General features: G+C 46.7%; 3 protein-coding genes across 3 annotated transcripts; 2 read left to right on the top strand and 1 right to left on the bottom strand.

Moving 5' to 3' along the window:
- The first annotated feature begins 18,758 nt into the window (after positions 1–18,758).
- LOC144134616 (uncharacterized) lies at positions 18,759–19,631 on the top strand. The gene has a single exon (XM_077667494.1). The coding sequence runs from the start codon at positions 18,816–18,818 to the stop codon at positions 19,047–19,049; it is 234 nt and encodes a 77-aa protein (XP_077523620.1). The 5' UTR covers positions 18,759–18,815; the 3' UTR covers positions 19,050–19,631.
- A 20,791-nt stretch (positions 19,632–40,422) lies between these two features.
- Positions 40,423–43,742, bottom strand: LOC144132359 (uncharacterized). Its single transcript, XM_077664700.1, has 9 exons — positions 42,712–43,742; positions 42,457–42,634; positions 41,582–41,614; positions 41,450–41,503; positions 41,320–41,361; positions 41,197–41,238; positions 40,948–40,989; positions 40,798–40,875; positions 40,423–40,716 (listed from the first exon to the last, which is right to left on the bottom strand). The coding sequence occupies exons 1-9, from the start codon at positions 42,836–42,838 to the stop codon at positions 40,464–40,466; spliced, it is 849 nt and encodes a 282-aa protein (XP_077520826.1). The 5' UTR covers positions 42,839–43,742; the 3' UTR covers positions 40,423–40,463.
- Positions 43,743–47,188: 3,446 nt separating this feature from the next.
- On the top strand, positions 47,189–143,827 carry brun (trafficking protein particle complex subunit brun). The gene is made up of 24 exons (XM_077664699.1): positions 47,189–47,655; positions 52,046–52,205; positions 55,547–55,616; positions 56,674–56,858; positions 59,545–59,732; positions 66,283–66,452; positions 71,488–71,559; positions 83,769–83,888; positions 87,075–87,138; positions 89,730–89,826; positions 91,205–91,351; positions 99,134–99,359; positions 104,825–104,951; positions 116,537–116,729; positions 118,662–118,747; positions 123,120–123,242; positions 125,075–125,118; positions 126,403–126,545; positions 128,790–128,939; positions 129,639–129,735; positions 134,946–135,039; positions 136,123–136,221; positions 138,433–138,557; positions 143,538–143,827. Exons 1-24 carry the CDS (start codon positions 47,388–47,390, stop codon positions 143,718–143,720), a joined length of 3,231 nt encoding a protein of 1,076 aa, XP_077520825.1. The 5' UTR covers positions 47,189–47,387; the 3' UTR covers positions 143,721–143,827.
- The last annotated feature ends 352 nt before the right edge of the window (positions 143,828–144,179 follow it).

The following is a 144,179-nucleotide window of genomic DNA, read 5'->3' as shown; positions in this document are numbered from 1 at the left end:
GTCGATACCGCTAAATTATGAGTACAGGCAGCTGCGCAGTTAAACTTCACCGCCAGATCTGAGTTTCCACCTCTCGGTTCGGATTTTACCACGTGGCCTGAAAAATGCATACTGAATCAAGTGTCACAATATTCGTGTACAGATGGAGGCTTACGGATGTGTACAGTTGTACTGTGTCAAGTTTCCGGTTTTTAGAAAGGTCAAACGTGTTAGTTGGGGAACTGCAGAATTAATATGCGTTCATAGCGTCCCTATTTTTTAAAGATTTACATGTACACATGCCAATATGTTTCAGGAGGAAAACTTCCACGATGCACTTTCGGACCAAATAACTGCCATAAAACAGTTTACTGCAGCTGGCAGCACCTGATAGATGTGCGTGATTTGACCGATATACATCAGCGACTTCTTGCACTGCGCTCATGCAAACTCTCTAAGAGGATGCGACAATTTGTGATCACCACAAGACCTTGAACGATACACATCCAAAATTTCTTTGAAATTGTGCTAAGACCCATTTTCCAGACATAACAAATACCACCGTGGGTCGACGGTGATCACAAAGGCCCTTGTTGATGGCCATCCTTTACTTGGATCGAATCTGTGAAGCTTGCAAGCGGGGAATATATAGTATTCGAAACAGAGGATCTTTCGTATCACCGGGAGAAGATCTCAATGTCATGCCCGGACAAAGCGACAGTGAACCTGAAGTTCCGGGTATCGAAACAGAAAATGCCTCAGCACCAACTCCTTTTACTAGTGTGAAAAGGAAACGAGTGCAACGTGGCCAACACTTAAACATGAACGCTGCAGAGGAAATATTCCGAGAAAACGCATGGGATGCAGCGGCCACGTGTCGAGCACTATTGCAACCATTTACTTCTGCAAGACACGAGGATCGTGAATTTCTTTTGAGTGATTACGTCTGCTTAATGTAAGACTTGAAAAGAAGTTTTCTCAAGAAGAAAGCAGAGAAAAAAAGATACAGTACCCTACTTTTGGCCCCCAACTTATGGTCTCGAGAGAAAACGATGCAATTCTTTGGAGCATCGGAACGACAAGTTAGCGAGGCAAACAGAAGGAAGGCGCAAAGCGCAATTCTAAGCACACGGGAAATAAAACGTGGCCGGCCGGTCAGTGAAGAAGTAAAGACCTCAATCAGGGCATTTTATGAAGGTGACTCTGTGTCATACTGCACATTGCAAGGTCAGCAAAAGCGCCTGCTGTTGAATCTCAAAGAGATTCGTGCAGAATGGAAAAAAAAGCATCGACTTTAAAGTGCGAATTCTCCACATTCGCCGCGTTGCGTATTCAACACTGTGTTCTCCCGTACACTGTGTGCGTGTGCATGAGTCACCAAAGCTTTAAGTTAATGCTTCATTCTAGCGGGGTCAAAGAGCCAACCGAGGATCTATTGGCTACAATAGTATGTCAGATTGATAACGAAGACTGCATTTTCGGCAAATGCGCAGCATGCCAAGGCACTGTTTACGCCGAAACCCTGCTGCAACAGTCTTGCTCATGTCATCGAGAGCAGAGACTACATACATGTCCAATAGTGGATAAGTGGATAAGTGGCGCCCGCCGTAGACTCGAAACCCTTGTTGTGACACCTGAAGATTTTTCGGAGAAGTTCACGGATATGTTGAACCAGAATAAAAGCCACAATTTTATCAGCAAGCAGAAAGGTACCTATTATCGAAACCAGAAGGTGAACCCAAATCGACATGAGGCCGTAATAGTGACGATTTCACCGAAAATTACGGTATTAAAATTCAGGACGCACCACAGTCGTACCATTGGGTAAACATGCCACCATGCACCCAATAATTGTCTATTATTCCAAAAAGCAAAGCAACCCTGCGGAAGTTTCTGTACGTTCTTTCGCCGTTATTACTGACTGTTTGGAACATGATGATGTTGCAGTATATGCTTTTCAGAGTGCAATGTTCAAACGGGTGAAACAAGATCTGCCCCAAGTAAAAAAATTCACAATTTTTCTGATGGAGCTGCATCACAGAATAAGAATAAAAAGAACTTTCTGAATCTCTGCTACCACGAACAAGACCACAGTCTTTTGGCAGAATGAAATTTCTTCGCTACCTCTCACGGAAAATTGCAATGGATGGTGTCGGCGGCACACTGAAACGTCTCGCAACAAGAACAAGCTTGCAGAGGCCATATCAGGATCAAACTATATCACCAGAGGTCCTTTTTACCTGGACAAAAAATAATGTGAAAGGAGTTACAGTAATCTGGGTGCCCAACGCAGAAATACAAGAAAAAAGAATATAACTGGCTTCCAGATTCACCATTACAATCACAGTGAAAGGAACGCGACAGTTCCACTACTTCAGGTCAGCGACTTTTTCAACACTTCATGTTGGCATCATATGAATCTCAAACGTCCAAGAAATTCAAGTCAAGAAGGAGGCGTGAACATATAGGTGGCCTTATATTGAAACGAAAAATTCAAATGTGTAACAGATGAGGGGATGAGAAAACAAAAGGCAGAGAATATTAATGTAGAAAAAAAATTCATTTTCAGTGTATAGCCTCCTGCTATAAGTGTCCATGGGCCCGTTCAAGTAATTTTTTCATTCTGTTGTAAAACAGTGGAGAAGAAATGACCATGTGGTTCTTCTGCCTCTGCAAAGTTTACAATTAACTGCCACACAATAGGCGTCACACCGATGTTTTATTCGCTTACCTGGCCACGCGGAGGCCAAAAACGAATGTTAAACTGAGGAAAGTACCTCGTTTAAGATCGATTTTTACTGGAATCAACTGACTGAGAACGTGTTAGCTTTGCAAAGACCTAAAGTAAACATGCGTGACAAAAAAGGGTCGGTGCCGCGCACGTGTGATTCAGTGAAAGCGCATTTCGGTATTGCCGACCACTGACACTGTTTGTGAACTTCAAAAATGTTTTTCCGCCCTCAGACAAAATTTACACTAATAAAACATTGTGGATAGCAAGCTAATAAGGGTATGTGTTTACTGAGTTATCTCACGTATGTTTATCTCGAGGGCCTTTATGCTTAATATAGGCTTCAATCTAAAAAAAACATCACTTTTTGCCAACTTTGGGACTGATTTTATTAAAATATGCTCTGTAAAGAAAGTTCAAAATATTTTTTGCAGCAACTCTACCACCAAATAAACGAGGAAAAAATTTATTGCGACTGAGACATGAACAAAGCTTATAATAAATAATTCTGAAAACGCACAATTTTTGCCTTATTATGGTACTGAGAGAAAAGAGAAAAATTATATATTGGGGCACTAATGACGTTGCATGAAATAAAAATGCATACGCGATAATTTAAAATAGAATTTGTTATTTAATATGCTTTCACACCTGATTTAAAAGCATTTACCTGCAAGCAACGTTCGCATGTTCGCGAAAACTTCGAAAGGTGCTTACGTGAGAAAAAATTTTTTCTGCGAAGATACTTTAGAAAAACGGTATTCACTTAATCTACATTTAACTTAATTGTTTTCAGCAAACTCGGCTATGGTCACTTTTGGGGCCTGGGTTGTTTCTCATGGAATGACCCAGCTGATAATTCATACACAGCAAGGCCAGGACATAAAATGTAAAAACTGAATTTAAGATATATGATAGGAATACTCTGGATGTATTTATTTGTCGAAAAGTGACTGATACCGAGATAAATGATGGTAGAAGTGCCCGCCACACAAGTTTAAAAATAGAGGAAAATGATCATTGTAATCGTAATCACTGTCACTCATCATGTCCCCTGTTCTGGCGTGAACTGCTGTATACGAACTGTGTGTAGAAAATTGTGAGCAGTTCTCATATCTTTCCTTTCGTGCGAGGGAAGTGCACTAATCCTAGGCGCAATAGCTACTTAAAACAAAAACACCATCACTTGCGGCACGGTGGTCTCTTGCTTTAGATGAAGAAAGTTCAAGTAGTTTGAAGCAAACATCGCGTCGCAGTTCATTTATATGGAGACAATAAGCCACGATGTAAAATGCCAATTTTTAGTTATTTCTAGGCTTGCTTCGACAACGCAAAATTAGGGTGTTGGTCGGTTGCCCACACGTGAGAAACAAATCAGGCAGGTCAAGGAACCTCTGCAGCAGCTCCACTTTCAATCCTTTCAATTCTGTAGAGTGCTTTCTTATAAAATGCAGCGGCGAGGGCGCAGACCTTCTGTTTTTTAAAGCCACTGCTGCGACTAGAACACTTCGCTGCAATTTGTTCCCCTTGGTGCTGGTGGTCTAACACGCTGTGTTAACCTCAGTTCGCAGTGGAAGACCTAACACAAAGCAGTCTACCTGCACGGTGACTAGTTACGTTTATTTATCGCACGTCGAGATCTGCGGGATGGTTCCTACTTACCGACGTACGGTTGCGTGCTTGGAGTTCTGTAACTTCGTTCTTAAAAACAAAGTTGTATTTTCTGCCATTTGTTACTATCTTTTCTTTCCGTGCGCTTCTCTATCCACTGCTCACATCGGAGAAAGGAACTTTACCTATAAGCTAAAGTGCATGACTACTTACAACACGTCCAGAGGGGAAAAACGTATATCTACAAGCGTTGCGAGAGTTTTTTTAATGAACTCTTTCATTTCCAAGAACAGGTGACAGAACCTCAGCACAGCACGGGTTCGTCCACGTGCGGTTGCAGCAAGCGTTCAAGGACCACGCCGATATTGATTTGTCCCCTGTGTCTACTGTTCGTTCCTTTGCAATATACTAATGGGGTCAAACTCTGGAGTCAGCATCGATCACCGATATGCGCAGAACGTGTTCAGCACCTATCTGCAAGAGCGCACGCTACATGAGTCATCTTTATTTGAAAGCGTGAAGCTAGCAAGCTGGATGAATATAACGCAGTGTTTAGTTTCTTGTCCGCTCTTGAAATACAGATGTGGGGATATCCACGCTTGATAAAAAAGCAGCGAGTGTGCAGATCTGCGCGGCAGTGCTTTGGTGACGATTGTACGCACATAACAGTTGTTCTTGAACCGCGCACTGCAGCCGCTGTTTCGACGTGTGCACGATGTACTTCTGAACTGACGGACAGGCTTGTGAATAGTGAAGTACGCTACCGGCGAAACATCAACACCCACTTGTTGGGTTTTGGTGTGCACAATTTCTCGAAGGTTTTTCCGCAATCCAGTGAATTCACGCGGCTCCTCTTGAGACCGATGGCGAGTTCAATTCTGCTGTTGCTGGTCGCCACCGTTATCTTTGTAGAGCACTGCAACTGCTGCGCGAAGCCTGAAGAGACAGTGCGCTTTCTAATTCCGAAAAGAGACGTTGTGGTTGCGTCTTTTAAGGACTACTGGGATGAACGAGATTATTTCTGGTCCCGGCAGTTAGGGACGAAAACATCTTGGTTTTTTAAAAACTTCACTAGCAGTCGATACTTGCATGATAGTCTCAAGACCGGAAGACGAATACTCGCTGTCGTCCCGGGCCTTGGAATACCAATGCATACCTTTAATAGCCTCGTAGAACACCACGATTTTGTCCTGAGGGACGTGCACTGGTTGATAATGCAAGAAGATGAAGCTAATTCCCTTGGAAGCAAAGCTTATGATCTCACCACGCCCTCTGCCAAGGTTTCTTTTGTAAAGCTGTGCAAGTCGGACTGGCGAAAAGCTGTCGTTACTCCTGTAAGCTCTCCAAAGAATGCAGCCTCATTGAGGGCCAGGAGTGGGAGGGCTACTATTTCTATGGTGGCAGAAACGAAAACTAGATTGGGAGGAGAGTCCTTGAAGTTAGGCTGTCTGCGCGTCGATGGAAAGGAGAAACTGCCCAATCACTGCGAAAGGCGCCAGTACAAATATCTCATCAGGCTGCTCCAGTGGAAGAATGTTTCCATTACATTTGAAAACACCTCTTCTCTTCATGGTGTGTGCGTAAATTTGATATACGGTAGCGTCGACGTGTTCCTTTTGAATATGGCTTTTACGGGTGAACCTGACTGCTCAGTTCTATTCGCAAACGCTGAAGTTCTGTCGGAAACGTTTTACGCGATGGCCAATGGCACGCGGGTGATCTCGTTTCTCGAGATCTTGTCCTGCTCTTTGCCTGGCGTTGCGCTCACGGTTTCCTCTTTCATCGTATGCGTCGTCCTGCTTGCCTACGCCAACAGCGGGCTCCTCACTCTGCGTATATTCCTTGGGCACGTGGCGGCGGAAGCCACATTCCTCCTGGCCACCCTGTTCGCGCAGTCTTCTCCTCTCCCGCAACATCGCAGGCGGAGAAACACTCGTCGGGTCCTGTATCTCCTGCTGCTTCTTGGCATCTTTCCGCTGTCTGTGTACATTCGCGGCCAGTTGACCTCGTGGATAACGGTGACCCGGCCTGCCGACCACCTGGACACCCTGGACGAGCTGGAACGAGCCCTGGACGCCGGTGCTGTAGCGGCCTGCACGGCTAGGGACACGCCTCAGGCCGCTGCCATGGTCCTGCCAGACGCGGCCTCCAGTTCCATTATGGCCAAACTCCGGGAGGCGTTCAGACGCCACGGTGGTTCGTCGCTGGTGATGCCGACGGCGAGCTCGTGCCTGCGTTGCACACGTCGCAGTGACCGCGTGTGCTTCACGCCGGTGCAGCCGGCGTGCGTCGTCAACGAGGAGAGCCCAGCAGCGCGACCCTTCCGGGAGCACCTGGGCACCGCACTCACTGGCGTGCCTCTGCGCCATGGCCTCCCACTGCAGCCGGCGCTGAGGAACCTCCTGCTGCGCGCCACCGAGGGGGCTCTGCACACGGAGGCGGCACCCGACTGCAAGTACAAGCAACCGCCGGCACCGGCCAAGCAGGAAATTGAGCTCCTCGCTTTTTTCCAGCAGTACTATGCGCTGCTGGCGTTTGCAGTGCTGGTTTTCTTCGCCGAATGCGTGGTTGGCTGGTACTTGAAAGTTCGTTGACGGAGTCACGCAGTGAACGGTGGTCAATTTGGAAAAAAAGGAAAGTCTTTATTGATCACTGGTGACGTTAGTTTGGTAACCTGCACCTTACTCTACTCCAGGCTAGGGTGCGTTCACACACAAAGTGTTCACAGGGCATCACTCAGAAATTTTTGCATAGCCACTTACAGCGCCTTGGCTACGTTACACTAGGTTCCAAGTCCATTCGTCAGGCGTAATATAGAGTCCTGACGCTGTTGTAATTCAATTTGTAATGTCCTGAGTTTTGTAAATGGCATCCGCTGCTAATTAAATATTCATGGCTGCTTCGGACACTACGTGGTGAGCACAGCTGGTTGCTGGAGCGCCCGAGTGTGTGGCAATTCAGCTGGAAAGGTTATACTAGTGCCCGTGCGTAGTCTGGTGGGCCCACTGGTCACGTGACTTGTGAGGACACGCCAGGTTTCTTCGCGGTGAAGCAGCGATATGGCTTTGACGTGGTGCTTCGAAGATCGATTGGACCTCGTTGGGACCGCCTCCCGGCTGAGACTGTCACGATCGTGAGTAACCAGTGTGCACTATTGGACGAGTGAAAATATCAGAGTCGTAGCGGGTATCAGCGCTTATCTATACGCCGCTATTGCTTGCCACTCGTAGTTAGTGTTTCTCATTAATGCGCTGCTGTGTTTGTTGCTCCGGACTACACCTTTTGGTTTGGAATTGATCTGAACACACTGTTTTCTCTACTAATAAAGCTCTACTTGCGTCAGCGATTTTCACCAAAATTTCTGACTTGTCCGTCGTCTGCTGTCAACAGTGTGAAGTACCACATGAGCAAACTTCGCAAAAACGAACGTTTAAGGCTAACAAACTATCGCGATATCTCCGACTAAAACACCATTGTATCCAATACAACTGAGCATCAGCAGCTTTCAGTTTACCGCACATTTTGGAAGAGCATTAAAGCACTCCGACCAGGTTAATGCGCCACTCTGCATGCACGTGGTCATTTCTGCCTGCTGAATTTCGGACAGTGCAATTCCGAAAGTGTGCCTCAGCTTTAATAAGAATTCCTATGGCATATCGGATACTGGGATAGCACTTCGGGTAAGAACATAGGATAGTAGAGTGCCTTTCGAGAAATAAGCAGGGTGTGACTATAACATTCTAACGCGTGAAAAATGTGCTACTCAATAGCTAATGGCAAGGTATGGTATGGTGTGGTATGGTATGGTACGCCGAGTTTTACGCGCCAAAGCTGCGCGTGTGTAAAGAGATGGCGTCGCGAATGGCTACGGTTTAATTTCGGCCACCTCGGCTTCTTTCACGCCCACCGACATCGCTAAGCAAACGAATGTTTTCTGAGTTCGCGTCCATCGAAATGTGGCGGCCGCGGCTAGGATTCGATAGCACACCGTTAGGCTGAGGGCCCGAATGTCATAGCAACGAAGCCGCAGGGGCGAGTACGAGAGCCTGTCTCATGAAGTAGACAAGAGACCCATTGAAAAAAAATTAAAAAATTTCAAACAGGCAGGCAACAATTGGAAACGCTTAAAACCTTCGCTGGGAGGGGGGAAGACAGAGCGGAGTTTTCTGGAATATGCACCATCATATAAGCAGTCCACCAGAATTAAGTCTGTTTCAACACTCGTTAATCTAGGAAATATGAGCAAAGTAGTGATTGTAAAAAATGGCTGCTGCCTCACTTATACACGAATTTTCGCTGCTTTTGCTGGGCACAACTATTACACAAGAGAAAATAATAGATGCTCAAAAAATGTTAAACTAATGGTTCGCGAATGCGATATCAAATGAAGAGTGTTAGCTAAGTTTTTTCATGTATGCTTTCGACAAATTTGGATACCAAAGTGTACATCACCTCTCTCTTCCCTTCTTCCTTCACTACCTCCTTTATCCCTTCTCTTACAGCGCGGTTCAGGTGTACAAAGATATATGAGACAGATACTGCGCCATTTCCTTTTCCCAAAAACCAATTATATACATCACAAAAACGACGATGCGATTCGTATGGTACCACCCGGATCTCTTTGCAACCACTGGTTCGCCCGCGACGGCCCTCTGAAGGTCGCCTCATTACGTTTTTGAGGAACAAAGGTCGTCGGTACGAATCCTTAACACAAAGCAGCCTTCAACCCGACTAACAACTTTGTGTGCCAAACTGCGCCAATTCGTTTTCCGCCAATCCTAACCCTTTGCACCAAGCGGGTGGGCCGCTATTTTGCCTCCAGTGGCCGCCCCAAGTGGCACCAGTCTCGGCACCCCCTCAGACAGTACATGCATAGCGGAACGCCGCCATTATGGGATCTAATCCGGTTGCTGTGCCGGGCCCGATGACTGCGCGCGCGCGGTCACTTCGTGTGTCAAATCTTGTTGACCAGAGGCCGTTTTACGTAATTGTCGCAAATTCTGTCAAAAGTTATTGACAGTAGAAGAACTGAGGATTGGGCGAGTTGACAGTGACGTCAAAATGAAACGAAAAGACGTCACCGCTTGATGCAATGAGGAATAAGCCAATTACAGCAGGGCGTCGCCCCGAGAGCATTTATTTGCACGGCGAGGGGCCATCTGCAAAATTTTTGTAAAAAGAATAAGAAATAAGCAGCGCTCAAAATAACTAATATTTTATTGTGCCAAAAAATTGCGTTTAAAGTTCGACAATATTCAGCAAAACAAAAAGCGTTCGAAGTTGTGCTATTAAATTTGCTGGTGGGTAACTTTTGCTGCCGCGGGGATGCGCTGACAGCGGCAAAACGTCAAGCCACTTTGCACGAAAGCAACCGATTCCACGCCGTGTTATTATGTTTTACGCGCCGTCTGAAGTCAAGCTACATGTGCGGTTGACCTAAGTGCGCCGATATATTTGAGCGTATGAAGTGAGGGCTACGTTCCTGTCGAGCGCACTTGCAAGGAGCGCTTGGTACGAAATCGACGAAGACAACTTTGCCTCGAATTAACTCGTACTTGGCTTAATAGCTATGTTTTACTGGAATCTGCTTGTGCCCACCCGATGTAAAGGTGTTGGTCTCCACTAAATCATCATTAACGTCACTATTAACACTAACTTTGTGAGAAAATAATCGTGCCATTTTGATTCGAGATTTCCGCTAATGTGCACATGTCTTCAGCAGAGATGGGCATCTTCACGAGGGCGAACTCTCATGAAGGCGTCCTCACACCTCATGAAGATTTCACTCGGTGAGGTGAGGGGGGATGGGCGGATGAAAATGCTTGAGGATGAGGATGAGGGAGGAAACACATGGTGAGGTGAGGCTGAGGGAGGGAAAACACGATGAGGTGTGGGTGAGGGAGGGTAGAATTCACTGTTTAATGGCGTTGGTAGTGGCCCGAACAGTACTCCGGGCTAACGCTTTTGTCTGTGCGGCCTGTTATGAATTTTTGTTTTAAAGCGCTACTTCTTAGGGTGAAGATCCCGGGGAAGACGTAGTTTCATCACTCTGGAGGTACACACGGCGAACACGAAACGCGGGTGCAGCACACCTTCTCCGTAGCCGTGACATTCTACACCGCCGAAAAAAGTGTTCTTCAAACTCAAAAACCTTTTTTTAATTCTGTAAAGTATTCGGTGAAACACACTGTATAGCGCGCTAACAAGAGAGCACTGGCCGGGCAGTGCGGGTGGCCGCCAGTTCAACGGGAACTATGGTACCGCAGTCAACATATTCATTATCAGCCCCGAGTCTGTCGGATGATCAGAGTGTAGAGTAAAACACGTAGAAATTATACCTAGTAAGGCTGTTGAATTCCCACGTTCTAAGCCTTCTTTGCGGGAACGAAGTCCGATTTCAGCTCAGTGAGGTTTCACAGAACTGGCTGCAGCGCCGAAAGTGCCTTTGCAAAATTCCACGGTCATATCAAAGCCCGTTGATGGCGTTGGCATGGAATTTTTTTATTCACGCTCAGAATAGTTCAGTACAGTGATATCTTCTTTCTATATTATATTTTCTCTGGAACACCGGTATAGGAAAGCGGTGCCGATATCTGGTGGGCAATGGCGACCACTGTAGCCCTACCATGAAAATAAAGCAGCACCTTAACCACTTTTGTCCGAATCGTCGCTCGCTCCGCCTTGCATTGTACGGTGTGCTAAAAAAGAAAAAGTTGTACTGCTCTCCAAATAACGTCGGCATCTCTTGGTTTATTTCTGTCCCTGGTAAGACCTGTGACCGCGTAATCGCGCGCCTTATTTTATGAACCAAATTTCAGCAGGCATGGTAGGGAATTGACCCTCAGCATTTGAGTAAGGCGTAGGCGCGGAAGCAAAAAAATCACGGGTGGTTTTGCTTGGGGTTAACCATGAATTAACGTGCGCTAGCACAATTAGTCCTATTTGCCATGGTTTATTTGAACTTTCTATGTTGGCCTGAATATGCTTACATTGGTTGATATGTCATGTGACGTAATTTTGCGTGTTATTGCACTATTTTAGATCACCGCAGGGGGGCGTCTGCAGCCTTTCAGGCGTTGGTGAGTGGCGACACCACGGGTTCCCGAGCATCCACAGGGACATCCACGCAGGGGGATAATGGTGAACAGTACATCACCACGGACCCGAGCACCCCCGCTTCGCCGTGCGTCGCATCGCCGTGTCCTGAAAAAATGGGATCCTGGTGGTTGAGCCGATGCCGAGTGTTTGGACCTTTAAGGCCCCTCGGTGGAGGCAACACACCACTTTAGCCCCAGCTTCCTGTAGACAGCACCTCCGGCCTGACCAGACCAGGGGAAATCGGCAGTCGCCTTTTCCTATCCTCCCCTCTATCTTTCACTTTGCTACCCCTTTCTCACAACTAAACTGTCTCTTACTCACTTCTTCGTTTTTACTTTTTTCCTAGCGGCGAGGGTTAACCTTGTGCGGCCAGCCACCCTGAGTTGCATCATATTTGGTTATCGTTAAGGTGTACAGCTGGCGTGGGCAGGCCTTCCTTGCAAGTTCCTCTCCCGTCCCCAAGTTGGGCTCCATGGTGGGTGGCTGGCACCGTAGCAGAAAAACACACTTATTTTATGGCTAACTTTCTCTCAGCTACTGATCGCCCTAACAAAAGAGGGTGGACCGAGGTAACTCAGAATTTCATGAAAAAAAGAAATAAAGTTTCTCTTTGAGGTGATTCATAGTGAGCAAACTGATAAATCTGCTAGAATAATCTCCCCATTCACTGTAGAAAAATGTTTGGTGGGTGCCTTGGGCTTTGGCTACAAGGTTACAAATATTGCCAGTGGAGACCTCTTACTGGAACTCCGAGATAGCGTTCAACACTCAAAACTTTCCAACATTGTGTCTATGGGTGACATCCCTGTGGTTGAGGCATTTTCTATAAGTAAATTGATCGACACTGTGAGCACGGTAGCTTTACTTTTTGAATGCGCATCTAATACGCGTGTGATAAGCTGTTTTCCAAAGCGTCTTCAACATGCCTGGATAAGGTTATGGTTAAAAATGCTACTAAGCCGCCTTGTTTCATTAATAGAAAAGAGATGAAGGAGCAACTTGCGTTTGTATTCATTATAAATACGTTTCTGTACGCACGCGAGTCACCGTCCTGTGATGCTGCTCAAGCTGGAAGTAGCTGACGACGCGCCCATCCCAAAGCGACCGCACCGCATGGGCGGCAACCGTTTTGGGCCGGCTCTGCTCCCTGGCGCGCCGCCACAGTTTTCCAATTGCCCTTATCTAAAAACGTTGGCACCGTCGAAACCGAGTGGGGGGAGGGGGAAGAGGGTGAATCACATCCAGGGACGAAGATGAAGAAGGAACGCCCAGCGAAACGGAGCGGATAAAGACCGAATTTGCAATTCGACTGAGCGAGTTCCACTCGGCAAGCTACAGCTATCGCGTCACACCAGGCTCAACCAGAGCTAAACCACAACCATATTGTTAGTATTATTATTTAAGATTTTTTTTCTAAACCGGGCATTAGCACGCTGTAGTTACTTTTTTACTTCTACCTTCCATCTCATCTAAACTGTCACCGCGCAAATATTAGTGCCGTATCGTCAACGTACATTAAAGCTTCGAAGTATAACAAATGGAGGGAAAATCGTGAAAATAGAGTGAGAAAAGAATCGGTCCGATAACTGAGCCTTATGGTGCCCTAGAGACTAGTGGCTGAGTTCAGGACACTACGCAGTACATCACTATACTCGTTGCTGCCGGTTGGAAAGGTAGCTTTCAAGAAGCTGGTGAATTTTGTCTTTGAAACAATATAGCCCTGAAGCTTAGTTAAGAAAATATTATAATTAATGCAAAGAAAGGTTTTCCTTATGTCTAAGAAAACAACAACAGCAATCCTATTGTCGTGCAGGGCATTGTTAATTTGTTGGGTGAGTACCAGGGATGCAGTAGATGTGGACCTGTGTGATCGGAAACCATGCTAATTAGTACAAGTAATACTATGTTTGTATGCAAATGACGTAATTTCCTCTGAGTGTATTTTTCAAAAAGTGCAACCACACTCAAGACGGATATCGTTCTGTAACTTGAGGCACTTGAACGATCTCCATCTTTCTATACTGGCACGACTTTGGCTAACTTAAGTTCAGTTTGGTACAATCATGAAACATATGCAGCATGTGGACTACTAGAATATCTATATTGTCTTTTATTAACTTGTCTTTAATTGTGTCAAGCCCGGCCGCTTTATTAAACTGTAAATTGATTACTGTGGTATGTGTCATTTCAATTTCAAACATATCAAAGCTTACAGAAACAGGCCTTGAGGGACGCGTAAGATCCGAAATGTCTGGAAATTACGCAGCCAAAACTTTTCCTACGTCTGCAAAATAGGTGTTGAAGCTGTCCACCATGTCCTCAGTTATAACATGAGGCAGTACACGTCTATCAGAGTCAAGGCCAACTGCAGCTTTCACTATCTCCAAAACTCTTTCTTCTTCGATGAGTTGGTGTAGTACTCTTTTTTTCGTTTTCTCATCACGGAAACTGACCTATTTCTATAACATTTGAATTAGTTTCGATAGTACTCGTTATTTCTGTGCTGCTTTCATTTGTGGCACCAGCTGTCTTTTTGTTTCAATGTTTCCAGAATACTTGGTGACATCCAAGGACAAATTGGATTAATATAGTTGTTGTTAGTAGTGGTGGTGAGTTTTACTATTGAACTTTTAAGAGAAGCTATGAAGTTTCTGTTTTCAATATTTATATCCTCATCATACATGGCACGAAAATCGATGCGGCTTATTTTGCCTCGCAACAAGTTGTAGTCAACCTTTGTAATCGCGCTCTCACTGAAAGGTTTAGTGATTAGAGGCTCAATTTGGTGGAAACAAAGATGGGGAAGTAGTTGGCCACCGGAACAGGAAGCACACCAGCGCACACACCATTATCAACATTTCATATGGCATGGTCGATAAGGGTAGTTTACGTGTTAGAGATACGGATAGGCTCTTTTATTAGTCTGCATATTAAAAGAGAAGCTTATATTCATTCAAGGTATCGCAAGACAAGTCAATATTAATCTCCGACAACCACAATAAGATTACAGTGCACGCAGGAAACACTTATAAGCAGAATCAAATTCCTTCATAAACGTTTTGATCGAAGAGCCTGGCGGGCGGTACACAGAACCAACGACTGGTCCTCCTTCAATCTGGGTAAAAAGTGTTTCTAGAGTTTCATTATTTAGAGACGCATCAGCTGTGACATTGCAGACGATATTCTCTCGTACAAACCAGGCAACTCCGCCCCCTCCCGCACGCGAGTCCCGTGGTTGCGATAACAGCTGGAAGTTATGCTTTCTTTTAAAAGGACACCACCCCGACACACCTTCCCTCCATAAGCACCATACACCACCCGGCAACCAAACGCTACCTTTCAGAAGCGTGCCCCACCACCAACACAAACACCTCCAACCTCCACACGGCATCCACCCGCTAGAAGCCCACGCAGAAGAAGAAGGAAAAAGTTACGATCAAATCGAATTCATAGACACCGTGGAAAGCCAGCTTCCCTTTAGAAGCACCACCCTCCAGTACACTCCCCCCCCCCCCCCCCGTTAAAGGGCTGCCCACCCACTTACCGCCGCCTCCACCGTCCAGAAAAATTGTCCTGTGTGTGAAGCCTCGGCTTAGAGTAAAGCATCACAGTAATCATCGTCACCATCAGCCTGACTACGCCCACTGCAGGGCAAATGCCTCTTCCATGTCTCTCCAATTAACCCTTCCCTTTGCCATTTGCGCCATCGTGTCCGCGAAAACTTCTTAACCTCATCTGCCCAACTATCTGTCGCCAGCTGCGACGCTTGACTTCTCTTGGAATCCACTCCGTTACCCTTAAGGAGCAGCAGTTATCTGGCCTTCGCATTACATGCCCTGCCCAAGCCCATTTCTTCCTCTTGATTTCGATGAGAATGTCATTAACCCGCGTTTGTTCTTTCACCCACTCTCCCCGCTTCCAATTCCTTAACGTTACACCTATCATTTTTCTTTTCATAGCCCGATGCGTTGTCCTTAACTTAAGCTTAACCCTTTTCGTTAGCCTTCACGTTTGTGCCGCATACATGTAGGTGAGTGCTGGTAAGATACAGCTACTGTGTACTTCTCTCTTGAGGGATATTGGTAAACTGCCATTCATGATCTGAGGTTGAGGTTGAGGTTTATTTTTCTTCACAAATGAAAGAGGGAACTGCGACAAAAGGCGGTAAAGCCTGACGAGGTCACAGTTCCCCTAAACAGTTTATACAGTTGTGAGAAACACAGAAATAACAAATATTAACATAGTATGATGGTGAACAAAATACATTGCATCAAACGACAATATCATCGTAAAAAAATTGCTTTTGATACGAAGACAGTGCACCATAAATCAAATCAAGGGCAGTGTATAAACATGGCATGATGTCACTAAACAAAACCCACACACAAACAGCATGACCCGAAAATAAGAGATGCTACGCTAACAAAAAACTAAAGTTATATTGAGTCAGTGCTCATTTGTAACTTTTTGATGTCTTTTTTAAATGTGTTCTTAGCGAGATCAGACATGACACTTAAAGATAGGTTATTGCGAACGACTGGAATCTGGTAATCGAGCTTTTATTTGCCGTAATTTGTCCTTGTTTTAGGGACCATGTTTCTGCGTTGCCGAGAACCTGTCGTATGCGCTCCACCCCATTCATATTGTTCTAGTTATTTCCCTCTCTTGGTCCTCACTACTGAACAATAGGAGGAAGTGAAATGGAGCCACGCGCCGCCGTCTCCAGACGGCCGTGCCTCTGCCTCCTTCACCCGAATCCTCTACAAACGTGGCTGCGGATTTTGGCGAGCCAGTGAAAGTCCCTCGTGACTGTCACGCGAGCCTCACGACACCGCAAAAGCAATATTCCGTCAAGAGACTGGCACAGGACTCGCCGTGAAGCCTGAATAGGATTTTTAAAATTTTCTTAATTATCAGCTCGTGTTTGAGGTCTTGTACGCGGCAAAAATGACAAGTGGCTTTTACGCCGCATAACGCGTGCATTTTATAGCCACTTTCAAAATCATATCACGGGCCCTCCAAAGGGCTCATGCATGCTCATCCGACATATTGCAGTTTTGCATTGAAGTATACAGTAGTGGACCTTATTATCTAATTTATGAAGTTTGAGCACCCCGGCATATTAGAAATAAGCGATTCCTCCCACCAACAGTGACCACCAAGTTCAAATGCTTCTTGCGAAATCATGAACCAATTCCGCCTTCTGCGTCGTCTGCAATGCCGGTTCCAATGAGCTGCCGACACAGTGCGTGAACGTCGCTCGCACTTTCCCCAGTAAATGTGGCCTTGCGCACAAGTCATCATGACTTCTAATGACTACTGGGCAGATCCATCAAAATAGCTCACAGACTGCCGTGCATTGGAGGTCTAGTTCTTGCTTCGCGTCTACTTTCGGCCAGACCTACGGAATCTACAACGGCGATGACAGGAGCACAGGCGAAACACAGTGAGCTTCGCAACGATGGTGACACACTGGAAATATTCTGAGGAACGTTCGTGAACCTATAGCGCAGTGCGATCGTGCGGGGACCCAGGCACATTGTCCCAAATCCCATGGTCAATAAAGTTATTTCTCTCTCTCTGCATATGACGGTCTGCTACTCGAGGAACTCGTATACATTTCACGAGGCGCTACCAGTAATGTCAACACGGCTAGCTCTGAATGCAATGCGAAGTTTGCTGCATTGTGCAGATCACTTTGCTGTCGTGTGCAGTGCTGCAGTGCAACTGCAGTAAGGCGCAGTCGGCTCAGAGCATTATTTGAGGTACGACGAACCTTACCATGCTCTTTTTTATCTATGAAGTTTGCGAAGGATTCTGTGCCTAGGCCTTCGCTTAGCGCGTTTCTTTGAGAAGTTACTTGTATTTGAACAGGTTATGTGTGAGCAGAGCTTTGCAAGTTCACCTGCTGATGCTAAACAAGGCTCACGATACCAGGAGCTGCTGGCTTTTTGTGATGGGCTGGCCACAAACATCGCTTCAATCGTAACCCAAAATGTTGTTCCCTGTTCTGACCACGATATTTTTCATGATGACCAATCGCTGCTATCGTGGCGAGTTTTGTGAGTAACCACCGCTTCTGAAGGAAATAAAGAAACGAGTTGTAAATGCCTGCTTGTTTTTCTTTTTCAGACCCGGTGGTAGCGAGTTCGAATCAGTGCTGGGCCAGAATTTATTTTACTGCAGTTCTTTTTCTTGAAAGCACTCCATAGCATCCAAGGCCCAGCAAAAACCAACGAGGGGATACGAGATTAACGTCCTGCGTTCTGCCTGAATTCAGTTCATCATGAGGGGCCGCCGTGGTGGTTGAGTGGTTATGGTGCTCGGCTGCTGGGCCGGAAGACGCGGGTTCGATTCCGGCCGCGGCGGCAGAATTTCGATGGAGGCGAAATTCTAGAGGCCCGTGTGCTGTGCGATATCAGCCTTTCATTACGGCGCTTCTCATAGCCTGAGTCGCATTGGGACGTTACACCCCCATATATGGACCAAACCATAAGCCAATCAGTTCAACAAGGTTGAGGACTGGGCGAGTTGGTAAGTATTCATTTTAAACCAGCCAGAAGACGCGACACAAATGAAGAAGCAAACAAGACGAGGCTGGCTTATGATACGGCTTATGTGCGCGCGCATCTCAGTGCGAGTCTTCGTTGTTTTCTTCCTTTCAATAAAACTTCAGTTGTTAGTCCAGCCTCGTCTTGTTTGCTTCTTCCTTTGTGTCGCGTCTTCTGGCTGGTTTAAAACCAATCAGTTCATCAAAATACGTAACGTAAGCGTAATCGCAAGGCTAAAGCATGCCCTCGAAAACAATCACAATGATTGTATTTGATTTTTGTACTCTTTTTTTCCATCAGAAGCTTTGAAAACCATGCCACGCGTGCAGTCCCTTTTCTCTTCGCAGGGCCACAGTCATAGAATTTGCAAGATAACAAAAACAAGTGCTTTTTCTATTATTGGCTTCTTTCTAATTTCAGTATATTTTTTTCTAGAAGCACCGCTTTTAAGATTTGTGTCTTATGCTTTTTCTTCCACAATCATAGGATTGGCATTATCATGACGTTGTTTTCCGACGAAGATCACTATGCATTTGAGCATTATTTCCGTTTCTGAAAGTCCCGGATTCTTTTTCTTCTCCCCTGCAAGACCCTCGTTTTGAGCACCGAAAATACATATAGGAATACAAGGTGAACTGATGTAATGAATGCTGTTTGACCTTGCTGTGCCTTCCCTTGTGTTTTTACTTTTCGAAATAATCACTAATTGTTTGCTGTTCTCGTTGGGCCTCGAAAATGCGGGTACGCTCGTGAAAGGAACGCGGCCCGTCAGAGGAAGAAGAGGCGCTCGCCCGCGAGCTGCGCGTTCTCCCTGAGCGGCCCGCGAGAGAAGCCCAGCGAGCGCCATGTCGTCGGTGGACCGGGTCCTCACACTGTTCGGCTACAAGCTGGACAGGAAGCTGGGTGACTTCAAGGCACGTCTGCGCGAGGACCGCGGAACGACCAACACGGGCGCCAACCCCTGGAACCCCGCCACCGTGATCCTGGACTCGCTGAGGCGCCGCAAGTGCGGCTTCGGGCGACTCACCGCCAAGACCGGCTCTTCCGGTCTGCGGAGGCAGCGCTCCCGATCCCAGTAGCCAAGGGCACCGACCCCGTCCGCCGCCGCTGCAGCTGCTAGGCCTAACACAAAGTCGTCTCGTCTGCCGGCCATGCTACACCTCGGAAGTTCGATCTCCACCCAAAGCTTGCCCAAACGACCATGCTTCGGTGAGGACTAACTGGCACGTCGCCATTCATGACGGTAACGTGTTTGAGTCCTGTTTTACAGCCGCTACAACAACGTCTGAAAGCCCGCGTCTCGGCAGCGCTCGACCGCCGCCGGCTCCGACGCAATGACAGACGCTGATTTCAGCATCTGCGAAGTTGACAACCGTTGCTGATTTCACTGTGCACGCCAACTCGTCGTTCAGCCATGCCATCCTGCGACGATGCTTTCCTTCGCGGACAAGGCTTCGTTCCTACGCTACGTACCAACGAGTGAACAACACCTGCGGGACCATTTTGAAGACGACTACGACTTGATAACATGGACTTGTTCGAAGCGAAAGGGTGCGGACCGGTCCTGGTCGTCCAAGTGCTTGATCCTTTGTGTTAGACATAGCAGCGGGAGTTCGGGGTGTTTGCTCCTTGTGCAAGAGAACGCAACGCTTCTTCGGTGTCATCGCCTCCTGGTGCCTAATAGGGGTTCTCGCGGCTGTTAGTGCGCATACCGTCAGAAAGCCTCTTAAGAGCAGTGAACTGGACGGCTTGATGTGTGGTTCATGACCTCACTTTAAGAGAACCAGTGTTATCACGCCTATTTCTCTGCGTATTTACCTGTCCGTAAGAACATTATTGACACGTAGTTCGTCGACAGCTTCGCTTTATTTCGTAAGAAGCGAGTCTAGATTTCCCGACTATGTCATTCTACACCGATCAATAATCTCCCTCAACAACTAAGCGAGTTGGCTAAAACGTGGAAGCGGTACCGTCGGTCTCTGACGTCCGAGCTGCATCCGAATTACCCACACATGCGACCACTTCCGCAAATGTGTGTGGAGATTCGATTACCGTCATATCGGCTGAACTTCAGTGGAAGCGAAATGTGAAAACGCTTCAGTACGAAATTTTGAGGGCATTTTTATGAACCCCAGGAAGCCAAAGTTCTCTCGGGGCCCTCTACAGTGAATTTACAGGTGACGAAAACCTCATTTGCAGACCGAGAACAGTGCGCAAATCCCATCGGAGCAGTGTCCCCTAACAGCCAGTCCGGTAGCTTAGACAGATTAGATGGCTGTCTTTTGTACAATCGGTGACAGAGGCCCTTTGTTCGTTCCTCCCTGAGGTTAAAAGCACGCCTCGACTGTATAAGAGGGGATGCTACCACGAAAATGAATATCTATCGTTACTGTATCAAAGCTGTGCAGGAGAAAGCTGACTTCGTTACTGCCGTTGTGCTGTTTTACTCAGTGCTTTCAAATCAGTCCATGATAATACCGCAGCTACTTGGCATGGCCAACCTCTCTGTCGATACAAAATGCGGAAAGCTTTGCAAATCCAAATCCGAGGCTCGTATGTCTCGTCGTTTCTTCCGTTGTGTCCTCGACTACTGAGCGCTGTTCAATCCTGTCCGACGATACTGTTCTTTCAAATGTACAGTTATGACAAATGTACAGAGATGATGATGTAGTGGTGCCTGAACCCTTTACTTTGGGTGGACACAAGCAGATTCCGATTAGGCAGAGTCACCAGGTGCGAAATTGGAGAAGTTTTATATCAATATCCCGGCGCATAATTCCGAACGCTCAATGGTATGGTGAATACTTGAACTTCCGCTTCCATCTGCCAGCTTGACTAATTTTTAAACAGGAAGTTTGCATCGAAAGCATCTGATAATACGACCTAAAATGCAGCACACACACAGGGCAGACGGAAAACGATTTATGTCCTGCTTTTTTTTTTGCGGAATTGTGTTCTCACAATGGTGCGGTACACTCACGAGTAGTATTACCTTCCGGCTCATCTCACTGTTTTCAACCGCGATTTAGACTCCCAAGCGTCAAAGAATGCCACTTCGAAGGTAATAGGCACCCAGAGCAAGGCGGCACGAGATCTTCGTTGTAATCATGTTGCTAAAAAAGAAAAGACAAACAATTCCCGACAAGGGGATTCGAGCTGCTGTTTCTCGCTTTCAAAATCGCAATGTTAACCCGTTCACTTCACTTTATTACTATGAAGGCCTCCAGGATCGGGGGTATTACATAAGGGGTGGGTTACATGTAGTAGAACAAAATACGCCCACAAGTAAATCACGCCCAATACAAATATGTTCGCTGTTAAATGCGGAAGTCCTAGGCTCATCGCCGAAAGAATGATGTTGCAAATGTTGTAGAGTGCGCACATGGCCGAGCTACTTGGAGGGGAAGCTATCGTTATTGCGAGAGCACTTCGAGCCACACTACCCGGGTTTCAGCGGTTCTAAGAAGCCCCCATCGATAGAGCCCAGAGAGCAGCCTACACGCCAATGGAGTTCCGGACTGAGAACTCCAGCCGCCGCTACAACCTCCTAAGCAGTTTCACACACAGTGCTGCTGCTGACAGGAAGAAAGGAAAGTGCATGGGCCTGCCTACTGGCTCTAGCCGAACCACGCTTGCTGCCGCGTGCTGAAAGTAGAAGAGTTAAAGGATAGGAGGCTCAAAGATAGAAAGAAGACGCGCCGATCCCGGGCCGATTCCGGAGGCAGTGCAATGCTGGGCCGGCCCGTGCCAGAGTACTTCAAGCCGAGCACTCCGCCATATTCCAAAAATAAGTTTAATACCTTGGGTCCAAAGACCCGCAGCAGATATTAAATCAGTTATCAGATATCATGGCGGTATCAGACTGCGATCGCCTGATGCCCATGCCCTATGCAGCTTCAATCAAATATTTTCACTACTATCAACTCAAGCCTCTGAGTAGCAACTCGCTCACTGGGTAGGTGGACATCTCAATCGCGCTGTCAGTAGGCGCTGGTGAAAATAAAACTGGTTTTTGAGGAAAGGAAATGGCGCGTATCTGTGTCACATTGTCAGTGCACACCTCAACCGCGCAGTAAGGGAAGGGATAAAGGAAGGAGTGAAAGAAGTAAGGAAGAAAGAGGTGTCGTAGTGAAAGGCTCCGGAATAATTTCGACAACCCAGGGATCTTTAACGTGCAACGACATCGCACAGCACACGGACGCCTTTTGCGTTTCGCCTCCAACGAAACGCGGCTGCCGCAGCCGGGATCAAACTCGGGAACTCCGGCTCAGTATACGAGCGCCCTAGGTGGTGGCGCCCACCTATAATTTGAGACAATTATGCGCCTTTCCTTTTTTCTCACCAAAATTTATTATAAATATATCTAATATTGGTTTTTGGTGAAAGGAAATGGCTCATTATCGGTCTCACATATCTGCGGACACCCGAACCTCGCCGTAAGGGAAGGGATAAAGGAGAGAGTGAAAGAAGAGAGGAAGAAAGAGGTGCCGTAGTGGAGGGCTCCGCAATAATATTGACCACCTGGGGATCTTTAATGCGCACTGACGTCACACAACTCAACACAGCGAGCCATGGAAAGGAAAATTATAGGTGTAAGTTTAAGAGACAGGAAGAGGGCTGAATGGGTGAGGGAACAAACGCGTGTTAATGACATCCTAGTCGAAATCAAGAGGAAGAAATGGGTTTGGGCAGAGCATGTAATCGAAAAGCAAGATATCCGCTGATCATTAAGGAGAACGGACTGGATTTCAAGGGAAGGCAAGCGTAGCAGGGGGGCGGCAGAAGGTTAGGTGGGTGGATGAGATTAGGAAGTTTGCGGGCATAGGGTGGGCGCAGCTGGTGAGGGACAGGGTTGATTGGAGAGACATGGGAGAGGCATTTGCCCTGCAGTCGGTGTGGTCAGGTTGATGCTGATGATGATGATGATGACATCGCATAGCGCACGGGCGCCTTCGCGTTTCCCCTCCATCGAAACGCTAAGGAACCCGTGCGCTGTGCGATGTCAGTGCACGGTAACCCTTTGATGTCCAAAAGTTTAATTTGCAATCCAGGGAGCTAAGACTAATAATGCTTGAGTACATACAATATGACATGAAACAGGTAAAAGCAAAAAATACCTTTATTTATTAATCAGTCAGTAATGAATTGTTGCTCCTGAACAATGCTTGAGGCACTATGAGCGCGGTGTTTGCCCCTTCGCCTCTCTTCTAAAACACTGGTGCGATGGGATCTATTGCAGTCCTCTTAGCGCCTCCTGGCTTCTCAATTTCCATGTTTTGTGTGTCGTTAACCTCTGGTGCACTGGCCACAACTTGTTAAATGCTCTCTGTGTTTTTTTACCTCTGGTGCACAAGCCACGGCAACGGGGATGTCTTTTTGGGGGGTTCATTGTGTCTGTCATTTTTGAGTTGCCGAATTTGTTCTCGCGCGAGTTCTAATTGCTTATGCAGTTGCCTAATCTGTTCCGCCATATCCCTCACCTGTTGGTCCTGGGCGTTCTGTTGCTGTTTGTCTTCCGGCGGTTGGCTGTTCCAGGCTACTTGCTTCTTAGGGCGTTCCGTTCGTCTTGTTTTGAAGTCGCTGTGTCCTCCCCTGGTGGCAAAGTTGGCCCTTCCGTTCCTGCTGGCGCTTCTGCCTCTCAAAGGGGGGAACCTCGCCTCATTGTCCGCACGTCCCCATTGTCCTTTGGAGAGTCGCGATCCCGTGCTGTTGTGATGCTTGGGTTCCGGCAATTGTTGTTGTTGTTGTTGCCTCAAAAACGATGGCACATACCCACGGTGGTGTTCGGCCAGGGTTTGGTGCAGATCCAAACAGGAAAAACTCATCCAGGTTTATCTCAAGCGGCTCATAAATATAGATGAATTAGAGAGAACAAAAATCACGAATTTTAATATATCTTGTGGAAATCGGAAATAAAATTGAGGAAACCAAGCGGTGTGGATTGAATAACTATATTTTAAAGAATTAATCAGAAAGAAAATAATTTTGAGAGAAAAGTAAAGGCATCGACAAGTTAACACAAAAATCTCCCGGTTTCAATAATATACTTGTGAAGAAGCTGACACACCTTGCCTAATGGAATGCCCATTGAACATTGCACCGAAGGAGAGGAGCACGGGAAAAGTAAACGGTAGCCCTAATTGAGCGAGAGGATTTTGCAAAAACTGAATTCTCTGCCATGCAAACCGTCGACAGTGGAGTATGAAATGATCTATCGTTTCAACGTCCCCGCATGACGCACATAGATTCGACGGCGTGAACCCAGAACGGCATAAATATAGCTTAAGGCTAGGAATCCTGCGGCGCAACAGCGTCATAGATATCTCACGTTGTCTTGAGGCACAGGAACGTATGTTCCATGGGAATTTCAAATGTTCGAAATCCGCTGTACCAAGAGTGGGCTCATGGCTCAGGTACTAGTGTATTTAGTAACGTTCATAACGGGACGTGGTCAACAGGGCGAAGTTCGGAACGACATGGGCAACGGCCCATTTATGGCTGATTTCGCTAAGAAATTGGCCATCGATTTTGAAGTAATCCCACAATGCCCTGGGATCCACTGAAAACGCACCTCTTGGGCATGAAGTGGCACAAATTACATTACGGATCGGTTCAAGAAACTAGCTCTCGAACTTTCAACCACTGCCAAGACTGAGGGACAGTCCGAGAGAATGCTAACTTGAGATATACTGCGGGGAACGTTTTGAAGGGCCAAACCAATAGCGAGAAATTCAGCATCAAAAATTCGAGTATAATCAGGAACCCGGATAGAATAACTCCAATTTAGTGTGTGGGAATAAACACCTACTGCTGCCTTTTCGCCTTGTTGAGAGGCATCTGTGAAAATAACAGCATGGCTCGGATACTGGAACAGATATGCCTCCAGGAGATCATTTAGCACATTGGCAGATAAGTGCTTTGCATATAGCGGCAGCGTATGGTCAAAGCAAGCAGCTGGTGCATCCTGCACATTGCTTACGCATTGCACGGACCTAAGCGAGACTGCAATTCTAGACAGCAGGTACTCTGTAAACACAAACATGGGAGAAGCTGGAAGCGAGAGTTCAAGTCCCGTATGCGAGCTTTCAGAAAGGCGACACAATTTGCCACTGATATTGGTAAACTCAGGCAAAGGCGTACAGCGCACCTCTCCAAAAGAACCAGAAGTTGAATTTTGTATCTAGGACAACCGGAGAACAGAACACAACCGAACTCCGAAATTGGCCTTACGTAAGTCTTTTAGAGAAATTAGACTGTCTCTGCGCATACTGAATTTCTTATTGCTGATTCGCGTCAGGCAACCGAGAGCTCGCTCACCTTTCAGGACTATACTTCTGATATTAGGTCGCCAGTCTACAGAAGGGTCGTATATTCCACCTACTTACTTTAAGGACTCAACTTGCGGAATTTGGGCGCCACAATATAGTAGACATATAAAAAGGGGACGCTAGAGGAAAAAACGAGAACGGAAGATTTGTTTACGTTGAGAATGAAATGTAACTTGCCCAGCCATACTTCCAGGGCATTGAGGTAGGCCTGCTGGTAAAGTGAATGAATGTCTCTAGCAGAAGCAAAAAAGGCTATGTCGTCCGCATACACATACACTTTGATGTCACCCTGAATTTGTATTTCCCGCATAAGTATGTTAAAAAGTAAAGGAGACCGAACCGATCTCTAAGTGAAAACGTTTCAGAAGTAAAGGAACCGTCGGAACAGAAGAAACGGCTATTTTTTAGGAATTCCTGCACCCATGCAGAATGTAAAAGGCGGCCGAATTTCATCAAGCTTGTTCAATAGTCCTGTATGCTCTACGCTGTCATATGCTTTAGCGATATCCAAAGTGACTAAAGCGGCGACCTCTTTCTTCTCCATTGCAACCCTAATTGTGCTTTCCAAATCTAAATGAGCAGTCTAGATCGAGCACCCCCTACGAAACCCTATCTGAGAAGCACTGAAGGCTTGTATTTCAATAACGTGACCTGTAATACGGCTGTGAACAATGCGTTCAATAAGTTTTACTAAATTAGACAAGAGGGAAATCGGCCGAACGTTATTCAATTCAATTCAATTCCTTTATTTTACCATATACATCAAAGGAGCTTTTGGGCAAAAAGCTGCTCGAGGCAGCTTGACTGGGCCCAAGAGACCACAACAAGGTAGGGCAGCTTGAAGTTCAGTTAGTGTAAATCGCAGATTCAGTAGAGACACCACTTGAAATTTCAGCATGTGGCACGAAATTTCAATATCAAATTATACATGTCGAAAAGTCAATATGGGAAAACATTGCATTCAAGAAAACGAGAAAAAAGGAAAAATAGCTTATACATGATTAAAAAGTAACAGTAAAATCAGACACAACAAAATCAATATCTTTAAGTAATAACATGCAAGGCAGTGTTTAAGTGTTGATCTCAATATATTAAGGAATTGCTACCTCTACTGGTTCGTTGTAGGCTTAGTATGAAATATGTATGTGTTTAGAACTGAAGGCAGATTATGTTTTAGTGACTGATGTTTATAATTAGTTCAATTACAAAACCACTCTTCGCACCTTTAAGAAGTAAGATTATTTTCGCATTTTCTATTCAGGAGGGAGGGAGCCAAGCTGTCTCAAAGGACACATTAACAATATTCAATACATCAGAGGTAAACTCCTACACAAGGGACTTCAACATACCGATAGAGACGCCATCGCATCCAGGAGCTGCAGGTTTAAGGCCAGCAACTATGGAAAATAATTCAGAGGGTGTAGCCGCAATGAAGTCTGCGCGCGGAGGAGGTAGGAAGAATGGAACCACCAACCTTGCTTGAAAACGTAGAGCAAGGCCTTGTGATATCTGCTCAAGTTGTTTTTTGCACCTGGGCTGGTAACACCACTGACTCTGTAAGATGAGAGGACGGCGAATTATGGCTGCGTTCCATGAATCTATACAAAGCTTCGCGGTTATTTGGGCTTGATAGATAACTGTTGAAATTCGCATTGTACTCCTCCTTCGCCTTAACAATGGTCCTTTTTAATGAAGCCGCGAAAAATTTGTAATTTATTCAATTCCACGGGCAGTGGTTATGATAAAGGCTTTTCCAGGCAGCTTTTCTAAGTCTATATGCTCTCTCACACTCATCATTCCACCACAGGGAGGGCTGTTTGTGTTTGACCGTAGATTGCACCGTGAACAAGGAACGCTCAGAGGCCCCTAACACGGAATAGAGAACTTGGTTAGCGCCATCCAAGTTATCAGATGATGCAATGGAGGAGAAAGAGGATTGCACAAGTTTCTTGAAAACTGTGTGGTTTACGAATTTTTGTGGATAAGCAGTCGCCCTGAGGGGAGATGCTACTATGGTGAAAGTTGTCGGAAAGTGATGACTGGAAGTACCACAATCCACTGTAGACCACGAAGAAACCTGCACCCCGTTCACTGCCAAAGTTAAGTCAATGACTTACCGAGAATCGGAACGCATGGAAGTAACTCCTGGACTGTTACAGAAACGCACGTTCCTTTTCGACATCCATGACCAAAGAAGATGCCCACATGCATCAGTACGAAAACCCCAAATTACGTGATGAGAATTGAAATCACCAGCAGTCACCACTCTATTGTTAGACCGCAAAAGAATATGTAAATGATCTGTACTGTGGACACCTGAAGGAAAGTAGACATTAGCAATGGCAAGGGGAGCACACTGTGGAATTAAGGTATGAACAGCCAACAATTCGCAGTCAGGTCTTTGAATTTGGTGTGGTACATGCGCCCGATGAAAAAAAAAAAGTTAGAAGAAATTATTGTTAAAAAGCCACCACCCCGGCCGCAATTGCGATCGGCCCGGAATACGCGGAAATGTTTTAGAGAGAATGACCTATTAGGAGTAAGCAATGTTTCTTGAAGTAAATTTATGTCTGGGTCGAATTGTGAGACAAGGTTCTGTAAATCGTGAAAAGAAGATGCGACTGAACGGCAATTCCACTGTAGTACTTTTAACCCCGCCATTGTTACTTTAAAAGCAGAGAGGCTGTGACAGCCTCCTCTAACACAACAGTTTTATGTGGATTACTGAGAGAAACTTTCTTGATTTTGTCGGTTTTGAGGGCAGACTTCGACGGAGAGGAAGGAGCTCGACGCTTCTGGGAAGGATTCACCGTCTCGGCGTCCATAGTGCAAACGGTAGAGAGGCTGGTATCCCCGGCACCATGTACAGGCACAGACGAGGGCGCAGCAGGAATAGGAGCCAGGGGAGAGACACCAGAGAGGCTGTGGGATGAACTAGTTGATGGAACGGGAAGACCAGCAGTTGAATGGGCAACCTGACTTGAACTGACCTGGGATAGAGCTTCACTGAAGGTAGCAAACATACGGTCCACAATACCTGCAAGCGCCTCCTCGACAGCTGACACCACAGACTTTGCCAGCAACGCCTCTACCTCAGACCCAGATGACCTAGCAAGAACCGCATAAGAATGCCTCTTTCTGTCTAATTGTGCGTAAGCATCAACTCTAGAGCACCTTCTCTGCTGGGCGATGTCCAGAGCATTCTGCTCATCTGAACGTTTAGGACAGCCAGCATCATCCGTCGGATAAACGCCGCCACAGAGACAGCAAGTGGGCCCCTCCGATATGCAGAGGTCTGCGGAATGGTTCTCCCCGCATAGTCGGCAACGCGTCGCAGATTTGCAAGCTTTGCTACTATGACCAAAGCACCAGCAATTCCTGCATTGCAAAGGACGGGGATGTAGCGAGTCGACTCGGTACACTATGGGCCAAACCTTAAGCTCAGACGGGCAAGAAGATCCTGCAAATGTTGTGGCCACAGACTCTGTCGGCAGACATGAACCATTAGCATCTCTGGTACAGCGGTAGACTGATAACACGCCAACACCGGCGTCCTGAAAGTCGTCAAGTAGTTCCTAAGGAGAGGGCGATTGGTCCACGCCGCGGATGATGCCTTTCGAACATGAGAGTTGCTCTGGAAAGAAGGGATTAACTGGAAATGATACGAAGGATGTGCAGTGCAGGAACTCCGATACGCACTGCAAATCCGAGGATCGGCGCAGAATTCCCGTACGGTCGAAAGGGCGCTTCAGAGATCGCCAGGTGGCGGCTGGTAACAGCCTTCAGCAGCTCCTGGATCATTTTAGAATTTTTAAATTTTAGAGCCCCGTCTCCAATGGGTACAAGCGCCACTGTAATGTCACTGACAACATTCCGTCCGAAAGAATCCAAGGGCAAACTTTGGACCGGCTAGGCTGGCGAACCAGGGAGCCGGACCCTCCCGGGGAAGATAAAGACATTGCTCGAGGCCTAAGGGTACATTAAGGCTAACTATCCGTACAGCAATAAAAAAAAACACCTGGCCAAAACCCCAACACTCGAGAGAGGTGGCTTTGGCAAGAATATGGTGTGTGGCCGGTGTCCCCACGCCATTTAGGTAGTGGTGGTATGCGGCCTGGGAATCTGTACAAATTTGGTTTGGTTTATTATGGTTTATGAGGGTTTAACGTCCCAAAGCGACTCAGGTTATGAGGGAAGCCGTAATGAAGGGCTCCGGAAATTTCGACCACCTGGGGTTCTTTAACGTGCAATGACATCGCAGAGTACACCGGCCTCTAGAATTTCGCCTCCATCGAAACTCGACCGCCGCGGCCGGCATCGAACCCCGTCTTTCGGGCCAGCAGCCGAGCGCCATAACCACTCAGCCACCGAGGCGGCATCGCACAGCACGCGGGCGCCTTGGCGTTTTGCCTCCATAAGAACGCAGCCGCCGCGGTCGGGTTCGAACCCGGGAACTCCGGATCAGTAGCCGAGCGCCCTAACCACTCAGCCACAGCAGCGGGTGAAAATCTGCGAAAGGTTCGTATTCTTAAAATTGCTGACAGAAGTTGGGAGTGAGGCCTCTCTTGCACATAAGGCTGAGAAGTTGGTGAAAACCTACAAAAATGATTTGGAGCCAGCATTTTCCGCTGAAATCGTTCAGTTAGCGAGGTGTCTGCACAACTCTGTGTGCCAGGACACGAGTCCCCTGGGAATGATGAAGTAGCTGCACGAAAGAAAGCTTATTGATGTGTTTCCGAACCTTTCTATTGCTTTGCGAATGTACTTAAGCATACCAGTGGCAAACTGTGAGACCGAACGATCGCTTTCCTAGTTGTCGCTGATAAAAATCGCATTCTTTCGAGCCTCCTTGACGACAAGGTGAACTCGCTTGCTATCATGTCCATTGAAAGTGACCTCCTCCGTGATCTATCTTTCGACCAGACTATATCTGATTTTGCCGCAGCGAAGGCACGAAAGATTCCATTTTAAAAGAGGACTGTTTGCGCTACACATGAATAATTCCAATAAGTACGTTGTGTCACCTCCCATCCTCCGCGTTGCCAATGAAACACTGAGCACTGTAATTCAAGATATGCAAATCTTCGTTTTTCGTCTCTTGTTTGTTGTTCTTGTGATATTTAGCGTGCTTATAAACAACTGTATTTTTGTTGTTTTTGATAGTGCCACGTATATTTGGTGTCGTCCTTGCTTGTCTTATTTTTAACGAAAGTATTTTGTCTTATTTTTAACGAAAGTCTGATGCTTGAATTTTAATAAAGAACATTTTCGATACAACCATGCGTCTCTTCACGGGATTAAACTTAGTGATGCAAACAAAGCCTAGCTTCAGAAGGATCGACATCTGAGCTGTGTTTTCTTTTCTACGTGCTTGTTCGTCTAGAGTGCACTAAACGTTTCCTTAAAGCCTAGCTTTTGCTGAAAACAGAATGCAGATTAATCACAAAGTGAACATATGTGTTGATGTTTACAACAGCACGCGTTTCAGGCAAGTTTTGTTGTTTTCCTTACAATAATAACAATAATAATAATCCCGTTGATCGCACTTCGTTCTTTTTAATTTGGTGGAATTAAAATGAAACATGGCATATTTCCAGTAGCGTAGCAGGTGACAGGGGGGGGGGGGGTCAGTATAGGGAAAGGGGGCCTGCATGCGCATTAGCCCATGGCCCCATTTTTCTTAATCCGGCCCTGGACCTTCGGCGATGACGAAAAACACTCGCTGTAGCTTCGAAGCAGATTGCGGATCTAGTCTTGCCTGTTCCGGGACAGGGCTGGGTTGATGTCGAAACTGGGTGAGTGGTCTTGGTCGGGCGAATCATCTGCGGAGGGGTCGGCGAGGGCGAAGGAGTCTCGTACGTCGGATATTCCGTCGCAGAAAGCAATTTTCGTTCCCCTGTTAATGTGCCGGTATTCTTCGCTGAAGTTAGTCAGCATTTCTCCAGTCTGGCTATTGCGGAAATGTGCGATGCCTCTTGCGATACTGATTCCTCGGTCTGGAAGCAACTGAGCCAGAAAGGAAAACAGTAGCGCCGAAAACCATACAGACACAATAGAATAACGACGTAGGACAAGCGCTAACTTTATCTGACTTTATTCCTTGAAAAGCGAGCAAATATACAGAAAGTCTAGGCATGCGCAGACAGAAATCTCACGTGCGATCAACAAAACCGTTCAAGATATGAAATCTCAGCTTTAACAAGGTTCACAGATGTATCGCTGACACACTCTTTTCCTCTTTTTCTGATGTGGTACGCCTCTAAAACCTCTCGTGCCTTACTATCACCGCTCCTGCCCAGAATCTTTATCTCATCAAGTCGTGGTTCACACTTTTTACATTGTTTGCAATTTTCCCCCGCCGAATGTTCACCCGCTCGGTGACACACCTTGCACTCTGCGCAGTGTTTGGGTAGATGCGCTCCTCCTACTTCCTTGAGCGAGCGCACATGCTCTGCTGCACGGTCCTTGATGCACCTGCCCGTTTGGCCCACATAGGCCTTCCCGCAGGTCAGTGGTATTTCATAGACCACACCGGTGCAGCACTTCACAAAGGGTTTTCTATGTTTTTTGCTGCAACCGTTCCTCTTTCCATCGCTGGCTACACGTGCGCAGAGCTGAGCAAGCTTCCATGGAGCCGAAAAGACGACTGGCACGCCATGCCTATTTGCCACCTTTTTTTACGCTGTGGACGACCCTGTGCACATACGGAACAACTTCAGGTCTCGCAGCTTGCTTCTTTCGCTCCGATGGCGGCTTAAACATGGCGCCCTTGACTTTTTGTAGCGGGCCTTCTTCAACGCCTGTGATTACCGAGCTTGGGAACCCGGCCCCCACCAATCGAGCCACTTGCTTATCAAAGCTCCCTTGCATATTATGCTGACACGACTTCACGAGTGCCGATTCTGGGCAAAGATTAGCAACAGCGGAAGCAACTGCATGTTCCCCTCGATGATGGCTTTAGCGTTAATGGCTTTCATGGCACCTACGGTCACGATGGCGCTCGAACAGGGTGGGACGCTCACTTCTCCCACGGCAATCAGGGCAACGTGATTTTCTAGAGTTCTCACCGAAGGGATGGCCTCGTCCATCGAAAGTGTGAACAGCTTGGATCGTAGGTGGATGACCGCGTGACGTTCATTAAGGAAATCCATGCACAAGATCATTTCGCGGGAACATTGCTGTAGCACAAAAAAGGTCGCAGGATAGGTGTGTCCTCTGACAGTCACTCGCACTGTGCATCGTCCTGATGGCGTAATGAGGTGACCCCTTGCGGAGCGAATTTGTGGGCCATCCCAAGCGGTCGCGACTTTTTTCAGCTGCGCAGCGAATGTTCCATTCATCGCCGAGTAATCGACTCCTGTGTCGACTAGAGCGGTAACTTTCCGGCCATCGATAACTACTTCTAAGTTGGACGTCCTGGCTCTTGCGTTGTACGTCGTCCTGGGCGCCGGGTCACGGCTTCGTCGAGTATGGGAATCGTGAGTAGAACGTGTCGTCGAAGCTCTTCTCGGTAGTGCCGTCGTTTTGAAGGCGGTTCGCGTCGTGGTCGAGGTTGTCATTGTATGCGGCGTCGGCGTGTCGTGGGCGGCGTCTTCGTGCGACAAGGTCGATGCAGGATTTTCGGCGTTTCGCTCGTGAGCAACCTCACCTCCAGAGGTTGCTGTCTTTAGTTTCCCCTACGTGGCCTGGGAAACCTTCCTACTACCGCGGCTGCGTAGCTGCGGCGTGGCGACGCAAAGCGCGAGACTGACACGATGGTGAGCGCGAAAGGCAGTTCGGCGAGTACTCATCTCGACGCAGGTACTCGTCGATTTCTTGTGGACGTAGGCCGAAGCGTGGTCGTGGTGCGTCAACGGCGAATTAACGAAGTCCGATACATCGATATGGGCAGTGACGACGAATATGATCGGCCTCACCGCAATGGAAGGACAACGGTCCGTTGTCGGAAGTCCTCCAGACGTCGCATTTCTTGGCGCTAGAGCGTCGTTCGTAGGCTTAGCGGGCGGGGCAGGGAGGCCGCGTTCTGGAACAAGTGGCTCATCTCGGAGAGGACTTCGGGGGTGTCGTACGGGCTGAGTGCGTGCTGCATCGGCGTAGGTCATGGCCTGGGGCTCTGTGGCCGTCGGGGTGCCAAGTGCCTGCTGCACTTCTACCTGTACCACATCCCTGAGAGTCGCTGCTTGCGGCTGTGGGGAGGATGACATTATTCGGAGTAGCTCCTCGCAGACGATTTCGGGGATAACTTCCCGCAAGTGGTCGCTGGTGGTGGTCGTCGTGTCCGGACAGAGTGCACAGACAGAAGGATGGTTGTACTGCCGGACGTCGAGGGTCTTCTCGATCGTGCAGGCTTCTTGCATGAATTCCTCGACGGTTTTGGTGGCTGGCGGGCGAGGCTGGCAAAGAGTGGTTTTTTGACACCACGTATTAAAACTAAACTTTATTTTCCTCAGTCATATCGGGATCAGCGCGGCGAAAGAGGCGCCTCATTTCTTCCATGTAAACGTGTACGGGCTCGTTCGAAAGCTAGATCCTGGACTCGAGGAGTCGTTCGGCTTTCTTTCCTTACGACACTGGTGAACTTCTTCAAAATTTCTCTCAATAGCCCTTGTGTCGTTAGAGAAGACTCGTGGTTTTCATACTACGTGCGTGCTGAGCCCTCCAGTGCGAAAAAAAGGTGCCCGATTTTCGTCGCATCGCCCCAACTGTTGAATGATGTCATGCGCTCAAGTTGGTTCAACCATTCCTCGATGTCTTCGCATAGGGATCCATTGAAAGTTGGCTGCACCCGCGGCTGTTGCAGTATCATCGGAGTCGACATATTTGGCGAAGTAGTGGTGCTCGTAGCAGCGTCTTTTCGCTGTCTGGTGCGGTCCGGCAGGGTTCCGAACTCAGGCTGCTCACCCTGGAGACGTCGGATTGCTCGCTGAGCTGCTGGCTCGTCCTCCGGTGCTAAACGCAGAGGGCTGGCGTGACGACTTAAAGGGAGCGTCCGGAACATGGAAGGCTACCCAGCACCTCCACCAGATGTCCCATAGTGGTGATGCCGTCCGGAGAGCAGAAAGACTGCGGAAATGGTGTATAAACAAAACTCTTTATCTGGGCTGACTTGCGTCCAAATGGACTGAATCACTGGGCGGCGGCGTAGCGACAAGCGTGCTTGGCAGTCGTCGAACAGAATGCCCGCCGCTGTCGGCCGTGCTCAATTTAAAGCTGGTAGCGAAATTTCTAGGTAAAGTGTGCATAGTTAATAGAACATTCTGGAAAAACGTAGAATCAGCTCCGTCTGGATGCGTTCAATCGAGATAAACCTGGTCGCGTCTTGCATCGCAAACAAAGCGATATAGCGGCATGCCGGCAGCTTTGAAGTATGAACAAACACGGGAAAGATTCGCGGCAATATGCCCTACCACACCCCATTTCGTCGTCTTTATTTCACCTAGGATGTCATTAACCCGCATTTGTTCCCTCACTCACTCGGCCCACTTCATGTTTCTTATCGTTACACCTATCATTTTTCTTTGCTTAGCTCGCTGCGTTGTCCTCAACTTGAACGGAACTCTTTTCGTTAGCCTCCACGTTTCTACCCTGAAATGTGCATGTCACTGAAGTCATGCCATCTGCTAACAGAAGTCTTGGATTCCTCGAACATCTGCGCCACGTGCCACATTACCAAAAATTGCTTGGATATAAATCACCTGTCGGATCTAAGCTAGAAGATGCCTCTGCCATCGATCTGCAGCTCTAACCAAATATATCTAACAAATTCTTTAGAATCTGTTCCGAATCGAGGCACTATGTTCATTCAATCATGCTATTCACAGAACGTCAGGATATCATCATTAAAAGCAGTCTAGCCTCACAAACCTGGTTTGTCGCCGTCAAATCGAACGTATGTGTGTATTTAATAAGTCTTGGTTACACCTCGCTTCATATGGCGCCCCACATTTACCGTCCAGCACGCATTTCGCTCCGCATTGGTCATGCCCTTCAAGTTACCCGGCCACATGCGCGCACTACGACATTAGCCACATCATTCTTTCCCCGATCAGCCTCGCAGTGGAACGGCCTTCCACACGACATCGTCGCAATCACTCGATCATCCACATTCTTGGACCGCATAGCTCCCCAATTTAAATGCGAACATATGTGTGTTTGACAGAGTTTACTTGCTTTTCTCTTATAATTTTTTCCACTATATGCTCATCTTCATCAGCCTCACTGCAGGGCAAAGGCTTCTCCCATGTCTCAACAATTAACCCTGTCCTTTGCCAGCTGCATCCACCCAATGCCTGCAATGTTCTTAATCTCACCTAACCTTCTTCCGCCCCCTACTACGCTTACCTTCTCTTGGAATCCACTCCGTTACCGTGTAAGATTAGCGGTTATCTTGTCTTCGCATTACATGCCCTGTCCAAGCCCATTTCTTCCTCTTGATTTGGACCAGGATGTCATTAACCAGCGTTTGTTCCCTCACCCACTCTGCCCGCTTCCGGTCTCTTAACGTTACACCTATCATTTTTCTTTCCATGGCTCGCTGCACTGTCCTTAAGTAGAACCCTTTTCGTTAGCCTCCATGTTTCTGCCCCATAGGTGAGTACCAGTAAGATGCTGTTATACTTTACTCACGGTTTTCACGTTTTTTATTGAAGAAAGGAGTACAGATTATGAGACGCATAAAATAGCTAATACAGAAGGAGGTCCCAAAGTATAAATGGTCAGGGGGACCTCATATCATGAAATGTATATATGACGCATGATAGAAATATGGCAGAGCCGCCGCGGTGGCTGTGTGATTATGACGCTCGGCTGCTGCCCCGAAAGACACGGGTTCGATCCCGGCCGCGGCGGTCGAATTTCAATGAAGGCGAAATTCTAGAGGCCCGTGTACTGTGCGATGTCAGTGCACGTTAAAGAACCCCAGGTGGTCGAAGTTTCCGGAGCCCTTCACTACGGCGTCTTTCATAGCCTGAGTCGCTTTGGGACGTTAAACCCACATAAACCAAACCAAACCAGAAATATGGCAGATAACAACTACGTAGCGGAAAACAGGTGCAATGGGAATTAAGAATCATATCAAAAGGTTTTATTAACTCTATGTACAAACGCTAGCGCAAAATAAGAGACAATCACAAGAAAGGTGGTCAAGACAACGCGCTACTGACAACCGATTTTTTATTGAAAGAAACGCATATTATATAGGTTCACCGTCACACCACCTATCCGCTGCAGCAAACGTCATAAAGATGAATAGGGTCATAAAAGCGATAAAGGGAAAAAAACACTAAAACATGACTTAGTTAAAGACAATAAGATCGGAGAAAGAACAATAACAGGCATGACAGGAGGTGGCCAAATAAACATCACTGACTGGGATCTGAAAGGATGACGACCAACCAAAAAGCATTAAAACCGTAAAAGAACCAGAATAAAGCACGTGAGACAAGAAAACCATCTAAAAGGCTTTGTGCACTCAACCTTTCAGATTACACTGGGAAAAAACCACAGCACCTGTACACGTGTGCGTATCAGGAAAACTTTCCTAAAAAGACTTCTTCGCTTTTATACAAGAAGATAGTAGCATCACTAACGGCACTAAGGCCCGTTTTCTTAATTAAAAAGGCTTCTTTTAATTCGCGGGACACTCGATCCCGGCCTCTACCTAAAACTACAGTTCTTTCAAGAATGGGCCCGCAGGTGCTTTCTTGACAGTCCTTACAGTGAAGAGGCAGATTAGAACCTGTTCCCGTCCGCATCGAACGCTCATGCTCCCTCAACCTTTCATTCAGGCAACGCCCCGTCTGTCCAATATACTCTTTCCCACATGCGAGTGGGATCTGATAAACAACTCCTTTATTGCATTCTACGTACCCACGGGCATGCCTGGTGCCGGAGGTTTTTTCCTTTCTTTTTTCTGAGTTTACACGAGGACATAGTGAGGTCAGCTTACAGGGAGCAGAGAATACTACTGGAACTTTGAATTTTGATGCAACTTTTTTCAGGTTATGGGCAACGCGGTGTGAATAGGGCACCACTTCTGGCCTAATTCTATCCTCAACAGGCATAGGCTGTTTACGTTCCACGCCTTTTATACTCTGAAGAAGAGACTCACCACACTAGTCAGGACAGTGTGGACGTACCTTAAAGGTACGTCCACACTGGTACGTCCACACTAGCGACAAAAACGCGCGCGACACGCCGCACGCGGCAAGCGCCCGCGCGGCAGACGCGCGCGGGCAAGTCCACAGTCGCGTTTTGCGGCACGCGGCAACGGCGCGTGGAGTCACGCGCTGTCTCGTTCCATTCGATACTTCTCGTGACAACGCGCTCTCCGTTCTCGTTCCATCAGAAGTGTCTGTGTTTTCTTGCGCCACTGCCGACCACGCTCAGGCATGTCGGATACGGACGAGGAGCTACTCGTGACTGTGAACACTATAATACTTATTTGTGGTTTACTTGTGCGACGCCGACGTGCCAGAAAGCGGACGAGAAGGTTTTGGGTGCGCCCTATATGGCGGTACAGGGACACTGAGGGCCAGGCGCATACTCTGCTTCCCCGCCTGCGCGCGAGAGACGAAGGATACTTCAGAGAGTAAGTGGTATCGATAACTACTTCTTCGATTAAGTGCGTGCAACCTGCAGATCGTAGAGTCTCACAAATGATTGTGCCGTTTCTTGTAGCTACCTGCGAATGCCGCCGAGTGTCTTCGACACTTTGCTTGGTCTCGTGAGGCCCCTGATTGAGCGGCAGGTGACACCGTTCCGGGATCCCATTTCTGCTCATGATCGACTAGCGATGACGATTCGGTAAGATTTATTTCAACCCTATTTTCTTTCTGTAATGCAAGAATACCGAATGTCTATGCTACACTTGTACCGACACTTAAATGGAATCCTATTTACGCACGGGAGGCTTAGCGCACAGCCCATGGTTTCAGTGCGAGATCAACGCACCGAAATGCCTCTGTCCCGTGCATTGGTGCACCACGCTCAAGAACCCTAGGCGACCAAAAATCCCCCCCCCCGCCTCTGCACGCACGCACACGCTTACTTATGGCGTGCCACATTATCAGTTCGTTGTTCTCGCACGTCAATCCCGAGTTTATCTTCATTCAGTATTTTCGGTTGTGCAAAAATGAGCAGGCTAGTCAGCAATTATTTGCTTAACTGTTTATGTTATTATTGAAATTATATTTGCATTGTTAGCGTGGAATACCCAGATAATATATTGTAGAGCACAGTGTTGAGTGTTAATTTCAAAATAATGGTTTATATGAATTTTTTACAGGTTCCTTGCGAACGGAGACACCTTCAGGAGCTTATCGTACAATTTTCTAATAGGGAGGTCAACGGCATGTGAAATTGTCAGAGAAACAACTTCCGCGCTTTGGGACGTTCTTCAGCCAACATATTTAAGGTTTCCGGCAACTTCCCAGTAGTGGCTGAAGGTAAGCAGAGAAGCTGTGTAATTCATGTTGTCTGAAATCTGAGTAAACAAGGTATATCAGTGCTTTCCAAGGATACCGTGCAATAGTTCAATATGACATCGTTCTGTATCACGAGTTTGTAATGGTCGAGTACTTAATATAGGTGATAGGTTTGCCTTTTCTATTTTCAGATCGCTGCAGACATGGAAGAATTTTGGCACTTTCCCAATTGCATAGGAAGCATCGACGGTAAACATGTGCACATCCAATGCCCAGACAACTCAGGATCGATGAATTTAAACTATAAGAAAACATTCAGTGTGGTCCTCCTAGCTGTGTGTGATGCACATTACAAGTAAGCCAATTCTTTCAATGCTTGGAACTTTACTATGTTGATTTCCTCAGCTTGCACTCAAGAGGTCTCATGTCACCACAGCAAGCTCAACTGTCAGTGTGCTCTAATTTGCAACAGAAGCCTTTGCAAACTTTGTGATTATTATAAACTTAGAATAACAAATTCAGTACCCAATTCCGTAGACAACTGCAAAATAAATAGAGAATGTACAGGGGTGTGTTCTTTATTGTACTAATGTGTGTCTACTTCTAGGTTCACCTATGCAGACATTGGCCATTACGGCGGTGAAGGTGACAGCGGGATCTTTCAGCGATCACCTCTGTTGGAAGTGCTGGAAAAGGGTTTGCTGGGCATTCCTCAGCCTAGGAGCATTGGCTCAATAGGTCTGATTCCATACCACATGGTTGGCGATGAAGCTTTTCCGCTGAAGCCATTCATGATGAGGCCCTATCCAAGACGAGGTCAGTTCGAAGTTATTTCCATTTGATATATCTGCCTTTAACGCACTCTTTATGCTGCTGTTCAAGTAAAGTATGGTGTTCTGATCCTTTTATAATGTTCACTAAAGCTACATTGAACTCTGCATGTAAATTGCAACCCTTTCAGTTGACATAAATCAGCGAGATATAAGTCTGCACGATAGATAACACTGGTTTAGCCACTTAGCACGTATAGTAAAATGAAGAATTGCTTGAGGTGTACTGTTTTCCTTTTTCTCAGAGCTGCAGAAGTTCAGGAATGACCCAGCTCAGCGGCAAGAGTACCTGAAAAGGGCAACATTCAACTATCGCTTGAGCCGAGCAAGACGGTTGATTGAAAATGCCTTTGGAATCACGTCAAGCAGATGGAGAATTTTGCGGCGACCATTTCGGGCATCGGAGGAAACGACACAAAATATTGTGAAGTCATGTGTTGTACTGCACAACTTCCTGCTGAGTTCGCCGCAATCGCGATCTGCATACAGCCCACCGGGTTTCACTGATCATGAGGACTGGGAAGGCAACATCGTAGAAGGATCCTGGAGAGCTGGCAGTGACAGTCTGCCGGGCATGGGGGACCTCACCACTATGTCTGGATATCATTCAGCAAGGTAAACTATCTCGCAAGTGAAAGCATGCACAATCAGGATTCCCTTGTTTGGCCACTGATGGTGCTGCATTTTGTTGCTTTTGCAGGACAGCTATGGATATGCGCAACCACTTGGCAACCTACTTTATGAATGAAGGACGGGTGCCATGGCAGGAGAGGATAGTGACCCGCGCGGGAATACAGGTAATGATGCAGTTTTCAATCATTTGCTCAAAACATATGTTGCAGGCGCATAAATTCACAATAATGCTGCACAAATTGGACAGCATTCTTTATTGCCGGAATGTAGCACAGTATTCATTCGGGCAGCTCCATTTCGGCCTCAAAAATAAGCGAATGAATCTTAAACAGTATCTCTGAGCGTTTTCTTGCAGGAAGCTTTCGCAGCTTTGTGGCCATCCAGTTGGCCGCCTCCTGGCATTCGTCTGGTGGGCTTTCGGCCCTGGGTACTGCAAGCTTCCTAGCAGTCTCAATTCTGCTTAGTGTGCTGCTGCAGCTACCCAGTGCTTCCTGCACAGCTTCTTCGAATGCGTCATTCTTTTTTCTTTTACTGTAATGACAATGCAGCAGTTTTCATGGGCAGTTACACACACACACAATGTTTTGCAGGACAAATGAACAATGCAGCTACCGAGACTGTGGTGTCGAGGAAAGTCGCACTTGGGAAGGCTGCACTGGCGGCTGGGCTCTGTTTGTGCCACTGTTGGACCTTGGACGCATGAAAAGAAAAATATCATCTGTTAAGAGAGATACAATGTAACATTCCTTGAGGCAAGCTCACCCGGAAGATGCTTCAGTCTCAGTTGGGGTTGGACTGAGCAAGCTGAAATACATAGAGAATGTGTTTCGATGAGACAACAGGATATGAAACGTCCAGTATGTGGTGCACAGCCTTTTACTACCAGGAAGTCAATTTATGCAATGCATTATTATCCGTCTTTGTAAGTAATAAACTATTTCAATTAGCAAGTGTGTTTCATGCATGTCTGTTCTATGATTGATCATTCACAATAAATTCACAAGTACCCACCCACAGCTCTCTTCATCTGAGGCGGTTGTTCTCCCAGAGCATCTGCATTGACATCAACAAATAATAAACAGAAGTAAGTAGACGTGATACATAGTAGTGCTAACAAAATGTGACAAAGCATACATTTCATCCAGCACTTCTTCAGCAGGCGATGGGCTGGGCCAACTGCATATAAGATTTATCTATGTTGAATGAATATTTGTCAGAGTACCACATGCAGGTCCCAGTACGTAAACAGAAAGAAACAAAATACCAATCGCCTGCAGCACTGCTGGTTGACAGTGCCTCTTCGGCCTGCTGCAAGTGTCTGTGAGGGCAGGAATCATTATGTAAACACCTAATCTAAGCATTCAAGAACATAGTTAAATATAGGATTAGCACCTACCTTTCTTGTGGCAGTGGGATATTCGTGGTTAATCTGGAAAGCAACCACACAGCGAGTATTGTAATCCACGATACACGCACATATGTTAACATTTCTCAATTATGCGGCTATATGCAAATAATAAACGCTGTCCTGTATCGTACCGTAAAACCCCCGAGCAACAAAATAATGAAACGAAAAAGTGAGAGTAATTTAATAGTTTTTTAACTGTTTCGATAATGTCGCCTATGCGAGAGCAGTGAAATATGAGTTTGCAAGCACGGGATATCGCAGCAATCAGACGAGGGCAGGAAAATTTTGAAAATTGGAGTGGTATGTGGCAACAAATGCAGTCACTAAATGCTGCAACATGGAGAAAGGGCGAGCGCACGGCCGGCAGAAAACAAAACCGCGAGCAACCGAGTTTATTATTTCTTCGTAAAAATAACATGCATGAATGTGTTCTAGGATGAAAACTCCGTATTTAACGAAGAAATACAGAAATACGTCCGGCTGTGTGCCGCACGAATGCGCCTCGCGCACGGCGCGTAGGCACATGCCTCTTCAATGTATCGAACAATACAGCACCATTCTTGAACATGATAAGAGAGCGGCCGTATCCAGAAATTAATGTTGCGACTGGACTTGATCAACATAAGATTAAGAATCGTCTGTAATGAACATGCCCGAGAGGGTCATTTCGTTTCCTTCGGCGCGTCAGCCGTTCACGTGAGCCACGGCAAAGCTAAGTCGCATTTCTGAATACGGTAGTAAATGCACCCATGCACTAGCGAGCATACATTTACCCAGGGAGCAAATATTCCAATATATGCACCAGATCAGGTCCCTGTGCGAGCGGGAACAGAGGTGAACCACACTTCACAAGTGCATCTTACTTTTCGGCGTAGTACGGTGTCTTCCGCAGGAAACTGTCTAGAATATAATAGTATGTCCATTCACTTTTCGCTTTCCCTTCTTTGCCGGGAGCACCACTCTTGTAGGCCTTCTTCTTCTCCAGCGCTACCTTAAGCCAGCGGTCGCGGAAGTTCTTAAACTTCCCCGCTGCCTGCTCGCCTGCATGGTAGGTACAAACACAATCACATGCTCACACATGTTCCCGAAACATTAAGAAAATTGCACCAATTACTCACCTGTCATTCCAAACTGTTGTCCAATCATGTGCCAGCGGTTGGCACGCAGGTCCTTATCCTTAAAATCGATGTTTGATTTATCATACAGGCACGGATAACCACGCACAGTTTCCAAAAACGCTTCCATTGCGACTTCGACGACGTCTCGGTGGCAGTGTGGGAAGGCTTAACAAAAACAGACCCCTTGACTGGAAATGGCCTCTGAGATTTTACGGCGTGCGTGTCTGAGATTTACGGCGCGCGTGTCACGGAGCCCATAGGTTGATTCTTAGCTTATGCCACAGGTGGCGCCACAACAGCGCGGCTCGCTTCTGATTGGTGGTCGTTTTGCGGCTGCCGCGAAAAATGGGTCTCGCACCCATTCGCGCGTTTGCCGCGCGTTGCTGCCGCTTTTCGTGAATCTTGCCGCGCGCGACAGCACCGCTCGACGCGCGCGGCGTGTCGCGCGCGTTTTTGTCGCTAGTGTGGACGTACCATAATTAGAGTGTGCCGATTCATATGACAAAAAAACCTTCTGGGCACGAGGGTGGTACATCCAGCAAATTTTCTCTTTTGTTATGGAAAGTTCCAGGTCTAAAAATTGCAGTTTATCACTTTCAGGTAGCTCCTGTGTAAATTCTAAGCCTTCTCCGCTTTCACTAAAAATTCCTAGAACCTCGCTAACTGTGCCTAAGTAGGACTGTGTGTCCTGTTTTTTTAGCAGGATTAAAAAATCATCGACGTATCTGAAAACTCTCATTACCCTATTCTTTTTCAACTGCTCTTTTACACTTCGATCAATCATTGAAAGGAAAATATTGCTCAGAACCGGGGCCACACACGAGCCAATACAAATCCCTTTGTTCTGTATAAGCGATCCACTTTCAAATTGTACAATTGTGGCATTAAGATAAAATGCTAACAAAGTCATGTGCCAGTAGGGCTGTTGCCTACTGAGACTGCTGTAGATTACCTTGGCTTTCTGCATCCTAATTTTAGGCCCACAGTACTGCTCCGCCTGCCTAACTCATTGATCGTGCTTTGCAGCTCATCTCCTGTGTGACGTAGCAACGCAATGTCATCAGCGAATCGCAGATTGCTAAGGTACTCTCCATTAACTCTTATCCACAACTATTCCCAATATCCCCAATCACGGGGCCTTTAAGGTAATAAAGAGAAGGGAAGGAGGCTCCACCTTCGATGTTGCCACGTTCTCCTCTGCTCTTCTGTCCCCCTCTGCTACGGCATGACATGCCCTTTTGTGCAGTATAATAATAATAATAATAATAATAATAATAATAATAATAATAATAATAATAATAAGTTACTTCCATCACCATACAGTGTTCGAGGGGATGGGGATAAAAGCGGTTATCGCTTGACAAGGTCCCCCCCCCCTGTACAGCAAGTGGGCAGTGGCATGCGACGGCACTTCTCTGAACAAACAAATACACAATCACCAATGTGTGTAGAAAATCAGGGTTGAAGCAATAACAATAAAAGCAACAAAAAGAAGAAAAAACGTTATAAAGATTACAACAACAAGAGCAACCAATACACGAACAAAGAGCACAGACCTTTGGGTTAGTTGATGCATTGCAATCATGTACAAGCGCAAAACATAGGGACAAAGAAGGACTGGACAACACGAGCGCTTACTTCCAACTAAAGATTTATTGACAAACGAGCACATTAAATCCACCTTGCTGCATGACGTCGAACTGACAGCACTGCCGGCATCAATTGACCGTACACAAAAACATTGTTTCCTTTTAGTCAGTGAGACAGATGCAGCGCTCACGCAGGATGGGCCCGCTTTTCGAATCAAATCTGCCTCTATTATCTAACATCCTGACATCTACGCTTGGTAACTATCTTGCATGCACTGAAGAAAGGTTTACATGGCTTCTTATTATTTTCAGCGCAGTAATGACAATGTTCAGAAAGATTACCATCTCTATAATTGCCTACCTTCCTCCTGTGCTCCAGCAATCTTTCATTCTGACATCGGCCAGTTTGACCGATGTACCTAGAGCCACACGATCAGGAATTTCATATACTACTTCAAATCACATTCTACAAAAGGTTCTCGGTGCTTGATACCGCATGGCTCTTTTGGCTTTTGGTCATTTTTACTACGATTGGTCATTTTTACTAGTTTTTCCAGGTTCTCGGGTGCCGAGAGCACTACTCTGACGTCACTGCGGTTTGCAATCTTCTTTAGGCAATGCAAGGTGTTGTGCTAGTAGGGAATGACTACTATCCTATTTCCATTTGTTTCGCTTCGGTTCTTGTCCTTTTTCTTTGCCGTTTTCAACATACCTTCAGATACAGATGCTGATCAGGTCTCCAGCTGACTGGAGACGCGTCACCTGCTTCTGGAAACTATGGCTCTTTGAATGGCAACGCTACAGTAAGGCTGATCAGGTATCCATCTGACTGGAGACGCGTCACCTGCTTCTGGAAACTATGGCTCATTGAATGGCAACGCCACTTTTTATTGCATTATTTAGACATTGCTTAGCGATTGCACTCTTAACAAGTTTAGAATGAGATGAATGAAACGGGGAGAGAGGTTTGTTAGCGCTTGGATGGGACTCACAACACGTAGGTTTCTCAGTGAAAATTAGCTTCAAGTCTTAAAAACTGTAAAACACCATCTCTTGGAATTTCATACTTCAGTTCTAGAGGATTAAAACACTCTCCAAAAAGGGCTAAAAGCTGGTTGACAGTGGCCGGAAAATCGTTGCACCCTTGTAGTAAAATGAAAAAATCATCATTGTATCTAAAAACAGTCACATTGTTAAAAACCTTCAGGCGGTCAGAATTAAACGACTCTGTCACAATGGGCTAAAACTATGTCTCTAAGAACAGGGGCAATACAAGAGCATATATACAAACCCCTTGCTTTTGAATGAAAACTTGGTCATTCCATTCAATGTGAGTTGACCAGAGAAAAAATGAAATAAGCAATTCCAGAAAACTTTCTACGGACAAACCTGCTGTATTCTGAAAAGCTGTTCACCCCAAAAAAATGAATGCACTCTTCCACACAACTGAGAAGTTTTTCCTGTGGCGAGGAGTAGTATAAGCCCTTTATGTCAAAAGAGCAGGCCAGAAGACTTTTGTCATAATTCTTCTCCAAGAACTCCAATACTTTTTTCTGAACTTCGAATCTGAAAGGGATCGTCAATCACTAAAAGATTTAGTTTCCTTTGCAGGAAGAATGCGACAGATTTTTAGCACGTGCCATTTTCTGATACAATCACCCTTAGGGGACACTCCACTTTGTGGGTTTTAGCAGTGAACAGGACCTGCAAAGATGCAGCGTTACTTTTCTCGATGTTTGTCGCCAATATTTCAAGGTTCAGTTTGTTGCACAGAGGTTTTCCAGCCGACCGTAGTTATTACGCAGATACCGTTTGTGCTTTATGCAGGACTGACAGTACCGCTTGCATGGCCTTCTTTCCAAACTGATCTCTTGTTAGCACAACAAACCCGCCCTCTTTATCTGAATGAAGAACGGACTGATTATCTTTTCTCAAATTTGAAGCTGTAGCACAGTAGTAGGAAAACAGTAGCGCCGAAAAAAACACACAGAACGTGTGTGTGTTTTCGGCGCTACTGTTTTCCTTTCTCGAGTACAATGAACCATCTAGCCCATATAACAGTTCTTCTAAAGCTGAGTTCTGGGCCGTATTTCTGGGGTTTACGGATGACCACGACGCCCGTCTGGGGTTGAAGTGATCGCAGGCTTGCATGCATGCCTAAAGGCAACGCACGTTATGTCTGAGGAAAACAAAAAAAAAAACTGCGATGTAACAGCTCCTTCGTCATAATTCCAACTTCAACCCCAGCCTCTCTCTGGCTCCAGAGTGCTACTACATCGCTGGTGTATATGCCTCACATGGCCTTAAACCTTTAGTGCGTCGTAACTGTTCCTTACATGTGAAAACCAAAACCGAAACCACATTGCGAATTACAGTTTAAGGTTCAGCTGAGTTCCACTCGGTAAGTCATGTTTTTTTAATGTTTTACGCTTCATTGTAGGAAAAAGAGGAACAAAAAATTTCGATACTAGGGCAGGTCTAATGGGTCTGACGTAATGAACGGAAAGAGAGCGAATACGAGACGGACAAAGGCAGCGACAGCATTGGCGATCCTTAATTACTCCTTACTTACTATCAAAATTCTATACCGGTGATTACGACCCGGAATGTACACTATGTGGCGAAATAACCACTTACTATCACATATTGTGGAACTGTAAGGGGGAGCCTCCACCGGAATCTCTAATACAAGTTCTTAGTTTCGAGTTAGTGCCTAGAGTTAGTGCCTAGAGTATATTCTAGACACTGTAGCTGGGCGTTCAAACCCGGGTCCTGTTCTCGCGCGTTTTTGTTTCATTACCATTTAGTGTTCCTACTTCTAGTGCAACCTGCAAGTTTGGCGTGAAATAACACAGAGCCGCATTGTGCTCTGGCAACAATGCAAACCAGCTGAGCAGTTTGTTATTTTGACATCTGTCGGCGTGGTTTGTTACAGCTCTATAAGTCCATGTGCTTTAGTTTCGTGTATCGCAGCGCGACCACTTTCGCGCCTGGCCCGTAGTTGGTAGAAGCTGGTCCCAAGCAGGGTGCGTCGGTACAGCGTATCTGTGCGCAACATGATGACGAGCGCGTGACCCCGGCCCAGTCATGGGCTCTGCTGCTGTGGACTTCGAGGCGCGGCTGGAGGACCACCACTGCCTGTTGGTGCTGGTTCAGCCTCTGGGGCCAGCGGGGCCGCTATGGGATCGCGCCCTGGAGCACATATGCCGGGTCCGCTGCACGCAGCTCAGCGACCAGCAGCAGCCCGACGGGAGCCGGGGCGTGTGGCTTCGCTACGTGACCAGCTACGCGGCCGATGGCAGCCACTGGGGCGACTTCCAGGCGCACCGCCGCGTCCTCGGACTGCTCACCGTCGGTGGGTCGCCTCCGCGCGAAGGAGGCCCAGACCACCTGCGTGGACGACCTGTTCTCGTGATGCGTGCGGTCGCGGGGGGCGGGACTTGCAAAGCATATACTGGGCTCTTTGTTGTGTTTATATGTCTAAATTGTTAAGGAAACTGAAATATTTAACTGGGGATCGTTCTGGCACATTCCATATGATTCTGGCTCTCGATAGACATGTAATTAAAACATCCCCTTTATATCAGTGCGAGCCGCAATGGTTGTCAGCTGGCAGTTATTTTCTAACGTTTCTTGTCTGAAACACTGAGCCGATTTCCTTTGCCGCCTAACTAAATTTCCCTCCCGTCCACCTCCACCCCTTATCTCGGGAAGGAGCAGACATAGTTACTTTTGAAAAGGTGTCCTAACTCTATGCCTTTGCTTTATAATTTTCTCTTGTAATGTAGTACACTGCCTTCTGACAGAATCAGCTATGTTCGTTCAGTGTTGCATTATATTTGTTCTTCTTGATTACTGTGGTTTTGTTATTGAATTTATTATATATCATAATACTAGCAGAATGTATGAAAAGCAATCAAAACAGCAACCCTCACCACTGAACAGCTTCTTTCTGCGGAATGGGTTGTCTCCGATTGTTGGAACATATTTTGTTCAAATGTCAGCAGAACAAAAAGACTAGCTTATTTGAGCTAAACAAAGCGAAACACTGTGCTAGGCCCTGACCATCGCTGTTGGTCTCATCATTTTCTACTGACATTTAGATGAATAAATGCTCCTTTCTGTTGTCAAAAATATAGCCATGAAAAGCGTAGTGAACATAATGCCATGCAACCAAATTGGAGGGACAAGACTACTTGGAAGAAAAAAGCACTTTTTATTATCCTTCCATTTTATTTTGCTTGCTTTTATTGGCGTGGGGCTTTATCAAGTGCATTACTGTTCTGTGGCATCATTATCTCGTAGTGTCACAGCAGTTCATCCAGAGTCACAACCAGTCGCTGTCCTTCATGACTCTGAGCTGGGCAGCTGAATTAGGTCAAAGTAGTGACCTTCGCAGAGGCTTTCAGGCCAATGGGTTTGCTGCAGATCCATATGATGACAGTTTTCTCACTCTTTAAAAGCTCTGTAGGGGCGAGGAGACAATTCCTGTTTCTTCAGAGGCTTGGAGTACTGTGAATGCTATGAACCACTAACGCTAGGACAAATGGAAATCTACTTATTCTCATTACAACACATACAACATACTTAAAGGGCGACCTAACCTTGGCTACCCCTATCGTTTCTTTCTATCGCTCCCCCTTTCTTTCTCTCTCCCTGTCCCTTTTCTCACGATAGCTGCAGCTCAGGTGCTTCAGGTTTCGATGGCTGATGCCACGGCTAGCAATGTCTTTTCCTTCCATTGTTATTTTATTAATAAAGAGCCACTAATAATTAACCTTGGCCACTTCAGTGAAAAAGGCACCCCTGTGGGTTCCGAAACGTCGAATTGTGGCCTAGACATGGTCAGTGACCTTCAATTTGTTCATTGCTGTGAATGTGTTACGAGTGATGCTGCAGGGCCCAAAAGCAAACTCAGTAGACTGTGAACTTTTGGTAAGGACTATCTCAGGAACCTCACAGTTACAGCACGGTAACATATAGCCATTATTGTCGAGTAGGGTTGCTCAGTGCAGCATCTACAGGATGTGTGTCCTCTAAGTGAAGTGCTAATATATCGGATTAGCTTACTGCTAGAACTTTCCCTTGCATTTCGGTGCATCAGACCCAGGCACATTGCCGTGCGGCTACAGGCCGTACTGCATATTTGGAGCTCTTCAAGATTGAAATTTATGTTGGTCATGGTATATGGAGGGGTACGCTGAAGCAACTGGGACTTACAATATTCTTCATCGTCATCATCAGCTTGACTACTCCCACTGCAGGACAAAGGCCGATCTGCTATCTCTCCAATTAACCCTGAACTAGAGCGGCTGTTTGGGATTGTTGGTCAGTGGTCAGCGCCAGTCCTGTGCACTTCTTCGCTTGTCCTTGTGTTTTCGCACTGCATTCTTTAACCATAATTAACCCTGACCTGTGCCATTTGCGGCCACCTTATACCTGCAAACTTATTAATCTCATGTGCCCACCTAGCTATGTGTCGCCCCATGCTACGCTTGCCTTCTCTTAGAATCTGAGAGAACCTGCCTAATGCACTGCACCTCACTTGTTATTCTTCTGGTTATTTCACTCTCATGATTTTGATCTTCAGTCACTATCTGGCCTAAGTAGAATTATTCCCTTACCACTTCCAGCACCTCACTGCCAACTGCAAACTGCTGTTCCCTTTATAGACTGTGGAATATTACTTTAGTTTCCTGCATGTTAATTTTTAGACCCACACTACTGCTCTGCCGGTCTAACTCATTGATCATGCATTGCAGCTCATCTCCCGAGTGACTTAGCAAGGCAATATGAATCGCAGATTACTTAGGTATTCTCCATTTACTCTTATCCCCGGCTGTTCCCAATCCAGGCCCCTGAACACCTCCTGTAAACAGATGGTGAATACCATTGGCGAGATCTTGTCACCATGCCTGACACCCTTCCTCATTGGAATTATACTGCTAACTTGGTGGAGGACTATGGTAGCTGTGCAGTCATTGTAGATATCTTCCAGTATTTTAACATAAGTCTCAGCTACATCTTGATTCCCTAATGCCTGCATGACTGCTGAAGTTTCGACTGAGTTATGAGGTCTTTGTTTACTCACAAAAAAAAAAAGAACCCAACTATTGCATGTTTGTGTCCAAAGTTTAGAGGATTGAAAAGAACAGGCAGTATTAGTGGGACCCAGTTTCTTGCTAGTATTGAGATCTGAACACAGGATGTGGTTTACTAACTCTCTCTTGGTGGGTGCTCAGTTCTGTGTTCTGTGCCAGCACAGAACAGCAACCTGCCTTTCCACTCATGTGGCTACACATCGTGCAACGAAAGCGTCACGCCCGTTCGATGTTCATGCACTGTTGTAAGCATTTTAGGTGGCTCCTTGTTCACCACATTTGTGTTGCGACCTTCTCTTGTCCAGCTGTACAAAGAGCGTGTTACCATTGCTCGGCTGGTTTGCTTAAACCATGTAACTTCCACCACATGTTGATTGTTGAAGAACACGAAAACGAATGAACCTGTGGAACAAGCCATTGTGAGTGCTTGCCATTGTTTTTCCCTATAACGTCCCCCTGTAGAGAGCCTTGGAGTTTCTGTTGCGAGTAATCTGAACAGATAAACTTGAATACATGGCAGCTGCATTATAGCAGGGCTTACAGCTGCACCTTTTGTTTTCATATTGTTATTTATTTATTTAATTGAATCAAGTAATAAATACAGCATGCTGGAGCCCTGTAGCAAAAGCTGTCACGGGGACAGCTTGATGAAGCCACAGGCCCCCAACACCGGTCTTTTCACAGTGTCGCAGAACAAAGGCCACCAGACAACAAATAATAAAAGGACTCTGAGGACATCTCTATACAATTTTTGTTTTATTTCTTAGTGACTGCAGTGGTGTTGTGCAGTGGCAAGCTATGCAGTTATTGCTGGGAAATTTGCATGTTTTTTTGCCCGCCAATAAATTCAAACTTGTGACATCATGACCATAAAGGACTCGGTGATCGCTGTTTCGAAGTGAACGGCAGTGTAGGAGCCTCAGAGGTCCACATCATCATCATCGTCACCAGCCTGACTACGCCCACTGCAGGGCAAAGGCCTCTCCCCTATCTCTCCAATTAACCCTGTCCTTTGCCAGCTGTGCTCACTTTATGCCTGCAAACTCCTTAATCTCATCCGCCCACCTAACCTTCTGCCGCCCCCTGCTACGCTTGCCTTCTCTTGGAATCCACTCCGTTACCCTTAAGGACCAGCGGTTATCTTGCCTTCGTATTACATTCCCTGTCCAAGCCCATTTCTTCCTCTTGATTTCGACTAGGATGTCATTAACACACGTTTATTCTCACCACTCTGCCCGCTTCCGGTCTCTTAACGTTACACATCATTGCAGTTTGCTTGTGAAAATGCCCGGTGGTGGCTGCGCCTGTTTGGTCTTGTCCAGTTTAGGCAGAGTTCATTTTAAGTGAGAGTGGTCTCTTTGTCATCAGAATGCTAATCGATCAATGCACTCCAACTTCAATTAGTCCTCAATGTCCGTCTGAGTAGAATGTCTTCGGTGCATATGGAGGGCTACTACTTCTTTGTGCTGCCTTGTGCATGACATGGTTAACATTTTTGACATCACCTACATTGGCACAAAAATGTGTGGTGATGTTCTGTACAAAGTTTTGCTTGCTGTCACTGTACTTTTACCAAAATGTGGAAAATCTGCCCAGCTGCCCCCTTTGTTGTTGACTGGGGTGTGACAATTCTCACTGGCACAGGGGAGTGTGGGAGCAAAGATGAGAATGGCGGTGGTGTGGAGGCGCTGTGCCACCAGCACGAGCAACTGCTGCAGCAGCACCCAACAGCCATCGACTCGCGCTGCCTCCTTTTTGGGGGCACTGCTTCGCAACCTCTTCCTCCGCTGGTCTCCGCATCAGGGTGAGCTTGCCTGGGATTTAAATGTTACGACAAGAGAGACAGGGCGCACGAATTTTGTGTTGTCCAGTTAGAACTAGTTAGGTGAAAATTCCTAACTGGTTTTAACTGGTCAATCTGAAACCAGTTGATAGCAACTGGAATCGACTGGGAATTGTTCCATAAACCAGTTTGACCAGTTAGTACTTTTTCACATGATTTGAGTTTGACCTAAGCAGCTGAAATCGTTATGATGCCGCCATGTTGTGGGGAAGAAGCAATAAATTTCCATCAGTTGCTAGCAAAACTTTCTTCAACTACTCTGTTGTTGCCAGGTCTTTAAAAATCACTCAGAATGATATGAAGGTTTGGAGGATATGAACTTGCAGTCATCTGCGGACATTGGAAACACTACAGAGGCTATACAAAAAAACGCGCACATGCGACATGAACAAAAAATTGGCTGTGGTTTAGCTCTGGCTAACCCTAGTTGAATTGCGAAAGCTTTGCGTCCTCGGCATGTTGTTTATGCAGCGTCTCATTCAGATGCTCTCGACAATTCAAAGTGGTCTCTTCTGCACTTGAAGAGTCACTCCGGGACGTGGCACGACTTCTTCTAGCCGCATCTTCGTTACATTGCTTCTTGAGTTGTGCGATGCGTTTTTCTGGCGTATCTTGAGTGCATTGTCTCTTCCTCGCTTCGTTCTGTCGTTGTGTCTGTTTCGCGCTCTCCAAAAGGACTACAATGCACTGAGGCGAAACGCATATATATATCACTTAGGAGAGCAGAAAGTTGGGCTAGTTGGGCTTTAGGCGCTCGTCTTTGTTTGTCTCGCTTGTCCTCGTTTTTCCGCGCCAACTTCTTCAGTATGCATATATATATACCCCCTGCGAGGAGACACCTCCTCTCTCTCTGCTCCAGCAGAGCACATCTGGTGGAGCGAGCGGAGATGGCAGCGGCGTCGATAGCGGCGCCATCTGTCGGAGTGCGGCTGCGGCGTTGCTAGGCTACGGCGGCTCAAGGTCGTTTGTTGGCCACGACATACAGCATACGGCTGAAGTGCTCGATAAGCCGAAATGGCTTGCTGGCTGGCATAGTGTTGCTTTCGCAACAAAAAAAAACCCTGTACATGGCAGCCAACATGAGGAAATTCACAGACATTCCATATCTTTCTCATGTGGAAATATAATGTTTTTTTTTTTTTGAGGTCTTCACACCTGTTCTGTCAGTTCAGAATTGCTTCCCATATCTTATGTTTTGTTTATTCTTTGTATTTCTGGAAGGTGAGGCACTGTTTAAGTATGGCACTGTCTGGTCTTCTCTGTATCGCCTTCAGCGACTGTACTTGTTCATGCCAGCTGCTGTCTGGTGCACATTCCCGAGCTGGTATGAAGGTCAGACAATAGCATTAGTGTAAGCTGAGGCGATTTCGTGTGGGCATGAGTAGAGTATGGCTGTCGATTTGTCAGCGAGGACAAATGTCTGCATTGGGAAACGACAGGCTGTTGCTGCTGTCTGTGGTCACTGTATAGGGAAGTGAAGAAAGGCAACTGAATTCAAGGGCAGCTTCGCATCCTTGAGGGCCCTGCACTATCTATTGGACGCCAGGATCTTGCCGTGTATCGCTTTTAATGTACCAAATCTATCGCTGACTTTCTGTGGCAAAGTATTTAACTCCCTGCTCAGAAAGAATGTGCCTGCTGTATATGGTGTACATAGTTCGAATGCTGACTAGATGCAGTTATTTTCTTTAGGCATCGCGTGCCATGCTCAGTCTCGGAACATTAAGAACTGAACTCTGACTCGGTTTTTGACATCTCTTTTGCCAATGCATCAGTGAAGTGAAATGTGGTAAGGGCTGGGGACATTAATACTTTCTCTGAATCAGAACACTGAGTGTACCGCTTATGTAATTTTTTTTATTGATACCCTCAAGGCCAGGGGTGTTTCAGAGGGGAGCAGTTACAAACAAAAAATATGAATGTGAGCAAAAACAAAAATGCAAGCACCAGGTTTGGCTAGAAAATTCAGTCTGAAGTAAGTGCAGAATTTTAAGTGCTATTGAGAAGAACAAATGAAGGCAGTATAGAAAAGGTCAATGAACTTGCCAGTTTTGTGAGCATAATCGAGGTGGGGTGAGGTAATAGACGAAAGAGGTATGATTTTATCACATATATTGGAACAGTTGTAGGGTATTTTATGGAATAAATGTAACCATAAAAAGTTTTGATGACGAGCTAAATATGGTAGATAATGAGTTTTTTTTTTCCTATAGAGGTGACACTTGCAGTACAATTATACTTGAGAAGGATCAAATGGACTGAGTTGTTTTGTACAAGCACAAGCACTGTAATTAAATTAGCAGAGCGGTGTCCCTGGTTACTTATGTGTATTATAGTTTACCGCAGGTAAGTGTTTTGTAGAACGTGTTTTAGAGTGGTAGGGGCTTTGGAAAAATTGCAGCATAAGGAGCCTTATTATCCATAATTTATGCACTGAGGCTGTTGTTATTAACTTACCCAGATTTTCTAGCTTTCTTTTGGAGGATGTGCAATTGTCGTAGATTTAGGACAGCAGTCAGGCTGTTGTGTTGTGAGTGCTTTTGTTAGCACCATTGTATGAGCCACTTGTCCAGTCGTGTGTTGCTTTAATCGACTGCCCTCCTGAGGGGTGGTGTTGCAAGGAAACTGCAGCAGGTGAATTGCATTTGGTACCTATGTGCATTGTGTGACCTTCCTCACATTACACATTGGGAAGGCTGATCCATATGTGACTGACTGGAATGCTGCAATTCTTTTTGTTTTGTGCCTGTGTATAAAGTGCCGTGGCAGTCGGCAGCACCAAATTGTATGCAGGGAAGCTGTTTTTTGGATGATTTTGCTGGCACTTTGGCTTCCAGGGAATCGACCGTTGAGCGTAAACAGCAGTAGAGTTCTTTCTAAGAATGTACTTTAGAGCATGCATTTTTTAGGCTAACTACAAAAAAAAAACTGACCTACTGTTAGACAGTAATTTGCTTTTAATTTGCACTGTAAATGTATTTTGTGCAGTTGATTAGCAATAAGGTCTAAATGTCCCCCTTCAAAAGTATACAGCCCAAGGGGTTTGCTTGCGAGGCCTTCAGCGTGCCTGCCTGTTTATGCATACTCAGCGACCGTAATTTCTCAAACGATGAATGGCATCGAGGCCTCAATCCTCCCAAGCGTTGGATTGCTAGATGGTCTAGGGAGCCTTGTTATAAACAGCTTAGAACTGGACCCCTCGGGCTGTATACTTTTGACGAGGGGCATTCAGCTCTTATTGCTTATCGACTTCCTGCTGGAGCATTGAGCATTGACATCATGTCACGTGGCACTCTGTGCAGGGAGGAAGAAGCTGACCGGGGCGAAGAAGCAGTACCTCCAGTCAGCAAGCTTCGCAGCACCCAGTGCCTGGTGAGCCCCATTCAGTGTTTGATCTCACTGCTGGCAAATGAAGAGGTGGCTCTGTTTCCCTAAAATGCTGGAAATATGCAGCCTGTTCCAGCTGGGCATTGGTGTGGGTTTAATGGTGCTTTGTTGGCACTGCAACGAGAGGGTGGAACAGGATCTCTGATGATGGGAAAACTTGTTTGTATGGCTGGGATCGAGTACAGAAGCTTTGGAGTGTTGGTGGGTTTTAACCACTGCTGTGTGGGCATTTTCCTGGCCCATTCTAACATGTGTCCTGTGCATGTGCTCATTATGCTCCATGCAGTGCTGGCTGGGCAATTTTATTTTTATTTATTTATTCTGCCCACACTAATATATGCCCTGTGCATGTGCAGTCTAGTATGACATTTCCGAATAAAGGGTACTTGCGCAGCTTTGTTAAATATTTGCTTCTCAGTTTCTTCTCATTTGAGTTCATTGTGCTCCTGGTTTGCTAAAGGAGCCCATAACCATATACACTTGTATGTTTTGTTATGCACTTCCATCAAACTTAACATCTAGTAATTTACCAAGTCCTGTTATTCGTTGTTTTAAAGATAGTCTGCTTTAGAAGCCAGTTGTGACATGGCACATTAGTAATTGTCTATTGCTGTGTTGGGCAAGCAGCAACAACTGGACTGTAGGGCCTCTGTGTGCACTTTGTGTTTAGTATGCAACTGTGAAAGCATTATTCTTTTTTGTGATCATTGCCTGCTCCTCTCTCAGGCACAGCTGTAAGTATTGTAACTGGTAGCCTAAGCCACTGTACTGCATTACGTCTACAGCCAGCCAGTCTTGTGACAGTATCATGGAAGTATATCAAACAGTCGGTGGTTCCGTACCAAATGGCGAAGTGGACTGGCAAACCAGGTTATGAATGGCATGCATTTTGTGCACAGGCAGATACTTTCGACTATTTGGCTGCTTCGCTTCATCATGGGGCTCTGTAAAGCAGTTTGTCTGATGCTGACATGATACTTTTTAAAATATTGGCTGGCCGGTGGGGGTAGAATCACAGATCTACAATTTGCCGTCATTGCAGCTGTACCCAGAGCTGGACGGGGAGAAGCTGGAGCGGGACGTTGCTGACTTTGCAGCTTCCCTGGCCTGGGTGCTGGAGTCACGCCGGCTGGAGCGCTGTTTTGACAGGCACGGTCCATCGGCCTCTGCGCTACCCCTGCTCAAGGCGCCCTTCGAGGACTTTGTCGGCCTCGACACCGAATCCAGGTTGGGGCGCTGTCTGCAAATAGGCCTTGAAACAGTAGTGGGGCACTTTCTCATTTCTCATTAGTTATGGCGCTCGGCTGCTGACCCGAAAGACGCGGGTTCGATCCCGGCCGTGGCGGTCGAATTTCGATGGTGTCTAAATTCTTGAGGCCCGTGTACTGTGCGATGTCAGTGTGCGTTAAAGAACCCCAGGTGGTCGAAATTCACTACGGCGTCCCTCAAAGCCTGAGTCACTTTGGGATGTTAAACTCCCCTAAACCAAACCATAAATCTAAACATTTAGTGCAGTAGCGCTACTAGGCAGTAGTGCTACTGCACTAAACGTTTGTTTACGGTTTGGTTTGCACTAAAAGTTAGGTTTACGGTTTGGTTTAGGGGGGTTTAACATCCCAAAGCGACTCAGGCTATGAGGGACGCCATAGTCAGTTTCGACCACCTGGGGTTCTTTAATGCGTACTGACATCGCACAGTACACGGTCCTCTTTACGTGCATGCATATGTACGGGCATATGTACGTACATTAGTAAATTCACCCACATTGTGGCAGGCGGCTCACCTGCAGCCCACCGAGTTGTGGGCAACTTGCCAGGTGGCAGGCCTTTACCCTGGGTGAAAGCCTCATGCTAGAGGCCTTTAGGGTGCAGAAGGCATTCATGGTAAATGCCTTGAGGTCATGGGCCTTTATGGTAAAGACCTTTATGTCAAATGCCTTTAGCAAATAAGGACTTTAAATACACACCATAACTAGTGCTACTGCATGATATTCTGCTCTTAGCCATGCTAAACCGTATGCTATGTATCCTTGTTGCATTTTGCTTTTCCTGTCGGCCCATGGGCCTGCTTGTTTTGGCTGCCCAGAATGTGGCCGCTCTGCAAGGGCTCCAGAACTTTTTTTTTAAAGGCTGGAGGGGGGGTGGGGCCAAGACTTCAGGTTTGTTTGGAAAAAATTTTGGGGGGAAAGGAAATGTCGCAGTATCTTTCTTACTTATGGATGGACACCTGAACCAAGGGAAGGGGTAAAGGAGGGAGTGCAAGAAGAAAGGAAGAAAGAAGTGCAGTAGGGGAGTTTTGTTTTTCTTTTTTTTCTATTATTGTTTTAATGTTAAAATTAATATTTTTTTTGGTTGATGTTTGTTCTTATTTTGGAATGTTTAAAGGTGTGTTTGAATGCATATAAAACCTGAATTGAAGTTGGCAACTCTATAAAGATGCACACACAAGGAGTGACAGGCTGCATGCAGACTGTTTCAGTTTTGGTAATGTGCTAGTCAAAGATTTCTGTTGGCACATTACTGGTGTAGGTTACCGAAATGAAATGCTTCATGACTGGCTATGAAGCCAACTAGTGCAGCCCCACTTTTCCTTACATTAATTAAGTCCTGGAATTGTGCACTTGTGCAAAATATGATCTGCATGCAAGCATGTGGAGAATGGGGATGAGGGGGTCTTTCCCTCTTAGAAGAAATGTTGGGGTAGTGACCGCCCCCATTGCCCCCCCCCCCCCCCCCCCCTTTTTCCAAAAACCCTGTTGCTCTGGAAGCATTTTTGTACAGCCATAATGTGCCTTCTGTTTTCCTTCTGAGAAGTGTGTCCACTGAGGATCATTGTGAAAGAGAGGATTAGTGTTGCCTGCCTCCCAACAAATGCAAGCAAATGACATTCGCTAGAATGCTGTGCGTTCCCAAGGAGAGCAAACACAATGATCAGTCTCTCAACTTTTCATCTGTTATTGCTTCTGACACAAGAAAATGTCAACTGATACTGCTTAGAACATGGTCTTCACACTCATGTGTCACCTTCTGCAACAGAGCCATTTACATAGCAACACTTGAATCATGTCTTCACCTTGGACCTCCTTAATTTCTGATAGATGTGGATGCTTCATACTATGTGTCTCAACTGATGCATGTGTTGTTTTCCTCTGATCTTTGCGGGTATTTTGTATTGTAAAATTTTCTTTCAGTGCAGTGTTCAGCGTTCTTGTCTGCTTTCTGCTGGAGGAAACCAAGAAAGGGCACAACAAGGACACTGCAGACAGTGCGCTCCTTCGAGTCAAGTTTTGTTGCATCCAATGCAGGGCGTAAAAATAGATAACATAATGCAGCCTTGAAAGGCACGGTGGTCTTGTGACGCATGAGAAACTAGAATGCATGAGCTTGTGAGCATGAGCTTGTGACGCATGAGAAACTAGAATTGAGGTGTTGCGATTTTGAAGGCTGGCAGTTGTTGCTACTCTCGTTGGTATGCAGGACTGCTACTCCCAGGTGCGTTTCAGTGTCTGTATTCTATGGAGATGGTATATTTTTTTTAACCATAGCTATGGTCGGATTCCATGCAGTGAGTAGCCAGATGACCACTGCTGCGTTGTGTCATTAATTTGGCATCTTTTTCATGGTGGTAATCAATAAGTTGATTACCACTGCAGGACGGGGTTGATTGGAGAGATGTGGGACAGGCCTTTGCTGTGCAGTGGGCGTAGTCAGGCTGATGGTGATGTTGATGACCTTTGTAACACTTTCTGCACTGGAGAAGGGTGTTGTAAGCAACGCCAGGTGGAAACTTGACAAATGAAAATGCGCAGTTCCCTTTTGCATTCGTGATGAGAGGATTATTCTGGGTAACTTTGTTTTTGCATAGAATTGTGGCACACAAATGCCTGCTTCTTCTTCTGCAAATGTTTGTGCAGGCAGTTCCGCCGCCGGTGCCAGGGCCGCCAGCGCAAACAGCTGGGCGACCTGAGCCTGCAGCTGGGCCTGGGCCGTGAAGCACACGCCCTGTACACAGAGGCCCAGGAACTGCTGCGGAGCGTGCCTGACTGGCTGTGGCTGGCCGCCACCCTCGAGGGGGCTGTGGCCACCACCTGCACCCTAACGGGTGAGCTCCCACCCATCAGACCCGCACGCCAGATGTGGACCACAAGTCCAAGTGCAGAGGTGGTTAGGAGTAGTGGCCCTGCTGTCTGCAGGAAGTGCCAGTGAAGCTGTTTAATCAGAAGAAAACAGCTTTGAATTGTGGTGTATTCATTTACGTACATAGCCGCCGCGGTGGCTGAGTGGTTATGGCGCTCGGCTGCCGGCCCGAAAGACGCGGGTTCGATCTCGGCCATGGCGGACGAATTTCGATGGAGGCGAAATTCTAGAGGCCCATGTACTGTGCGATGTCAGTGCACGTTAAAGAACCCCAGGTGGTCGAAATTTCCGGAGCCCTTCACTACGGCGCCTCTCATAGCCTGAGTTGCTTTGGGACGTTAAACCCCTATAAACCAAACCTAAGCCATCATTTACGTACATAGTTGAATCTCGATAAAGCGGACTTGGAGGGGACCGAAGATGTCTTAAAATCACATGAAATAGGAGTCGAGGTGTGCCTAATCGTGCTGACCAGGTACCAGTTTGAAGAAATTGGTAGTTGAAAATTAAATGAGTTTAAATTAACTACTATATACCAGTGTAATTCGTTTAGGTCACCTCATGGCACACTGTTATTTCTTTTTAAACAGAACAGCACGCAGTTTGACAGGGACAACGAGGGAGACACGACTCAGACAGCGCTCGTCTGTGTCGCGTCTCCCTCGTTGTCCCTGTCAAACTGCGCGCTGTTCTGTTTAAAATGACTTAACAACTCGCCCAAGCATCTGTTTTAATGCTATTTTCTGTCTTGGAAAGGGAAAAGAGGCCTTCTTGTTTCAAAACATAAATAGCCCGATTTCACCAGCAGTTGCTCTATGTCACTGCCACCGCGATGCACTCTGGGAGTTGTGGTACTCCGGCCGGAGGCGTGATGTATGGCATATGCGCAAGAAGTCCTGTTTGCGTTGCCACACAATGTTTGTCTGCATGAGTGCTGGATTTGTGAGAGAAGTGGGTTCCCCTGAGACGTGTCATGTGCTTCGACAATTGAGCCAAACAGAGGGCGCCGGAATTTTCGTTTCCTCGAGAAGAAAATGTCCCCAATATATAGCATAGAAGCTGGTCATGAGAGGCACCTGAAGAAGTCCTGTTCAGCACATTTAGCCGTCTTGTCCCCGTTGACCAGTGCACATTGGCAGATGGTAAATTTTTAAGATCTGAAGCTCACAAATACCTTTTACACGCTGTTCAGCTTTGAGGCAGTATTGAAATGCCAATGAAGAGGCGTTTAGATTCACCTTCCTGCTGCTTTGTCAAGCCTTCTTTGCTGTGATTTCTGCCCGATGTAAGGTTGTGGGCGAACGAGTGCGCAATGTTTTATTGTCGTATTCAGGTATCCTCAATGTGTATGCTTGATATGCATATTCATTCCTGATATTTCAAGGTGTCATAGTAGTGATAATGCTTTCTCTATTTCATGGAATGAGAATGTGTGGCTATAAAACCGTAGAAATGTGGAATAATTTCTGACGTTTTGTTGCACATCGTTCTTTGAGCATACATGATATTGCCATTAATAAAATTAATTAATAACCATCCAACCTTAATTTGGCACACTCAGAACCTCCCCCATTGGCTTCTCCTTTTCTCATTTTACACTGAACCCAAGCATTTGTTAAACTCTGTTCAGAAAAATGGCATAGCTCGCTCGTATTGCTCAGCTTTCCGGCTGGTAACCCGCCGAGCACATTGTGAATATGTTTGTTTGTTTAAATGAATAAAAAACTACCACGTGGTCTGTTTTAAACAAGGACCATATTGAAAAAATAAAGATAACAAACTAGTGAATGCCTAAATGGGTGCAACGACTAATAACTGGGAAAAATGAGGGCGAAAGGTGTTAACACTGGCTGAAGACGTAAAAACACGTGCATCATTATGCACAGACATGTTCTGCTGGCAAAATGAGCAAAAGTGAACGTCAAGCGCGTTTTCATCGTCACGTCCAACATTTTTAACAATGAGGTTTGAGTAACAAGCGCAGCGTCGCCGTCACGGTTACTCCTCTCTCTGCAGGAACTGAACACTCTATCAGCAGCACTGTGCCTGCTGCAATTAGCACTGCCCTCCTCGAAACTCTGTAGTGGTGTGTCTTTTTCGTTTAGCTGAACTCAGTGAACACGGAAAACTACTGCGACAGTATAATGCCAATCAAGGTGTGTTGTAAAGTGGGCTGTCATGCAGACGACGCCACGAAAGACAACAACCAAGATGATGCTTGAGTACTTCCAGTGAATGCGTGCATGCGCAGTGGGTTTCGTGAAATCGGTCTATTAGCAGCACCTGCCGTTGCCTGCACTAAAGAACTACTGTCAGAGCAAAGCCGCATGTATAAAGCGACAACCCACTGCCATTTTGTCGAGTGGTAAAGCTGTGTGATAAGCTGAGCTCCTTGCAAAGGAAAGGTGTGGTGTTGGGGTTCACTACAGTTTGGGCTGTTGTGAACCTACACTGGAGGTTTTTGTGCCAGTTGCAGGGCCATAGCACACATCCTTTAAACAGAGGAAGGAGCATTGATGAGGACATGCGGTGCTTTCACTATGCCATGCGCCCATGGATACTTATGGGCACGAACCTTTGCGCTCTGCTGAAGCAACAAATGCCGTACTTACACGATTGTAAGTCGATCCCCCCAAATCACATTTCCAAAAAATAAAAAAAACTTCCGAGATTGTTTAAGCTCGGCCTTGAATAGTTGAACGCAATAGCGTTATCCAGCGGCCACCGTTTATTGCCAGCCGCCATCGGCTGCAGTGCGCGGGCGTGCCCGTGGGCACATTCCAAAACGAAAATGTATTAGTCACTGGACTACTCGTCCACACTTGCGCCATCCTCCTCACTAGCGCTGCCGTCGTGATCGCTGCTGCGGTCCCACAGCTCGTCGTTCTAACGTCGTTGTCCAGCGAAATCCCGCACTTCGCAAGCAGCCACATCTCGACATCACGTGGAACAGCTGAAAATGTTGCTTTGCAGCAGCTGCCACACCTGTGTCACCTTTTCTTCTGCGTAAAGAATGGCAGCCATCTTGAATGCAGCCGTGAACGAGCGCCGGTCGCTTGCCGGACCTGGAGCTCAAAGGATGACCGATGAAGCACTGCATTAAACACTTGTGGAACGCGGCCGGCAGTAGTCAAATGTGTCATAGCCAAAGAGAAACTACGCATGAATGCCGTCGGCTCTTCTGTTGGCTACCGACACTCCCCGGCACCGCGGCCGTTCCGAGTGGGGGTGCCACCTCGATTGGAACAGTGGCCCTTCCATCAACTATCAGCGCTCCCTTGAGCGGCGAGCGCGCATTTGAAAGTAAAAAGAAAACTTGTTGGACTCCTGAGCTTCCCGTAGAACGCGATTGCGTAACTGGGCCGGCGCCGCTTATCAGCAACCTCAGTCAGCAGCCACATGTGGGGTGCCAGTTTTCTGCTTATCGATAGCCGCCATCAGCCGCCGCCCGCGTGCGTGGGGAGGGGATGCCAGTTTTGCGCGTTGACATAGCAGCTGCTCAAGGCCAGCACCAAGAGCGATGTGACTGGATTCACGGAGCTAAAATGCAAGCACACTGTAGCATGCCTGATATTTCGTTTTTCTCGCCTTTACTTATAGTGGGATGTTTTCGTTTTGAATGTAAGTCGACCCCCCCACTTCGGATTTTCAAATTGAAAAAAATAGTTCGACTTACAATCATGTAAATACGGTAGCATGCCTGTGCAGTTAGGCCGTGTTGGTCACACCAAAACAAAGGATGGTATAAAGTAGGCGACAGTGTATAATGTGGTTACACTAGTTTCACAATCCATGTGACAGTTTATGGCTGTTCTTGGTTCTGCTACGGTGCAGTCAGTTTGCCACATGCACTGTGCAGGTTTTGTGTTGGGAGTTAATGATAAGATTTTGTTAGTGCTATACTATTCAGATCCAGCTCGGCTGATGTCTCTGTGCAGTGCTCTCTCATATTAAAACTCGACCGTGGCCGCACATTTCTTTGTTTTATGTGGTATTCAAATGAAAGGAAGTTTTTAATACACATGATGTTCATGGGACCAAAGGTTAGTTCAAATGAACCGGACGCTCAATTTAAGAGAGCTCTATTGAAAGAAATTCTACCTTAGACAAAAGAGGTCGACTGCACTTGCTTACTAATGTTCAGTTTTATGGCTGAAGATTTGCTGTGCTCATGTATTTATTGCCTCGTGTATTATATATATATTTTTTTTTCTTTGATCATACCTTGAAATTCAGTTTGAGCACCATGCTTTTCACTATTCTTGACATGAAGCTTCTTACCACAAAGCCCTTAGGGACACCACAGGGTGTCCACGAGGCCATATGTTGTCCACGAGGGCATATGGTGTCGCCAAGATCGCTGGCTTGAATCTGTTCTTTTTTTTTTTTTTTGCAAACCGTGTCACAGGGTTTAAAACAGAGATGGGAAAAGGGAGCTAGGAAGAGAGGGATGGTTTGGGGAAAAGGGAGGGAACTGAAAGAAAATGCCGAAGTCAGGCATGTAAGCCAGTTTCATGCACATAAGCACAAAGTTTGTGACAGCAGGTGTTGTCCATCATTCACTAGGGGAAGTGATAATTGTTTTTCCTTTGCAATGCTCACTGTAGCTATAAACAGCGTGGCCACACAGGGCACATCACGTGACGCATGCTGATTGGCCTGCTGACTATCCTCAAGGATGTGGTAATCATCGTCATCATCATCATTTGCTAACCCATAAGGGTCCTGGAGAGACATTACATAGGGGGGAGGGGAAGCAAGAGCGTCCAGCGTTCATACATATACATATGAAAGGGCGTAACAAAACTAAGCCAAGTAAGGACAAAATTTGACGGAAAAAAAAAAAAGCACTTTGAAACTTGCCGTATAGTTGTGATATCCCATCGCAAGACACGACCGAACAACTGAACACAAGCCGCCAGAGCCACCAAGAAAAGCGTAGCCGGCAGCTGAGTCACATGCATCAGCCAAACAAACAGCGGTGTTAGCTTTTCTATCAGCTGCCGATCCTCCCTGGAAGCACTGCTGGGTGTTCTGAGTGGCGATGCCGCTGGTGCCGCCGCGATTGTAACAGCGGCCCCTGACACCACCATGAACGCCCAGTGCACAAAAGATTCAAAAAGCCTTCCGAACAAACACGCGGAATAGTAAATGCTACTGGGTAGAGCCATAGGGTAGAGCCCGCGTGCATAATGGGGGTCTAGCACAGCGCGGTGCGTAAAATATGCGAGTAAAAATTTTTTTTAAACCCGGGTGATGAGTTAAGAGTGCGCAAATTATGCGAGGGCGCTAATTATGCACGTAAATACGGTATATGTTTCATATGCTAGTTGCTGATGACTGGGGGAACCTGGAAAGTGATCTGATAAATCCAAGCGACCTGGAAGCACTAGCACATATGTAGTTTTGTTATGTGATCTGCCCAAGTTAGATTGGTCATTATCTCGATGCCGAGGTACCTCTATGAATTAGTTTGAGACAACGTTATGGAGTTCAGGGAGTATGGAAAATGAAGATTGGAGTGTTTGCGTGAAATGTGCATGAATTTACATTTTTAAACATTGTGCTGCATTAGCTAGTTGGAACACTATTTGTGGATTTGGTTAAGATTGTCCTGTAATATTGCCTTATATCTGCTTTTGCTGATGTGCCAATAAATGATGCAATCATGCACAAAAAGATGGACTCTTGATGAGATTCCAGATGGAAAATTGTTGATGAAGATTAAAAAATGTAATGGAGCATGAGCCACTCCCTGGAGGACTGCAGAGATTACTTCGGTAGTTTTGGATGCATGACTGGCAGTGACAGTTAACTTTAGGTGGTTAGTTAGGAAGGAGTGGATCCAGGATAAAGTAAGAGGTTCAAGTGACAGACCTGAAAATTTAGACATCAGACATTGCTTGGGGACACGATCAAATGGCTTGGCGAAATTTAAATGAATAATATGGGTTTGAAATGGAGAGGCTAAATTTAAATGAAGATCAGCAGTAAGTTTGAAGAGTTGTGTTTTGAATGAGAAACCTGCCCTGAAGCTATGTTTGTTTGGGAAAGAAGAAGGAGTTGTAATCGTGGTGAGATGCAATATGCGAGTATATTATATGCTCGAAAAGTTTACATGAGACACATGTCAGTGAAATGGGGCAATATTAGCGGGGTCAGTGCGATCTCCAGCTTTGAAAATGGGCACCAGTCTGCTTAATTTCCAGTTGCCCAGAAATCGGCTGGTTTCAAGAGATTGGGCAAAGGTCAGTTGTAGGATTTGGCATGTAGAATATTTTGTTCCTGCAGGGATGTTGTCTGATCCAGGGGAAGTGGATGACTGGAGGTTATCAGTGAGATTTAAAATTCCCTCAGATGTGATGGTGATAGGTGGCATAGGTGCATAATTGGAAAAGCTGCTTTCTATTGGCTTGTTCGTGAAAACGGAGGTGAAATACGAGTCCATTACTTCAGAGCGCTCAAAAATTGGAGGCATTCGGGGCCTCGACCCACATGGAGGTGTTTCCTTGCAGCGGGAGGCAGTGAAGCCATCCAGCAGCAACGCCGCCTGAGTGGACCGGCCGTGGACGAGGGCTGGGAGCAGTTGCGCGAGAGCTGTATCCACTATGCCAAGTACTCGCCCGTGGCCCCCATCCAGGCAGAGTGCGGCATCAAGGCGGCCCGGTGGCTTGCCGCCCAGGGGGTTAGTTCAGGTCCCATTTTACCTACCTGCATGCAGAGGCCTTTGTAAATGTGCGCAGCGGTGGTCTAGCCGGTGCCTCAGACCACGGAACAAGTTGGCGCCATTCGGAAGATGGGCCTTCTAGAAACTAATTCTGTTTTCGCGAGTAGTGAGCTGTGGCTGTGCGGCTGCAAATAAATTCCGTCAACCATAAATAGATCTTTTAACATGTTGCAGGGCTAGTTGGTGATGCAGAAGTAAGGGCAGTTTGGCTTGTGAATTGTCAGAAGCTCTTTTTTTTTTATCTACGAAAGAGGCGACATGTGCATCAGCACCGCGTCCATCTTCCTGCAAGCCAGTGAAGAGACCTCTCCCTGGTGTAAACAGTGTGGCATCAAAGAGATATGGCCTGATGGGCAGAATCACCCACTTTCGGTTCTGAACCGGTTTTTCTGGTTTCGAGCGCCCCCCATTGTCTTTGCTGCCTGATTCGAGACGCCTCACAGTGTTTTTTCCAGTGAGAGCGTTCGTGGTACAGTGCATGTTTTGCCGATCGGACCACAAACATGCACACTGATGAGCCGGGAGAGGTATATTCGGGAGACAGTATACTGTCTGCTGTCCTTAATCTACTAGGCTATTTTGGTTCCTTTCCTACAGCCATGAATGTGCATGCGCTCAGTACCTTCATCCTTTATAAATGTAACGTGTGTCTGCTTCAGTGAAAACTAATTGGAGCACAGCGTCCATTCTGTCAAGTTCTTTCTGTGTCCTCAACATAAAATGTAGCGCTGGATTACTTAAAAAAAACTTAAACAGGTCTGCATAGTTGCATTTGCCATGCCCACCATTCTTTGTTTGTTTTGGACACTAAAAATAATATTCCAACCTCGTGACACTGCCTGAACAACATTATACTGTATGTTTTCACTCCTCTGATGATGGCTTCCCTTTCTTGCAAAGATGGGGTGCGGAAGTAGGCTATTATAATTATTTTTTGCACTGGTGGTGTGGCTGCCTCAGTCAGCATTCCTTTGTGTACACAGTCTCCCTGCTACGCCCATACGATCATGGATGAGCTAGCACTTTCGTTTCTTCTGGGCTTACTATTTCACAGCTTGCTCCTATTGACATTTTCAAATGGATAAAAATTTCATTCCTTCCTCATCCTAGGAAACGTATATGTGCTCCTCAGATGGGCACTTTTACGTCGTTGGCCTAGTGACCGACAAACTCGGAGTTGAGTTATTTTATTATGACAAACATCCCTGACCATGATGCTGCATAGGGCTGGGCTCCTAGGAACGTGCCAAACTTAGCGGTTACTTGGCGGGATGACTTGAATAATGGGCGTTCCATCAAGCACTGTCATCTGTATTGTGTCTGCAGTGAATCGTAACCTCACCCTTCCTAGGCTTGTCAAATCCAGCCTATCCTTAACACAACCTAGCAGCCAGCCTTATGTAATTTGAACTGCCCTGGGCCAGCATGTCTCTGCATCTTTCACTTGTGCTTTGGGTGTATACGAGAGGTGTGCGAATAGTAATTTTTTTGTTATGAAGTGAATTCGAATCGAGTAGGAATTTTCTTTGAATGATTTCAAAGTGAATATTTCGAATTCTTTTGGCACACAAGCAGGTTGAAAAGCACAGTAAACATTTTCAAAATCATGTATTTTTCAAACACACAAGGCTATTATGCGAAAAAAAGGTACCGTATTTACGCGCATAATTTGCGCACTTTTTATTCAGAAATTAGGGCTCGAAGAACGGGGTGCACAAATTACGCGGGGATTTCGCGAGCGTGACTTAAAAAACTTCACAAAGGTCATAACGCGCAAAATAGGTATAGTAGTGCATGTTGCTGCTTATACGTCAGCACTCGGACCCGCACCCCACGCTGGCCACCCCCCGAAAAAAAGTTCACTCTAAATGAAAAGCCGCACATCCCCCTTCTTGCGGGATGGCATGAAGGTGCATGCATGAAGCTGAATAAGACGCTACAACACCATCATCGCTTGCGGCCCAGCCAATTGTTCGGTAGTTCCGGATTTTTCCTTTCGCAACTCCGTCCGGGATAGCAAGCACGAATCAATAAATCAATTATCACACCACACAATTCTTTAACAGTACCGCGCGAGCGTCGACCAAACTGCTTGTCGGCGCCTTATCACGGCGCAGAGCTGCGAAGCCAGCAAGAATAGCCTTATGTTCACAAGTTTTCCGACACAATGATTGTCGTCAATGGGCAAACATGTGCGCACGTGGTAATTCTTGCTGGCTTCGCCGCTCCGCATCGTGATAAGGCGCTGACAAGCAGTTTGAAACTTGCCGTATAGTTGTGATATCCCATCGTAAGACATGATCTAACAACCAAACACAAGCAGTGAGAGCCACCAAGAAAAGCGTAGCCGGCAGTCGAGTCACATGCATCAGCCAAACAAACAGTGGTGTTGGCTCTTCTATCAGCTGCCGATTCTCCCCGGAAGCGCTGCTGGCCGTTCCGAGTAGCGATGCCGTTGGTGCCGCCGCGATTGTAACAGCGGCCTCTGACACCACCATGAACGCCCAGTGCACAAAAGATTCAAAAAGCCTTCCGAACAAACACGCGGAATAGCCGATTGCTACTGGGTAGAGCCATAGGGTAGAGCCCGCGTGCATGATGAGGGTCTAGCACAGCGCAGTGCGTAAAATATGTGAGTAAAAAATGTTTTTTTTTAAACCCGGGTGATAAGTTAAGGGTGCGCAAATTAGGCGAGGGCGCAAATTATGCGCGTAAATACGGTACATTGAAGCTTTGCTAACTCATTGAAGCTGTGTCGGCTTCGTGCAAAAATTGCCATCGGAAATTGGGGGTGTCAACCTACATGTGGTGCCGACATATTTGTGGGGTTTAGGACCTGTGTGTGGGGCCTCTAACTGCTGCTCTTAATTGCTATTTCATCGCTTCTCAGCTTTTGTTATCATGGCACTTGCTAGGTCGCAACTAGAGTTACTGTATAGTACCTAGAGCGGTGCTTAGGTCCTCCATATTGCTCCCCTAAGCATCCAAATTACGAGGGAAAGCAGCAAATCTTGCATGCAGGTGGTGGACTTGGTGCAGCTCAAGCTCAGTCCGCTTGATTCTGGCTGCTGAACTTGCTTTATTCTAGGCAGATTACTGTTGCATTGGAAGACAAAGCTTGCTAGCAGTGCATCGACTACACCAAAACCTATCTCAATTGAGTTGCAAATAAAATACACTTCATCTGTGGATGGGTGGCGCCATCTCTTGTAAATGCCACAAATCACAAATGTTTTCTTTTTATCAGTCGGCGAACACTTGTGATAAAATTGCGTGTTATTTATAAGAAAAAATTGTTTTCAGTGAACATGTGCACTCAGACAAAATGCTTCAAAGCACGAGAACAGTAGGTGTACGACTGGACTGTCAGCAACGTTCATTGGCTTCTTTGCAACACATGGATGCTTTTCAACTTGTGATCATGTTTAGCCAATAGAGGCGCGAGTGGCACAGGGAAAACAAATACGCAACTCTAGGTACCTATTCGATAACTCTATACACAACGTGCGCCCAGTGCCACCCTTCATCAGGTGTTGGAAAGGGGAACCCGTATTCATGTGGTCCTTGCTAGCTCCCCTTTATGTTGCACTTTATTAGAAAATGTCACAAGGAGAAGAGCAGCTGTGGAAGCTCCAATCAGCTCAGACTCGTCCTGCGCTAGTGTGGGCGCAGACAGATCTGTGCACCATGCTTACACCTGCTCAGGTTTCTCAAACCAGTTCCTGCATGTGCGTATGCCTAGTAGTTGTCCATTTAAGTTGGTGCTTTGGCTGCATGTGCGCTCCAGTGCCATCCCAGAGGAAATACAGCGTGTTCCATAAGTAAGCACCCTGCAGTTAAACCGACGAATTGTTCGAGCTCAAATTTCGCACAGAAATGGCATTTGGTCGGCAGAATTGTTTTGTAGCACATTTGTGTCGGGTACCTACCTGAATGAATAAGAAAAAATTGGATATTTGCATCTTCTACGGCAACCACGAAACGAAACAAGCCGCTTTCTCAGCGATTGCACCGGTGGCACAATCACCTTTGTCGGCCATGGAGATTCTGAAAAGGACGCAGGGGAATGTTTTGCGGGAGGTTTGAAGATGCTGTACCACGAAAGTCTTCAAACTTGGTGCAGTTTTAGCCAAATCAAGCTTTTTGGGATCACTGATACAGCAGTTGCTGAAGAGTCTTGAAACCACCCGCAAAAGGCCCCCGTTCTTCACCTAATCTCCACGGTCGACCAACAAGATGGTGCCATCTGAGCAACCGCTGAGAAAGTGGCCTGTTTCATTTCGTCATCACCGCAGACGATGCGAATATCCGACTTTTTTCTTACTGATTCAGGCAAGTACCCGAAATAAATGTGGTGTGTAAAACAATTCTGCCAACCAAATGCCACTTCTGTGTGAAATTTGACCTCGAACAATTCACCGGTTTAGCTGTGAGGAGCATTCCAAAGCGCGCGTTTAACTGCGGAACAGTCTGCATGCTGAACTGGAACTGCACAAACCAAGTCTTCTAGAAGCATTATTTGCTTGAGACGAATACTTCAGGATTTCAAATTCCAAAACATTCAGATCAGGTTGAACATCGAATACTTAATTATTCACCAAATGTTCAAATTTATTGAATATTCACACATCTCTAGTGTATGCTTTTTTCTGTTTTTTAACAATTTAATGACACTGGAACCTAGCAAAGTCATCTCGAAATCAGAATTGTTTATTTACCATATTGTGAAAAAATGGAGGGGTCGTTGAAACAAGGCTGTCTTTGGAAAATCATGACTGGCCTACAGTCCTGCATTTAGGCACGCAGGCAGCATTCACGTACATGTGAATGTACACTCAGGTCAGTCAGATATTCCTGAGATCATCTTACAGGCAGATGTATAGCTTGGAACACGTGTGGATTTCTGAGACTTTTTTTCTGTGTTGAGTGCAGTATCTGCAGCCACCTGCATTTTGCCATCACCAGCAGCAGTGTGTGCCCTGTGTCCATGCAGAGGGCTCTGGTGGCGGCTGAATTCGTCCAGAGTGTTGTCTCCATGAACCTGGCCCTCTCTGAGTTGGAAAAGGTGAGAAGAGGTCGCATTATGTTGCTGGGTCCCTTTGCTGCAGATTGTTGCGTGCAGACGTGTTGGCACTGACTGGTTTTGATCCAATCCTTCATTCATGAAGATGCTTGGAGGGAGGTTTTATGCGTCATCAGGGACTGCTGGAATGAAGCCCTAATTGTCACTTGATGCCGCTTGCTTCTGATGGCGACTGACAAATGCAAATTCCAAACGTAACTCGCACCCCTTGGGCGCAGTTTCAATGCCAGTTATACAGTGAACGGTCAGCTCTATTGGCTTAACCATTTCAGGGGCGACGCGGTGAATGAAGTAGCCAATTTGGTAAATGTTTAAGATTTTGCAGTGTATTTTTTTGTCATAACCCTCAGGTTTTCATTTGTCTCGTGTCAAAAAATTATTGCGAATTTATAAAATTGCATTTTTTTATGTGTGGTCATCGAAAACTGTAAACAAACTGTGCTTCTGACAGTCTCAGTGGACCATGAATTCTGCTGGTTTTTCATGGCGGGGAACCACCATCTTAGTGTCGCCATAAAAAGGAGACATCGGAAGATCAGAACTCCAGTGGTTGCAATGCGGCATTTCTCTGATAAAAAGCAGAAGCATATGAGGCGATAAACGAGGCGGACGAGCGAATAAACTGTGAGGTTGATTTTCTCAGCTTTCGCTTCTACGATTGCTACGTTTATTTTCTTAAGCACTGGGCATCTTAAGAAAGAACTAATAGCTTTATTGCACAACACTGGGCTTCATGAACATGCTGAGATAAAAGAAACTAGGGCGCTTTCTCCTTCATTATTTAACACCCCGAGGATGAGTTTACTGTCGTCGTATTTACAATTGCTCAGCAATGTACGCAATACCTTAAAAACGGAATGCAGTTCAGAAATCAGCATAAAAAGTTTTCTATCAGTGCCTAATGTGGTTAGTTTTTACAGACATAAACAACGAAAATAAGTTTCTGCTGGGTGATTTTTTTATCCTTTACAGATTTTTATTTCAAAAACTGTGAGAGATATGAAGTCCGAAGGACCAGTGCACAAAAACAACGGATAGAGTAGAAGAAGCACGACGTAGACAGAAGCGCTGAACTAACAACTTTTATTTCAGGAGAAGCAGGAAATACATAAATATAAAGCCTTTATCAGGCTCCATGACATAGAAGGCAAGACAAGAACCAATTTTCAAAGTGATAAACATGAGTCAAATGATATCACAGAGTTAAAGGTGTGACAGGCGAATTAAGTTTGCCTGCACAACTGTTATCTGGCATTCATTCAGGCGCAAGTGCCAAAGGGTTACCAAGAAGAACAGCCAACAAGAACCCGGCAAAAACGGGGCGATAAGAGCACAGTCCGGAAGGGAAAAACTCGTAAACATAATAAAAGGTTGAAAGGCCAACAAATAACACGGCAAAAAGTTAAAAACACTAAAAGGTACCATGAAAACCAAGTGTGATGTTGCGGTTATAAGACGAGAAGGGAAAGTAGACAAACTTTACACAAAAACCTAGGAAAAAACGAACAGCTGGGAAAGAAGGCAGAAAAGCATGACTAAAATCCGGAACTCTGTGACAAATAGGAAAGTTCTTAATCACATAATAAAATTGAAGGTTTGCTAATGCATTGTTCCTTTAGCGCTTGTATTTTTTCTGCCTCAATGATTTCACAAACCAGTGCGCTTCTGTTCTTCGCTAAAACTTGCGTTGTTTCAAATCCAGGTGAACAGCCTTTTTCTAAAACTTTACAGTCGCGACAATGATTTCCAATGTGCCGGCTTTGAACACTGACATTATATTTATGCTCTTTCAGCCTTTCATTTAAACAGCGACCTGTCTGCCCGATATACCTCTTTGTGCATGGCAAATGAATGGAGTACACTACTGAGTCTGTACACTGGATAAAACGCTGCTGGTGTCGGACGGTGCACGTGTCTACTTTTTCCCTTGTTGCATTTACTCGGTTACACATTTGAGACAGTCGTTTAGGAGCACTGAATACAACTTCACCGCCAACTCTTTTTCCAATTTTCCTGATATGCGAAATGCGGTGCAAGTAAGGCATAACCGCTACTTTGTTTCTGCTAGGCTTATCTGTCTTAGGGCCTGAGCCATGTTGCTCTTTTGATTTTTTGAACATAGCTTCTGCCACAGAGGCTAAAAGCTTAGGAGGGTATCTTGCATTTTCTAGTCTTCCTACTTGGGCTAAAAAACTTGTTTCTATTTTGTGAACGCAGGATTTTGTAAGGGCACTTCTGAAAATTCTTTGAACTACATTCCTTTTAACCAACTTCGAGTGGGCTGAATCAAACGGGAGAATTGGCTTCGTTCTCCTTGGCTCATAAGACCAGCAGACGTGATCCAGTGTGAAATGGAGTCCTAGTTCTAAAAATCTCAAAAGCTACCCTCCTAGCGAAACAAAGTAGCGGTTATGCCTTACTTGCGCCGCATTTCGCATATCAGGAAAATTGGAAAAAGAGTTGGCGGTGAAGTTGTATTCAGTGCTCCTAAACGACTGTCTCAAATGTGTAACCGAGTAAATGCAACAAGGAAAAAAGTAGAAACGTGCACTGCCCGACACCAGCAGCATTTTGTCCAGTGTACAGACACAGTAGTGTACTCCATTCATTTGCCAATGCACAAAGAGGTATATCGGGCAGACAGGTCGCTGTTTAAATGAAAGGCTGGAAGAGCATAACTATAATGTCAGTGTTCAAAGCCGGCACATTGGAAATCATTGTCGCGACTGTAAAGTTTTAGAAAAAGGCTGTTCACCTGGATTTGAAACAACGCAAGTTTTAGCGAAGAACAGAAGCGCACTGGTTCGTGAAATCATTGAGGCAGAAAAAATACAGGCGCTAAAGGAACAATGCATTAGCAAACCTTCAATTTTATTATGTGATTAAGAACTTTCCTATTTGTCACAGAGTTCCGGATTTTAGTCATGCTTTTCTGCCTTCTTTCCCAGCTGTTCGTTTTTTCCTAGGTTTTTGTGTAAAGTTTGTCTACTTTCCCTTCTCGTCTTATAATCGCAACATCACACTTGGTTTTCATGGTACCTTTTAGTGTTTTTAACTTTTTGCCGTGTTATTTGTTGGCCTTTCAACCTTTTATTATGTTTACGAGTTTTTCCCTTCCGGACCGTGCTCTTATCGCCCCGTTTTTGCCAGGTTCTTGTTGGCTGTTCTTCTTGGTAACCCTTTGGCACTTGCGCCTGAATGAATGCCAGATAACAGTTGTGCAGGCAAACTTAATTCGCCTGTCACACCTTTAACTCTGTGATATCATTTGACTCATGTTTATCACTTTGAAAATTGGTTCTTGTCTTGCCTTCTATGTCATGGAGCCTGATAAAGGCTTTATATATATGTACTTCCTGCTTCTCCTGAAATAAAAGTTGTTATTTCAGCGCTTCTGTCTACGTCGTCCTTCTTCTACTCTGTCCGTTGTTTTTGTGCGCTGGTCCTTCGGACTTCATGGATAACCAACTAGCCCAACAGCAAATGAGAGATATGTCGGTGCAGTCTGTTCAGCTGAATTGTACAGCCATGCAGACATAATGTATCTCATATGCATCAATATTGGATGATTAATTATTTATTTATTTAATTATTTGCAACATACTGCTAGCCTCATTGTGGAGGCTTTTGCAGGACAGAGATAAATTATATACATGCATGAAAAACGTGCAGTCAGGTTACTGCAGGAATGAAAAAAAATAATTAGTTATAATAATAATTAAAAATAAAATCTTGGTTGCAATATAACGTGCAAAAAGAAAGACAAAGCAATACAATGCAGTAAATCACACACCCAGTAAACAAAATGAAAACAAACAATTCCAGAACAGTGCACTTATTCCCATTCTAGATTTCACAATCCTTCCAAAAAAGCGTCAAAAGAATTACAGGTGACCACATCATCAATGCATTCCAATCTCGGATGCCTTACGGAAAGAATGAAGATTTGCATCTGTCACTATGAAATCAGTACTTGCTAATGTGCTTATATGGTTTGTTCTCGAGCTTACCACGTTAGAAAATGACAGGTACTTATTTTTATCTATCTTTAATGCATCATTTAAAAGTAGAAAAAGCAACTTTCGCTGCAAGAATTTGGCCCGATTTTGTATTGTTGGAAGACCAGCTTTGCGTAACAGTGCTGTAGGGGAATCGCTACGGCGGTACTTGTTATAAATGAATCTAATGGCATTCCGCTGAACGCTTTCTAATTGATCAATGCAGTGGTTAGTCGACGGAAACCAACAAATTATGCTATATTCTAGTACTGAACGAACAAGGGAGGAATACGCTAATAATTTGGTGTCAGGTGCAGCAGATGTTAGGGAACGCTTCAACGAGTAGAGCGCAGTGAGTGCCTTAGATGTTATATAAGAAAAAAGGCCAAACCATCTCAAATCTGATGAAATCAAAATTCCTAAGTGCTTGTGTTCATCAACTTTATTTAGTTTATATAATGCCATAAGTAAATATTAGAGGATTTTTTTTTTCCTGCTTACTGTCATAGAGATAGTTTTACCTAAGTTAGGAAGCCGCCGCGGTGGCTGAGTGGTTATGGCGCTCGGCTGCTGGCCCGAAAGATGCGGGTTCGATCCCGGCCGCGGCGGTCGAATTTCGATCGAGCCGAAATTCTAGAGGCCCGTGTACTGTGCGAGGTCAGTGCACATTAAAGAACCCCAGCTGGTCGAATCGAAATTATCCTGAGCCCTCCACTACGGCGTCTCTCATAGCCTGAGTTGCTTTGGGACGTTAAACCCCCATAAACCAAACTATCTAAGTTAAGCGTCATGTGCCAGTGTTTGCACCATTCAGAAACTTGCAGTAGTGAGTTGTTAGTATTTAATTCATCTTCGTAGCTACTAATTGCTTTGTAATTAATACAGTCATCTGCGAACGTACGGACTGTACAGTTGATGTCTGCAATGTCATTTATGAAGATAAGAAAAAGAAATGGAGCTAATGCTGTGCTCTGAAGCACGCCGAACATTCCCTTCATCCCGAACGTTTCCCTTCATATTCAACGAACTTGAGCCGATTAGTCAGATAAGCCTGAAGCCATTTTGTTATATTCCCAGACCCAAATAATATGTGGTTCATGAAACATTCACTTAATTTCAGTAATAAACTTTTCTATTTTTTAGTTTAGGGCACAAAGTTATATTGCGAAATTCATGGCCATCAACATTGCAGATGAGCCCTATTTTAAAATTTCATAATTGGTAATGTTTGAAATATCGCATATCAAAAATATGTATTTCAAAGCTTGTTGAGTTGGCTTTTCTCCATTACCCAATTATAAAATGACGTCGCTGCGCGGGGTATCGCCGCTGAGATCAAATTCATTTCTTCTACATCATCAGATACACTAACTGCGTCTGTATTTGATGCATAAAAAATGCAAGAAATGCCATTTTATAAATATGCAATGTGGGAAAGCCAACTCAACAAGCTTTCAAAAGTGTATTTTTGATGTCTGATATTTCAAACCATATCGCTGGCTAAGGAAATATAGAATCAGCTCACCGATGTTGACGGCCGTAGATTTTGCAATACAACTTTGCCCTCTAAAATAGTTGGTTAATTTAGGTTAATTAATTGGTTGGTTATTTATCTATTGAGGTACATAATTTTCTCCTGGCTGTACAATAGAACTCAACAGACTGTACCAACATATCTCTCACAATATTAAAATAAAAATTTGTAAAGGTAAAAATAAAAAATCACCCTGTGCTTCAGAGTTAGTTTTTAACTATCTTGACGGCGTATAAAATTTTTTACATCTGTGCATGAATTAACCTTTGGCATTTTCCATGGGAAAACTGACGAATTGGAATTTTTGAGGCCTGGACATACTACTTAGGCAGAAAAATATTTACCTTGATTTGAAATGACAGGTGGCGCCTTATAAGGAATTAGCATAATTGGCTTCCTGAATAACTTTGGCTGTCAAGTGGAGGAATTTTTCCAACTGGTGTGTGCATTTCTTTCTCTTAAACATTAAATGCTATTCCGCTGTGTGTTGAATATAATTAAAAGATAAAATGGCATTGGTTGCGTGTTGAAACATGGCTTGCCCTGAAAGTTGTTGCTGGTGGGACCTTTATGCTGGATGCACGCAAAGGGCAAGTAGCCTGACCAGGATCCTACTTTGGTATAGACTCTGGCCTGTTTCAGAGTGATTAAGCAGAACCGTCGCTTGATGTGGGCTCTGCATAAGGTCCGAACTGTGTAACTCATAGAAAATGAAGTGTTTGCATTTTTGTGGTCACTCTTGCATGGCCCTGCTGTGAATGGTGGTGAAAATATACACATGTTCTGAAGAGCACTCCTGTCACTTCTCATCAATGCGTCACCAGGTCTGTGACCCCTGCAGAACCACCACCTCAATGAGCAGAAACATCGCTGTTTCAGTTATCACTGCCTACAGCAATTCTGTGCTGAAATTAAAGGAAGTTCACATTTATGTACTGGTTTCTGTTTCACCACACAGGATATCTGGTGTTTGTCAACACAGCACGACTGGTTTGCTCACGGAATCACATTCGCTCAGATGTAATATTGCTCTAGTTCGAACTGTGCAAGATGAGTTATGGGAATTTCATCATGCTTAATAAAGTGCAGATGAGAGTTTTGTATTACCATCTTAACCGTTGACATGTTGCTCATGCAAATTCCTGCTGCTGCTGTCAGGTCCATCTGTGGCTTTTTTTTTTTTTTCAAAAATTGAGTAGAAGGGACAACTGGGATAGTTGGTGTGGTGCTGTATTTCCATACTGCACTGAGACGAAAGAAATATGCTTTCAGTGTGCGAAAGAAATATGCTTTGAAGTTCTTTATTGCTTGCCCTATCTCTTGCGTGTTGTTGTCACTGGTATGTGACAATGCAGGCAAAAGCAAAGGCTGAAAGTTTCAAATTGCATGTCGAGTCTGGGTTACTCCATACATCTATACGAAGGACCAAACTGCAGAGAGACAGAGACTTAGTCCCCTACAAGTAAAACGGAGCGTGACGGACGAAACGAACAGGCCGGGAACTAGGTATCAACTGTTTTTATTCTACTCCGCACGTGGCCCCATGCAGCCAGTGCAAGCGCTTGTCACGAGCCAATGCGGCATAGTACTGCTGTTGGCGATACTGCCACACCAACAATCACCGAAACGAAGGAGAACATAGGGGAATGTTTCTGTCTTTCTTTTTAATTTCAGCTGTTGATAGTGTAATTATTTTATGGCTGAAAGATAATTGATTGGAAAGTAGAAGAAAATTCAAATTAAACATTCAAACAGTTTGGCTGCACGTACCCGACACAGACATAATGTGTGCTGCCTAGTGTTGGCGGTAACGCGTTGCAGGTAATGACGTTACCAGTAATGCGTTACTTTTTTCGGTAACTTCGTAACATACTCGTTACCATTTTGAAACTGTAACGGATAACATACTTACGTTAACATTTTTCGGTAGCTTGAGGTGTCACGTTACTAGTTACTTTTTATTCAAATTGTCCCCCACTCTGCCCCCTTTTTTTTATAAAGTGATGTTGCAAGTAAACAAAATGTACAGGTGCTCTCGACTACTCTTGTTGCGGCTCGCATGCATGCCAGAAAACACCTACCCTTGACGGCACACCCTACTAAAGAAAAAGACAGGATACCCATAAATCGTGAAACTTGTGCACGAACACGCGTTCACACACTTGCGTTCACCTTCCCAAACCATTAACACACACACAACTGTCTAAAAAGTGGAAGCGTGCCGAGCATTTCGGAACATCACATTTTTCAGAATTACTGCAAATTTGTTAGGAGTTCAGCAATGTTTTCTTTGTCAAGTTAGAATTGATGATGAATTGTCATTTTGTGTTTAATGTCACATTCATAAAATGGCTGCACCATGTGGCACATAGTTAGAAGCCATCATATGCAACTATACAGGCAAATTTAGGCCATTATAACATTGCTAAGCTCCTGCACATTTGTGCAAGATATTCTCGTTTAATCAGGATTTCGGGTAAAATCGTTGCTTGGGCTAGATGTTTTATGTGAATATAAAATATGAGTTCTTGCAACAAAGATGCACGATTAAAATTTATGGCCATGGAATAACAACAAAGTAACGTGCAGTACTTTTTCGTTTTCGGTAACTGATACCCGCTATGGTGGCTCAATGGTTAGGGCGCTCGGCTACTGATCCGGAGTACTCGGGTTCGAACCCTACCGCGACGGCTGTGTTTTGATGGAGACGAAATGCAAACAGTGCCCATGTGCTGTGCGATATCAGTGCACATTAAAGATCCCCAGGTGGTCGAAATTATTCCGGAGCCCTCCACTACGGCACCTCTCTCTTCATGTCTTCTTTCACTCCCTCCTTACGGTGGGGTTCAGGTGTCAGCGAGGCAGATACTGCTATATGAGACAGATACTGCGCCATTTCCTTTCCCCAACAGCCAATTCAACAGTAACCGGTAACACCTCCATCTTTTTTTTTTTTTTTTTTAGTGTAAGGAGTAACGTATCTAGTTACTTTTTTTTCGGTAAAGCGTACAACACTGGGGCTGCCCACGGTGGCATTATGCAGGCAGTATGGAGTATTATATGTTTTGGCTCTGTGCCGTTTTCACTTCTTAAACATCCCTTACACAAACAGAATCTATTGTGCAAAGTATGTGCTGTATGGTGCTGTTTCCTGATGTACAAGTCTGGTTTTTTTTTCAAATTTCAGCTGACATTGTGTATCATATGGAGGTTGACATCAATTTAAGCACTCTCTTTTTTGCAAGTACTGTCATTACCTCTGTGATATAAATTTTTAACTGTTATGGCAAAACTAGATATAGCTGTAGAGCTGTCAGATTGATCGGTGCAGTGTATAAGGGCACACATTTTCTGCATCGATGAGCCACCATTTCAGCAGCTTCTGCATGCTGGTTTGGGGTTCAGGAACTGCTCATGAAGCAGAAAAGCTCAAAGCACGGATGTTACAGTGAGTTATGAGGAGATTGATGGTGATGGGCTCGTGCCAATTTCACTGGCACCTCAGGCTGCCAGTTTTCTCATTCCTTTGATGGTGGCTTCAAGTAAGTGCTTGGCAGTTTTATAATGGCAGCCTTGTCACACTTTATGCCTAATGCTTGGGTGATAGGTTATGATCGGTCAGGTGGACACAGTGGCCACATACCTCAAAGTGCAATTGAGGTTTCCACTGGCCCAGGGAGCCCTCCATTGGTTTTGAGGAATGGAAAGGCTCATAGCTGCCTCAATTTGTATGTGGACACCACCCCTCACCTCACATGGCGATTTAGGTGCCCACTGAGCCAGTTATGCACTTCCCTCAAAACCAGCAGAGGGTTTAGACTGCAAATAAGGTAGCACTGGGAACTAGACTACTGTCCAACCTTGTTATAATGAAACATTTGTAAAGAAATAATGGATATAAGGAAGGAATGGAAGCTCCCTCAACACGGGCTGTAAGGAAGCTATGGCTTTGACGAAGTAATCACAGGGCCCCTTCAGTTTTGTTATAATAAGGTTAAACTGTATTTGCTTTGTGCAAGTGGGCGCTGGAATCCATGAAGTATGCTGGAAAAGCGCTCGAACCGAAGACCACAAGCGGAAGAAGACAGAGTATGCACGTTAGCCTAGTCCGGTTCACAGCAGGAGCCCAAGAGGTCGCCTTCAGCACCAGCTGAGGGCCATTTGGGGGGTTTGACAGAACCCATCACTGCCAGCACCGATACTGAAGTTTTATGACTGACTGACTGATAGACTCCAGAACGGACCTGTGAGACGCTGGACTGGGCAGTCGCCTGTGAAACTTCAAAATGGCCCTGCCACTCCAGACCTCTCCGCTGCTAATGCAAATCAGCTTTAGCTCTTTAATGCACTAAGCCGTTAAGCTTAGATCTAATCATTTTTTACAGCTCGAATTCTGTCATTTGCTTCGGTGGGTAGACACTGCCTCTGTTACCTTAACACGTTTTGGCGGGCTAGTTATTTATTTATTTATTTATTTACACAGTACTGCTAGCCTCTAGGTGAGGCTGTAAGCAGGAGCGGGAGAAGAAAAAAAAAAAACATAAGTGACATGCGCAAAACGAATCAAGGCACAACACGCTGCCTTCAACAAATGAGATGCACTCACAAGCAAAAATAGATGAAGGAAAGTTGCGTGCAGAAACCCCCCCCCCCAAAAAAAAAAATCTCAAGAACACTCCGTAATCATCAATTACTATCTGACCGCATTCTGACAGCATTCATAAATGCTTCAGTAGTAGGGCATTCTACAATGCTGGCCGGAAGCCGGTTCCACTCACGGACAGTTTTCGGAAAAAAAGAGTTAGCGAAGGTTTGAGTGTGGCAGGAATAATCTTTAAGTTTTTTGCTATGATGCGATCGGGTGGTTCGTCGGTGTACAGGCTCTATGTAATCGTGTTTTCTCATACCTAGTTTATCATGAAACAGCAAGTGCATGTATTTTAATCGATCATACTGACGCCGTTTTTGTAAATTGTCTAAACCTGCCTTTTTTACTAGAGTACTCGCGGAAGTACGCCAGCTATATGATCGGTATATAAACCTAAATGATTTTACGACCTTGGTTTTTCCCAAGGCGTTCGTTGAGCGCGCGGTCGCATCTGGCGAGATAAATGTCACTGAGTATGGGAGCGATACAGGAGCCTATGCATATGCCGTGCTCTCAACGAACGCCTTGGGAAAACCAAGGTCGTAAAAACATTTAGATTTGTCGACGACTACCTTGTTATTGTCAAGTGCTCTGGACAGGAGTTTGAAACGGAGGTGTCTCGTAGTCTGTCCATTTTTTCTGACACTCTCTTCCCCCTTGAGATCACTTATGAAACCCCTGTTCACAACCACATCAAGTTTCTAGACCTTGGCCTGTACTTCAATCCTAGCCACGTTTGCTGGGCTTTCGAACCCCGAGGTAACAAGCCCCTTCTTCCCTATGGTTCTTGCCATTCCAAGCTCATTAAGAGGGGTATCATAGGATCCTGTTTGAACAGCTCATTAACAAAATCCTGCCACCACAGAATGCATTCCAGCGTTTCACACCAGGTAAAAAGATTGCTTTCGGCAGGGTACCCACTAGAACTTATCACGTCAGTAGCTGAGTCGGCCCTAAAGAAGAGCAAGTCAGAACCAGCTACATGAGACGGCCAGGGATCGGACAACAACCGCAAACGTGTCGCTGTGATTCCATATCTACATGGAATTTCACACTCCCTGAAAAAAGTGGGGAAAAAAGCAGGTGTCGATGTTGTGTTTTCCGCGCCTGATCGTCTGGCCGGTTTGTGCCGATCTGTTAATGAGTTCAAAGGAAAAGTGGCGAAGTGCACAACTAAGCACCAGTCACGCTTCGTCCCTTGTGATAAGGGGGTTGTTTATAACATCCCTCTGCCTTGTGGAGGGCAGTACGTTGGACAGACGGGACGTTGCATAAATAAAAGGCTGAGCGAACACAGCTATAAAGTGTCAAAAGTAGTTTCAGGTCATCTCGGCATTCATTGCCGGGATTGTGAATGGGCAAAGAAAGAGAAAAAACAGTGCGTACCGCTATATCATGAAACCAAGGTCATTGCCAAAAATCGGGAAAAAACTGCGAGGGAAATTATCGAGGCATACAACATATTCAAGCAGGGAAATGCATGTATAAGTACCCCTTCGCTAACACTTCTGCAAAAAGAGCTGTCACTCCTGGGGGTTGATAATCTCTGCTGATTTCTAGCGTGCTTATGTTGCTGGTGTCACATTTATGTTTTGTTTTTGGTTTTTTTGCACTTTGTAAACCTTTCCCTCATTGCCGACATCTATGTATTTATACTTGTGTGATCAGCAATAAACCCTCAGTTGTTAGTCAGCGCCGTGTCGTTCGCTTTCTTGTCTTTTGTGCTCGTCTTTGTTCACGCTGTTTATTCAAGACTCTGTTACCTGTTGTCGCTGAGGCCTTTGTGCAATAAACTCAGCAGTGCTTGTATACTTATCACTCTGACCAAGACCACTGGCTATGCATTAGAATCACAGGGTTGTGGGGACAGGGCAGACACAGGTCATAGCTTGCCAAAGCAGACTTATTGCCACAGCTGTTTCTCTTTGTTCACCATGCTTTGCTTTTTGAATGTGTGTGGGTAAGCCATTGAGAGTGGGTTGTCGTACTTAATTTTTGTGTGTGTGTGCAGGTGTCGTGGTATGGCTCCCTGGCCCGGTTGTATTCGGAGCTGGGCCTGGAACGCAAGGCTGCCTTCTACATGCGTGTGGCTGCGCTCAAGTGCATGGCAGGGAAGCCCAACCCCACACAGGTGAGGGGGGCCCAATGCCGCCTGGGGTTTGAGATTTGCAGACCTGTTTTTTTTTTAATAGTGAATGAAAGAACGAGGCGTTCCTCTGTGAGGAACTGGGCTGATCGGTGTGGGCACACAGCGATTGCATTCAGTGATTGCATTGGGGGAGAACAGGGCCTGCTTGCATCATGAATAACATTAGCAGACTGTGGTCGAGGCCCTCTGCTAGAATTGAGGAAAGGAGAGATTTGCCACTGTTTAACTTCGGTCTCGGGACACCACAACCACACATCGATAAAAATATCAAATATATTAGTGGGTAACTGCGGCTTTTAGGACCATGTTTTTTTTCTCAAGGGGCACTTGGGGTGTCCTTCCGGAAATAAAGTGAGCCTGTTATACACCTTTCCTTTCCTCAAATCCAACAGAGAATTTTAACTGTGAAGAAAGCCAGACTGAGAACTAGACTGCCTTATTTACTTCGTGTTAACATGCATGGGGTGGAGCGCATATGGCAGGTTCTCTCAGATCATGAATGTCAGTTTACCAATATCCCTAAAGAGAAAACCGTTCAACAGCTGCATCTTACCAGTACTCACCTGTGGAGCAGAAACCTGGAGGCTAACAAAAAGGGTTCAGCTCAAGTTAAGGACAGCCCAGCAAGCCATGGAAACGAAAATGATAGGTGTAAAGTTAAGAGGCCGGAAGCGGGCTGAGTGTAGCTACACTGGTAGCCCAGTGTAGCGAGAGCTACACTGGGCTACCAGTCGAGCATTTTGCGGTATATGGGAGAGGCCAGTTGTGCGCATGCACCATTACCATGGCAACCGAAGAGCAGCAAAGTTCGGCGTTCGCTTCGCCGTCACCGCGGCGGCGCGCCCCACCGTCAAAGCCGAGCATGACGGCACGCGGATGAGCAGTTGTGCGCATGCGCCGATACCATGGTATCCAGACAGACCCCACTGCTTCGCCGCATTCTTCACCGCCGCCTCGCTGCACGGCGCTCTAGCACCCAAACCCCGCGTCGCATTCGCAGGATTGCGTATAAAAGGCGGAGATGTAGTGGGTGTCTGTGTCACAACGTTTGACATGCATGCAGAGAAGGAGAGTCCAGCCGCTGCTAAACGGCGGTATAGACAAGAGAACATTAGCTCTTCCGATCCTGAGGTTGTCGCTTGGAAGTTGGCTTGAACCAAATAGTAACGCTGGAGTCTGTATGTGAAACAAGGTATCAACGCTGTCAGACATCTTCCTTCGATCGCGGTGAATAATGGTGAAGCCTGCTGTGTTCGGCTTTTGGAAAGCGGCATTATCATCCAAGGAGTCTACGTGGCACCAGGAACATCTGTCAAGCATACGATTGATGTGGTTGCTACGTGTATACCAGCTTACGACATGGTTTCACAGTTGTGTGCGAAATTGAGTGATTTCAACAGGAAACAGGACTCTCTTAGTGTATGAAAGAAAAGTTTGACTTTAATTTAGCTTCGGACCCTCACGTCCAGACTACACAATGGGGAACTACTATAGAGCTTGCATACTAAAGAGGCTCTACCAAATCGAAATACTGTATCGACAAAATTGAGATCCCTGCATGCTACTTCGCAGATCATCAGGCAGTCTTCGTCTCTGTCAAGCAAAATGAATAAAAGATGCGTATACCCAATGTCTCTCATCGCTAAACATACAGTGACCACAACAAGCTCAGCCAGGGTAACGTACCTCTCGCTACGTATATCCTGGCATAGCCGAGTTACGCCACTGCCAATTTTTTTTGGCCTAGCGGCTGGGATCTTCCGATTGTTGTCGCGCTGGCTATTAGCCAATTAAGAGGTGTGTGGGTTGCAATGCACTATGCAATAAGCAGGTTTTTTGCACGATTGTTTGCCCTGCTGTGACACCCCGACTCGGCCTTTTTGGGAGCCTCATGCAAAGTTCCACTAGTGGCTTCCTGCATATCTTAGTTGACCAAACACAATGGCAGACCTCACGCTAGGAGAGTCATGAAGGTGACAGGATGAGTGCCATGGGTGTGGGCATTAAGTATGTAACACATTTTGGAAGGATAAAAAAGATTGATTGTTTAAAGTAGGTCAGTGGCCATCTTGTTCGCAGCACGTGTTATACGTGGGAAAGCCCACTTGCGCAGGTTTGCACTTTGCGACGGAATGGTATTGGTCCATACGATAACTGGTGGAGAAGAAAGCGAACAGGACCTTTGTATTTTTTTTTTCTGGAACATTAAACGCAATCATCAGACAATTTGCTAGTTTTGCTGAACATCAAATATATTCAATTCGTATTCGAAATTTCGAATATTTGCACACTTCTGGTTGTAAGTAAATAAACCAGTGAATAACATTGTTACAGATGAGCAGACAAGGAAAAGGAAAAGAGGGGCTCGTTATGACATACAGGGGCCATCAAAAGTAAATGGAAGGCAATCTTAGCCAAAAAATTTAATTTCTTCGGTCTCATTTTATGCATGAGTTAAAAAATATATTAAGCCAAATTGTGATTCTGTGACTTTCACGGTGCACCAAAAAACCTCGACTGCCGTGCTTTGGATTCAAAGCAATTAAATGTTTTCGACATAAGCACCTTCCATTTACTTTTGACGGCGGGTGTACATGACGGAAGCCAACAATGACCGAAACCAAGGAACATAGGGGATTTTATTTTTAATTTTTGGTGTTCATCAGTGGGAGATTAATATCTTAAAAATAATAAATTAGGAAGCAGAAGAAAAAGACCATATGTCACAAGTGAGATCCGAGCCCACAACCTCCGAATTTCATGTCAGGTGCTCTACCAACTGAGCTACAGCGACTGCTATTACAGATAAGACAGAGCACACATTGGACTGCGTTGTGGACTCACGGAAGTGGCAGTGCCCATTGTACAATCTTCCTAACTTAGTAAAGAGCTTGGAAAAAGTTGTCGATAATGTTCTCGCTTATGCCTATGTTATTATTAGCACCTTGGATCTTAGAAGCTAAGCGTTGCCAGCTTGCTTAATGTTTTTTCGTAAGGAGTGCAATAAACTGATCAGCACATTGAGCAGCAGTGCGGCTTAAGGTTGCATCGACAGTGGCATCAGTCAAGGTGCTTAAGATGTAATGATGGAAAGAAAAAAAAGCCATGCCATGTGAGTCACTTGCGCACTTCATCATCCTCAGCACTTGCTGCACCCTTTGTGTGCAGTGCTACCAGCTGCTGCTCAAGAGCCTGCCTGGATATCGGCTCAGCCTGGAGAAGCCAGCCAAGGGTGAGCACGGCAGTCGGGTTTGACCAATTGGCAGGTGCGGTGCTTATTGTGCATGTCTAGGGTGCGCCTGACAGGAACTTGTGAAGGTGACAATGTCTGCTGCAGAACATGCAGAACATCCATCTTGGTTGGCCATGACTGGTTTTGCAATTGCTACAGGCATCTGTAATTGTTTGCAAATCAGGCAAGCAAAAGAAGCTGCTGCAAAAGAGGTACAGCGAACCTGTGGGTTAAATCGTACATCTCGGTGGTGATAACATAGACAAAATTTTGTTTGATAATAGGGCTGCATATTTTAAAAAATGGGACAAACCCAGTTGGGACTGAGATTTTTTTTTTCTAAACAACGCCTTCTAGCAAAACCTGAATGTTTGAGACCTTCAAAGGCAGTTTACTGGTCTATATCATTAAATAATATAATCTATATCAGTAGATTCCTCTTGAAAGCCTCAAATATTCAGGTTTTGCGAAAATGTTTTGCTAACTAAAAAAATATGAATCTCAAGAATCTGTAGCGGTCACTTTCAGATTAGCACATTCCGTAACTACAGCACGACGAATGAGATGTAGAAGAAAAGAACATGCAGGGACACATGACAGCGCTTGGAGCAGTTTCATTTAGAGTGCTGGCACCGGATTCTCGCATGGCTGGCTATTCCCAACCAACTGGCTTCAGCCGCATGATTGGCCGGCCTGCCGGCTGCCATGATAATACCAATCTAATGAGCCGAAGCCAGCTGGTTGGGAAAAGCCAACCACGTGAGAATCCAGCACCTGCATGTATAATGGAGCAAAAACCACAGTAAGGGATAATACAATAAATAAGAAGGGGGAAAAAATAAAGGCAACTTTTGTGTTGCGTCAAGTGGCCTGCCCAGTCATGGCACAGACGTTTGTGACATGGCACTTCACATCGCATGTTTGTCAACCCTGCTGGCACTTAATGTGAATTTTCTTAATAGTCTTTCTTTTCTGAAGGATCAGCTTTCTGCGCTTAACAGAGAGATAGTTAAAATGTACCACTGTTCTGAAAAGCTGAGAATCACATTGAAGGTTGGGGCGCCTCAGGACCTGTGGAGTTGAGCGTGAGCATGCTAACAAGAATGAGCTCTGTTTGGGGCATATGCTGGCACTGTAGTTTCCAGACACAGTAGAACTGCCAACAGCAGATGAAGAAACCACCAGTGTCTAAGAAGTAGATTTCATTATTTCTTTAAACAGGCTGTGCATTCACAGTACTGTCACTGTAATGAGGAAATTTTAAAACGTCACAGAGTATTTTTTTTGTTTTGTTTATGTATTCTATCTCAAGAAGCTTATTAAACTGCATAAATGAAATCACGCTGCCTTTGGCAAGCATCCACTTGTGTAGCACATCCTCCTGTGCGGTGTTTTTTAAGTCAAGGTAACCTGAACACTGAAGGGAGAGAAAACTGCAGGGGACACATAAGGTTCGCCTCAAGGGTATGACACGTTAGCATTAAGGGGTTAATGCCCATATATGCGGATTTGGTCATTTTCTAATTTACGTTCATAGATCCCTGGGAGTCCTTATACCACAGCTGGCGTAGTGGTGTAGCAGTTAAGTGAAGTGCTGCTGCCACCGGTGGGGCATATGAGACCCAGGTTACTCTTCCCAAGCAACCTCTCGCAATCAACGATTAATTTAACTGCCGCCTACCACAGTGGGCACTTTGTTCGCAATCCAATGGGCAGGTGATGATGTCACAAGGTCACATGACCTAGGTGGCATGTCGGCCGCCTGCATTTTTGCTCACAATGCTGCCACCCATGACACCTGTGATCCCGCTGGATTTTCTGCAGAATGGGAGTCTTAACGCTAACGCATTAAAAGGCAGGAATCATGGTTCAGAGAGCAAATACTAGTTTGGATAATCTGGCTAAAGTTACCTAGGGGGAATGGGCGTGGGCGGGGTGTGTAATGTGCAGAGCAGGTAACTGGTGGCCTATGGATCACCAAAGAAGGGAAATGTTGAGCATAGCAGGGGCTCAGTTGGTGTGACAAGATTAGAAGTTTTGTTAGAATATGGGCTGATGCCTGGCACAGGACTGGGCTGATTAACCCTTTATACGACAGCGCGACACACATGTCCCACTCGCTTCGAGTGCCGGAAAACAGTGTACCTCCGTAATATATTTTACTCTCTGAATACTACTGAAGTATCACACAAATCACTCGGCACATTTTTATCAAAAAAACGTTTTGAAAAGTTGTTGAGCTTTTGAGCCTTTTCTGTCAGTCAACTGCCTCGTAATTATTCTTGAACTAATTTTCAGCTCTAATCCGAGTTGACTTATATGTCCTAGAGACCAAGGTACAGATACATACCACAGTTGAGGTATTTTTACGAAGTTGTCGGTGCAACTGTGTATCTGTTTTTTTCTACAAAACTTGTGGTTGAAACGGCTAGAAAGTGATGTCATTAAATTCCTAGAGGCATCCTGAATGCATTTTGACTGTTTGTATGCATGCGAGAGACACGCACAGCTTGTGCCTTATAAAGGGTTAAAGGTCTCTAGAAGAAATCGTGCAGCGGCCTTGGGGGTCTTGGTGACAAGGTTGACCGCAGGAGGCACGATGGAAGGCTGGCCCCGACTCCAGATCCAGCTGCTGCAGGACCTGCTGGTCACCGCCAGGAAGATGGACGACCTGGCGCAGGCTGTCAGGTGGGGCCCTCCTCCTCTCCACCACTCACTCTGTGTTAGCAAGTTGTGATTGTTCCCAGATGAGGCTGAACTCCCATGTCTGCATGAAACATTTTTGCTCTCTACACATGGGTGAAGTATTTCTTGTTTGTTTAAACTGAAATTTTGATTGCTGCTGGAGTGCCAGTTTAATGCTTATATATATTCGTGTAATGCACATATATTGCACCATACAATGCGGTCTTTTAATTTCTGCCAAAATATTTACTGGTTCTATGCTTCCGTGATACATTCCCTGGTTTTACGATTCCCCGGTTGATATGCTCAGAATCTCGGGCAATAAAAGTGTCCCATAGGGTTCTGCTATTTTTCTTCTGGTTCCCAGTTAACAAGATTTATGTTCAAAATTTTGACGAAATCTTGGCGTATAATGTGCTTAGCGCCCAGCTGCACACATGCAAACACGAGTGAACCGAATCTGGGGGCACGCCACATAGATCTGGAATGCAGTGCCAGTCATCCCCCCATCGTGGCTTCTTTGGAGTGCCGCGATGCAAAGGGGCGAATCATGAAAAAAAAAAAAAAAGCGGTGTGTTTACGTGGCCAGGGGCTATTCCAGCAAGGGCACAAAATGAAGAGGAGGAAACCAGCGGCTTCTTTGGAGTGTTTAGAGCAAGGGGACGAAGCCTGGGAAACACAACGATGTGTTTGCGTAGAAGCAGGTCGGGTTTGGGGAACGCAGCTCAAAAACGCTGTGACAGCCAGCTACTGCTGTGGCTTCTCTGCTGTGCAGTGATGCAAGAGGGCGAAGCATTCCTAAATGATGAAGGGCTCTTTTCCGCAAATGGGCTGGATTTCTATGAATTTTTGTTGCTCTGTAAGTATGTTTGCGTAGAATATAGCATTAAATATATTTGTGATTATAATTCTTTTCGGGAGAATTGTCAAGTTCTAGTGAGAACAACTTCCCATGTGGCATGTTTATAGAAGTTTTCAGAAAAAAAAACTTTACTAATCAACAGGAATAACTAGGCACACTCCTTGTAATCATTGTTTTTTCTAAAAATTGTCAGGTATCCCCTGGCAGCATATTCCAAGGTATTCGTAACCATAGTTGGCAAAAACAGCAGTGTACCGAAGTGCAAGGGTCCGTGTGTTCATGATAAAAAAATTTTGCGCACTTAGAAATATTTTTTTCTAGACAGAGGTAATCACAGATCTATTATTCCCAGTCATCGGGCAATGACATACAGCCATATTAGGTAAATTGAAGATGTTGCCCAGCCGCCTGTTGCGTGGTCTTCTCTGAAATCATCTGGCAGTTTGATTTCAAGTCGGCCATTTGTTTCGTGGAGAGAGCACTGATTCAGCCATGTGTGTGTGGTCTGGTCATTGTCAGCCATGTGTGCCAGCTGTTGGAGTGGCGCCTGGAATGGCTGTCTCCAACGGAGCGGGCGGAGGCCTGCCAGCAGCTGCAGGCGCTGGCCAGCCGGCTGCAGGGTCCTGCATCAGCCCAGCCCCCACTCCTGCACCTGCCGCTCGTCCGGTGAGGGGGAACTCTTTGTCTCCGTTAAGAAGGGCACACTGAGAACAAAAATTTGCAGGACTGGTTTTACAATACTTTGCAATGTGTTATTACAATATGGCTGTTGTGAGAGATTTCTTCGATTTAGTGATGGTTTTGTTATTCTTTTATACTGATTGAAGTTCAGACATTGCACATATTTTATTGTAATTTTTTTCATATTTGTGTGATTTTTTTTCTGAGATTGAAGCATGTTTTCTTTTTGATGAATATTCTTCACAAGGATGGAGGCCACATTGTGGTCTGTGAAATGATAGCTTACGTACTCTGAACTCTCATTTTGGAGCACAGTGTCTAAACAGCTCTGTCCCGAAGTACTGACTGCATTTTCTGACCAAGCATTACAAATGCCCCACACAACATCCACTCTATGTCACTAAGACTGCAAAGTGGCCACGGGTTTGGTAAGTGCTTGTGGGCTTGTCATGTGATCTGTTTACAACACCACTGCCGGTGCTGAACCGGCAAATGAGCCTTTACATGTACGCTACAAAAAAAAAAAAGGCAGTTCGCACAGTCTGAGAGGCTTGCAGAGCCATTTGTGTGTGCTTACCGGCTTGGTTCATTCTCTGGTCAGATTAGTCCAAGATTCTCTATAAGGCGAGGATAGTGTTGCCGACAAACGTAGAGCGACACAAAAGGGGTTTTTAATCGGATGGCCAAGAAGACCAGCAGCGCGCGTCCGAGCGAGAACGTCGTCTTCTTCGCTCCCACACGAGCCCAGTCATGCCGCACGGCTGCATGGCGGCGCTCGCAGAATGTGAGCGGTGTGGCATTGCCCCCTCCTTTCAAGAGGCATCGCCTCGATGCCTCCGGCAAGGGGGAAAAGCAGTGTGGAGGCCCCGAAAGTGCGAAGGCGCGTGTGGCGTCGGCAATGAATGTGAACCCTGGCAAAGGCTAACGGGCGTAATGTGGTTTCATGTGCGACGTGTGGACGACTTCAGACTTGGGGGGTTGAGAAGGGTGGACAACTCCTTGCGGGAACACCTCATTGTTACCGGTTACTCGTGGAGGACACTGGGAAAGGGCCCAGTAAGTCCATGCCGACTTGCTGAAATGGGATTTGCGGTGGATCAATTGGCTTCAGAAGGCCGGCCAGTTTTGTCGGAAGGATCTTCCGTCATTGACACTCACGACAGGTTCTAAAGTAGTGTTGGACAACCGCAGCAAGCAGAGGCCAGTAGTACTTGTGGTGGAGGCATCCCAATGTTCTGGAAAAACAGAGGTGGCCAGAAGAAAGGTCATCGTGGCATGCAGCGAGAACTTCCTGACAAAGTGCGGTTTGGACAACAGGGAGATACGCAGTTTCGATTGGGCCGTAGTTTTTTTTGTAGAGTACTCTATCTCTTAAGCAAAACGATGGAAGTCCGCACGAGAAGAGTCGGGGCGGAGACAGAGTGGCTCCTTCGAGGTACTCGATTAGAGGCATCAGTTCGCAGTCGGCCGTCTGGTGGTGGGCAAGGTCGGATGTGGTGACAGCGCCGAGGAAAGCAGAATCGTCATCGGACTCATCTGGTGGGCACGGAAGAGGAGCTTGGGAGAGACAATCTGCGTCGCTATGTTTCTGATCTGATTTATACACAATGGTGACGTCGAACTCTTGCAACCGAAGGCTCCACCGTGCAAGCCGCCCCGATGGATCTTTGAGGTTCGCAAGCCAACACGAGGAGTGGTGACCACTGACGACTCGAAACGGCGGCCGTACAGGTACGGACGAAATTTCATGGCTGCCCACACAATAGCAAGACACTCTTTTTCCGTGGTGGAATAATTCACTTCGGAATGGGACAAAGTGCGACTTGCGTATGCGATCACGCCTTCTACACTGTCTTGCCACTGAACAATCACCGCACTGAGACCAACGTTGCTGGCATTCGTGTGCAGTTCCATGATGGCTTCCTCGTTGAAGTGGCCAAGGATAGGTGTAGATTGGAGGCGGGCTTTAAGTTCTGTGAAAGCTTTCTCCTGAGCCGGGCCCTAGACGAAGGGTTCGGCGTCTTTCGTCGGGTGAGTTAGCGGCTCTGCGAGCTTGGCGAAGTTTTGAACGAACCTCCGATAACAGGCGCAGAGTCTCAGAAAACGACGCAAGCTTCGTTTATCTGTTGGCTGGGGGAATGCAGCAACGCTGGCAGTCTTTTCGGGGTCGGGACTAACGCCCTAAACGCTCACAATATGGCCAAGAAACTTGAGCTCCCTAAATGCAAAGTGGTACTTTTCAGGCTTGAGAGACGGACCCGCGGTACGAAAACAGCGTGCAAATGCTTCAGGTGCTCCTTGAACGTGTAAGAGAAAATCACGACGTTGTCGAGATACACAAGGCAGGACTGCCACTTCAGGCCAGTTAGTACGGTGTCCATCATGCGTTGGAACATTGCAGGGGCCGAACACAAGCCGAAAGGAAGCACCTTAAATTTGTACAGTCCGTCGGGAGTAACAAAGGCTGTCTTTTCTCGGTCACGTTCGTCGACTTCGATTTGCCAATAACTGCTACGCAGGTCGAGTGACGAAAAGTAGGTAGCATGGCGGAGGCGGTCTAATGAGTCATCAGTGTGCGGCAGTGGATATAAATCCTTTTTGGTAACGTTATTGAAACGTCTGTAATCTATGCAGAACCGTAGGCTGTCGTCTTTCTTTGTGACGAGAATAGCAGGTGATTGCCAGGGACTCGTCGATGGTTTTATGGCATTGTCGCGGAGAATTTCGGCAACTTAGCGGTGGATGGCGTCATGTTCCTTCGACGAAACGCGATAAGGATGCTGACATAGTGGTCTCCGGTCACTATCGACGATAATGCGGTGCTTAGTTATTGGCGTCTGACGAACCTTGGAGGTTGATGCAAAACAGTTGCAGAAACAGTTGCTTTCCACGCGGCATTTTTGATTGGTCAGAAGGTCAGGGTTCACGTCGGTGTTAATGGCTGTTCCAGGGTTCATTGTGGATAAGGCACATTGGCCGGCATGCTCGCCAAGTTGTTCAAAATGGGCAATCACTCTGTTTTTCTTCAAATGTTGGGGTTCGCAACTGAAGTTGGTGACTAAGAGCTCGGTATGCGCGTGAACAAGGTCGACAAGGGCGCGAGCAATGCAAACTTGCCGAGACAGTAGCAACAACATGTTCGTTTCGGCAATGCCCCGAGTACCGAAGCTGGTATCACACTGGACCATGACAAAGTTGCTCTCGGCGGTATCGTTGTGTAGTTGTCAGAGATGCGTAATGCTGCTCTGTGCGGCTCGGGGTCAGTATCAACGGCTCGCTGTGTTGAAAACGATACCAATTGCTCCTGCAGGTTGATGACCGCTCCATATTTTTTAAAGAAGTCTATGCCGAGAATCAGTTCTTTGGAGCACTCTCATAGCACGGCGAAGGAGCCAATAAAAGTCGCACCGCGGATCTGTATGCGGCAGGTGTAGATGCCAACCAGCGTTACCGCATGGCAACCAGCTGTGAGTATCTGCGATCCAGGCCAATGTGTTAGAACCTTTCTGAGTCGTGGCTGGCTGGCTGCTCATGACAGAAAAGTCGGCTCCAGTATCCACGAGTGCTGACATGTCATAGCTCTCAGCGGCAACAAGAATTTCGGCAGCGGAAACAATTCCTTTACAACTCGTTGGTGAGGGCTTCAGTGGCGTCGTCGATGAGGTCGTCGATGAGGTCGTCGATGAGGGCATCGGGGAGGTCGTCTGTGTGGTCGTCGATGTGGTCGTTGGTGTGGTCGTCGGTGGGGTTGGCAGTGAGATCGTCTTTGAGGTCGGCGGGAGGGATCATTGGCGTTCGGGTCTGCGCATCAAATCGTTGGATGGAGGCTGTTCACTCTCTGCGGCAGCGGCGGTCCTACCCCCGGAGGACGCCGTCTTCAGTTTTCCCGGCGGGGGGACGTGCCTCTGAATTGGGCGAAGGAACCCATCTTGGAGATGGCGACCTAGACTGACGTTGTGGAGGCGTCGAGGGCAGCACGTGATCGGCCAGGTACTGTTCAATGTCCCGCAGTCTCTCACCATAGCGTGGTCGAGGTGTGCTCGGTGGAAATCCCCTTAAGCCCATCCTCTGGTATGGGCAGTTGCGGAGGACATAACCTGGCTCCCCGCAGTGGTAGCAGAGCGGCTGGTTTTGGGTGTGCGCCACACGTCCGCTTTTCGGTGCATTGGTTCAGCAGCAGGATGGTATGCATGCGGCACCAACGCAGGTTTTCTTAGGGCTTCGCTGTAGCTCATGATGTACGGCTCTGGCTGTGGTGTCCGTAGGGCTTCGCTGTAGCCGATGGTGTATGGCTCCGGCTGTGGTGCCGGTGGTGTTTTGACCGCTCGCCGAATTTCATCAAGGACGACATCGGCTACAGCTGCAACACTGGCAGGTGGAGCATCTCGGCGCAGGTTGCGCAGTTCTTCGCGAACCACACTCCACACAAGCTCCCGAAGTGCCTCGTCCCCGGTGACTGCCACTGACGCACTGTAGCTGGTGGTTGCAACACTTCCCTGACGACCATACTGCACACTGCGTTCCTGCAGGGAACATTCCATAGCCATGGCTTCTTTGGCGAAGTCAGCGGCGGTTCTTGCAGGGTCGTGTATGAGGCCAGAGAAGAGCTGCTCATTCACACCACGCATGAGGTGGTGCATCTTCGTTGCCTCAGTCATAGCAGGGTCAGCACGATTGAAGAGGCGCGTCATATCTTCTGTATACATGGCGACATTTCGTTCGTCTCCTGTGGCCTGGAGCGAAGAGGGATTTTGGGGTTTTCTTTTCGTTCGTTTGTGCTGAAGGTGGTGAGCAACTCACAGCGGAACGCTTCTTAGTTGGTAAAAAAAGCCTCATGGTTCTCGAACCGTATCTTTGCTGAGTCTTTAAATGGAAATACATGTTTCGTAGCTTTCGCTCGTCGTCGCACCAGTTGAAAGTGGCCGCGCGGTCAAAGCTGGCCCACCAGTCCTCGACGTCCTCGAATCTATCGCCGTGGAAGGATGGCAGCGAGCAAGGTGTAAGGAGTACAACTGCAGGGACAGTGCCGGAAAGCTGACCTGTCCGACTGCCAGTAGTGGATGTCGTGGTACACACCGGCTTCGTCAGTGGCTGAAACTCAGGTTCCAGGCCTTGCAGGTGGCGGCTCGCCTTGTGGACGAGGGTTGTTTGCAAACGTCGAGGATCAGCGTCAGAATTATCTTCGGGGTTAGCGTGCATGGTACGATACCCAGCATCTCCACCAAAATGTCTCCGACAAACGTAGTGGCGCTCGCAGAATGTGAGCAGTGTGGCAATATCCAATAAGTAGAACCCTGCTGTTACGTTCCTCACTGCTGCGTTTTCCTGGCTGCTACGTCGTTTTCATCCGGTCCTGGCATAGCTTCCATAGCATCCAATGTATAAGGAACCCTGTTGTTACGTAGCAGCTGTGAAAACGTTCCCGCATGATACGTCGCAACTTAGCACCCCGAACACACCTGGGCTGAAGTAGGCAATGCGCTGCACCCGCCATTTTGACTTTTGGAGAGTATTGGCTGGGCTTGGCTATGGAACTGGCTGCGAGAAGCCGCGCGGCAGTTCGAGAGGCCGCCACTACGTGGCCGTTCGTGAAAAATGCTCTCTTTTACGGTCGCCGCATGGTTGTTGAACGGGTCGACTCCTCTTATATCATGCTATCGTCATTGTGCATTAAGCCTCGTGAACGTCGAACTTGTGCTTAGACGGCATCGCGCGAGCGGAAGGCGCTTTCCCTTGAGGAAAAGCTGGACGCATTAAACACAGTCGACAGGTAGCCAGCGTGGAATAGAGTCGACATTGCCAAGAACCTGGTCTCGCACCCTCGATGCTTAACAGCATCATCTCGAAGCGTGCCAAGATAGAGGGGAATGCCGCGCTCTTCGGCCCGAAAGCAAAGCAGGCTCGTGGCAAAAACGGCAAGCCACCATTCTGGACTTTTTTAAGTCCTAAGCGCACTCTGTGGAAATAAATTGTCTATAGTTGAAACTGCACTTTTTCATTCATTTTCGGAGCTTTCCTCACTGTTGCGTTATCCCGGCTGTTACGTTTTTTTTCCCCGGTCCGGTGAAAAACATATGAACGGGGTTCCACTGTACCTCTATCTTGCTTTGGTGCATTCATGAAAAAAGTCAAAGGTGCATTTTACTGGCACGGGTTACCTTCATTTTGCTTGTTATGTTGCCAAGTGAAATGAATTGGATTCGAAACATGGGACTACCCCCACTGTTGTTGACTGTGCAGCTGTTTTTTTTTCTGCATTTGTGCGTCATAAAGAATGTTTGGCTGTGCAGGGCAGGTTCTGCAATCTACGCTAACAGTTTTGTTATCATTGTGACCATTATGGTATCAGTGACTGTGCTGTGTTTCATACTTCGTCTATAATACTTTGATTGTGAGGGATAAGTGAGAACTTTTGCATGCACTAGTTGCATAATTTTGGCCCAACACGGGATGTTGTTTACTACAGCAAATAAACTTGAATGATAGTTTTTAACACATGCTGTAAGTGTCCATTGGTGATATTTTGAAATTTAGCTTCAAAATAAAAAAAGTGCTGTTATGTTAGTACTCTGTTTCTGGCATGTAAAATGAACGTTGCAATGAAATGTGCTAACTGAAATCTTCTGCAGCTAACATTGCTAACTGGTACTGTGTGAGATGTGCAGAACTGCATGCTGTCTGTAAAAAAAAATTACCCTGTTTGCTGAAAGAGTACGGAAATTCTATGTTATTTTATCTGCTTCTTACTTTCCTGAACAAGTGGAGTGCATATGGAGCTGTTTTAAGTACTACCATCTCTGGTACTGCAGTTGCAGAGCTTTGTAGTTGTAATCTTGATGAAATTTGGGTTTAAAATCCAGGCATATCATGCAGCCATTTACCTTAACTGAAAGGGGCACTAATAAACTTGCGGTATGCCGGGGATGTTAAAGCATGCCGCTTCACGAATACTGTCCAGCAAGAATTTTTTTAATGCGCTTTCTAAGAGCTGAGTTATTTGTAGTCAAAATTTGAATTTCAGCATCTTCGCGCCTTTCCCTCTCCTCTCGCCACTTTTTGCACGCTGGAAGCTCGGCGGTCCTCCGCCGGCCCCACCTCCGGGAGCGGAGCTTCCTCACCCGCCGAAGCTACACGCATTATTGGCCGCGGCCACGGTAGCTGCTTGACGTATGAACGAACCTAACCAATGGCCACCTCTCACCCTGTCTACACAGATGCGAGCGACAGAGGAGGGTGCGAGCATGAAAAAGTCACCGGGAAGGGCTTGCCAACTTTCACGCTTGGTTGTGGGTCCTCTGCTGCGTGTAGAAGTGTATTATTTGGTTAAGGTTTTCATGACAACACAATGTAGTGATTGAGCGAGTTGATGTGCTCTCCTCGGAAATGTTTCAGAGCCCCTTTAAGCCCACAGACAGTCGCCATATGTATAAGCTTTGGCGTGAGCCGTCAGAGTGCCCTGCAACATTCCCATTTCCATTGGCCTGAGTTGTTCAGTTTTCTGGCACAAGTGGTGGGGGAATCTGTAGACCTTGTGCAGCCCTTCATCCTGTTGCCCATGTCACATCTGTAGTGGGCGCCACTAGAGGGCGCCACCTGGAAGGCACCAGCATAACGGGTGTGCCACCTAGTATTTGCAGGACTCATTTAACCCGGTCATGACGGTGGTCCTTCTACGTGCCTAGTGTACTTGTTCCTTCTGCACCAGTGTCCCTAGGATGAGCGGACACCAACCAGGCCCACAACAAGGTGTGGTATCTGTGTGTGCAGGCGGTTCCAGCCACAGGCCCCAGCCCCCCACCTGCGGCCCCTGCGCCTGGGTTCCCAGACAGGCTCTGCGGCCGTTTCCAGCAGCAACAGCCCATTCATCTTCTCTCCACTGCAGCCGCACCGGCGGTCAGGCCGGGCGCCCCTCCTGTGGGTGCAGGGTGAGGTGGCTGCCGTGGCCCTGCAACTGTGCAACCCGCTGCCCACCGAGCTGGCTGTCCAGCACATGGTGGGGACATGCTTCCTCCTACTTTGAAGGGAGGAGGGGAGAACTTGGAGGGCTGTGTTCAGAGGTTTTACAGTGTTAGCTCTTAGAAGAAGGTTCTTCTGCATTCTTGTCGAATGTCATCACTATCACATGTCTGTGAGCACCAGACGGAGGCACAGAAAGGAGGCACCAGAGCAGACATTGTTGCTGCTGTGCCTGTTATAGGGTGCCACCAAGCATGCATAAAATGTGCGCACTATCTTGGCTGACAGTCCTGGAGTGTCGACTTGGTAGGTGAGTGAGTCATTCTAGTGAGTCATTCTAAACACATTAATGAGTTAGCAGTTAGAGGGAAAGGAGGGGAATTCAAGATATTGTTGCACAACAAATATTTGGCTTTGAGTGAGGGTGACGACTGTAATGTTCAAGTAGTGAACAGTAACGTCACAGCTATCATTACGGAATGTGCATTAGAAGTAGGCGGTAGTTTGGTCAACACGATACCGGCTAGCTATCTCAGGAGACGAAAGATTTGATTAAGAAACACCAAAGCATGAAAGCATCTAACACCCTCCAGACAGAATAGAACTAGCAGAGCTATCAGAGTTAATAAATTCGTGCAAGGCCATAAGGAAGTGTAGTACGTAGAAAATAGAGCATGCTCTAAACAACGAAGGTAGCCTAAAAGCAGTGAACAGGAAACTAGGTATAAGTAAAGACCAGATGTATGGGTTAAAAGACAAGGAGTGGAAAGTCATCAGCAATATACGTAAGATATTTAAACTAGCCGAAGAGTTCTACACAAATCTATACAGTAGCCAAAGTGATCAAGACGTTAATGAGGGAGGCAGTAGCGCACAGCAATGGAGCAGCCTGCTAGTAATGAAAGAGGAAGTAAAGAAAGCCTTAGGAGCAGTGCAGCTAACCACCCTGTACATGCAAATGCCTTATGATCTCGAGCATACCAGAAGCTTGGAAGAACACTAACATAATCTTAACCCATAAGAAAGGGGACATCACGGACTTTAAATATTACATGCTGATCAGCTTACTGTCCATTGTCTATAAGGTATTTACTAAGGGAATCAGTAATAGAGTCAGGGCAACCTTGGACTTCAATCAGCCAAATGATAAGGCAGGCTTTCGTAAAGAGCACTAGACAGTAGACCATATTCACACTATCAGTCATTTGATAGAAAAATGAGCACAATGTAACCAACCCCAGAATATAAGTCGACCCCAGACATATCAAACTCGAAAGGTTTGGTTTGGTTTTCTGGGGTTTAACACCCCAAAGCCACTCGGGCTATGAGGGACGCCGTAGTGGAGGGCTCCAGATAATTTCGACCACATGGTGTTTTTTAATGCGTACTGGCACCGCACAATACATGGGCCTTTAGCATTTGGACTCTATAGTCCAAATGCGGCATTTGCAACTGCCGCAGCCAGGATTGAACCCTCTTCTTTCGGGTCAGCAGCTGAGCACCATAACCATGGAGCCAATGTGGCAGCTAAAACTTAAAGGGGATCTCAAAATAGTTTGATATACAGTTAAACGTCGATATAACGAACTTCAATATAACGAAATCCTCAATATAACGAAGTTACAAGGCATATTCAACTTATTCCCCATTGGAAACCATGTATATTTTGCCTCGACATAACGAAGTAATATTGCTGCAATTTCATTACAACGAAGTCGCGTATCCTAAAAAAATTTACCCGGAAGGAAAATGTCGCCGTGACGATGACGGCCGCGGGGAAAGCGGTGCTAGCGTGAGTGACTTGGGTAACCCACGCGGATGGGCCTCATGGGGCGCGTGGAATTCGCTCCCAGCAAGCAGGAGAGAGAGAGAGCAACCCTCTCTCTTCCCCCCGTCCGGGCCCGTCTTTATTTTTTTTTTTGCTCGGTCGCCGGCGACGGCGCACTCCTCTCCCCCCCCCCCCCACTCCTCCCAGGCTTCTTTGCTGTGCATGCGTCAGCTTACACGCCCGTCTCTCATTGGATCTGCCAACCCATGTGATTGCTTGTGCACTTGCGCGGCCGCCGTCGCCGCCGTACTCCTTTGTCCGCGTTGTCGCGTTGTTCACTCGCTGCTACCACACGTGCTGGATACATCGCAGGCGTTGCTTTGGTTGCCCTCGTGTATGCCCGCGTGCGTCGCCGCCATGAGTGGCAAGAGGAAAGCCCTTTCGCTTGAGCAAAAAGAGGCGATTCTGGACGCAGTTTCGAAAGGCGAAAAGAAGAAGGACGTAGCGGCTCGATTCAGCATATCCATGAGTACGCTTTCAACAATTTTGAAAGCCAAGGAGTCTATCCTCAGCTCAGTGAAGTGTGGAACGAGCGCCCAACGTAAGCGATTGAAGCCTGCTACGTATCAAGACGTAGATAAGGCTGTGTTCGCCTGGTTCATGGACGCCAGAGCGCAGAATGTGCCGGTAAGTGGCGCAATTTTGCAGCAAAAAGCAAAGGATTTCGGTTGCCTGCTCGAGAAGGATTCATTCAAGGCAAGCAGTGGTTGGCTCCACCGTTTTAAGGCCCGGTACGGGATCGTCGGACGGCTGCTGTGCGGGGAGTCAACGTCGGCTGACGCGCCTGAAGCCGCTAGTTGGCTGGAGAAGGAAATGCCAGCAATACTGACGCGATACCAGCCATCGGATGTTTACAACGCGGACGAAACTGGATTTTTTTATCAGATGCTACCGAATCGGACGCTAGCACTGAAAGGTGATCGCTGCCATGGTGGCAAACAGAGTAAACTGCGCATAACTGCTCTGCTGTGTGCCAACATGGATGGCAGTGATAAGAGAGTGCCGCTTGTGATTGGCAAGAGCAAGAAGCCGCAGTGCTTCAGAAACGCTCGGAAGCTGGAAGTGGAGTACACTTCTAACACGAAAGCGTGGATGTCCCGCGACATCTTCCGTGACTGGCTCCGGGCGTTCGACAAGGATATGAAAAATGGCGGTCGCAGCGTGTGCCTCTTAGTGGACAATTGTTCCGCCCATCACGTCGACGACTTAGAGCTAGCTTACCAATGTCGAGCTACGGTTTTTTCCACCGAACTGCACGTCGCTGCTTCAGCCGCTCGACCAAGGAGTCATCAACAGCGTGAAGTGTGCGTATCGTCGCCGGTTGATCGACAAGCTGCTGCTCAATCTCCGCTTAAAACGCCCCACTAAGGTGGATATTTTTCAAGCCTTAGAGATGTTTTCCGCATATTGGAAGGCGACATCAAAGGAAATTATCAAGAACTGCTTCCGGAAAACCGGGTTTGAGAACGGCGTGGCAGCAGCAGCGAGTGCCTCCGAAGACAATAACAGCACGGAGGCTAATGAAAGGGCTCCGTTCGATGGCGAGGAAGGCGATCAAGCCGGCCTTGAAGAAGCATGGAGGTGCCTGGAGAGTGACGGGGCCGTTCCTGACGGTGCCGCTCTGGAAGACTTCCTCTACGCAGACTTTTGCGTTGTTGCCACCGAGGAAGTTACCGACGACTCCATCGTGCAGGATGTGCTAGGAAGCATGCAGGAGGACCCAGGCAGCGATATCGATGCTGAAGACGACGATGCCCCGAGCAGCCGCGAAGTGCTTGACGCAATTGATGTTCTGCGGCGCCACGCGAGTTCGATTGGGCAGCAAGATGCAATGCAATCCTTGTGGGCCTATGAACGCAGTGTGAGGCCATCTCTGATTGCAAAGCAGACGCAAAAGAAAGTCACTGATTACTTTCAGAGAAAATAAAGGATGAGTGCTTACAACTGGCAAGTGATTTGGTAATGTTTCCGCATGCTAGGTACGAAATTTCGATGCAACGAAATTTCATTATAACGAAGTAAAGTGCCGATTTTTACGACTTCGTTATATCGAGGTTTAACTGTATCAGCAATTCAATATACAATACGTGGCAACAGATAAGCTGATCTGTAACCCAGAAGCATGATTACAGTGCATCGACACCAGAAGTGCGCTTCCTGCAGCCACGCGATGCCCTCCAGCATACTAGCAGCACACTGCTCGCTGGGTGTTGCTTGGTCTAGCTCACTTCATATCAAGGCTGCAGTGGACAGTGCTTTGGGAGAAGCCACCACCGAGGTCTAATGCTGCTACTGATACATTATGAGCACAATAATATCTCAATTGAAATTAGGGTACAGTTGATTTCTGTGTTGCCTCCAGCAGCAAAGCAGGCCACTTAAGAGCTTGTCCCGCTTGTCCTGTCCACCTCATCTTACGTCCTGTCCTGAAGTCGGGGTTCTTGCACCTTTTAAACATGCCAATTAAGAGGCGCAGCAAGCCTTCAGTCAGCAGGCTGACTTCACCACATGACAGCCGGTGCACTGAACGTCGGCTTTCTCTCATGGCAGCAGTGTCACATTGAAAATAAGCACACCAGACCGATGGCCGCCTCCAAGTACACCCCATGTTCACCTTGGCACATGGTTTCATGGCGCTAGTGCTGATGGCAGGTACCCTGGGTCTTGCAGCCGACCCAGCTCCATGCACAAAAAGTGATCATGGAAGCACTGTTAGGAGAAGTGCCACTTGAAGGGGCACTGGGCGCAGTTCGGTATATAGCAAATGGTCTGGCGAATGGGAGTTTGATAAATGTGAACAACATTGCTGTACTTTTACATGGGGATTTCAAGGGTATTTTTTTACATTTTGATATAAGCAAAAGTTCTATGCCGTATTCATTTGAATCTAGGTCAATAGTTATTTAAAAACACGAGGTATGAAACTCCTAGGTTGTGCTCATGATAAACTTTTGCTTGTGCCGTAACGAGAAGGGCTTTCACAGGCCCAAAGAAAGGCCGCCATCCTGGAGTAGAATCAGTACTGGCAGATTTTGTGAAATCGCGGAGGTCAGCGGCACTTCCAGTGGCTACAGTTGCCACAGAAGAGCTACAGGCCAAAGCGAGAGAGCTGGCAAGAGAGCGAGGTACTGCTCAGGATCTGTGAAAGGCGCGAGCTGACTCCAGCAGGCCTCATCAAGAGTGCATTGCTAGGGTTGTAGCTATAGCTAGATCGTTGCAGCGTGGGATGACATCTTGGAAAGCTTGGTTGCGCGTGCATTGCAAAAGTGCAGCATTTCCAATGCACTTGTTGGCACAGAATATTGTGTACTGTACGAAGAGGACATTGATCAGGACGTCAGCGATGCCGAGGACAGGTGAGCGGGAGCACGTTTATGGAAATAAATGCCATTTGTACGCTGTCATTCTCAGAATAGTAATTTTTGAGCCGAATTACATTCAAGGAATTTTTTTTTTTTTATTTGGCCTGCAACTTTGGGTTGTCAGCTTAGAATCGAGGCCAGCCTAGAATGGAGTAAATACAGTATACCTGGGTTCGGCTGTATTTAGTTGTGTCTGCTTTCGTGTGTGTGCGTAGGTGGGCAACATGCTTTTTACAGACTGACAGCCGAGAGGTGTTAGACAGTTGGTAGTCAGAATGTGCTGAAGCTTCAGCTGTGTGTGTGCCCACGCAGTCCCTGGTGGCAGACGGGGTTCCCCTGGAGAGTTTTCCGGCCTCCCTGGAGCTGCCACCCGAGTCCAGCCCGTACCCGGTCAAGCTGCTGGGCACGCCCCGTGCCACGGGACAGCTGCGCCTCCTGGGTGGGTGCTGAGGGACAGATGTGATGTGTGGGTGCATTTTACAGACTGCTTGGGGTGCGCCTTTGCAGAGTCGCTGTGTGAACATATTTGGTAACCTACTGGCACTTACACAGGGCATAGGAGTAGCCTGGGCAAGGAAGAGCCCACTGCAGGTATCGTCCTTCTAGTGGATGATGCTGAATTGATTTTAATGGCACAAGGGCAACTTAATCAGAAGCACCGCAATTATCTTTTTCGATCTTCTCAAGGTGAGGTCAAAGTAAGTCATTAGTTCGGACTGCAAGGATGAGGGAAAAACGTCTGAATTACCCAAATCTCAAATTATCAAATGGCCCCCCAAAGCTGCCAAAAATCATTCTTGTGCAAGTACAATTTATTTGGGGAAATCTGGGCAGTATTCATGTCCTTTTAAGGCAAAAACTGTGTGAGAACAGCAATTTTTTGCATGTGACAAGCTCGGACTTCTGACGTACTGGAAGAATGGTGGTATCACATGGACTGAAGCGCACGTTGATGCCGGAGTGAAAAAAATAAAAACAGTGACAAGGCAGTGACCGCTGTACACTTCATGCAGCTATAGGCTCAGCTGGCTGGCTGGCTGGTATGTACGGTTGGTAGCTGCCACTGCCCCAGGCTATGAGCAAAGCTCCGAAAACGAAACTACGCCACCGGACTCTTCCTTGGCTTATTGACAGGGGCTACTGCTTAACATGCCTGCCATTGCACACACATCGAAAGACTGCAAGAAAACAGTGTAATAAACAGTTCAGGCCGGGGAACGATTACTTGGGGGATCGCATGTCAGGGAGGCCACATGTTGACACAGTTCCACTTCGGGAGCCTAGTGGAAAGTACAGATGCGGGCCCCAGGACGTACAGTAGAATCTCAGTGATACCAATCTCATGGGGTTTTGAAAAAATTCATATCATCCGAAATTTAGTATCATCCAAACGAACAAAATTCATATGCAGAAGCATAGAATATGCATGCATGCAAGCAGATTTGTTTATGACTGATGGGATTTACAGTCGACGACCGAAAATTCAGACACCTGATTTTTCGGACATGCTTTATTATTCGGACTTTTTCGCGGCACCCCGACATGGCCCATAGAGCCAATGTATAAGAATGCCTAAAATTTCGGACGCACCGCAACACACTGCTCGATTTTTTGGACCTCGTTTGCACTCGCCACCAGTACCCAGGCCGCCATATAATGCGTACAGTGAGACTTCATTAATTCAAACTGCAGGAGAGATCGAAAACTTGATCAAAGAAAACAAAATTCAACCTTAAAGGGAGCCTCTTGACTTGCGATCCTGAAATTCGGCACAAGTCGGCACATTGCACTTGCGTGGTTTCGAATTTGTACTGTTCTTGAATGCATTCCGCCGCACGAACTTGAACAGTAGTCAGAGTTCGCGGAACTCATCTGTGCCGAGTCTTTCGTCCTGAATCCAGAGAGAGGCAGCAGCAAAACGTGTGAGAGGTGTACGGCTTCATGGAGACGGCGAGCGCGGGAGGAAATGGTGGTGCATTTCACAGTGAGGTCAGCGTACTCGCGACAAAACGCATGAAACCGTGACTTTTCTATCGCAAAACCGTAAACAACTGGCATTTTGATGACAGGCAATATGCCTCTCATTACACGCAAGCCACCGCAGAGTGATATCGCCGGATACGATGCCGATTTTGGCTCTAGTTGCTAGGCCTAATGACGAAGGCCATTGCCGATGGAGCGTTTGCTTCGGCTGTTTCTTGGTTCTTATTGTTTCGCCATCATTGCATTCTCGTTCCTGGCTCATCGTACTGCGGGCGCAGTGCAGTTCCCGCAGCAGCGTGTTCGCTTTCCCGTTTAGACTTTGTCCAAACCCGTGCGTTCATCGGCGACATGCTGAGGGCAGCACAGCCAGGCCGAGCTCGTGAAAGCAGCCGCCGCCCGTTGCCTGTGCACATTTCACGTGGCAAAATTTAGTCATTCTATAGGAGTTTTAGAATGTGTGCAATACAACTGACCTCTTCCTCCAGCATATTGATAATAAGTCGTAATTTTTTCGGTGAAATTTGATTTTATGGAGAGTCCGAAAATCTGTCGTTGACCGTATTCACGTCCGTGCAGCCACGCTACTCTTGGTGCGTACCGCATCATTAGCGATCGCGATTTCAGCGATTTGAGGCCCGCACACTGCCTCTCACTATTTGCAGTGCGTACCGCATGATTAGCGGTCGCAATTTGAGCAACGCGAGGCCCACGCACGGCCGCTCACTATTTGCAGTGCATAACGCGCGATTAGCAATCGCGATTTCGGCGATGTGAGGGCCGCGCACCGCCGCTCACTATTAGCAGTGTGTACCGCGCGAATAGCGATCGCGTTTTTGCCGATGCGAGGGCTGCGCTTAGTGCTCGAGGGTGCGATCGTGGCTCGCGTATTCGTATCATCCGATATGGTGTGGGAGAGAGTTCGAAACATCCGGAATTCCGCACGTTATGCACAATGCACTCCGGCTGGGGAATTTACGAATTCGTGTCATGCGAAATTCGTATCAACCGTGTTTGTATCGCCGAGATTCTACGGTATCACGAATAAAAGAGCTTCCGACGCCATAGATTTTGTGGGCATCTGGTGGGACTCCGGCAGCACTCTGAATTACCCAAATTTCTAAATGAACGGGGGTCTAAATAACAAAGTTTCAGTGTAGTGTGGAATACATCATGTTTACAGGTTGAATACAAAAAATGCACTCTGGCAGCTGAGCTGTATCTTTTAAGGGGGGTTGTGTGTCTTGAGGTAAAAAAAAATTGCAAATAAGTGAATTATTAGAAGAACAGTTTTCCATACCAAATATTCTTCAAGCTGTATATCTCCACGAAATATCCATGCTCAAAATGATCCTAAAGTAAAAAAAAGATTATCTTAAGAGCCGCTCAACCGAACAACAAAGCACGAGTTTCAAAATGACATTCCACATCAGGCAATCGCAAGTCCTCAATTTATGTTCAACCATCCCCATTTTTCTTTCATTTGAAAGCTCATTTTGTGCCTTTTCATTTGACACCTTCCAAGTTCGCATCAGGGTAGGGCAACCAAAGCCACAGCCATTTCCCCATGACTGTTTCCTGCGACTCACTAAGTGCACAGAGGCTTCGTCTCTTTATCTCTGTTGGTGGTCTTAGAAATGCAGTCTCTGCCTTATGGTATTTTTCTCCGGTTGGCCTTGCGTAATGGAAATGAGCTTACTATCAGTTTATTCAGTAGAAGTCGAGCTGTGCAGTGATGTTATTTTTGTTGTCTTTTGCATTATGTTTAAATTTTGTTTATTTATTTATTTAGTTTACCCTCAAGGCCTGGGCCATTACAGAGGGGAGTGGATGACTGAAATAAATACAATAAATAAAGAAAGCGTGAAGCAGACTAGTCAATGATCTACATATACAATGCTGGCTAATGCGGTTCTAAAATTATGGATGTCTGCAATATACTGGCAATCGATCCGGGAAGGATCTGGTAAGGAAATTACCAGCCAACACATTTTGTACATTCTATACATAGATTTTTTTACCATTCTATTTTCACTGAGGGAAGTGAAAAACAGCATCACTGCACAAAGTACATCTTGGGTGATGCAGTTTGGTAAATCCCCCGCAAGGGGGCGCCTGCAGCTTGCAGGCGTCGCGACGGTGATTGGCGACTCCGCGGGTTCCCGAGCATCCGCAGGGACATCCCCGCAAGGGGATGATGGTGAACCGTGCATCACCACGGACCCGAGCACCCGCGCCTAGCCGTGCGTGGCATTGCCGTGTCCGGGGAAAAGGGGATCCTGGTGGTTGAGCCGATGCCGAGCGTTTGGACCCTTAAGGCCCCTCGGCGGAGGCAACACACCACTTTGGCCCCAGCTTCCTGTAGACGGCACCTCCGGCCTGACCCGACCGGGGGAAATCCGCAGTCGTCTTTTCCTTATCCTCCCCTCCATCTTTTACTTTCCTATCATCTTTCTTACAACTCTCCTGTTTCCTCCTCCTTCCTTGGTTTTTTCCTTTTTCCTGGCGGCTAGGGTTAACCCTGTGTGGCGAACTATCCTGGGTTTCGTCATATTCGGTTATAGCAATGGTGTACAGCTGGCGTGGGCAGGACTTGTTTTCAAGTTCCTGTCCCGTCCCCTAGTTGGGCTCCATGGTGGGCGGCTGGCACCAAGGCCGAAGAACAAAATTTTTTATGGCTTCCTCCCTGCTTAATAATGATCGCCCTCTGAAAAGAGGACGGACCGATGTCACAACACAGTTTTTCAGCAAAAAGAAGACAACTTTTCCGAAGTACCACATCGTCCACAGTAAAGAAACAGAAAAGCCAGCCAGACAAATATCCCCGTTCCTTGTTTCAAGAGTTCTTACAGAATCCCTGGGCCCTCAGTACAAAGTCACAAAGTTGGCTTGTGGTGACCTCCTCCTCGAACTGCTCGACATAACTCAGATTTCAAAGCTTGCAAACATTGAAACTTTTGGCGATATTCCTGTCTCTGTTACACCGCACAGATCATTGAACACAGTACGTGGTGTCATCTCAGATAATGATTTCCTGCACCTAACAGAGGAAGAGATGCTTGAAGGACTGAACCCTCAGAATGTTACCAACGTCCACAGAATTACAATCCGCAAAGACAACAAAGAGATTCCGACAAAACACCTGGTCCTGACGTTTGCCTCATGCACCCTACCCGAGTCAATCGAGGTAGGCTATGCAAAAATCTCCGTTCGCCCTTATATCCCCAACCCTAAACGCTGTTTCAAATGCCAGAAGTTCGGTCACAGCTCCCAGAGCTGCCGCGGCCGCAACACCTGTGCTAAATGGGCCTCCAATGACCACCAATCAGACGGCTGCGACGCCACGCCACGCTGTGCAAACTGCGAAGGCGAGCACGCTGCTTACTCAAGGTCTTGTCCTGCCTGGAAAAAAGAAAAGGAAATCATTACAATAAAGACAAAAGATAATATCACTTTTAAAGAGGCAAGAAAGCGTTATGCAATGTCGCAAGGCACTTTCTCCTTAACACCGCACACAAACTTCGCCGATGTGGTGCGCGGGCGCGGCGCATCACACCGGTCTCAGGCACCTGCCCAGTTCACACCTAGTGAGGCTGAGGCAGGGCCATCCGCGCCCCTGGCAGATGCAGCGAGAGCTGCTATGCCACCCCCAACAACGGGCCGGCCGTCCTCCAAGTCGGCAGCCCGCAAGGCTTCCCCCGTTCGGGAGAAGTCTACCACCCCCCTGCCCGCGGGTTCCCCGCGGAACTCCAGCGCCTCCATGGAGGCGATGGATACAAGTCAAAGCTCGCCTCGGTCGCAACGGCGACGGGGCTCTCTTGACCGGAAAAAAGAAAAAACCACGATAACAGGCCCTCAACAAGGAGGGACCTGAGGTCTCAAAACACTCCTCCTTAAAATAATCATGGCGTTCCTTATCCACTGGAACTGCCGTGGAATTTTAAATAACTACAGCGATGCAACAGATCTCCTACGCTCTATGTCTCCTGTAGCACTGTGCCTTCAGGAGACCAATTTGGGACCTTTACAAAAAAATATTTTTAAGAATTATAAAGTCTTTCGCCGTGACCGTGAGCAGGCAGATAGGCTCTCTGGAGGTGTTGCTGTCGTTGTTAAGAGCGGTGTTGCAACACGTGAAATCCAGCTGCAGACGAATTATGAAGCCATTGCAGTCACCGTCATTAGCTTTAAAACAATTACCATATGTTCAGTATACCTTCAGCCACACCTCACAGTAACACTTCATGACCTAGAATCACTTTTTAATCAGCTACCAGAGCCATATCTGGTAGTTGGGGATTTTAATGCACACTCCCCTTTCTGGGGGAGTGAACAGACAGACACTAGGGGCCGTATATTAGAAGATTTTATTCTGTGCAATAATGTTTGCCTACTCAATACAGGCAAACCCACATATTGCTCTCCAGCCTCAGGAAAAATGAGTTGCATAGATTTATCTTTTAGCTCTTCTTCCGTTTTTACCGATTTTAAGTGGGATGTTCTCGATAACCCGTACGGAAGCGATCATCTTCCGGTAGTGATTAACTTTTCATCGCCACCATCAGTCATCCCTAGTAAACCACGCCGTTGGAAACTACACCTGGCCGACTGGCAACTATTTAGAGAAAAGGCTAGCCTGGAGAAATTATTTACAAACAGTCTTAACGTTGACGAACTGAATGCAATTTTTACAAGCTGCATTATTGATGCTGCGTGCCAAGCTATTCCGCAATCGTCAGGAATAGTACGACAAAACAACAAGGTATGGTACACGCAGGAATGCCGGGAAGCAAAAAAGAAGCAAAATAAAGCTTGGGGAGTTTTTCGAAGATACCCAACTCAAGATAACCTCATCAACTTTAAAAATACGAGAGCAAAAGCTCGATACATCCGCCGAAATGCCGAAAGAACATCATGGAGAAGCTACGTATCATGCATAAATAGTTCAGTTACGTCCAAAAAAATGTGGGAACAAGTCCACAAGTTTAACAGAAGCTTTTCTCCTTACACAATTCCTTTCTTAACAGCTCCAGGTACACAGACAAATATAGAGGAACAGGCAAACATCTTGGGAGAACATTTCTCAAACATTTCTAGTTGTTCACACTACACAGAAACATTTTTAAAGCATAAACATGCAGTGGAGAAACATAGACTTCCAACAACGGGCTACACAAAAGAACCGTACAATGGTTTAATAACACTCCAAGAAATAAACGAAGTTCTCTCGGCCGGAAAAAAGACAGCACCTGGCCCTGACAATATACATTACGAAATGCTAGCACATCTTTCCCAGCCATCTGTGGAGGCGCTCTTGAAGTTTTTTAACCAAGTGTGGGTGCTCGGAAGATTGCTGAAAGCCTGGAAGAAAGCAGTTATTGTACCATTCCTGAAATCTGGAAAACAACCAACATCCCCTACTAGTTACAGACCGATAGCCCTTACCAGCTGCCTTGCCAAATCATTCGAAAGTGTGCTGAATAAAAGACTAACTTTTCTGATTGAATCTCTTGAGCTTATTGACATCCATCAGTGCGGTTTTAAGAAAGCATGCTCAACAACAGACCACTTAACTCGCCTGGAAAATACTGTCCGAGAGGCTTTTATACACAGACAGCACTGTCTTGCCGTCTTTTTTGACCTCGAGAAAGCATACGACACCACCTGGAGGTTCGGCATCCTTCGTGACTTAGCAGATCTTGGCATCCGTGGCAGGATGTTGAACTGCCTTTCCGACCGCTCATTTCAAGTGCGCCTAGGATCAACCGTGTCCAGGGGCTTCGTTCAAGAGAACGGGGTTCCTCAGGGGTGTATTTTGAGCACGACATTGTTTGTTATTAAAGTAAATTCCATAGCCAAAGTAATACCGAAGGCCATTATGTATTCCGTCTATGTTGACGGTCTGCAAATAGCCTGCACATCCTCAAACCTGGTAACATGCGAGAGACAAATACAGCTGACAATGGATAAACTGGTGACCTGGGCAGACGAGAACAGTTTCCGGTTTTCCACACAGAAAACCGTGGCCATTTTTTTCTCTATTAAGCGAGGCTTACAGGCTGACCCATTTATACACCTGAACAAAACACAGCTACCGGTGAAAAATGAGCACAAATTCCTAGGCGTAACCTTTGACAAAAAGCTCACTTTCCTGCCTCATATAAATGCACTGAAAAAGAAAGCCTCCCGATCCCTCAACATACTCAAAGTACTGTCACGAAAACATTGGGGTGCCGACAGGACATGCCTTCTAAAAATTTACCGCTCAGTAGTATGCTCTACCCTTGATTATGGATGTATAGTGTATGGGTCAGCGAGACCATCATACCTTAAACGACTAGATACAGTGCATAACTTGGGTTTGCGTCTCTCCACTGGTGCTTACAGGACATCACCCATTAACAGTCTTTATGTAGAAACCAACGAACCGTCACTCGAGGACCGAAGAACCATGCTCACGTGCTCGTACGTTTTAAAAATCCGTTCGCTTCCCAAACACCTATGTTACCCCATAGTCGCAAAGTGCCCATCAAGAACACTTTTTAACAACAAACCACAAGCTATCAGGCCACTCCTCCTGCGTTTTGAAGAGATGTGTCAAAACCTCGGAGTACTGGACATTACCTGCCATTGCTCGAAGACGAGCTCCACTGCCTCCATGGCACAATTTTCCGGCAATCTGTGATTTTACCCTTACGCAGTTCCAAAAAAAACAAACTCCAAAACAACATATAGTACAGGAATTCCTTGCACTCGAAGAAAAATACAGTAGTTTTACGGACTTTTACACTGACGGTTCAAAAACGAATGTTTACGTAGGAAGCGCAGTGGTGCGAGGAAATTCGGAGACAGCAATGCGACTTCCACAGTGCGCATCCATCTTCAGCGCAGAATGTTACGCAGTATGTGTGGCAACAAAAAAAATATTAAATGAGAACCTCAAAAACACTATTATTTACACAGACTCTTTAAGTGTACTTACAGCCCTCCACTCTAGAAACGCAACCACTCCCATACTTGGGGACATCATACACAACATTGTAACAGCAACAGCTCGAGGACAAAACATTAAACTCTGCTGGGTCCCGAGCCACGTCGGAATAAAAGGAAATGAGAGAGCAGATTTGTGTGCCGCTCAAGCTCGGGGCAAGGAAATAAAAAAAGTAGATATACCCTTTAATGACTGCATGAAATTAGTTCAACAGAAATTAAGACAAAAATGGCAGTCGCGTTGGAACAGCGAAGTGAATAATAAACTGCACTTTGTAAAACCAGTTTTGGGTGAATTTAAGTCATGTGTGCACCAGGAACGTTTTAAAGAAGTGGTTTTATGCCGTCTGCGAATAGGCCACACGCACCTCACGCACAACTTCCTGCTAACAAAACAAGATACACCTGGTTGCGAGGAATGCGGAGAAGAACTTACTGTTAACCACATTCTATTCTCATGTGTGAAACTAGAAAAACTAAGAAAAAAGTACTTCACTCAATTTTATCATGAATACATTCCTTTTCACCCAACATTGCTCTTAGCTGATAATGCCATTGTTAACATACCCTCCGTTTTTAGCTTTTTAAAAGCAGCGGGCGTCCTCGAAAAACTGTCTCTTTGGAACCACTGGTTCCCTTTATTACATGATACACCTCAGCCACTTTCTCAGTCCTGAGAAGTAGACTCAGGCTTTTTATTTGATTGGTTGGGAGCCTCAGGATCCTTGCCTAGCCAAGGATAGCCGCTAAGGCTGCCTGACCTTCTTTAAGGCTTTTACCATTAGCGATTTCCAAATTTCTTCTCTTCTTTTACTAGGCAGCACAATGTTTTTAGGTCATCTACGCCATCGGCATTTTTTGATATTCTTAAACATTCTACAGAAAGCCAATTCTACACCTTGAGTTTGGCGCATGATGGCCTTAGCTGCCTATGTGCCATAAAACCCAACACACACACACACACACACGCAGTTTGGTAAATATTTCTAATAAAATATGAACATCTTTGTGCCTAACAACCTGTTACGAGAAGCTCAGTTAAAACCACAAAACTCCTTGTAAATTATATTCTATTTGAGATGTTCAAAATCGGTTTGCATACCGTATTTACGCGATTGTAAGTCGACTCGAATGTAAGTCGAACCCCCCCACATCACATATCTGAAAAAGAAAGCTAGCACTATCCTGCCACCTCTGCTTATCACCAACCGCTATCGGCTGCCGCATGCGGGAGTGCCCGTGGGCACATTCCAAAACGAAAATCTATTAGTCACTGGACTACTCGTCCACACTTGCGCCATCGTCCTCGCTAGCGCTGCCGTCGTGATCGCTGCTGCGGTCCCACAGCTCGTCGTTCTAACATCGTCGTGAAGCGAAATCCTGCTCTTTGCAAACAGCTACATCACGACATTGCGTGGAACAGCTGAAAATTTTGCCTCGCTGCAGCTGCCACAGCTGTATCTCCCGTTGCGAACGTCGAACTTGCGGCCCAGTGCGCAGTTTGTTTCTTCGGTGTAAAGAATGACAGCCATCTCGAATGTAGCCGTGAACGAGCGCCGGTCACTTACCGGACCCGGAGCACAAATGATGACTGACGAAGCACTACATTAAAAACTTGAGAAACGCGGCAGGCAGTAGTCAAATGCGTCAGAGCCAAAGAGAAACTACACATGAGCGGCGTCGGCTCTTCCGTCGGATACTGACACTCCACGGTGCCGCTGTGGTTCCGAGTGGAGGTGCCGCCGCGATTGGAACAGCGGCCCTTCCATCAACCATCGATGCTTCCTTGAGCGCAGATTGTGCGGTTGAAAATAAACAAAAGAAAACTTGGACGACGCCTATTAAGAGTAGAAGAACGAGGATGCGTTATCGGGCTGCTGCCGCTTATCAGCAGGCACAATCTGTGGCAAATTTTGGGGAGTGGACTGGTGCCGGTTTGCTGCTTATCGACAGCCACCATCGGCTGCATCGCGCGGTGTGGGGATGCCAGTTATGTGCATTGACATAGCAGCTGCTCAAGGCCAGCACCAAGAGCGATGCGATAGAGCCGCGCAGCAAAAATGCAACCACGCTCTAGCATGCCTGATATCTCATTTGTCTCGCCTTTATTGATGGTGGGATGCTTTGGTTTCTATTTTAAGTCGACCCCGTCACTTCGGATTTTCAAATTTTCAATAATAGGTCGACTTACAATCGTGTAAATACGGTATTTGGACTATACATAAAAAACCACTATTTCATTAATTGTAATAAGGATCATGCCATAAATTAAAAAAAGTAGCTTTAAGGCCAGCATCCCCCCCCCCCCCCAATAAAAGTAGCGATTTGAATTCAGCCTACTCATTTTTTTTCACATTTCATAGAAAGCAAGTGTGAAGACAAGACCAGTCTTTTTCTTAGTGGCCTCTTGAGGTACGTGTGCATTCTGCCACCTAGTGCGCAGTGGTGACACTGTTGAGTAGTCAGTGGCCTACAAGGGAAGCTGGTCAATCGATTGATTAACTTTTGTTCTCTCTTGAAAGGAGGAGTACAGAACTGAAAGTTACGAAGGAACTTAAATAGGTCCCAGCCCCTTTCGCATTGACAAAAAAGCAAAATGGTTGCCAGTCTTGTACAGGCGTACAGAAAAGTGCAGAGACCACGGGAATGGTGGTGATTGCGATTTTTCTGTGTATAAAAGGCGTGTCTGGCAGAGATGGGTGAACAGGCAGGTTAACTTATTTGTTCAGACACCCTATGCATTCGACACCCTATGCACTGTGAGAAAGCACTGACGTGCAGTTTTGTCAGCTCGCATGGTCTTTCCATTTTTTGAACAGGGGTGTACAAGGCTGCAGATAAATGGAAAAACGCATTAACATTCAGATGATGCAGTGAGATGGAAACAAACAAAACATCAACTTCACAATCATTGGAGAGATATGGGAGAGGCCTTTGTCCTGCAGTGGGCAGCCAGTGAGTGCTGGTTGACTGCGCAGTTTTGCTTACAGGAAGGACCAGAACCTTCCCAGTCTTTTCCCCTGGGCAAGTGGCGGGCATTTTGTGTGCATGCAGGCTACAGCACGTGCGTCCTGGGAGTGCATAGCCAATGCACGCTGGTGCAGCCGCCGCCACCGGTCACCGTGGTGGCCCCCCTACCACTGCTCGAGGCCACCGCCAATCTGCCCCTGGCACCCGACTTCGCCACCGTGGGGGACGCTGCACATGTTGTCAACAACTATGCACTGACCATTTTTGCCGGCGAAAAGTGAGTCATGGTCTGGTGCTCAGTGAGAGCATGTCAAATGAGTCATGGCTCCTATTGGAGGCTGCATGATCCGTGCAACTTTCACCACGTATCAACTCCATCTACTTTAGGTGCTTTTGTTTCACCGTGCACAGCGGGAACTAGTTCGTGGTGGTGCAAAAAAAAGGGCCGCATTCATGCAGAGTCAGTGCAGGCAGTGCAGGCACGGTGAAGCACTAGGGCCGAACAGAAATGAACACCAAAGTGTAGAAGTCGTGGAAACCTACTGCCTCCAGTATCCAATCATGGTTTTCAGGGCACTGGTTGTGCTTTGCCCGCCTTTTTCGTCATGATTGTCTATACTTCGTTTCATACATAGCAGGCAACGCTGCCAAAGCTAGCGCGCCTGTTCGTGCAGGCTAAGTACATCAAGTATAGTTTGCTATGCAACCACAGTGAGTGAGCACAGGTGCATTTCGTTGCGGAAAATCTCAAGTACCGTGATTAGCAACCTCCTGCACTTCGTTTTACGTCTGGCCACATTTTCGCCCTGTGACTCATCGTGACTTCGAGAATTAATAATGACATGTGGCGGTATGATACTCGGCTGGTCGGACGATTTGTTCTTACTCCATGTGCATAAAAAAATATTTAACACTCGGTGAAAATTATAGCCAGAGGGACCAAACACTGAGCGCTTCACAGCTTTGGCCATGATTTGCAGTGCTACCATTTCGTTTTATACCGCTCTTTGTTTTCATCGACACATTCGCCGAGGCTACGAAAAGAACAAATTATATGTGGTGGAGTAATATGGCTTCGCGTATGCTCTATTTCTGCAGCTTTCACAGTGTTGCCTGCTATGTGTGAACTGGAGTTTAGAAAAAGAAGAAAGATGGAACTGCGGATTACTGCCAGCGGTCGTAGCGGTGAAAAGGAATTTTGATTTCTGCCGTCTTTTCTGCCTCTCATATGGCACATTTGACACTCTTGTCAAGTGTCACCGCTTTTCTCATACACCATGGAAGGCCGTCCACACATGAGTGCAGAAAAGACATGCTTCGTCATTATCTGCTACCTTGGGAACCAGTGCAGCATGTATTCATTGGCTGACCACTTCGATGTGTTGGTGTTGCCCATGCATACTTGCATCCAGTGAGTCCGTCGTCTTCTGCCATGATGCAGTGTACTGCTGCACAAAATTGGCACTGGCAGTCGAGGAAGTGCAGAGTTTCTCTGAGCTAGGTCTGCACGACATGCGCACTTTTTTTAATGGGGTCACGACACAGTTTTTCAAACTCAAGCTGCTTATTGCAATTTGTTCACTATGCTTCTCGAAACAACGGTAAAATATGAGCTCATTTGGTGCAGCGAGTAATTTGTAATGGAATTTTTAAAAGTTCTCCTGAACCGTGCAGGCAACACTGGCATGCTCACAATCCGTGATGACAAAAACCGACGGTCACGTGCTTGCTTGCAACTGAACGACTGAACTGCACACTGCGCATAGTGAGCATAAGAGAGTGGGTTGTTTGTTGTTCGGCTAGGGGTGCGGAGGGGTGAATGGGGGCAAGTCACGATAGGGGGACAGAGGCAACAAAGGCATTTGTCCTTCCGTTTTCTGTCTACCGTCTGCCCAATCTTGATGGCCATAGCCAGACTGTAGCAGGCGCGTGCTCTGCTGCATACCGACTGTGCACACGGCAGTTTTGCAGTAGATGATGGCACTCTCGGGTTATGACGTCAATCAGGCTGCGATAATATACCTTGATCTCCTTGGTTGCTCACTTCTACAACCTTCAGAGTGTTTCCTTACTGAAGAGTCTTCTTTGATGCATGCTTAATGCAACTCTTGGTGCCAATGCATATGCTATAGGCCAGCAGTTCTTTTCCATCTGCTGTGGGATCGCACGTTTCCCTTCACATGCCTTGGTACTCTGCTGCTTGGTGCAGGCGCCAGTGTGAGCTGACGCTGACCAACTCAGGGGCTGAGCCCATCGAGATGCTGGAGCTGAGCCTGCAGACCAAGCTGGACAGAGGTGGGTAGTGTGTCGGGGCCCGTCTTTGCTTTTACACCTGCTTTGCAAGCCTCGTCCTGTGGGGCCGAGACTGGCAGGCCTCTGTCGTGTGGGGATCACTAATTTCCACCTGCATTTCACTGGCTCACATCGCAGAAGACAGCTGGGCACTCTGTAACCTGCTGTAGCGAAAATGCGCCAAACCAGCAGAAAATTCAGACGTTGCAAATATCAGCATTAATTAGGAGGACGTTTGAGGGCACCTCCAAGTTTTGTTCCCTGTAAGAATCGACTCTGTGGCTTTTTCTGGATATATTGACGTTTGTTTATAAGTAGATATGCTCATTGCTATGAAAAAATCGAATTTATAAAATTCCTGTCACTTGATTCATACTCATGACTTTGAGACTGAGGACTCCTATGATCATGGTCTGGAAGGGAATGGTGGTGTAGCCTTGCCACAGGGATCTGTGCGCAACCTGGATGCACTGCACTTTCCTTGGAAAAGCTACGTACAGGGGCGGCACCTGTGTTTCATTTTCGTGCCTTTTTTTTAGCTTTCAGTTTTTTACACAACAGCAGGACAAATGTTGTCGCTCTTGCTTCAAGTGCCAGCAAAGGGACAACTGTGCATCTGCATACTGTAAATTTATATGCTGAATATTACTGAACTATCAGACAAACCATCCAGTGCATTTTTGTTCTTCGTTAATTGGCCTCCTTGCTGTTCTGCACGTTTTTACAAGCATGGGCGTACAGTTCTAAACAGTTCATGTCGGCTGGAAAAATAAAATTTGAAAAGTATTTTAGCTTTTGAGCCTTTTTCATCAGTCAACTGCCTCATATATTTGTTGAAGCAATTTTCAGTCCTGATACAAGTTATCTTCTACATCGATGAGAATGAGGCACGAATACGTATTACATTTGGGGTATTTTATCGAGTCATCAATACAACTGTCTACCCGTTTTATTTTGTACAAAACCATTGGTCGACGCGACTTGAAAGTGATTTCTTTCAATTCCTATACTGCGTTTCATACATGGCAGGCAATGCTGCCAAAGCAAGCGTGCCTGTTCGCGCTGGTTAATCCCGCACCCAAAAAATAGTCCACCATACAACCTAAGTGAACACAAGCATATTTCATTGCAACAAATCTTAAGTGCCGTAACTGGCATCTCCTGGACTTCGTTTTACCTCCTGCCAGATTTTCTTCCCGCGACTCATTGAGACTTCAAGAAGCAAGAAATACATGTTGTGGTATGGTATGCTTTGAGTGGGGAAAATGGCTCCAACTCAATCCACGGCCAAAAAGTAGTTTTACCCAGAGGGCCCGAGCACTGAGTACCTCACAGCTTTGACCGTGATTTTCAATGCTTCCACATTTTACACTGCTCTTTGTTTTCGTCTAAACACCAACATAGGTTTTGAGAAGAACGAATGATACATGGCTGAGTAATATGGTTTCGCGGGCACACTACTTCCGTAGCCTCTGCAGCATTGCCTGCTATGTGTGAAACAGTGTAGAGTCATTCCGATTACAATTTTACCACTTGTATATGCATGTGAGACACATACTGCTTGCGTCTTATACAGGGTTAAAAGCCCTGCTTAGAGTGAAAGTAGCTTCTTTGTTATAGGGACTTGGGACTACTTATCAGTACAGGCCAAGTTTAGTTTTTCATCAGTGTCCATTTAGTGCCTGTCAATGCATGAAACCGTGCGGGACATTCTGGATTCCGTTTCAAGCAATCACGTCTCTTCAAGTAGTTGCCAGGTGAGCAACTTGCACATTGTCAGGCCCTTGATTTAATTATTTAATACTGCTGGCGCAAACAGTTCTTCTAGATGAAATGTGCACTCTGCAGCCAGGCTGCTGTAGAGTTCATTGGGGCTGGTTAGTGTTCAGCTTGCCTGGGTGCACCACCACGGTAAGACTGCGACTGCTGGGAGGATGCTACAGGGTGAAAAGACTGACAATGTCACGATAGGTCTGCGTTGATCTGCCCGACACGCATGTGAAGCTATCAGCTTTTGAAGTTGCTGCACTATAGCACTCTAGGCAGAAAGGAGTAGAAACAGAGTGAGCTGTCCTCTAGTGTGCACTCTCTTTTATAAAAGGGACTGCACTAGAGGGCAGCTTACATTCTTTTTACTCTCGTGTAGGCATATTAGTGTTAAGATTGTCCGCGTCACACCAGAAACTTGCAAGCTTGAAGCTCACAAGTTTTGGCCTTGTTTTCCTCCGATCCATGGTGAGTGGTAGTTTCGAAAAGGGGACAATGGACGGAAGGGAAAAGGAACACAAGGACAGCTGCCTGACCTAGAGTTTCCTTCTGTTCGTTATCTTCCATTTGCTCTGGTTTTCACCATGAACATTAGCCAACTTGCACAACTTTTGGTCCTCTCGTTCTCTTCCTGCCTGCTTGCTATACTAGCTCATGGGCAGTTTCAGCTCACAAAAGTGCTGCTGTTCCTTGCTTCACAGTGCCTTAGCAGGTAGCGCTCATTTTGTTCAACATCTGCTGGGAGGCGTTGATTGGATGGTAGCTTGTGTGAACACAGCGGATCACTCTTTCGGCTAAGGTGGCTTACTGCATCTCCACGTACTTGACAAGGGAATATTAATGCGATAGTGTCAAGGCTCCTATTCTGCAGAAAATCAGGCGGCATCAGCGGCATGAGCAAGAAACCAAATTAGCTGCGGTTGAACTACTGCTAAACCTGGTTAGAGAGCGAAAGCTCTCGTATATGAGGCAAATAGACGCAGCTTGTGTTCCACACTGGATAGGCAGTGCGCTCACCCTGGAAGGTGGCAGTTAAATTAATCATTGACCTCGAGAGGTTGGCCACCCAATGACAGCCCTCGTTGCTAATGCATGCAGCCCTTGCTTCCCTCAAAATCATCAGAGCCTATAATGTTGTCAGCGCCAATGCCAATGAACACAATGAATGCGGACGGCCTGTAGCTTCAGTGCCGCGTTTCTGCCATAACGTTGTCAATGCCGCATGCAGCGCACATCCTTCACTACTGCCACGCAGCTTAATGTGCGACTGAGATGTCCACTGTCCCGGGGGGGCTAGTTATGCTAAGCCTCCCACTCTCACACAATGCGCAGAGAAGACGCCCAGCCTCTCTCTCATGCACGGCCAAGCTCGCACTGACTAGGCCAGCGCGGCGCTCCTCTTAGCCAGGCGGGCGGCGAGTCACGTGGTCAGGTGGCGACCCAGTTGCGGAGAGCGCAAGCGCCAAGCTGGCGGTGACAGCAGCAAGCGCACGCATTGCCAATGCTATGGCGCAGCTGCGGTCAAATGAAGGTCAAAGTGCAGCCCAGGGTGAAATCGGCGCCGCTAGGCTACTAAAGCTTTCGCTTTAAGAGCAGGAGGCCTGCGTGCATCCTAGGTCGTGGGACATTGGGACATCATCACAACCTGCCCACAGGGTTGTGAGTCAACTGAGCACTATGGCAGGTGGCAACTAAATTAATGATTGACCATAAGACTTGGGTCTCGCAAGCCCCACCGATGGCAGCACCTGCCATCGCAGGGCAGTTACGCATCGCTTAACTGCTGCACTACTGCTCCAGGAGTAGTATGAGCACCCCCAGTGCTTTATGTATAGAAGGACCAATTCCGCATGTATGGGCATTGACCCATTGATGCTGAACTGTCCCCTCTTAGTTTTTTTTTTTTCTGAAGCTTTGGCAAGTTTGCCTTGCTCATGCACATAGATTAACGCATTCATTGCTATGTTGTTTAGTAGAGTTGCAGTGCACGCAGCAATGGGAGCTCAGCACACCAGTCATTCGGTGGTTTCTACCTATTCATGCGCTCCCAATGACTTCAAAATGTCGACTCAAGAATACGGTTAGTGCAGCATCATGTAAACGCCTACCTCCACGGCTCACAGCCAGATGTAATACTCGTTGTGATGTTATTCTGGTGGTCTGCACTGCTCTACAGTGCCACCAGAATTGATGGCCTCAATCAAGGTTTGTGAATTAGTCTTGTTGGTGTGACGAAACTGAAAAATACATTGCAAAACAAGGTGAAGGATGCACAGATGATGTGAACATGAACACTGCCCACAGGAAGGTAAAGTTCCCTTTGTACTAGAACTAAGCTCTGAACTAGGGTAACAAATTCTGGCTCATTGGTGCAACAAAACCGGAGAATGTGGCAAAAATAGACCTAGGATGCAAAGACAGTGTGAACCCAGGTATTGAACGGTGCTCATGCACGGTTCATTTCTCCATTCCTTGTCTGGCCTTTGTTTTGCATGGTCACTGTCCACTTATGAGCCTAGTCCAGGTGGGAGCTGAAGTCTTCAGTTTCCCATTACTCAGTGGCTCTACTTACGGTACAGTCATTGAGTAGTGATGGTGTGATGTGCAGAGTCCGAGCGCAGCCTCATCCAGTGGAGCCCCGAGTGCCTGCAGTCACAACTGCCCCTGATGCCGGGCTCTGCGGCTTCCTTGACCCTTGATGTGCACGGCCAGGCACCGTTTCTGCTTCCAGGTGAGCATGCACTTTGGGGCATCCACAGCCACAGTTGACCTTTATACGATGCCACGCTCCGACTGACCAAATTTCTTGCATCTCTTAGCCAAAAGAAATGGAGGGGAAATGCTTTCGTCCATGTGTGCGTGCACACATGCGTGCACGTTATAATACACTAGGTGATGATTGAACGTTTCTTTTGGAAGCAGTTATTAACAGATGTAAGCTTCCCATTTAGGATTTCTTACCACCACTGACCTCGGTTTCTCGCCCCTCGTTGTGAACGGATGAGTATTTTATCCAATTCATGAGGGGACTTGTGGCCTTTACCCAGACAAAGACTGTGGCTGATGTTGCCTGACTGCACCTTCAAGCTAAATTTTTTAAACATTGTTAACCTTTGTCCAAAGCATAGTGGCTTTTGGCTATGTGCTTAGCTATACAGTAGAATCCCACCATAGTAAACTCGGTTATATTAAACTGAAGCTGCAGTCTCATTTTGCCTTCCACAGACTGTACATTTTTTTTTTTTTTCAGTTGTAGTAAAGATTCTTTTCGAGGAAACGGCTTTAGTAAAAATTGTCTGGCCGTGGCGATGCACTTCCCGTGGAATGGTGACATCGCGACAATCGCGAAGTCTAGAATCGCGAGGCAGATAAATGCCAGTACCTTAAAAATGATCTGTTTGAGGTGGCTTTACCACCAGGCTCCAGAGCCGCCAGGAGAAGCCAACTTTTGGAAGGCCGTGAGGCAGAGCGCGTGGCTCACTTGGGAAAAGTAAAGCCAGTTATGAATGTAGAAAGAAAGCGGCGCAGGTAGCAGAGAAAGGAAAGACAGTATAAGTGCAGTAACCAGTAGAAAAGGGAAGGAAAGGGCGTGTTCATAGCACGGCAGCGCGAAGCGTGGGAAGCAGCGGCAAGAAGCGGAGTTGCAGCGGAACTGCGTAGGCGATTTTGTCGCGCTTGGCTGTAATTACTATATAGAGGGACGATAAGAGCAGGATGTAAGGCATTTCTTATCGTTTCTTTTATAAACCAACACTTCAGGCTTCAGCCGCCGCGGAGGCTCGGTGGTTATGGTGCTCGGCTGCTAATACGAAAGACGCAGGCTTAAGCCCGGCTGTGGCTATTGAATTTCGACGGAGGTGAAATGCTAGAGGCCCGTGTACTGTGCGATGTCAGTGCACTTTCAAAAAACCCGAGGTGGTCGAAATTTCCGGAGTCCTTCACTACGGCGTCCCTCATAGCCTGAGTCACTTTGGGACATTAAACCCCGTAAACCATAAACCAAACATTAATAATTGCAGCAATTGTGCATCGCAATTCGAAGAGACACTGATCGCTGCTCGCAATAGCTCTCAACTGATTGGGGTGACATCCCACCGCTGCGTCCCTCACCCCGATAACGTCAGTGGACAGTCTTGGTGAGCTAGGTGTCACGCTAATCACTTGCAAGTTATTGCGAGCAGTGATTTTTAAAAATTATTTCAAAAGTACAGGATCCACGCAGAGCTTTGAAATTTGGATCTAATACCTGGCAAGACCAACTCTACAGATCTGTTGCACTAGGATATGCACTAGAATATAGAATCATCTCAGGGTCCGTTTAATTGGCTGGATCTTGGGGAACCTGACACTGACACCAGGCAGTTCTGTGGTTGCCGCAAGTAAAAGCGAGGAATAACACCTTAGCTTTTCCAAATAGAAGCATAGACTGTTAACCAATGGCTCTTAGCATGTGTCTGTGGTAAACTGGTAACACAAAAAAGTGTTCTGTTATGAAACTGTGTGTTCTAAATAAAGAAGAAAGACTTTTGGAGACCACCATGCACTGTTTCGTTCTGCTTGCAGGAGGCCCCGTGGACAGCTCGCTGTTGGCTGCACCTTCGACCAGGGTGAGCGGTGCTGTGATTTGATGTAAATTCTTTCGGCATCTAATGTTGCTTCACTTTGCCATATTTTGTCCACACTGCCTTGTTTTAGCGACAGAACAAATTGGTAGCCAACATCACAGAGATGGGTGGCTTTCTGTAACTGCACTGCTTGCCAGATCAGCAGAAAATTCAATTTTCTAGAATCTCATCAAAATCCAGAGTGAAATGTGCATGGGCACCATGAGCAAGTGCAGCACAGACTTTTTAACACAAGAGTGTTAATACGCCTATGTCAAAAAAAATTGTCTGGCAGCGGCGGTGTCGGCTGTTAGAAGCCTCGCAGCAAGAACTGTGGGAGCCACTGACTGCTCCAGCAACCTAGTTGGGCGACCTAGATCACGTGACCTTGTGGTGTCATTGCAACCTGCCCACCGGATTGTGAGCAAACTGACCACCAAAGGAGGTGGCAGTTATATTAATGATAGCTCGTGAGAGGTTGCTCGGGAAGATCAACCTGGGCCTCACAAACCCCACTGTTGGCAGCACCTGCCTGTCAAAAGGGTAGCCAAGTCATTTCTGCTGTGTCTGTCAACCATTTTAAAACGCTCTAGCAATGCTGAGTGCTGCTATGTTGGCCACAGCTAGCAGCAGTTTTTGACAGTGGCATCATTTTCTAGCTGGCCAATGTTCATTTTTTTAATAGAGGTAAGATGCTTGTCATTTCAAAGCATTCATCTATTGTTTGGGAAGAGTACAGTTTCGTTAAGGACACAAGAATACGACAGCACTGGACAGGGGCTACATACAACTTTATCAGTACCCCCTTGTTCACTCTCACCAAAGATTTCTTTGAGGGCACTCGATTTTTTACTCATGGTGCATTTTATTTTTATTTTTATCCTATAAGCTTTTGGCCATGGGCTATCACTGTACCGTGCTGCGGTTTCTTCTCTGTGAACTACAGATATTCATGTGGTCTGCAGTAAGCGTTTTAGTTGAAAGTAGTGTCCGTCCAATGCTATTGTCTTGCCCTTGCCAAGGTTAGTGGATTCTCAGAGACTTGCCCGATGGTTCATACTAATGTATTGGCCTAGCTGGACTTCTCTGCCAGTGGTGTCCCATGAGAAGCTAAAAGGAATGCAGGAATTAGTTCGGTCAAACTGTTTCTAACATGAATGCATGACTGAAAAGGAATGCAGGTATCTGTTCAGTGAAGCAGCGTTTCTGATGCGAATGCATGACTGAATAAAGAGGCGAGGAAGGACGTATAGAACCCTTTCTCTTCTTGTCTTGTGCTGCGCGCAGGTGGTGGAGGTGGTGGTGCAGCTGCGCTACAGCGGGGGTCCTGGACTGCAGGCGCGCTACTGCCGCCAGCTGGGGCTGGCGCTCACACTCGAGGTGCAGCCGTCGCTGCTCATCTCCCGCTGGGACGTGCTGCCCGCGCAGGAGTGCGTGTTTCTGCTTTATGTAATAGTGGTGGCAAATCACCAGTCTCAGCTTGATGAGCTGTGCTTGACTCAGAAAAGAAGAGTGCAGGGATATTCCAGTGTGTGATCATGCTCTGGCATGCAGCTAACAGTGGGTTTGTACAGCATATAATCTATGCAGGAAGGCTGACTGCTGTGCCTATGCAAACTATGTGCTGTGGAAGCACTTGTGTGTGTTTTACTTGCTTTGCTAGGAAGTTTGCAGCTACCATATTTACACAATTGTAAGTCGACCTATTTTACAAAATTTGAAAATCCGAATTTGGGGTGGGTTGAATTAAAATCGAAACCAAAGCATCGCACCATAAATAAAGGCGAGACAAACAAGATAATCAGGCATGCTACAGTTTTGCTAAGCAGCTCCGTCGCATCGTTGTTGGTGCTGGCCTTGAGCAGCTGCTATGTCAACACGCAGAACTGGCATCCCCACCCTGCACGAGGCAGCTGATGGTGGCTGTCGATAAGCAGCAAACCGGCACCAGCCCACTCCCGACACGTAGCCACAGATTGCGCCTGCTGATAAGCGGCAGCGGTCCGACAACGGATTCGCGTTCTACTCTTAATAGGCGCTGTCCAAGTTTTTTTTTGTTTGTTTACTTTCAACCGCTCAAGCTAACGTCGATAGCTGATAGAAGAGCCGCTGTTCCAATCGTGGGGGCACTCCCACTCGGAACCGCAGTGGCGCCGAGGAGTGTCGACAGCCGACGGAAGAGCCAATGCCGCTGACGCGTAGTTGCTCTTTGGCTCTGATGCATTCGATTGCTGCCGGCCGCGCTTCACAAGTTTTTAATGTGGTGCTTCGTCATTCTTCATTTGTGCTCCGGGTCCAGTAAGCAACCGGAGCTCGTTCACAGCTACATTCAAGATGGCTGTCATTCTTCACGCTGAAGAAACGAACTGCGTGCCGGGCTGCCAGATCAACGTTCGCAACGTGAGATACAGCTGTGGCAGCTGCAGCGAGGCAAAATTTTCAGCTGTTCCACACGATGTCGTGATGTGGCTGTTGCAAAGTGTGGGATTTTGTTGCACGACGATGTTAGAACGACGAGCTGTGGGACCGCAGCAGCGATCACGACGGCAGCGCTAGCGAGGACGATGGCGCAAGTGTGGACGAGTAGTCCAGTGACTAATAGATTTTCGTTTTGGAATGTGCCCACGGGCACTCCCGCATGCGGCAGCCGATAGCGGTTGGTGATAAGCAGAGGCGGCAGGATAGTGGTATCACATTCTATTATTAAAGGTCAAGTGTAAACGACCTCCAAGTTTTTTGTTTTTTTTTCAGAGATGTGAAGTGGGGGGTCGACTTACAATCGTGTAAATACGGTATTCGTCTCGGCTGTCATTTGTTTCACTATCTCCATTAGCTCATCCAGTGCCCTGTTAGCTTTTTTAAGTCAAGGAAGAAGTGTTGAACTTGTGGTCAGTGTTGTGAAAAAGTTTTCCATCTCTAGCCCTGTTTGCAAGTTTCTGACTGGCTTTCTTTATTCTCTTCTGCTGTTCATTTTGTTTAGGGTTAGGGGAGATGTGCATTAAGTGTGGATGAGAGAGGTGAGACTCCAACAGAAAAAAAAAATCGTTTACAAATGCATGCGTGAAACACTCAGCACAATTGGAGCTGAAATTCACTGCCATTGATTGCACTCAGGAGCCTCTGTATCTACTAGAGGCTGTCTTCTTTGTCTACTATTTATTCGTCATTTCCATTTTATTGTTCTTCTACGCCTGCCTGGACAGCATGGACAACCTTGCCACCTGTGTGCATACTGCATGACTGTCTGTGCAGTGTGTGCTTATAAGACCAAATAAATATAAAGCCCATATGTGGTCATTATTGATGTTGAGTTGAGCTTGGACCTGAATTGTCATCCAGGGGAGCTTTTACAGTATGGATGCAAAAAGCAGAAGTTACTTCTTTGTTTAAACTATGCAACAGGAGGTTCACTGTTAATGCTAATCCAGCCTACCACTTAACGCCACCACTACTCCGTTATTGTTGCTGCTCTGAGAGTGCCATATCCTGCAAGGAAAGTGGATTTCAGTACTGGGTTCAGCCTTCTCGCTCGGCTGATGCATTGATGGATGGATGAATTTTGTAGGCATCCCCTCTGAATTAGGGCGATGGCGAGCACCGTCTTGCCAAGTAACTTAGTGGCTGTTTTATTTCGTGCTTTTTAATACTTTTAGTCCTGTTCTGGTTCTTTGCAGGCCCACTGAGTGCCACCTGGTGCTGGACCTCCGCAATGAAACAGAGCACGAGCTGGAGCTGCGTGCAGATGACGAGCGGCAGCCGCTGCTGCTCGAGGCCAAGGACTCCTGCCGCATCCCTGTCACTGTCCCTAGGTGCACAGCCGACAGGTGGGTCGCCCAGTGTGGCAGGACCTTGAGGTGGTGGTGGGGGGAAGGGGACGACGAATGAACCAGTGACTTCAGAAATGCCTGGAAACTCTCACAATTGTGCGAAAGCTTAGCTATGCTGCTTTTTTTTTTTTCACACGTTTTTATGTACAGGCCATCTTCAAACAGTAGCCCTTGTAGCTGCAGACACAGTCACTGTGCATACATAATAAATCAGGATTTTTTGTGCCCATGTCCTGAACTATAGCTTGTCACAGCCACATGTGTCTGTCAGTGTTGGAGCACTCTGTCCTATAATGAAGTAAATGCATGCAGGAAGGGAGGAATGCTTAACGTTTAGAATAGGAATTCTTGATGTCTATAATGCCTAATGCTGGGTGCTATATTGCATTTTGTGAGCATTGAATCGTCATGAAAAGATCGCTGCAAGCCATTGCACTCTATGTTATCATGCTTTGGATTACTTTTTTACAAACTGCAAGGAGCTATCAGAGTGACAGGGTGGACGAGCCGGTTTTCATCGCACTAATGCAGTCTCTGCCCATGGTTCCTTCTGCTAGTGGCATGGCTCTTAACCACAAGAATCTGTTTCCACTGCTGTTAGCACAGGCCTACGTGCTCATTAGCTTACCCACTAGTCCAAGTATGTTCGGGCATTGAGGTATCGCCAGGGAGCCAACAATTGCACTCCTCTCGCAGCTGGCCCTGTGAGGAGGAAGGGTCTGCCCGACTATCTCGCCTGGAGCCAGCCTGCCGTCAGCACTTGCGGGATGCTGTCACCCTCCGCTGGTGGCTCATATCCTTGGCTCATGTGAATGCAGACCTCCTTTTCAGTGCGCCAGCAGTACATGCTTCGCTAGCGAAAAAGTTGTCCTGTTTTCGGGTGAAGCCCCGGAGTAACTCGAGTAAGCTTGGGTAAACTCAGAGAAGCATCAAGTTTACCCGAGTGATTGTGGTCAGGTGTTAACCAGTCACAATGTCTTGAAGACAAATCTATTGGCCAAATTCAGAAACCTTCACAAAGGACATTCTCGTAATTGACATTTAATTTATCATCCATGTGATGGTTCATTAACCATGCACTCAGTACACTCATAATATGTATCTCAGGAGCTTACATAAAGGATGTCACGTTTCCAAGGAAAAAAACGATGTAAAATGTTGTAAATGGTTGCTTTAAAACAAAGAAAAACTAAATTAAAAAATTACTGAAATTTAGCAACCATATATTTTTTTTTATGGTGATTGAAAGCTCTGCACTCAAATCATCTTTCTTGTGCCTGGCTGTGGCACTGAGAAATATGGTAGAATGTTTTGAAACACGGTTTTTTCAACATGCGAATGTGCCATTCTACTATTTAGTTGGTGGCACATGCGCACTACTACATGACATTAGAGACTGTAGCGGTTGCCCACTGCCAAATATAGAAGCAGCATATCAGTAACCAAATTGTCTCTCCAACTCTCGAGTGTCCCTTACATTTGCCATAACTTTGACCCTCCTCATGGCTCAGCGACTACGGCATTTGGATACTGAGTATGAGGCCTAGAGTCCTGGCTGCAGCAGCCGCATTTTGGTGCGAGAAGAATGCACATCGCGTTTAGTCATGCTGTGTCATTTCGCACTGAAGAACCCTAGATGGTAGAAATCACGGTAGAATCTCGATATGATACCGGTTGAAACAGTTATCAGATGATAGGAATTCTTAAAGTGCCTTGGCCACAGTGCATTGTGTGCAGTGCGCAGAAATTCGGATATTACGAACCCTCCACCCCACTGTAGATTATAATGCATGAGCCGCGACCACACCTTCAAGCACAAGTACCGTAAAAACCGGAATATAGGTCGAACTTTTTTTCAAAAAACCATGGTGAAAAGTCGACCCCCGTCTTATATACCGGTCATTGGCGGAAAAAATACGGAAGTCTTGCAACAATGGGTGGCTGAAGTCAACAGCCTCCATCACCATCGCAATCAGCAGCAGTGCCGCCATTTTGCGTTTCAGTAGATACAAAGCGGAAGCTAACGGCAATTTACCGTCGCCTTCAAGAAAAACACGATTGAGTACGAGGAAGTTCACGGGAACCTGGCGGCACAGCGCGAATTTGGAGTATCCGAAAAGAGCATTCAGTACTGGCGGAGGCAGAAGCTGCGTATTACAACTTGCAGCAACCAGAAGAAAACATCATTTCGTGGGCAGACCGTAGAGTATCGAGAATAGGAAGGAAACGTTGCGCTGCGAGCAAGATCGCTGCCTGTGACTGCCGAATGCATCCGCGTGAAAGCGGCAGAGATCGCGCGTGCCTCTAGACTCACGAGGGCGCAATTCAAAGGCTCGCCATCCTGGTTGCAGCGATTCATGAAGAGGAGGGCTTTGCTCTACGCCGCCGTACTTGCCTGTGCCAGAAACAAACACGCAGGCCGCCGATTGGTGCGTGATATTGTTAAAAAATTTGCCGGGTGTACATACAAGCAGCATTTAAATGAAATTAAATACTGTCACCATTGTGCAGCCTCTCGAGTCGCATTTGTTTCAAAGTAAGGATGTCTTTCGGTACTTTTCCCATTGAAAAAGATCTTTTTCATTTTTAGAATTTGTTAGTTAGGGCGTCGACCTATATTCCGGTCCGACCTATAGTCCGGTTTTTATGGTATTTGCTGCCTGTACATCACCAACACTAGGATCACCAGTTGCACAGTGTGCACTGGGAGTAGTGAGAGGCGCTGCACAGCCAACACAGTGCAGACTAATCAAGTCAGTGGTGGCGCATGGTGGCCATAAGTAAACCCCATAAACCAAAACCATATTTGCGTAAATTCTGCATACAACCGATGACAAAAGGAGTGTGAAAACAAGACAACGGACGAAGACGGAACACACACCATGATCGACCGATACCGACTCGCCAACTTTCCACCCTTGTCTGCATACAAATTCTGTTCATTTTGGATGACACGAATTTCGTATTATGTGAATATTTTTAGTGACTCTGTGAGATTCGTAAGTTTGGGATTCTGCTGTACTCCGGATTCCTCCACTGCGGTCCTTCCTATGGCTCGTGTGCAGCATTGGGGCATTAACCCTTCAAGGGCTTATGACGACCTCAGCTTGTCACAAGTGATCGGCACTTTTTTGCTTATGACGAGATGAGATCATCAGGGGTGTTCCACAGTGTTTCAAGTGGATTTTGGCGAGCCCAGCTCGTCAAATGATGTTTTAGTGCATAAAACATGGATGGCCGCACAGGTTCTATCATTGGCGCTGTTCTTGAATGTGATTTGGCACACTAGGTGGCTGAGGGCCTGCGTCGCATTTCTCACGGTTTCTAACAAACATGGCATCGTCCGCGCGGAGGTTCTGGTGCGGGAGGTCGTTCTGTGTCGGACAATAGTGCAATTGATGAGGATGTTAATGTGTTCTATTCTTCAAGTGAAGGAAATAGTGATGACGTTCTTACCGACAACGTGTTTGAAGCGGAAGACACCAGTGATGACACGATGGCCAGCTCCTGCGAATGGTGCCGGATAGATGTGAATGATATACCAGTTCAACCTCCACTGTTTGAATTCAAGGGTTCTCCAAGACTGAAGCTCGCAGTAAGGTTCTCCTCCCCAACCACTGGAACTCTTTGAGGCTTACTTTGATGGTGAACTGCTTGATGTTATTGTGGATACAAACCGATATGCCTCTCAGCTGTTGAATTCGAGTAAGCTGGGCAAGCACTCTTGCTCCTGAAAATGGTTATCAGTTACGCGGGACTTTGTCCTCTTGCGACCCTCCGATTGATTGACTCTGAAGTAAAGTTTTCCATCCATCTATCTAGTTACGCGAGAAGAATTGCGTGTTTCTCTTAGCCTCTTGTTGCTGCAGGGCATTGTACAGAAACCAGATGAAAGGATGTACTGGTCAAGAAACTGGCTGATTAAGACTCCTGTCTTCGGCGAGGTAATGCCTAGAAATCGGTTTCAACTCATCATGAGAATGTTGCACTTTGTTGACAACGCGGCCATTGAGAACTTGGAAGGACACCCTCAACCTCCTCAGCTCCGAAAAATCTGGCCAGTGTATCAGGAGCTTCTGAACAAATACCACATGTTTTACGTTCCTGAGTGTGATGCAAGTGTTGACGAGAGCTTGCTGCTTTTCAAAGTACGACTAGTTATGAGAGCAAGGTTTGGCATCGAGTCATTTTTTCTGTGAGTCTGAAAGTGGCTACATTTGGAACTCAGTAATGTATACAGGGAAAGGCACCAGCCTGGGGAGCTCGTCAGTAGGAACAGAAACATTTGGAGTGGCAACAAAAGTTGTACTGAAGCTTGCGGAGCCCCTTCTAGACAAAGGCATCACAGCCAACAACTTTCACACATCTCCAGAATTGGTTGACTTCTTGCTGAAAAGATCTACCGATATCTATGGCACAACACGAGTTACTCGCAAAGACCTTCCTCCTGGTTTCACTAGGGCAAAGCTCAAGAAAGGCGAGGTGCGTTTCTTTCAACGGGGCAAGTGTTTGGCTATACAGTAGATGGGTAAAAGCTGGTAACAGCTTTATCCACTGTACTCAGTGCTGATACGGTGCCATTCACTGACAAAATGGTTAACCAAACCATGAAGCCAGAAGTTATCATGGATTACAACCATGCAGTGGGAGGAGTCGACAGGGCAGATCAGATGCTGACAAGCTGTTCAGTGCCACAGAAGTGGAAGATCTCATAAAAGATCTTCCAGCACTTATTGGATGAGACGACCTACAATTCATTCGTCCTTTATCAGAAAGCAGGAGGCAGAGCGTCTCATCTGGAGTGTCAGCTGCAGCTTGTTGAGGAGACCATCGGCAAGTACTTAAATAACAGCAGTACCAATAAGAAAGGGCAGCCTGGATGTCCCCTGAATATGAAGCAATTTGGTGAGTGCCACTTTCAGTCACACATCCCGCCAACAGAGAAAAAGAAAGAACTGACATGCCGCTGTGTAGTATGTTACGTGACGCAAGACGCAAATGGCAAAAAAATTGGCGGTGGTTTAGCTCTGGTTAAACCTGGAGTGACACGATAGCTACAGCTGGCTGAGTGGAACTTGCTCAGTTGGATTGCAAAGTCAGTCTTTCGCCACTTCGTTCCGCTGGGCGTTCCTTCTTCATCTTCATCCCACTTGACACGGCGCATGCACACAGCTGTGGTAGCTCGTTTTCGCCGGCGCACCGCGCTGCCAGCAGCAGCAGCTCCTCCACACCAGGTGGCTGGTCACGTGACCAACTACATGAAGAACCACGTGATCAGCCACGGCGCCGCGCCGCTGGTAGCTGCTCTCCACCACGTGACAAACCACGTGACAGCAAAGCGGCACAGCCACGGGGAGGCGGCGCCGCCACCGCCATGGCGTCGCCACGCTGATGGCTTGAAATGCTACCATAATGTAGCTATCGCTACAAAACATCCGCATTGAAACGAGGCTCTGGTGCAGGTGGTTCCAGAAGGCCCTCTGCACTGTGCCATCCATGCTTTGAGCGCTACCACACGAATGATGGTCTCATTTAGTTTGAGGGCAACTAGGAAGCAATAGTGCACTTTTTGCATGGCAATTCTAAGCCAACTTTTACTTTCTGGAATTCCAAGAAATTTTTTTATTTCAGAATGCGTCTCTAAGGCCTTAGGTATGGAGTATCACATGAGGGGACAAGTAATGACCAATTAAAGGTTATTATCTGCCATAAATTGTTTCTGTAAATGTTTTTATGCTCTAAAAGTATTAGTGAAGCATTACGTGTCGTAAAAAAAATTGGCAATTTTGGAACGTCATTTTTAAAAATTTGATTGGCCCTTAAGGGGTTAAACCCTGTATACCACTGCCACTTACTACAGTTTTGAGTAAACGGGAGCATGTTTCTTGGGGAAAATTAATTGCCTGTCGGACTGCGGCTGGTTGCATGACTGAGCAGAAGCGCAAGGCACAGTGTCACAAGGGTTCCCTCGCGCTTGTCTCTGTCCTTGACTGTGTGTGGCACCCCTCCCTGGAGCGTGGTGGTGAGGCCAGCTTGGACGAGGTGCCCTGGACACCACACATGCTCGACACCATCGTACAGTCACCCCTGCAATGGGGTAAGTGCTCACCTCTTGTTTGTGCTGCTTCACAGGCGAAAAAGAAGGGGGAAAGAGTGAAAAGAAGATGGTGTATTCATGGTGTGGTTTGGATCACCGCAAAGCAGCATCGTACTATGTACTCTGTAGGGCGAGCTTGGTCGAAGAGGCGAAAAGGAGACGCATGCTGGTAAATATGTAGTATCTTAGGGGGCTGGCTTTATTTACAAAAAAAGAAGCAAGCACAGGTGAGAGAGAGGTAGAGGGATAGTCATGGCAGCCTGCACTCCTGCGAACTAGGAGTGCCAGTGCATTGCTTTCTCCGAATTCACGGGGTGCACACTAAAGAGCTGGCACACACCTCCAGTGCTGGGCACATATAAGCACCCACTGCAACTCTACACACAGTGAGTGAGAAGCAGAAAGAGAGGTGTTTTGTGCACACGGTGTCATTGAGAGCATGAGATTTCCTGATGCAAAGAGGTCTACGTCTACACTCCTGCTGATCTGCATTACAGTGAATGATTGATCTCTTGTCTCGGGCCTCTGTGAGATCAAAGTCATGTTAACCTGCTGTGCACAAAGTTTTCCATTTTTCATGTGAAGGATTGGTGTGAACTGTCCAGTAAGATCAGAGTGCGCTGTTGTGCACTGCAGTAGAAAGCTGCATTGCACAGTGTTGTACAGCAAACTAAGGCCTGATGAGTTAATGAGCCACATGAAAAGTGTTGGCTTTTCAGATTCTTAAGAGAATAAAGCTTTTGCTCATTGAGACTTTCATCTGCTCACACACCAATGAAAGATGGATTATTTGGCTTTGCATTTCCTGTTAACAGTGCTGTCGTATGTGCTGTGTGAGAGATTGTCCATTGTGTTGGTACAAATGTGCACTGGTTTGGTTTAGAGGCTGTTATCCATCAGTGGCAAGCATGCTCAGACCACGAAAGTGATAATGAAAAAAAAAAAGCGTTTTTTTATCTGAGGATAGACATTTTTAAACGGCATGTTGCTGCCTAGGAATTTGCATAGGCAGCATTATCTTTGTAGTGGCCCTTGTAAGTTTACCTTTCATGAATGCATGTGCCCCTTGTGTGTAATGTGCAGAGGTGCAGGTGGACGGAAGGGTCCACAGCCCCGAGCAGGAGTATGTGTTCCCAGTTGGGGAGCCCCTACGGTTGAGCGTGCTGCTCCGCAATGTGTCACGTGAGTCACTGGCTGCCACTTGCTCTTCTCCATTTGTTTGTCGGCATGCCTGCCAAAGTGCAGACTGAGTTTTTGGGCCCACCCCGAGTCATTATGGCTTCAGGGGCAGAGCATGGGCGTTGTGCTGCGTGATTTTCTTTGTTGTTAGTTTTTGTTTGTGATACATCTGTAACACTGCTAGTCTTGCTATGCGAGCATTGCAAGAGTCTCATATGCAAGAGTCTCATATTGTGTTCGACGGTACTCATGTTATTATTTCGTTTAAATATTTGTTGCCTTGTAAATTGTTGGTCCTGTTTGTGAACTGCCCTGTATGCCACTTTACTACTTTTGTTAATTTGTACGGGGTCACAGACATTTTCAAGCTACATAGGCTGTAGCATTTCGCCTGTGTTCCCTCCCCTTTTAAGTGTAAAAATAAGTTCATTCATCCATTCATATGCAGTAGGGCACGTATATAGTAAAGTGGGATACAGTGGCCGCAGCTGGCAAAGGACAGGGTTAATTGGAGAGACATGGGAAAGGCCTTTGCCCTGCAGTGGGCGAAGTCAGGCTGATGATGATGATGATGATAGTAAATTGCCTGGAAACAGCAAAAATCCTTACTGTGTTGGTTGTTGGTAATGGCCTGGTTCTGAGGATGCTGTCTGATAATTGGCTACCTACTAAAGTGTTGGTTTATATAAAAAACACTCAGAAATACCTCCCATAGTGCTCTTATTGTCCCTTTATGTGATAATTATTTATTTTTTGTTATCACATTTCTTGTTAGCAGGTTTTTGATTTTGTTTAGCCTTGTGAAAGTACCGCATTTGCACTAATACAATGCGGCTACGAATGTAACGTGAACTTCATTTCATATGCAAACTAAATCTTTGTGTGAACACGCTGTCGTCTGCCGCAGCCTCAGCCTGAGATAAGAGGCAATAAGTTAAGGCACAGTCAAGCAATTTCATCATGCATCCCAAGCAGCCCCTGCTTTTGTAAACATGGTGTTAGTCTGTTCACCAAGTTCCTTCATGATGACATCGCTTATAAGCTGCTGTACACAAGGCAAGATTAAGGGCTTGTTGGTGCTTCGTAGTGGAGATATTGCGCTTAGCTGACACAGAAAACACAGAACATGCACAGAATGCCAGGCAGGCGTGCGTTTCGTCTGCTTGCCATTGTGTGCAGGTTCCGTGTTTTCTGTGTCAGTAATGGCCCATTCACACAGTGGGCACAGTACGACATGACCTGACGTCACTGGCTCCGCCTTGTCCATGGACGACGCAGGCTTCGAAAGCCAAAAACGGGTTCGTGGGCTGCACAATGTCGCCTGAGCGGCAGTCTGCTGCACTTTCAGAAGCACAACCCTCGAGAGTGTGCCCTCGCCCCTAGCGAATTCCCCGAATAACCTAAATTACTGGAATTTCCACTTATTTTATCTTCTACAAGGATGGGGGTGTTTTTGTGGGATGAAGTCCATGTGACTGGCATGGTTTCGATGCCTGCCCATTTCCTTTGTGCTAGTGCACTTGTGGGGTGCAGCACTTGCCTCGCTCTTGGGAGGGAAGCACGAGGAGGACAGTGGAAAGCAATGAGAGGGTGACAGCGTTGGAGAGTGAGGCTTACCACAACTGATTCTCCTGTGCCATCATCTACCCTCGCCGTCCCACATGTGAGCTGCTACCGCCTGCAGGTGAGGTGGAGCCAGTGACGTCGAGTGATGTGGTGCTCTGTCGGCGGTCATAATCAGTGATTTCATCTGTCATGTGGATCGGCCTTTAAGCATGACATCTTCACTGCTGCAGCACTTTTTGTGATCCTTATGTGGTTTTTTCTGAGAGGCACTGCAGGACTCATTGGAGCTAGCATCATTTCTGAAAGAATGCGTTTGTGCCACCACTGCGGCTCAGTGGTTATGGTGCTCGGCTGCTGACGCGAAAGACGTGGGTTCGATCTCAGCCGTGGCAGCCAAATTTCGATGGAGGTTAAATTCTAGAGGCCCGTGTAGTGTGCAATATCAGTGCACATTAAAGAACCCCAGATGGTCGAAATTTCCGGAGCCCTTCACTACGGCGTCTCTCATAGGCTGAGTCGCTTTGGGACGTTAAACCCCCATAAACCATAAACCAAACCGAAAGAACGCGTTTGTGTCCTTTGCATGTCTGCTTCCATATTATGCGGCAGAGCTTTTAATTTTCTTGGTTGTGCTCGTTTCTGCTGCAGAGGTCAGCTTTCAGCGTCTCTGGCTGTCGGCTGTAGGCTACCAAGACCGGCAGAATGGGACCCTCAGCTACCGGCTCGAGTCCAAGGCTGTGTTTGTTGGCTCTGACAAGCTCTTCATTGAACAGGTATGCCCACTCATTCCTGTGTGCATTTTAATGTGTGTGTTGACATCTGGGGAAATAGAAGAGGGTAATGTTATTCTGAGTACTTCCTTTTTGGAGAAATTTATTTTAAGGACAGTTGTTTTTTCTCTCAAATCATCTCTGAATGAAATTTACTTCCTGACTTTATTTTTAAAGCTTCTGAGGTAAATGGCAGAGGAGGAACATTGCCTTATCTAGGCTAATTTGTTCCATGTTTTTCTGTTGTTCTTACTGGCTTATGCTGTTTTATTTTTTTTTTCACACCTACAAAAAAGGGGTGAATGTAGTGCTCTATGGATGCCCCTTTGGCTTACACAGTGGCAGCATTCACTTTTAAGTCTACTGTTGTACATTGCGTCTTTTATCCTCGGGCGTGCTGTTGCAGTGTATTAGCAAATTGGAGGTTCGTTTGATATTTCCTATTAGCTTTTGTAACCAATTTCTCTCACTCAAACTCTCAAAATACTTGCTGTAAGTATGGAGCACATACTGTCACAAATTTTATCCACCTGCCTGGCATCCTTCCTGATTGAATTCAGTTTTGAGTCATTCAAAAATAACATGGTACTTTATGAAAAAATTTTGTCAGAAAAAAGGCACATGTATGTGCTCTACAACACACTAAAGAGCAAACTGCTCTTATAATGATTACATTCTTCCAAGTATCTATGCAATAGTGAATATCCATTGGCTGTCAAGTTTTGACATAGCACATCAAACTTGTAAATGTGTTGCTCCTGACATTTCCTTGGTGATTCTTCGAATGTCTAACATTGAATATTTATTTATTGAAGCCTCAGGGCCAGAGGCATTAAAGAGGGGAGTGGTTACAAACAAGAAATACATAAACAAGAACGATGAGTGTAACAAAAATTTTCTGCTATTTATGCAATGCTAGCTAATAAGTTGCAAAAATTCTGGTTATCATTGATGGCGACGATTTCAGCAGGAAGGTGGTTCTATTTGTGTGAAGCACGAGGCAAGAAGGACTAAAATGCTGATAAAGTGTTAAATGTTGAAATTGCAACTTTGTGGCGATGATCGGTGCAGTTTAAATCATTGTGGAGGAGTATTGATATTGTTGGCATTGTCAGTGTTCATTTGCATATGTTCATTTGACATTCAAGGATTGGTACTGATTACCTGCAAATGCTGCGTGCATGCTGTGAACATGTGAACAAGTATATGGTTGGATTTCTACTGGACGTCCATGATTATTTGGCGCCGGGTCACTCCTTTTGCATGCGTTTTTAAGACATTAAAAGCCGTCACTTTATGTAACTTAACTTGATCTTTCTCTGCTTGCTCGTTTTAATGTGGTTCCATCCAAAAATGTGTTTGCAGCATTAAGATTGCTTGGTTGTGGGGTCTGCAGTGCGGTCTGAAACAGGGCCGTTCCGCCAGCTCGCACCAAAGCTGCGGCCCCGAAGAAGAGCACACCGAGGAATAGCCAGAAGGCAAAGGTGTTTAGTGGGGAACTCCCCTACTGGTGGACTCCTCGGTAGAGCACTGGCGGCAGCGGGGCGAGTAACGCAAACAGGAGCAGCAACACCTTGACAGCTGCGGCTCCCAGCGCGGTCCACACCCATCCGACTGCAGTCCACCTGCATCGCCGTCGCCTCTCCTCTCCGAGCTAAAGATGAGAGATCGGGGAGAGGAGGTCCGCCTCTCTCCGCATTGTCCGCTGCCACTCGGAGGAAAGTGGGGGGGGGGGGGGGAGTAGTCGCAGTGTGCCACAACTCACTAAGGAGCCGCGTCTGCTGGGCGAGGAAAAAATGGATTCTCACACCCTCCCTCTCAATCGTGACCTCCACCTGGCCGCATCCTTGCACCGTTCCCCTTTGGTGGCGCCGCCCTGGTCCCTCAGCAGGTCCATGCCGTCGGACAGGAGGCTGGGCCCCGAGTTGGCTGGCTCTGCCTTCGGGGTCGCGGCCAAGGTGACGACAGCGGCATCGATGGCCGGCCTGTTCTGCATGCAGACAGCCCCATCCCTGGCTCGGCCTCGCATCGTTCCTGGAACTGCAGCCACCGCCGCCGGGTGCAGTGAGTAAAGTAGAAAGATGGCGCCCCACTCCCCGGCCGCGGGTCGCCAGCACTGCCCGCAGCGCGCAGCTCGAGCTGCATCGAACTTTCGGGGTCGAAAATCAGGGCAGCCAGCGTGGTCTCGGTCCGTCCAAGCGAGCGTCTTGCCGTCCTCCATGGATAGGAACGACGCCGGCTTGTATCTGCATGGGCCTGGTTCACTGGCACGAGACCTCTCGTGTCAGGCTACTCTGCAGTCTGCAGGTTGTTCACTTTCGGCGATCTCGCCGAGCTCGGATATTGTTCGTCTGAGTGTAAGGACCTCCTCACATAAGGGCTGCCCATGCGTGAACTTGTGCGCCTGGCGTTTCTTCGTTGTCAGCTCGATCTCGAGTTAGGTGTGCGCCGCCGGAGCCGCTGAGGGTGCAATCACACACGCGTTCGGCACTTCCCTTTTTTTTTTTTCACTAAGCTCGAGCATTTTAGCGATACCTACGGAGTAGCCGTGTACGTAATCTCACATACGCAATATTTCCAATCCTTCAGCGATTTCGCTGGCTGTGTGTATTATAGCGATGCGTTTAGGGACTTCCCTGCATTCAGCTTACTTTTGTGCCTTCCGGCGCGTTTGCATTACAGTTATCAATCTCGCATATTCAGGAGTGGTTTGATATCGCCATCTCGATTTTGGCACCTGCTCACATGCGCGGAATAATGTTTGTGAAGCGCTCATTTGACTCCTCTTTTACCTGGCATGCTTTTTGGCAAAGCTCCATCACCAGTAACAGCAGGAAGCCTCCAACTCACTCGCCGCAATACCAGCCACACTAGAGTTAGTGCCAACCACACTATACAAGTGGCTTCACAGCGCAATTCGGCCTGACTTGTTGGAGGCTTCGTCTCTTCAGTAAGGCAGACATGCTACGTGCTACTCGCTCCTGACAAAAAAAATGGGTCTTCTTACTGAGTCTTGAGAAGCTTTTGTCTGCTGAGGGGGATCGGGCCCACTCCAACGAGGTGCACGTGCTCTCGGTGCTTCGCAGATGGGGTGTTCCTTGCTATGAGCTCCTTCCGCCTATCGCTTGGGCTATCGCTTGGGTATCAGTAATAGGTGCTCGTGAAAGCGCATCCACGACAACACATTCGCAGTCTCCTTTCATTTTCATGCCGCTACATTTGCACCTAGGCTTCGAGAGCTCTCGAGCAGCTGGTAGTGGCAAGTGTTTACGGGCCACGGAAAAATGAGCCTGGAGTGAGAGCGCTTTGGCGGCGTTTTCATTCCGCATCCTTCGCCCTACACTTTGCGCGATTATAAGCCAACTGGCAAGGCACATTTACTGCATCTGCGGGCGTCAGCAGAGCTGGGCTGCGGGCCATCATTCCGTTAGCTGGACTGACTGGCTGGCTTGCTTGAGTGGAGTGGGTAGGGCGGCTGTCGCAGACTGGCCGTGGCGGCTAGTGGAGTAGCTCAAGATCTCATTGAGAGAAACTCGTTCAGCGTACCACACCTTCAGTCGCACTGGAGACGCATCGGAGCGACATTGTCCGGAAGCCTCTGCCACCTGGCCTGGCTTCACATACTGGCCAGGATTCCCCAGTGCAGTAGCTCTGTCGGTAGCCACACTTGCGACTTCATTCATGGACCTTGCAGTGCCGCATCTGCGGTACGGCTTCCTGCTATTCTCGATAAGCTAGCCTCTCCTACTGGAGCTCCAGAGGGCCCCCACGTTGGCTGGCATTGTGTAGGGTCTGCAGTGTGGTCTGAGACAGGACCGTTCCGCTAGCTCGTACCACAGCTGTGGCCGCGAAGAATAGCACACCGAGTAGTAGCCAGCAGGCAAAGGTGTTTATTGGGGAACTCCTCAACTGGTGGCCTCCTCAGTAGAGTACTGGCGGCAGGCGGGTGAGGAACGCAAACGGGGTGGCGTCACCTTGACAGCTGCGACTCCCAGCGTGGTCCAGACCTGTCCGCATCGCCGTCACTCCGTCATCTCTCCTCACCAACTCCTACGCTGCCGCCGAAGAAGAGATGGGGAAGAGGAGGTCTGCCGCTCTCCACGTTGTCCGCTACCGCTCGGAGCAAAGCCTCGTTGGGGCAGTGCAGTCTCGGTGTGCCGCGACTCACAAGGGAGCTGCGTCTGGCGGGCGGGGAAAAAATGGATTCCCACAAGGTATTGTGCACAAGGTATTAACCGGTACTCACCTACGGGGCACAAGACGTGGAGGCTAACGAAAAGGGTTCAGCTTAAGCTAAGGACAATGCAGCGAGCCATGGAAAGGAAAATGATAGGTGTAACATTAAGAGACCGGAAGCGGGCAGAGTGAGTGAGAAAACAAACGCGGGTTAATGACATCCTAGTCGAAATCAAGAGGAAAAAATGGGCTTGGGCAGGGCATGCACTGCGAAGGCAAGATAACCGCTGGTCCTTAAGGGTAACGGAGCGGATTCTAAGAGAAAGTAAGCGTAGCAGGGGGCGGCAGAAGGTTAGGTGGGCTGATGAGATTAAGAAGTTTGCAGGCAAAGGGTGGATGCAGCTGGCAAAGGACAGGGTTAATTGGAGATACATGGGAGAGGCCTTTGCCCTGCAGTGGGTGTAGTAAGGCTGATGATGATGATGATTGCCCATCAAGCTCTTATGACCACACTCACGTGGCGTTTTGGATATGCCATTAAGTGATGTATACATTACCTCATGAAGTCACTGCGGTATAAAGCTGCTGCATCTCTGTGTTTTTTTTTTCTCTGTATTGCCAAAGCGCTAGCATTTGAAGGGGTGCGCCTGGCCATTCATTCCCAACCTGCGAACACTGCAATGCTGGGAGCACACCAGTTTTCTTCCCTTGTGCGTGTGACCAACACTTTGTAGTGTGAAGATGCTTTCAAGACCGTCAGTGCTGTCTTCATGGTGTTGACAGCGGCAGCGCGGCTACGCTTTGCAGGTCGAGCCGGGTGCGAGTGAGGCTCACGAGTTCACGCTGGCCTTCCTACTGACGGGCGTCTACAAGCTGGAGCTCAGCTGCCGTGCCCAGCAACAGCAGCAGCACCCGCCGGTCGGCCTCAGAGATGACGAGCGCGTCTGGAAGTGCTGCCCACCCATCGAGGTCACTGTGGCACCACCTTGAAGCGTTCTTGGGTGACTGCACCGTGTGGCGTCATGTAAAACAAACTCTGAGACCCTTTAATATTGTTACTGTGTGTGATAAAATGTTAATAAACAGTTAATACGTGATTTTTTCTTTGGCATGTGCTCCACTAACTCTGCTGCAGTAAGTGCCCCTAAAACGATATGCAGCGAAGGTAAGTCAAGCAAAAATTTTTCAATCTAGCTTTGATGTAGCGCTATAGATGTTGGCAATTAAAAGCAATCCACCTCAAATTGACTCTCAACTTACGCACCAGAATGAGTCAGAAAAATGTAGGCCTTCTGGACTGGTATGAGGGCACCACTGCACCGCTACACCAAGCGCCACCAATGGTAAAATCAAGCATTTTCCATCTATTCTGTCTGGCGCACAGAGCGAAAGTAGCAGCACTAACCAAGAGTCATTAGACGATTTGAATATGTTAATGAGTTCTTCAAA

Source organism: Amblyomma americanum, chromosome 5 (assembly GCF_052857255.1).
Source record: "Amblyomma americanum isolate KBUSLIRL-KWMA chromosome 5, ASM5285725v1, whole genome shotgun sequence".
NCBI lineage: Eukaryota > Metazoa > Arthropoda > Arachnida > Ixodida > Ixodidae > Amblyomma > Amblyomma americanum.
The sequence above is the reverse complement of the archived record's forward strand: the minus strand, read 5'-3'. Positions and strand labels throughout refer to the sequence as shown.

Bases quoted from the DNA above. Each gene is read 5' to 3' on its own strand.
- LOC144132359 (XM_077664700.1), bottom strand. From the start codon at position 42,838: ATGGAAGCGTTTTTGGAAACTGTGCGTGGTTATCCGTGCCTGTATGAT. The intron at 42,635-42,711 runs GTGAGTAATTGG...CCTACCATGCAG, and splicing joins ACAACAGTTTGGAATGACAG to GCGAGCAGGCAGCGGGGAAG. The intron at 40,990-41,196 runs GTGGGTACTTGT...TATGTATTTCAG, and splicing joins TCAGATGAAGAGAGCTGTGG to CTTGCTCAGTCCAACCCCAA.
- LOC144134616 (XM_077667494.1), top strand. From the start codon at position 18,816: ATGTCGTCGGTGGACCGGGTCCTCACACTGTTCGGCTACAAGCTGGAC.
- brun (XM_077664699.1), top strand. From the start codon at position 47,388: ATGGGCTCTGCTGCTGTGGACTTCGAGGCGCGGCTGGAGGACCACCAC. The intron at 91,352-99,133 runs GTGAGGGGGAAC...CTGTGTGTGCAG, and splicing joins CTGCACCTGCCGCTCGTCCG to GCGGTTCCAGCCACAGGCCC. The intron at 128,940-129,638 runs GTGGGTCGCCCA...CTCCTCTCGCAG, and splicing joins CCTAGGTGCACAGCCGACAG to CTGGCCCTGTGAGGAGGAAG.